This window comes from Mytilus trossulus, chromosome 1 (genome assembly GCF_036588685.1).
Source record: "Mytilus trossulus isolate FHL-02 chromosome 1, PNRI_Mtr1.1.1.hap1, whole genome shotgun sequence".
Taxonomy (NCBI): domain Eukaryota; kingdom Metazoa; phylum Mollusca; class Bivalvia; order Mytilida; family Mytilidae; genus Mytilus; species Mytilus trossulus.
Window position 1 is genome coordinate 44,645,860 of NC_086373.1, and position 144,179 is coordinate 44,790,038.

General features: G+C 33.0%; 2 protein-coding genes across 3 annotated transcripts; both read left to right on the forward strand.

Moving 5' to 3' along the window:
- The first annotated feature begins 737 nt into the window (after positions 1-737).
- LOC134725352 (proton myo-inositol cotransporter-like) lies at positions 738-65,053 on the forward strand. Of its 2 annotated transcripts, XM_063589093.1 has the most exons (9): positions 740-1,474; positions 7,652-7,811; positions 20,494-20,705; positions 32,631-32,742; positions 38,049-38,212; positions 41,873-41,987; positions 43,733-43,971; positions 61,334-61,486; positions 64,697-65,053. In XM_063589093.1, the coding sequence occupies exons 1-9, from the start codon at positions 961-963 to the stop codon at positions 64,876-64,878; spliced, it is 1,851 nt and encodes a 616-aa protein (XP_063445163.1). In that variant the 5' UTR covers positions 740-960; the 3' UTR covers positions 64,879-65,053. The 2 variants fall into 2 exon arrangements, with proteins under 2 accessions (XP_063445173.1, XP_063445163.1); XM_063589103.1 differs by lacking the exons at positions 32,631-32,742; positions 38,049-38,212 and having other exon boundaries at positions 738-1,474.
- A 23,964-nt stretch (positions 65,054-89,017) lies between these two features.
- On the forward strand, positions 89,018-135,752 carry LOC134725367 (proton myo-inositol cotransporter-like). Its single transcript, XM_063589130.1, has 9 exons — positions 89,018-89,588; positions 97,747-97,906; positions 98,802-99,010; positions 107,401-107,512; positions 113,878-114,038; positions 117,159-117,273; positions 124,451-124,743; positions 131,930-132,082; positions 133,327-135,752. Exons 1-9 carry the CDS (start codon positions 89,198-89,200, stop codon positions 133,518-133,520), a joined length of 1,788 nt encoding a protein of 595 aa, XP_063445200.1. The 5' UTR covers positions 89,018-89,197; the 3' UTR covers positions 133,521-135,752.
- The last annotated feature ends 8,427 nt before the right edge of the window (positions 135,753-144,179 follow it).

Sequence of the window (144,179 nt, forward strand, 5' to 3'; positions counted from 1 at the left end):
AACGTCCTGGGATGGAGTATTTTTTTTAATCAACAGCATTGTCCTATATCAGTTATAAATAAAGTTGAATTCTTTGATTCGCTGTTTTACTTCATGCCCGCCTGAGACTACTATAACACATAGTAGTCTCAGTGCCCGCTAACAAATTGAAAACTGTACCTATACGCCTTATTTTTAGTATTCGTATTGTTATCTTATAAAGTCTTACTGATTAAAATACTACAATAGGTAACAATTTGACAATTTAGTAGTGTCAACCCTGTGATTATGACCCGTGTATATAGCATATCCTGAAAACACCGTTTGGTGGTGCGCCTGTCAAATGCGGAACGTACAGATAAGGTAATAGGTAACAGATGAATATACTATTGGTATCGGTATCGGATTCGACCCGGAACTTCTTAATTATTGTCAATTACGTGGAAAACAAAAGGGCCTGGAGTGGTGTAATTTTTAATCTACACCTTTGTACTATATTGGTTATATATAAAGTTGAATTCTTTGATTCGTCGTTTTTACGTGATGACGGCTGACAAATTGGACCTCGTAATTTTAGTATTATAGATATGTCATTATGGTATCTTACTATGCACTAAAAAGGGGTTCCCAACCCAGGACAAAGGGGGGTTCCAACTTTTTGTCCCCATTCAAATGCATTGATCGGCAAAAAAACCCATTACTAACTCATGTGATCTTATATATATGCGGTGACCCTTCAAGCAGGATGTAAATCCTAGAGAAGAAGTATTGATTAATGAATGCATGTGAAAGTTCAAACGGAGACGGAGTCCACCCGAATGATATTCAATCCCTCCATACGCGGGACTCAGTATATGGTCATCGTAAATAAACGAAATTTACAAAATGAATGTCATGCTTACTGCTAAAGTTCTTAACTTCGAAAGTTACCTAGAGGAAAAGGGAGAGAACTATACTTATTTATACGTTTGATAACATCATATGACAGAATTTGTAGATTGTGACTCCGATATAGAACTGTTTGAAATGTCAGCTGAAAAAGCACTACTTGTGAACACTATAGACAGGGGCAAAATATCGTACTCGTCGGCTGATGATTCAGTAAATGTGGGAAATGAACCTGGCCACAGAAAAGTTGTTCAGAACAAACAGAAAGAGAAAACTAAATTATCAGGATTTTTATTATTATTGTCATTTTTTGCAGCTATAGGAGGTTTTTTATTCGGATATGACACCGGTGTTGTGTCAGGTGCAATGCTCTTACTCAAAACAAACTTCGATCTCAGTTCCTTTAGCGAGGAAGTTATTGTAAGTGTTACAATAGGTTCTGCAGCAGTGTTTTCCATTTGCAGTGGTGTTCTCAATGAATATTTAGGAAGAAAACTTACAATTATAATTGGGAGTTTTGTGTTCACAGCTGGAGCAATTGTTCTTGCAGTAGCCCAAAATATAGCAATGCTGATATCAGGACGAGCAATTTTAGGTATTGGAATTGGTAAGTTCCAGTTACAATTGATATGAAAAAAGATTAAATTAGAGTATGACTCCATATACATGTATACATTAACAATCATTACAAAATGTACATAGATGGGGACCACAACAATCCTGCTGTGGTAAGGGTGAGCAGCTGAGACATTGTATACCATGTGTTGGTATACTGGTGTACCCCCAGGGTGGGGTGGGGGTGGTGGGTAGTAGTTACTTCATATATTTTTAATGATATGAGTGTGCCACAAAACAAGGTAGCCTTTTCATGCCCTGCTGTTTAGAACAGGGTCCCTTTTTCATGTCCTGCTGTTTAGAACAGGGTCGCTTTTTCATACCCAGCAGTTGAGAACAGATTTTTTTTAAACAAAGTACTTGTCTAGAACAGGATCGCTTAGTTACATTGTAACTATTTAAGAAACAGTCTATAGTCCAGGTCTAGAACAGCATCTATTTTATACGGTTTAGAACATTTTCTAAGGGTGTCTAGAAGAAGGTCTGTTTTTCTATGTTTTCTGGTTAGAGCATGTAGAGCAGGGTATGATATGGCAAGTGCTGTCAGCACAGTTATACCCAAAAGGATAGTCAGTTACCCTCTGGGCATGCCGGGGGTATACCCTTACCTTTTCATTTATTTTTTTATATTAACAATTATATACTTATACCCTATCAAGCATTGTCCAGGGACATACATGACATATATATGTTACAGTGAATTTGTATAATCAGTGATTACAATGTATGTCATGTATGTAGTATCCATGAAATTTTCAGGGATTATGTAGTATCACTGGCCAGTTTACTGGATTTAAGAAAAAACATTGGGGAACATAATAACTGCAATGAAGAAAATGAATAAAAGTCAAATAATTTGTGCTATAAAATAATATTAAAACAGCATTTCACTGTCATGACTGTACACACATAAATTGTGAGATATATTAATATACATGTAGTATGCTTCACATCTGTTTTTACCACAATATCCACATATTAGAAAACATTTTCCATCACATATCATGCATATCAGTCAGATTTTACGACCTGCCTAAGAGAAATAAAGTGTTTAGTAAAAACACCTGTAGGTACCCCAAATAAAGGGAATTTGCAACCTCGAACTGGTTCCAGCAAGATTCTTTTTTTTTGGCCAGGAGATAGTTGTCGTTTGTTTATGTGTTACATATTTGTTTTTCTTTCATTTTTTACATAAATGAGGCCATTAGTTTTCTCGTTTGAATTGTTTTACATTGTCTTATCGGGGCCTTTTATAGCTGACTATGCGGGATGGGCTTTGCTCATCGTTGAAGGCCAAACGGTGATCTACAGTGGTTAATGGTTGTGTCATTTTGGTATTTTGTGGATAGTTGTCTCGTTGGCAATCATACCATATCTTTTTTTTTAGATATCCTTTTTCAGACTTTTGGTGAACAATAACCTCTATGTTTTTTGGAATTCCCTTTCCTTTTTTACCCATTGGAATTGCTATGAGAATATTACACCAAATTTCAGCTTCCTCTAAAATTTTGTTCTTATTGTCAATTCTTAGTTTTTTCTATACATTTAGATGCATATTTTCTCTCTGTTTGAATTTCTTGTTCATTTAAGAAAAAAAAGAAGAAAAAACCCCCCAGATACATGTACATGTTCAATAATCTTCTTCACCATTTGTTTTACATGTACATGTTCCACAAATAACATGCTATGTGGATTTACAAATAGAACATGAATATCCATTGGACTCTGGCTTTTAACTTGATAAACAAACAATACATATAAAGTTGTTGCTATAAAGGGAATCCTGATAATATTAATTTTGAAGTCTTAAACTTTACATGTATCTCAAAACCCTGTGTTGGTTATATCTTTAAGATCATCCTCTGTGTTTAAAAGCAAAGTTATTTCTTCTGGCAATGAATATGGAAGTTAAATTGATAATTTGTCTATATGTTTTTTGGTTTTATTTTATCAAACAAAGGATCCTTAAATCATTTTGTAAATTATTAGCTCACCTGGCCCGAAGGGCCAAGTGAGCTTTTCTCATCACTTGGCGTCCGTCGTCGTCCGTCGTCGTCGTCCGTCGTCGTTAACTTTTACAAAAATCTTCTCCTCTGAAACTACTGGGCCAAATCAAACCAAACTTGGCCACAATCATCATTGGGGTATCTAGTTTAAAAAATGTGTGGCGTGACCCGGTCAACCAACCAAGATGGCCGCCACGGCTAAAAATAGAACATAGGGGTAAAATGCAGTTTTTGGCTTATACCTCAAAAACCAAAGCATTTAGAGCAAATCTGACATGGGGTAAAAATGTTTATCAGGTCAAGATCTATCTGCCCTGAAATTTTCAGATGAATCGGTCAATCTGTTGTTGGGTTGCTGCCCCTGAATTGGTAATTTTGAAGAAATTTTGCTGTTTTTGGTTATTATCTTGAATATTATTATAGTTAGAGATAAACTGTAAACAGCAATAATGTTCAGCAAAGTAAGATCTACAAATAAGTCAACATGACCAAAATGGTCAGTTGACCCGTTTAGGAGTTATTGCCCTTTATAGTCAATTTTTAACCATTTTTCGTAAATTAAAGTAATCTTTTACAAAAATCTTCTCCTCTGAAACTACTTGGCCAAATTAATCCAAACTTGGCCACAATCATCTTTGGGGTATCTAGTTTAAAAAATGTGTGGCGTGACCTGGTCAACCAACCAAGATGGCCGCCACCGCAAAAAATAGAACATAGGGGTAAAATGCAGTTTTTGGCTTATAACTCAAAAACCAAAGCATTTTGAGGAAATCTGACAGGGATAAAAATGTTTATCCGGTCAAGAACTATCTGCCCTGAAATTTTCAGATGAATCGGTCAATCGGTTGTTGGGTTGCTGCCCCTGAATTGGTAATTTTGAGGAAATTTTGCTGTTTTTGGTTATTATCTTGAATATTATTATAGATAGAGATAAATTGTAAACAGCAATAATGTTCAGCAAAGTAAGATCTACAAATAAGTCAACATGACCAAAATGGTCAGTTGACCCCTTTAGGAGTTATTGCCCTTTATAGTCAATCTTTAACCATTTTTCATAAATCTAAGTAATCTTTTACAAAATCTCCACTGAAACTACTAGGCCACAATCATCTTTGGGGTATCTAGTTTGAAAAATGTGTCCGATGACCTGGCCATTCAACCAAGATGGCCGCCACGGCTAAAAATAGAACATAGGGGTAAAATGCAGTTTTTTGCTTATAACTATGAAACCAAAGCATCTAGAGCAAATCTGACAAGAAGTTAAATTGTTAATCAAGTCAATATCTATCTGCCCTGAATTTTTCAGATGAATTGGACAACTGGTTGTTGGGTTGCTGCCCTCCAATTGGTAATTTTTAAAGAAATTTTGCCGTTTTTGGTTATCTTGAATACTATTATAGATAGCGATAAACTGTAAACAGCAATAATGTTCAGCAAAGTAAGATCTACAAATAAGTCAACATGACCTAAATGGTCAATTGACCCCTTAAGGAGTTATTGCCCTTTATCATTGTTTATAGTCAATTTTTAACAATTTTCATTAATTTGGTAAATTTATGTAAATTTTTACCAAATATAGTTCTCTGTTACTAATGGGCAAAGTTCATGATAGATATAATTGTAAGAAGCAAAATCGTTCAGTAAAGTAAGAACTTCAAACACATCACCATCACCAAAATACAATTTTGTCATGAATCCAAGGTGAGCGACACAGGCTCTTTAGAGCCTCTAGTTCATAATCCCTGAAGTAATATTACGGAATTTGTAGAATAATTATTAAAATGTTCAGTGATTATGTAAAATCACTGGTAATTTTCAGGGATTATATATAATTACTAATGATTTTAGTGATTCTACATATTTCCTGAAAAATCAGGGATTCTACATAATCTTTGATTAATCTCAAATTCACTGTAACACGTGAAGTTATATACACATATGTAAAATAAACGTGTACATGTATGTCTCTGTCCTACATGTCCTATCATCTGATCGTATTATTTTAAGATTACAAATGTACACTATTTTACAGAATAATTATAGATTTGGCAAATAGCTGATGCATTTGAGGATGTACTTAGTTGAAATTAAATAAATCAAGAATTTAAAATTTATTATCTGTACAGAGCGTTTCAATCCGAAGCTATTCGGTGTTAAATAGATATATCATGTTATGGATGGGTATAAATTGACTATATAAATGATATAGGGCAATAACTCCTTAACGGGTTAATTGACCATTTTTATCATGTTGATTTATTTGTAGGTCTTACTTTTCTGTACATTATTCCTGTTTACAGTTTATCTCTATCTTTAATAATTTTCAACTATCCAATCAATATTCATGATCATGATGATATTTGTAAATCATGGTATATACATGATATACATGATAAAGGATATGTCTAATATACATAAAACATGTATACCAAAAACTAATAACATCAAAACGTTTGTTTGTTGAACAGTTATTAAAAAAACATTTGTTTGACAGTTAGTTTATAATTTATACGACTGGTAAATAAACATCATTTAAAAAGAAAAAAAAATCACAGAGATTTAATTTAATTTTGAATTAATAAAAGTCAAATGAAAGTGAAAGAAAAGATTTTTGGTACTCAAATTTTTATGCACCTTATTTTAAGGTAACCATGGTGACAAGAGACAGTTTTAGACACAAGGTAAAAATCACTGATGTGAAATGAAATTATTTTATTTTATTCTATTTTTGGACTTTTTCCAAAGTGTTGACAACCATCAGCAGCATGTTGAAGTTTGCATGTTGGAATATTACAGACTTTAATACATTTTTTTTATTAATAAAGCTTTAGAATTTGTTGATTAACAGGATTAAGTTTTGACATTTTAGGACTAGTAGAAACATGGAACCAAACTGACATTTATCTGCCAGGTTTCAAATTTTACACTTAACTTGAACTAAGAAAAAGGGAGTAAAGAAAAGCAGAAGATCAGAACAAATAATTTTTAATTGACCGCAAAAATTAAAAAAAATTTGGTCGTATATTAGTATCATATTGTCGTCGTCTGCAACATCTTTGTTGTCCAAATTTCAGTATTGTCCGAAGACAAATCTATGATTTCAGGATAAATACTTTAGTAAAAGTTAATAGAAATCAATAAAATTTAACACAAGGTTTACTTATAACCACTATAAGAAGGTTGGGATTGATTTTGGGGGTTACTACATGTATCTTCAACATTTATTCAAACCAAATTTGAATCTTACCAAAAATATAAAAATTAAAATTACACAACTACGTATCAGTGCTCATTGTTGAAATAATATATATAGAACAGGGTAGATATAATTAACACATTTTCCAAGAGAACAACGTTTTGCAAATTATGCACTGAAGTAGAGACTGAAGAATATTTTTTGATACCTTTTGATAAATATAAAGATAAAAGGCAAATTTTTCCCCAATCATAGTATGGTTTATATTTAAAAGATTAATGTAATAATTATTTTTCAGTTTCTGAACTTTTACCACTTTTGTACATCCACAAAATATTACTGAATGTACTAATTTATTACAGACGCATTAGAAATAAGAAACAATTCTTCAAAATATGTCAATAGCAGAAAAGTCGAAAGCAGTAATTAATTGAAAAGGATGTGAAATATTTCCATTTCAAGACTTTAAGACGTCATTTAAATTTTTACATAAAATTGTAAGCGTTCTCATGATCATGTATACAATTCTTGGAAGATTTTTAGGAAGTTTTTTTTTATTGTAGCTAGGGTAATATCATCAGCTAGGGTAATATCATCAGCTAGGGTAATGGGTAATATCATCAGCTAGGGTAATATCATCAGCTAGGGTAATATATCATCAGCTAGGGTAATATCATCAGTACCTCAGACAATTTTGAAAATCAGTGCTAATCAATGATTCAAAAAAATAGTTTCAAAATGCTTTTGGAAATATTTACTATATCATTATAGAAAAATTGTGCCCTCTCTCAGACAGTTATTTTCACTTAAATAAATAATGATGGAAAATCTTCAAATTTTGTTGTTCTGTATTTCTGAATTTCACAGTACGGTAGCAAATAAAATACATGTATTATTCTCGATTTGCAGAAAGCTCTAGTTTCTGTTAAATTATAAAAGTAAGCTAATTTTATAATTTATTTGATAGGAATTGCTTCAATGACAGTGCCAACTTACATAGCTGAATGTGCTCCATCTGAACTGAGAGGAAGATTAGTCACAATAAATAATTTATTTATAACTGGTGGACAGTTTATTGCAAGTGTACTTGATGGTGCCTTCAGTTATGACAAGACAAATGGTTGGAGGTAAATGTTGTTGTTTATTGTTTTTTTGAAAGTGCATGTACCTTTATCTAATTTTGAATCATTGATTTAGAACTTGGAAAACTAAGAATCATATATGATTTCAACAAAATAAGAAGTGAGTAGCTAAATGGTGCAGAGCCTAATACAAGCTAGGTCCTCTGCCCATCAGGCAATTTTATCTGACTTTGACCTCATTTCATGGATCAGTGAAGAAGGTAAAGTTCTAGGTGGTCAAGTCCATACATCAGATACTATAAGCAATAGGTCTACTATATTTGGTGTATAGAATGAATGTACATGTAAGGTGTACATGTCTAACTGGCTGATGTCATCTGACCTTGACCTCATTTTCATTGTCCAGTGGTCAAAGTCAAGGTTTTGTGTTTTGTTCATTTTCTAATTCTATATGCAATAGGTCAACTATATTTGGTGTAAGGAAATATTTTAGGATTTACATGTCAGTCTCGCAAACTTTTAACCTTGACCTCATTTGCCCAGTTTGTTTGCCCAGTGTTTTAAAAAAAACCTGCCTGAAAAACCAACATGGTGGACAGTGCTTAAAATTGAATAAAGGGGTAAAATGCAAGTTTTATTTATTATCTTGAAAACCACTATGCAAAGAGTAAATATATATATACCGGGTAATAAGATGTGGTATGTCAGTTCCAATGAGACAACTCTTCATCCAAGTCACAGTTGGTAAAACATTTTTGTAGAAGTGCTGTAAAATTCAGAAGGTATTGCGATGTATTTATTAAAGAAAAACTGTGAAAAAACGTGACAGGGTTAACGTTATAATCACAAGAATTTAAATTCGCATTTCAATGCTGAATATCGCAAAAATTAAAATCCAATTTTAGTCTAATAAATGCACACAATAATTTCTAAATTTACAGTAAACTATATAGATCAAAGTACAGTCTTCAACAAGAAGCCTTGGCTGACACCAAACAGCAAAGCTATAAAGAGCTTCAAAAATGACTAGTGTTAAACATTCAAACAGGAAAACCAACCATCTAATCTATATAAATTGAGAATCACTTATGAACCTTAACAAACATTGCAACCAAGGAACATCAGTTTCATGACCATGATGACTTAGGACAAGTGCAAGTTAATGCAGCGGGTTTAAACATTTTAATTGGTGCCAACCTTCACCCTAACCTGAAACAATAATGTAACATCAAAATGTAGAAAATCACACTACAAGTTACAACATATCAATTAAAATGGCTTAAGGATGTACTCCTCTGAGGAGCCAAAAATTTCTAGAATTAAACTTTTTTTCTTCACTTGATTTTGGGGTTTATACAGGTATGACTGTAAACAGATAATTGTTGAAGAAAAAAACATATGGTGGTGCACTACTTTTTTTGGTACAGCTCTTTGAAAGTACCCAATTTTGATGATTTTCACATTTTTCATCAATTTTTACCCATTTTTGGGCTATTATTGTGAAAAAATCAAAGTTCCTCAATTAAACTTTTTTTATACTTTCAATAAAGATGAAGTGAAACATTACCAGGCGCTGTTAATTATGTGTATTGGCATATATATATACTATATTGCTTTTACATCCCCCCCGCTGATACACATAATTAATATGGCTTCTACTATATTATGGAAGCTCCATTTGGAGTTAATGTGTTTAGAGACCACTCTTATGTCTGTACACCTTTCCTATATTGACTAAAGATGAAGTTGACCAATCTGAATAAATTTAATTTAAAAAACTATACGTCATTTTTTAGGAAGGTGTTAATATAAGAATGTTTTATCATATTTTGATGCTTTTTCGTGTCAAATTTACCATGCTGTCAATTTTGTATATTTGTAATTTTTCTCTGTTTTAAGAACAAAATGCGTATACTATATATTTCATCTTTTTTTATATAAATGATGGAAAAAATAATATCTAAGAAATTTGAAAAGAAAAAAGTGATATGTGATGTACACCTTCCTGGTAAAATCATTTCTTGTACCTCTCACCCATTTTCCCAAAATGAGACTGACTCGATTAGTAAAAAATTTAAAAATTAATTACTTAAAAACTGTTTGTTGTAAATACACAAATTTTTCACAGAGTTTAGTTTGATTATAACATTTTTAAAATCCATTGATATTTTCCACTTGTAACACATGTTTTGGAAATAATTCCAGAACAAGATTTCAACAAGACTGAAACGTCAGAAGAATTAATACATTCTTAAGGTGGTATGGGTGTCTTCCTCCATCTTGGATTGTAAAAAACAGAGAAACAAAGGTCCATATTTTCAGGCTAGCAAATTTTGATGCAGGAATGCAGATATTTAATGTGAACTTTCATTTAAAAAATCCAAATTAAAAGATTATAACTTATAAATATTAATATTTTGCAAATGTTGATTAGTTTTGGTTGTTTTTTTTAAAATATTTAAATTGGCATTTTAAGGGGAGGTAACTCTAAAACAGTGCATTTTCTGAAGGATTCTACATGAAATTTTCCAATTTTGTATTTTAGCCGGAAAAAATGTACGGTGACCATATCTTTTCTTTTGATATTCTCAAAACATTGTCTGAAAGCCATCTTTTCCCTAAGTATTTAACAATTCTATCATTTTGTTTAGTTTCTAATCACAAAATAGTGTTTTTATAAGCCCGTCAAAATTTTGACGGGACATATTATGGTATACACATGTCCGGTGTCCGTCCGTCCGTCCGTCTGTGTCTGTCCATCCGTCTGTCTGTCTGTCCATCAGTCTGTCCGTCTGTCCGGCGTAAACAATTTTTCAAACATCTTCTCCTCTGAAACTACAGAATGGATTGGAATGAAACTTAGCATGATTGTTCCTTAGAGTATCCTGCACAAAGTGTGCGCTTCGAATTTTGATCCGTCAAAAAACATGGCCGCTTACTTAAAATAGAACATAGGGGTCATATGCAGTTTTTGGCTTATATCTCAAAAACGAAAGCATTTAGAGCAAATCTGACAGAGTTAAAATGTTCATTAGGTCAAGATCTATCAGCCCTGAAATTTTCAGATGAATCAAACAAACCATTGTTGGATTGCTGCCACTTAATTGGTAATTTTAAGGAAATTTTGCAGTTTTTGGTCATTATCTTGAATATTATTATAGATAAAGATAAACTGTAAACAGCAAAAATGATCAGCAAAGTAAGATCTACAAATAAGTTAATATGACCAAAATTGTCAATTGACCCCTTAAGGGGTTATTGTCCTTTAATGGCAATTTTTCACAATTTGTTCATCATATTTGCTAACTTTAAAAAATCTTCTCCTCTGAAACTACTGAATGGATTTGGATGAAACTTAGCATGATTGTTCCTTAGATTATCCTGCACAAAGTGTGTGCTTAGATTTTTGATCCGTCAAAAAACATGGCCGCCGTTACTTAAAATAGAACATAGGGGTCAAATGCAGTTTTTGGCTTATATCTCAAAAACGAAAGCATTTAGAGCAAATCTGACTTAGGTAAAAATGTTCATTAGGTCAAGATCTATCAGCCCTGAAATAATCAGATGAATCAAACAAACCATTGTTGGGTTGCTGCCACTTAATTGGTAATTTTAAGGAAATTTGGCAGTTTTTGGTCATTATCTTGAATATTATTATAGATAAAGATAAACTGTAAACAGCAAAAATGATCAGCAAAGTAAGATCTACAAATAAGTTAATATGACCAAATTGTCAATTGACCTCTTAAGGAGTTATTGCCCTTTAAAGACTTTTTTTCACAATTTGTTCATCATGTTGACTTACTTTAAAAAATCTTCTCCTTTGAAACTGCTGTTTCAATTTCAGCCAAACTTAGGCTAAATGAGTTTCAGAGTTTCAGAGTATCTAGTATAAATTTTATATTTCATTTCCTTGTATGTCAAGAAACATAGCTCCTATGGCTAAAATAGAACATAGGAGAAAATGATTTTTTTTTTTGCTTTTGAAGAGAATAGGACGATTTAAAGAACATTTAAATAAATTGAAAAGCCAAAATAATCATTGATGAGAGATTAAACCAAAAAAATTCAGGTGAGCGATTCAGGCTCTTGAGAGCCTCTTGTTATATTAATCTAAAGATCTGTATACTTTTTGGTTTTGATTTAAAATTTCATTTTAGTGATATTTAGTTTTTGTAAAAAAAAAACAGGTTGGGGCCGGTTTCCCGCCATGTCTCAAAAACTATATATGGTTATTGCTTAAAACTTTCTCAGAAACTATTTAATATGATTATTGCATATAACTTCCACATAAGACGTCAGGCGTATCATGCGCTCATGGCACAGCTGTTTATTTCCTGTATAATCCATACAAAATGTGTCATTTTGTCACGTCCTGTAGCTTGAGAAAATGGGCAGTGACCTATCATTTTTATTAGCTCACCTGGCCCGAAGGGCCAAGTGAGCTTTTCCCATCACTTTGCGTCCGGCGTCCGTCGTCGTCCGTCGTCCGTCGTCTGTCGTCCGTCGTCCGTCGTCGTTGTTAACTTTTACAAAAATCTTCTCCTCTGAAACTACTGGGCCAAATTAAACCAAACTTGGCCACTATCATTATTGGGGTATCTAGTTTAAAAAATGTGTCCGGTGACCCGGCCAACTAACCAAGATGGCCGCCATGGCTAAAAATGGAACATAGGGGTAAAATGCAGTTTTTGGCTTATAACTCAAAAACCAAAGCATTTAGAGGAAATCTGACATGGGGTAAAAATGTTTATCAGGGCAAGATCTATCTGCCCTGAAATTTTCAGATGAATCGGTCAACCCGTTGTTGGGTTGCTGCCCCTGAATTGGTAATTTTGTGGAAATTTTGCAGTTTTTGGTTATTATCTTGAATATTATTATAGATAGAGATAAACTGTAAACAGCAATAATGTTCAGCAAAGTAAGATCTACAAATAAGTCAACATGACCAAAATGGTCAGTTGACCCGTTTAGGAGTTATTGCCCTTTATAGTCAATTTTTAACCATTTTTCGTAAATTAAAGTAATCTTTTACAAAAATCTTCTCCTCTGAAACTACTTGGCCAAATTAATCCAAACTTGGCCACAATCATCATTGGGGTATCTAGTTTAAAAAAAGTGTGGCGTGACCCAGTCAACCAACCAAGATGGCAGCCACGGCTAAAAATAGAACATAGGGGTAAACTGCAGTTTTTGGCTTATAACTCAAAAACCAAAGCATTTAGAGGAAATCTGACATGGGGTAAAAATGTTTATCAGGTCAAAATCTATCTGCCCTGAAATTTTCAGATGAATCGGTCAACCCGTTGTTGGGTTGCTGCCCCTGAATTGGTAATTTTGTGGAAATTTTGCAGTTTTTGGTTATTATCTTGAATATTATTATAGATAAAGATAAACTGTAAACAGCAATAATGTTTAGTAAAGTAGGATTTACAAATAAGTCAACATGACCGAAATGGTCAGTTGACCCGTTTAGGAGTTATTGCCCTTTATAGTCAATTTTTAACCATTTTTCGTAAATCTTAGTTATCTTTTACAAAAATCTTCTCCTCTGAAACTACTGGGCCAAATTGAACCAAACTTGGCCACAATCATCATTGGGGTATCTAGTTTAGGGTGCTATAAACAGTTTCGTATAAAAAACTAGGGGTTATTCCCCAACTAAAAATAGACTTGGAGGGAAGTCCCTTTTTATCAACATAATTGGTAAAAAAGTATCATGTTTTTTATATTTGATTGTAAAAATAAGTTAATTAGCTTCAATTAAAACAGGTTGTATGATTAAAATAATTTTTAAAAATTAGATTAAATACACATGTTTTAAGGGGAGACAAACTGTAAACATCCTGTTTTTTTGGCAGTGAAAAGTGCAAAACTTATTTGCACCCAATGTAGCTCTTTTCGGAGCAGGCGAACGTAGCCTGAAGCATAAATTTTTAGAAAGACCAGGTAAAAACCTATGAAATTCATACAGTTTTGAATATGAAAAATGTGCATGTATCATGTCTGCATGGGTGTGCACATGGCCTGATTTCATGTTTTTTATGCATAGATTAGGCAATGTTTTCCCCATTTTCTCTGGATAAAACTTTTTGGTACTATTAAAAGTACAATTTATTTTTATTTCATCATAAACTAGAGAAAATTCTGATTCTAATGATATCTAGTTTTATACAAGTATCTTCATTAACATTAACACCACTAAGGGTCAATTATAGATGGTCCCTCAAAATATGACGTCATAGGAAAAAACTGTTGATTGCACCCTTAAAGGGACAAACATATAATATAGTGAGGTTTTCGCATAGAAATGTGTTAGTGAATGGACTAAAACAATTCTGAAAAATATTGTATGGCATGTGTACATTAATTTTAAAGCATCAGTTTGGTATATTTAATGCAAATATTACAGATTTGTACATAGCAACCAGATATAAGAAAACCAGACTCTGTTCAAATTTTGAAGTTTTTCAGATTATTGCGACGTCATGATACTTTTATTAATTCTCTCCTATATATGGAACCAAAAGTTGCACATGCAAAGTGTTGATTTTTTTCTTCTTTGGCCTGTACTACTGATTAGTGTAACATGGATTTTTTTTCATTAATTTATATTTTTTGTACTTTTTATAGTTAAAAGGCTCCAAGTATCATATATAAGAAATACACTATTTCAATATTTTTCTCAACTCAGCTACAACTTAGTTCATATAATAATAGGGACAAAATATGTTTAAAGTAACTTTATTTATGCTAATTTTACAGTTTTTATTCTATTTATTCAAAAGAAACCCAATTTTATGTTTTTTCTTTTTAAATAAACTGATGACAATAGAATACAGGAAATGTTTGGAATATGCCAGTTAAACTATTTGCCACTGGCCAAAATACCACAACTATGCAACATATAAAATTAGCTGTAGTTTCACCATTTGGGGTCACAATCCTTAAAGTAAGACATCATTTTAATCGGTATTGTGTACAGATTCATAAAAGCTGATAAGTTTTTATATATCGCATACAAGGTTTTGCTTAAGGGTGCTATAAACAGTTTCGTATAAAAAACTAGGGGTTATTCCCCAACTAAAAATAGACTTGGAGGGAAGTCCCTTTTTATCAACATAATTGGTAAAAAAGTATCATGTTTTTTATATTTGATTGTAAAAATAAGTTAATTAGCTTCAATTAAAACAGGTTGTATGATTAAAATAATTTTTAAAAATTAGATTAAATACACATGTTTTAAGGGGAGACAAACTGTAAACATCCTGTTTTTTTGGCAGTGAAAAGTGCAAAACTTATTTGCACCCAATGTAGCTCTTTTCGGAGCAGGCGAACGTAGCCTGAAGCATAAATTTTTAGAAAGACCAGGTAAAAACCTATGAAATTCATACAGTTTTGAATATGAAAAATGTGCATGTATCATGTCTGCATGGGTGTGCACATGGCCTGATTTCATGTTTTTTATGCATAGATTAGGCAATGTTTTCCCCATTTTCTCTGGATAAAACTTTTTGGTACTATTAAAAGTACAATTTATTTTTATTTCATCATAAACTAGAGAAAATTCTGATTCTAATGATATCTAGTTTTATACAAGTATCTTCATTAACATTAACACCACTAAGGGTCAATTATAGATGGTCCCTCAAAATATGACGTCATAGGAAAAAACTGTTGATTGCACCCTTAATAAATGTGTGGCGTGACCCTGTCAACCAACCAAGATGGCCGCCACGGCAAAAAATAGAACATAGGGGTAAAATGCAGTTTTTGGCTTATAACTCAAAAACCAAAGCATTTAGAGGAAATCTGACAAGGGTAAAAATGTTTATCAGGTCAAGATCTATCTGCCCTGAAATTTTCAGATGAATCGGTCAACCCGTTGTTGGGTTGCTGCCCCTGAATTGGTAATTTTGTGGAAATTTTGCAGTTTTTGGTTATTATCTTGAATATTATTATAGATAGAGATAAACTGTAAACAGCAATAATGTTTAGTAAAGTAGGATTTACAAATAAGTCAACATGACCGAAATGGTCAGTTGACCCGTTTAGGAGTTATTGCCCTTTATAGTCAATTTTTAACCATTTTTCGTAAATCTTAGTTATCTTTTACAAAAATCTTCGCCTCTGAAACTACTGGGCCAAATTAATCCAGACTTGGCAATCATCATCTTTGGGGTATCTTGTTTTAAAAATGTGTCCGGTGACCCGACTTTCAAATCAAGATGGCCGCCACAGCTAAAAATAGAACATAGGGGTAAAATGCAGTTTTTGGCTTATAACTCAAAAACCAAAGCATTTAGAGCAAATCCAACACGGGGTAAAATTATTACTCAGATCAAGATCTATCTGCCCTATAATTTTCAGATGAATCTGACAACCCGTTGTTGGGTTGCTGCCCCTGAATCGGTAATTTTAAGGAAATTTTGCTGTTTTTGGTTATTATCTTAAATTTTATTATAGATAGAGATAAACTGTAAACAGCAATTATGTTCAGCAAAGTAAGATTTACAAATAAGTCAACATGACCGAAATTGTCAATTGACCCCCTAAGGAGTTAATGTCCTTTATAGTCAATTTTTAACAATTTTCATAAAATTTGTAAATTTTTATTAACATTTTCCACTGAAACTACTGGGCCAAGTTCATTATAGATAGAGATAAATGTAAGCAGCAAGACTAGTAAAGTAAGATTTACAAACACATCACCATCACCAAAACACAATTTTGTCATGAATCCATCTGCTTCCTTTGTTTAATATTCACATAGACCAAGGTGAGCGACACAGGCTCTTTGGAGCCTCTAGTTATATTTTTGAACATATATCAATAGATACTACGTTTTGTCAAAGTATTAACAAATTCTATCATTTTTATTTTAGACTCCAATACCACCTTAACTCAATCAAAGACATATTAACACAATTAAACATAGTCACTGAACCAATAAATTTGATTAATGACACAATGTAAATAAAAAATTAATAAAAAAAAAGGAGCGTAATTATTAAGAAAAAAGATGTAAAACAATATGGAAAGACAAGCATAACCTTGGACAAAATCACTCACTCTCAGCAGCCAAATAAAATAGAATGAAATAAAAATAACTTTTTTTAAAGGTAAACATATAGAGTGCAGAAATATTTTTTCCAAAATAAATAATTTCGTTGTTTATATTACAAGAACAGGAGTGAAAATTTATATTGATACCAAATCTGACTATGAGCAGAAATGTTTAGAATATTGTGATCTACCTGTTGTCCATTTACTTCAAGTTTGGCCACCAGAGCCATTTTTAGCTCACCGGGCCCGACGGGCCTAGTGAGCTTTTCTCATCACTTGGCGTCCGTCGGAAATTTTATGTTTTTTGACCCAGCCAACCAACCAAGATGGCTGCCATGGCTAAAAATAGAACATAGGGGTAAAATGCAGTTTTTGGCTTATAACTAAAAAACCAAAGCATTTAGAGCAAATCTGACATGGGATAAAATTGTTTATCAGGTCAAGATCTATCTCCCCTGAAATTTTTAGATGAATCAGACAACCCATTGTTGGGTTGCTGCCCCTAAATAGGTAATTTTAAGGAAATTTTACTGTTTTTGGTTATTATCTTGAATATTATTATAGATGGAGATAAACTGTAAACAGCAATAATGTTCAGCAAAGTAAGATTTACAAATAAGTTAACAGGACCAAAATGGTCAGTTGACCCCTTTAGGAGTTATTGCCCTTTATAGTCAATTTTTAACCATTTTTCGTAATTCTCTGTGATCTTTTACAAAAATCTTCTCCTCTGAAACTACAGGGCCATATTAATCCAAACTTGGCCACAATCATCATTGATGTATCTAGTTAAAAATTTGTGTTTTTTGACTCGGCCAACTAACCAAGATGGCCACCACGGCTAAAAGTAGAACATGGAGGTTGAATGCAGTTTTTGGTTATTGCTCAAAAACCAAAGCATTTAGAGCAAATCTGACAAGGGGTAAAATTGTTTATCTGGTCAAGATCTATCTGCCCTGAAATTTAAAGATGAATGGGATAATCAGTTGTTGAGTTGCTGCCCCTAAATTGGAAATTTTAGAGAAATTTTACTGTTTTTGGTTATTATCTTGAATATTATTATAGATTGAGATAAACTGTAAACAGCAATAATGTTCAGCAAAGTAAGATTTACAAATAAGTCAACATGACCAAAATGATCAGTTGACCCCTTTAGGAGTTATTACCCTTTATAGTCAATTTTTATCCATTTTTCGTAAATCTTATTTAACTTTTACAAAAATCTTCTCCTCTGAAACTACTGGGCCCAATTAAGCCAAACTTGGCCACAATCATCATTGATGTATCTAGTTTAAAATTTGTGTTTTTTGACCCGGCCAACCAACCAAGATGGCCGCCACGGCTAAAAATAGAACATGGAGGTTAAATGCAGTTTTTGGTTATAACTCAAAAACCAAAGCATTTAGAGCAAATCTGACAAGGGGCAAAATTGTTTATCTGGTCAAGATCTATCTGCCCTGAAATTTTAAGATGAATGGGACAACCCTTTAATGGGTTGCTGCCCCTGAATTGGTAATTTTAAGGAAATTTTGCTGTTTTTGGATATTATCTTGAATATTATTATGGATAGAGATAAACTCAAAACAGCAAAAATGTTCAGCAAAGTAAGATTTACAAATAAGTTGACCCCTTTAGGAGTTATTGCCCTTTATAGTCAATTTTTATCCATTTTTCATAAATCTTAGTTAACTTTTACAAAAATCTTCTCCTCTGAAACTACTGGGCCAAATTTTACCAAACATAGCCAGAATTATTATTAGGCTTTCTAGTTTAAAAATTGTGTTTTGTGACCTGGCAAACCAACCAAGATGGCCGCTATGGCTAAAAATAGAACATAGGGGTAAAATGCAGTTTTTGGCTTATAACTAAAAAACCAAAGCATTAAGAGCAAATCTGTCTAGGTGTTAAATTGTTTATCTGGTCAAGATCTATCTGCCCTGAATTTTTTAGATGAATCGGACAACTGGTTGTTAGGTTGCTGCCCCTAAATTGGTAATTTTAAGGAAATTTTGCTGTTTTTGGTTATTATCTTGAATATTATTATAGATAGAGATAAACTGTAAACAGCAATAATGCACAGCAATTTAAGACTAAAAAATATGTCAAAATGACCAAAATGGTCAATTGACCCCCTAAGAAGTTATTGTCCTTTATAATCAATTTTTAACAATTTTCATAAAATTTGTAAATTTTTAATAACATTTTCCACTGAAACTACATGGACAAGTTCATTATAGATAGAGATAATTGTGAGCAGTAAGAATGTTCAGTAAAGGAAGATGTACAAACACATCACAATCACCTAAACTCAATTTTGTCAAGAACTGTCTGCTTCCTTTGATTAATTCACATATGCCAAGGTGAGCGACACAGGCTCTTTAGAGCCTCTAGTTTTTTTTATCCTTATTGGCCAATTTAAAAAAAAATCTGCCCTGAAATTGCTAATTTAATTTGACAAGGTTCATAATTTGAAGACCAACAGTCCTCATCAACCATTCACTAGATCAGGTGTTTTAACAATTACAGCATTAGTGGCACATAGTTTCCATTAAATCTTATTGAAGATCACATTTTCAATTTCTTCTCTATTCAATAGAACTTGGGTGATTGACAAACACTTTGGAAATTATGTATGAAAGGTCCCATACTAGCAACATAAATTGGTTTAACATGGCCACCAGAGCTAATATTTATTATTCTAATGGACAATTTTACAAAATCGACCTCTCTGAAAATGCATGAGTAATTTTTACATCTATAATACTAAAATGACGAGGTCCAATTTGTCAGCCGTCATCACGTAAAATCGACGAATCAAAGAATTCAACTTTATATACAACTAATACAGTACAATGGTGTAGATTAAAAATTACACCACTCTAGGCCCTTTTGTTTTCCAAGTAATTAATATTGCCAATAATTAAGAAGTTTCAGGTCTATTCAAATACCGATACCAAAAGTATATTCACCTGTTACCTATAACTTTATCTGTACGTTCCGCATCTGACAGACGCACCACCAAACGCTATATTTACAGGTCATAATCACAGGGTTGACACTACTAAATTGTCAAATTGTTTACCTATTGTAGTATTTTAATCAGTAAGACTTTCTAAGATAACAATACAAATACTATAAAAAATCTGCACTAAAAATAAGGTGTATAGGTACAGTTTTCAATTTGTTAGCGGACATGACGTAAAACAGAGAATCAAAGAATTCAACTTTATTTATAACTATTATAGGACAATGCTGTTGATTAAAAAATACTCCATTCCAGTACCTTCTGTTTTCCAAATAATTAATATTACCAATACTTGACAATTTCCGATTCGACGGGTTCAAACAGAAAGATTTGAAAGCAGAGAAACTATGTATCTTATAATCGGCATGACTGTATCAGATGACAATACCTAATACTAAAATAAGGCTTGCACATAGTTATATACTTTAATTCAGTCACGGTATCACGGGTGTGTTCTAGTATATATAAAGTAGATGACAAAATTCATAAATATCTAGGTGAATAATGAAGAATTTTTAAAGCCTCTGCTGGAATAAAAAAGATAAATCCCTATTAATTCTATTTCATTTGATATTTTTATTGTTCAATTTGTGTTTGCTTATAATGAGATTTTGTAAATATTTTAATATCTTTCAGATATATGTTTGGATTGGCAGGTGTTCCATCTGCAATTCAGTTTGTTGGGTTTTTCTTTCTTCCGGAGAGTCCAAGATGGCTGATAAGTAAAGGTAAAGAAGTTGAGGCTAGGAAAGTTTTATGTAAAATTAGAGGACATTCATATGTGGAAGAAGAGCTCCAGGAAATCATACAAAAGTTTGAAGAAGAAAGAGAATCTACAAATAATAAAGGTATTATATTTAAAAATTTGAAAACAGGTTAAGTATAATTATTTTGATGCTTTTCATTCAATTACAAATCGCATAAGTACAAAAATGTATTTCATTCACATGTATTGATACATGTATATGTTACAGTGAATTTGTATAATCAGGGATTATGTAGAATCCCTTAAATTTTCAGGGATTATAATGTATAATAACTCAGGTTAGTTTAGGGATTATATGTAATCACTAACATTTTCAGGTTTTATGGTTAATCACTAGAAAAAACGTCAGGGATTATACAGAATAACTGAAATGAAACTAAAATAATATAACATATTGAAATATGTTAAAAGTTAACCGTATTATATCAAAATAATATTTACCTCAATATTGTAAAACGGTAGGCATAATATATTAATATGAAAGACACAAAAATATTACAATGTTAAACACAATATTATATTAGTTACATAGTGTGCTAGTGACCTAATATGATGTAAACAGGGTCAGTAAATTCCATATGGGGTTAGAGCGAAGCTTGAACCCCATATGGAATTTACTTACTCTGTATATATCATATTAGGTCACTAGCACACTATGTAATGAATTTATCTTACCGACTATCTTTATATGTGGAATTTAGACTAAAGTTGTCTTATTTGCTATCATACCACATCTTCTATATATATATATATCTTCTGTATAAAAAGTGTTCAAGTGTTAAATTTTAAGAACCTTCTTCTAGTGGTCTGCACTAAAAAACTAATGTTAAGGACAAATATCTATTATCAACAACCTTGATATAACAATATTAAACAGATCTTTCAATACTTTTTAATAATCAAACAATGCCTAAGTTGTAAATCCACTACTAACCGTGTATTGAAATAAGCCCCGCCTCCCTACTAACCTAATATTGACTATACGGTTCATGCTCATTTATCCAACTTTTTAAAATCATAGGTAGTAGAGGTAAAACAAAAAGTTGGATAGATGAGATCAAAGGTAATCAAGAACAAAGGGTTTTTTAATTAGAGTTTGGGTTGAATGACAGCTGAAAAATAAGACTGAAAATTATACCCGGATTAAATGTTCTGTAATATTACTTAGCATAGGATATTAAAATTCGTTCGTCGTCCGTCGTCTTTAACTTTTCATAAATCTTCTCCTATGAAACTACTTGGCCAAATGAATCCAAACTTGGCCACAATCATCATTGGGGTATCTAGTTTAAAAATGTGTCTACTGACCCGGCCAACAAACCAAGATGGCCGCAATGGCTTAAATAGAACATAGGAGTTTAAACGCAGCTTTTGGCCAATAACTCAAAAACCAAAGCATTTAGAGCAAATCTGACATGCGGTTAAATTGTTTTTCAGGTCAAGATAAGATTTTAGGTACGAAATTAGTAATTAAAGTTGCCCTGGTAGAGGGTCCACGGGGAAGCTCAAAAGCTCTTGGGTTTCAACAATTTAGCATCAAATTATGAAGAAGCAAGACTAACATATATATCATCATTATAGATTAGATTCTGCTTTCTATTAACGACACATATATGATACAAGACAAACAAACACTGAAGTATAAAGTTCGTTAGTTTTAAATATTGTATAATGTGGAATACACGATTAATACGATTGAATATGGAAAATTGACTTTATTGGACAACCGTGCTAAATTAAAGCAATCATATCACCGTCTAGTTACGAAAGACGGTATATGAATAAATATGGTGCTTGAACTTGAACGCAATATGAAGGTCCAATGATGTGACTAAGTTACTGTCTAACTAATGGATATTGAAACAATATGATACTACCAAAGGCTATCCAGATTGGGAAGTAAAAATGCTATACCAAATATACAAGTTACCAGTATAAATGCAAATTGACGCAAAACCTCAAATAAACAAATATTACTGATTTGTGAATTTCTTCTGTATACATGAAGAAACATTTATTTATTATTTAAAATATATACTTAATGTATTTAAAAATAAAATATAACAAGTTTACTATCGTGGCCTATTTTATATATAAATTTTTAAATTAATTCAAACACCTACAGGAACAAATTTACTGTCAAATTTTAGAAAGACACCTTATTATTACTAAACAAACAACCCAATAATTAACAAAAACAAAAAGTTGGCTAAATGAGAATACCTTATTTTAAAAAGTTGGATAAATGAGAAGACACCGACTATATTTAGGTCTCCACGAGGTCGCTATTAACCAATCATATTCCTATAAATGTATAGGAGGTAAGATAAAATTAAATGATAAGCACAATATAATTAAATGATAAGCACAATATATAAAGAATAATTGATGTTTTGTTTTTAATACTGACTTCATCAGTAATAATATCAAGCAAGCCCTTATTGATACTGACTGTATCAGTATTAATAATATAAAGCGAACCCACACGGCTGGATTGATGAAGTCAGTATGAAAATATTAAATGGCATAATGATTATTTTTTTTATCGTATTGATTTAGCAATTGTTTTTAAGTTGAGACTATGAAATAAAATGAAATTGTCATTAAAACTATTTTTATGCATACAATCGTTTTGACAAATGTTAATGTTATTCACAATATTTTAAAAATTAACATTTTATTTACAAACTAAATTGGATGGCATCGACTATAACATTTGCCCTGATTTTCTAGAGGCATACATGTATCTATCAAATTCACCTCTGTTTTTTCCACAATATCAACATTTAAAAAACCCTTGTCCTCCATATCGATTCAGATTTTACAGCACATCTCAGAGAAATAGAGTTTTCAGCACAAACATCTGAAGGTATGAATGAAGGGAAATCAGCAACCTCAAACAGATTTCTTGTATTAAAAATCCGAGCAGGATTCCATGCTATATAGCAAGGCAATATCTTTCTTCAGTCTTTTCGTGAATATTGACCATTAGTTTTTTGGGATCTCCCTTTCCTGGAACCACTAGTGGAATTGGTTTGAGATATATGCATATGTTGCATAAATGATTTTGTTTTTAACTTTTGAGCATACATTTTCTTCAACCCAAGCAACATCTGTGCCTGTGCAGAGCTTATCTGTTAGTGACATAATGAGGTTCAACACTAAAATAAAGTATCAAGGGCACAACTCATCACTTAAGATTCACAAAGTAGATCAGGAATGAAAACTGTTAACTTAAACTTTTAAGAAAGAAGGGAAACAAATGATTTTTGTCTATGTTAATTTGTTTCATTATATTTGAAGCTTTTAATTATTGATAATAATCCCTGAAATCATATTAGGGAATTTGTAGAATAATAATTTAAATTATCAGTGATTATATAAAATCACTGGTTATTTTCAGGGAATCTATATAATCACTAATGATTTTAGTGATTCTACATAATCCCTGAAAAGTCAGGGATTCTACATAAATCCTGATAATACAAATTCACTGTAACCTATATATATATATATATATAATTTTTCTAAACATCAGCCCAAAAATGTTAGATCTGTAAATTTGCTTTCACAATTTTTATACGCCCGTCAAAATTTTGACGGGACGTATTATGGTATACAAATGTCCGGTGTCCGTCCGTCTGTCAGTCTGTCCGTCTGTCTGTCTGTCCGTCCGTCTGTCTGTCTGTCCGGCGTAAACATGTCGCACCGTAACTTGAGAACGACTTATCCAAATTTCATGAAACTTAACATAGTTGTTTCTTATGATGGTCAAATGATCTGTATACTTTTTGGTGAAAATAAGATTAAAACTTTTTGAGTTACGCATACATGTGACAGAGTTGTCAAGCCACAACTGGAGATTTGGAAATTTTCAGCTGGAGTTTGGGCCTCATAACTGGAGATTTTTTATCGACCTTTTTATCGACATACGCAAGATTTTTGTGTGTGTGTTTAAACTGCATATCTTCCTTTTTTGTTAAAACACAACAATGATTCCACACCTTCAAGCACCTACATAGCCATTTTTACTTAGTAAAATCAAGGATTTGTATAGATAGACTCTAACCTTGGTAAAATAGAAGATAATTTGTTCATCATAATTTTATATCATGTATATAGTTCAAGATAAAGTAATCAGCCATCATACATTGTTGGCAATAAGTAAATATGCTTTGACCACATAGGCAACTTTTGTACCCCTACTGAACATGTTTGTAACAGAAGGTGTTGAATTGATAAAGTTGTGAGCTTTCTGTTGGGTAGCTGTCTCCATATTTTTGGTCAAGTAATTAGGGACACCATAGTCAGCTTTGCATGAAGTGTAGTAAGCATGGTCATGACTCTTGGCACTGGACTTTCACATTTTTTTGTTTTGGCTAGATACTGTGTCTTCTTTAATTTTATGCTGGGGTACATGTATTTGGTGATAACATACAGTTTGCATTTTGTGAAATAATAAGACAAACACACTTATTTAGGTGTTCCATTGGACAAGATAGAAGACATATCATATTTGAGTTGATTTTATTGTCTTTGAGGTTTTATATAAACTAAGTCTGTTCCATGTTTTCAACAGCATCAAAATTTATGAAAGTCGATGTTTATATAACACTGTTCCATTGTCAGAATCACTTTTAATCATCCAGACATGTTTATTTAACTAGCTAGTTGATAACTTACGGCACTTTGTAACTAAAACAGGGTTGTGTTTTTTTCACATGTCGCACCGTATCTCAAAATCGATTCTTGATTATGGCTTAAAAATTTAAACACTTCTTAGTTATATTAATCTTAATATCTGTATACTTTTTGGTGATGATTCAAAATTTTATTTTTAAGTTATTGAGTATTTTGTAAAAAAGGGGGAGGTTTTTTTTACATGTCGCACCATATCTCAAAAACGATTTATGATTATTGCTTAAAACTTTACACTTGTCTTTGTTATATTAATCTAAAGATTTGTATACTTTTTGGTGATGATTCAAAATTTCATTTTTGAGTTATTGAGTATTTTGTAATAAAGGGGGAGTTTTTTTTTACATGTTGTGCCGTAACTCAAAAACAATTTATGATTATTGCTTAAAACTTTACACACTTCTTTGTTATATTAATCTTAAGATCTGTATACTTTTTGGTGATGATTAAAAACTTTATTTTGGAGTTATTGAGTATTTTGTTAAACAGGGGAGGGTTTTTTTACATGTCGCGCCGTATCTCAAAAATAATTTATGATTATTGCTTAAAACTTTACACACTTCTTTGTTATATTAATCTAAAGATCTTTATACTTTTTGGTGATGATTCAAAATTTTATTTTTGAGTTATTGAGTATTTTGTAAAAAAGGGGGAGGGTTTTTTTACATGTCGCACCATATCTCAAAAACGATTTATGATTATTGCTTAAAACTTTACACATGTCTTTGTTATATTAATCTAAAGATTTGTATACTTTTTGGTGATGATTCAAAATTTCATTTTTGAGTTATTGAGTATTTTGTAATAAAGGGGGAGTTTTTTTTTACATGTTGTGCCGTAACTCAAAAACAATTTATGATTATTGCTTAAAACTTTACACACTTCTTTGTTATATTAATCTAAAGATCTGTATACTTTTTGGTGATGAATAAAAACTTTATTTTGGAGTTATTGAGTATTTTGTTAAACAGGGGAGGGTTTTTTTACATGTCGCGCCGTATCTCAAAAATAATTTATGATTATTGCTTAAAACTTTACACACTTCTTTGTTATATTAATCTAAAGATCTTTATACTTTTTGGTTTTGATTCAAAATTTTATTTTAGTGATATTTAGTTTTTTGTAAAAAATAAACAGGGTTGGGGGTTTCACATGTCCCGCCGTGTCTCAAAAACAATATATGGTTATTGCTTAAAACTTTCCCAGAAACTATTTATGATTATTGCATAAAACATGGCGCAGCTGTTTATTTTGTTCTACCCTCACTGAGATTGTCAACAAATATATAAAAAAGCACGGTGAATCAATTTTTGCCTATTTACACTATTAAAGTTATTAAATTTAGTGTTTGATTCTGGAATCGTTCCATCATTATCATTAAGCCGTTATTTAAAAATAAAGGGGATCCAAATAATTTGGATAATTACCGAGCTATTTGTCTTACATCGAATTTAGGAAAAGTTTTCACCTCTATACTTAATTCAAGACTTAATGCTCTGTCAGACAAGATCCGGATTATAACTGATGCCCAGGGTGGTTTCTGTAAGGGGTATTTTGTCCAAGATAGTATGTTTGTCATGCATGCTTTAATTTCACTTAATTTGAGTTTGGGAAAGAAATTATTTTGCGCTTTTGTAGATTTAAGAAAAGCTTTTGACACAGTGTGGAGGTTGGGACTATGGCAAGTACTACTAAAATATATCATTGGTGGGAAAATGTTTACAGTTATATTGAGCATGTATCCAGATTATAAGTCTTGTGTTAAAAATGAAGAACTAAAAACCGATTTTTTCCTGTGTGATGTAGGTGTAAGACAGGGAGAAAATATGTCACCCTTTCTCTTTGCCTTATACCTGAATGACTTGGTGGAATATCTGGATGAAAACTCTGTGGATGGTCTTAAATTTATGAATGAAAAATTTCCAGAAAACTGTGTTGTATACCAAGTTTAGGGCCGTAACTAGTCTCTTTTAATAATGAGGCAAACTATATTGGCGAGGGGTCTGGGGGCCGCTTAAGGTCCCCAGAAGCTCTGAGAAAAATAACCCAAATTCATGCATTCTGAGCGTTTCCCGGACTCTTTCTTACATAGAAACGCAAATTATTCTTAGCTATTTTTTCGACAATATTCTGGTATAAAAAAAAACATAGCTTCATTGTTATTTAAGACTTTAAGGTTTTAGGGAAAACATTAAAAGACCGATATGTAGGATAAAGCAGAAATCGTAATTCGCATAATCATAAATACTGGATCTGTCTATCTGTTCTTGTCTTGTATTGTACTGACTTGTGATTTTTTTATGAATAGATTTATATATAGTGACAGTGTGCAATCCGAGTAATATACTTTAAGTACTAGTACTGCTTAAGTCTACACTATAGGGACCATATTGACTTTGTTTTACGGTATTTATGATTCTTTCATTATCGAAGACCCTCCATCAACTATCAAGATGAAGAACAGGAATAAAAACTTTGACCATTGATCATTTGGTTTTTTTTCTCAATACATTGACATTGTGTGCGATTAGCTCCCGTGTACGTGTACTGCATATTCCTTTATTTCTGTTAAAGGGTCTGAACACGACTTAATCAGGCAAATTTAACCCTTGATGTAAAAGGTTATATGGCAATACATTGATGTTTTATTCCAAAAATAATTTGATACCGGGAAATTGGTGGACTTACTTTAATTTAAACCATGTCACATATATAGTTTTATCCACAGGCGCTTGGGTATATGAGTGATTTAAACGACTCAGAGAAAATACCCAATTTTGATTTTAAACATATTTTATTCATTAAGATATGAAAAGGATTGAGCAACAGGCACAGCCTATAAAAGCTCTCTCCATATTACATGTTCAAGGTATAACTCAATTATAACAACTGTATTTAAAATAATGCAATATAGTGGAACATGCATGCTACTTATGAGCACACACGAGAAAATAAATGTTTACAGTGTTACTTACTAAATGCAAAGTATATTTTAAAAGTATATATAGGCAATTACTCATCATGTATTCAAGAACCTTGAAACATGCAAATATCCTTTATAAGTCATTAGAAATATATATATATATGGCTTGAAAGAGACACTAAGCTTGCTTAGTGGATAAAATGAATTAATGTTTAAGTGGAGAAGAAAGAAAATAAAAAATAAAAATAAATGAAACAAAAAATAGGTAAGTTTTAAACAAAACGATGAGTGTCACTGATATATTTATGAACAGATTTCAAAATAGCAATATTCATATCATATGAAAATAATCTGTTTCCAAAAAGTAATAATTCAATATTTATATCAACATTATCAGCAATGGAGATAATGGAATCAAGAAGGATCTGTCTTACATCATTGTACTTAGGGCAAATGAAAAAGAAATGTTTGTTATCCTCAACAGGGTGATTACAGTTTACACAAACAGTGTTCTCTGATAAGAACTGATTAAACAGATGAGATTTTAGGTTGCTAGCATTATTTCTGAGTTGACAATGACTTATATTAAGTTTCCTTATTCCATAGTTAAAAGGTTTAAAGATAGCATCAGTCTTATAAAACTTATCCAGTCCACTTCTAAATATACCCAAACTTGGGGATTTTTGTAAACTCAAAGGAAGACTATTCCAAAGTCTTATAGTGGAAGGAATGAAACTATTAAAATAAGAGCTAGTTCTAGCAAGAGGTGGATGAAAAGTGGTATTTTCATTCCTCAAAGTGTAAGGGGTTTGTCTGGGAAGATATGGCTGGACTAACTCATATAAGTATGCAGGTGTCATCCCATTTAATATTATATAGAATAGTATAAGCTTATGTTTACCCAATTTTACAATCCATACCAAGAAAAATTGGGTATTTTCTCTGAGTCGTTTAAATCACTCGGAACTAGGTGAGACATCCACAGAAGTGATAGATATGTATTATAAATATAGAAAATTGAATATTTTAATCAACAACAAGAAATAAAAAAAAATATCTGTGTCATATACCCAAGAGTCTGTGGTTTCATATACAAAAAAGGCAGTTTTGTATTCTTTGATATCAAGTTCCATTAAATCTCCATGAAGAAACGACCATTTTTTTTCTGTGTCCAGCAGCATCGTATATTCTGAAAATATTTTCTCGCATAATGCCTGGACATCGGTGATCATGTAACATTACACAGTGTGACACGTTTACAAATGAAAATCAACACTCAGACTAGTCATTCAGTAGGACAATAAATGAACAAAAGACAAATCTGGGACACAGAAGTAAAAACAATAGACCATCAACTATCAAAACCAAAAGTAAAATAGAAACATTGATTATGTAAAACGTGCAGGGGAGACACCAGATAGTGAATAGAACTTGCTTCTTGCAAGACACTTTCAGTTGAAACAATTTGATATGAAGACAATCTTTTTTTTTTTTTTTTTGAAATTTAAAACATGAGGCATTTGCCTCATTTGCCTCAATGTAGTTACGGCCCTGAAGTTATTTATTCTTCTGTACGCCGATGACAATTATCTTTGCGGAGTTGACAGAAGGGTTACAAAAGGCTCTGGATGTGTTTGAGCAATATTGTTTTGAATGGAAACTCACTGTTAATGTATCAAAAAAAAAGAATTTAATTTTTTTCAAAGAGAAAGTTAAATATAAAAATTGAGAAAGGAAATGGGGAATGTGTCAAAGCAACAAGAACCCGACCATAGAGCAGACAACAGCTGAAAGCCACCAATGGATCTTCAATGTAAGGAGAAACTCCTGCACCTAGAGAATGTTACTTTTAAACTATGTTATGAAATTATTGAAATTAAGATTCATATGTTTATCTTGGTCTGCTGTTTAATTACAACAGAAATTTCTTTCAAGCTCGAAAAAAAATTGGTAGACCAAGCTCAAAAAGCGCTTTAGGCTCTTTACAAGAAGATACAAAATATCTCGCTTCCAATTGATTTACAGTTAAAATTATTTGATGCATTGGTGGTTCCTAATTTTGACCTATTCCTTGGAAATATGGATGCTACTGAGATATTGTGGCACTAAATTACCTTGCACTGTACCTGACACACTAGACTATTCGACCACCTAGGCTCATATAAGTTGTCTGAACTCAACAGATTTCATTCTGGTTTAGTTTAAACATATTTATTTATATTTGATTGGGAAACAAGTTTTGCAACTTATATTAATCCCTTTCCACTTTGCGGGTGCGAGTGCTGCCTTGTAGCAGCATTAGCCTACTCTTTTTCGAAATCTGCAAGGGTGTCTTTAACGTGCAAGAGATATGGCTCTCTCTTAACACAGGTCAGCCATTTATCGTCCCCTTCCGACGGACTATCATTGTTTCCTTAAGACCATACTCGCAAATGGTGCCAAGGGAGAACCGAAAATTCATCCTGGTAACAAGACTAAAAATACATTCTGTATATATAATTCGTCTAACCATCAGCCTAGCAATGTAAGATCTGTAAATTAATTTTGCAATTGTTTTATTCCCTAGCTGGGATCGATTTCATGCTACAAAGGTATAGTGGCAGAGCCTAGGTGGTCGAGTGGTCTACCGTGTCAGGCAGAGTGCAAGGGGTTTTGGTGCAAAAGTATCTCAGTAGCATGAGTTTAAATCATAAAAGTTAGTTACTTAGGGAGCTACCATTTGATTTTTATGGGGGGGGGGGGGGGGGGGGGGGCTAGGATGAAATTTGAAAAAAATAGGCAGGACAGGAGTTTTGAGTAAAAAAAAAAGGCAGGATGAGACACTTGCAAAAAAAATTAATCAGGACGACGATTTAGGTAAAAAAAAAGTCAGATTAAACTAAAAAAAAAAGGCAGGACCGAACAGAGTGAAAAATAAAAAGGCAGGACAGAGATTACAGCTAAAAAAAAAGCAGGACAACATTTTTCATCCTAGCCCCCCCCATAAAAATCAAATGGTAGCTCCCTTAGTAAAATAGTTTATCAAAGAAAACTCAGCCATAGAAGAGTGAGTAACAGGAGCATATTATACACAATATTAATTACAACATAGTTCATAATACAAACAGTATACATTGGCTAGAGGTATAGGGGGAGGGTTGAGATCTCATAAACATGTTTAACCCCGCCACAATTTTGCGCTTGTCCCAAGTCAGGAGCCTCTGGCCTTTGTTAGTCTTGTATGATTTTAAATTTTATTTTCTTGTGTCTAATTCGGAGTTTAGTATGACGTCCATTATCACTGTACTATTATGCATATTTTTAGGGGCCAGCTGAAGGACACCTACGGGTGCGGGAATTCTCGCTACATTGAAGACCCAGTGGTTGCCTTCAGCTGTTGTCTGCTCTATGGTCGGGTGGTTGTCGCTTTGACATATTCACCATTTCCTTTCTCAGTTTTATTGTTTAATTATACATCTTCATAAATCAGTTTTTATTTATTACATTTTTAAATTAGACAAGCATCTTTTCTACCTTTTGAATAACAATTGACAGCTTAGTCAGCACATTACTTTTACAATATTTAAGCATGCCTAGTACATGTAGTACTTTTTTACATTTGGATATTTTAAATAATATGGAGGTATGAACTTCATCCTAAAAATCCTCAACTTTGTAATAGGTGCATTTACATATATAGTGATATAAATCCTCAAGACCAGCTTTACAAAGTGGACAAATTCTCTCATTTCGTGGTACATTTCTCAATCTTCCTGTTTCGATGGGAAACTTTGTATTACATACCCTTAATTTACATATATTTACTCTATCATCCTGCCTTAATTTTAACCGATATGGTTCTAAGCAAAACTCTTCTTTAAAGTGTAAATAAAATCCCACCCCCCTTGATGAGTTGTTTATATCAGAGAACCATTTTTGAATTAACTGGTCCATGAGACGCTGCTGCATTACATTAATTATAATATAATTAAAATCAACTTGCCCCGGAATATTATATAGTTCGCAAAAGCCACAGTCATTAAACACAGATTTTACATAGTTAAACCATTTGGAATTATAACCTTCATGCTCATGCATGTACCAAAGTAACTTATACAGTTTACCCAATAGTTTTTTATCATTTGTTGCTAGTTTGTGCCAAAAACATACCCATTTTTAACTTGGTAGCATGAGTTTGAATCCTGACCAGTGAAGAAACACAAAATTTGATAACGCAAAATTACAGATCTAACATGGTTTGACTGTTATTTAGACGAATTATATATATATACTTATGTTTACATAACATGTTATATATAGTACCTGTATTGTGTGATGATTTCCACATAAATCCAGATACATTTATACTGGTCCCACCCCCTCCTTATGGATTCATTTGTTTTTCAGCTGAAGAATACATTATAGTGAGAGTGATAAAGACACCATCAGTGAGAAGAGCTCTTATTTTAGGAAGTTTTTTACAAATATTTCAACAGCTAAGTGGTATTAACACAGTTATGTAAGTTTTTCAGCCTCACTAGAGTAATTACAGATAGTTATTGGATATTTCTCATCAGCTTTCATCTTATACTTTTACGGTGTGAATGCATTATTTAAGTTTTTTTTGTAGTTGTTATATAATGTGCTAATCATTTTTTTCCTGCCTATTATATTTATTGGTATTTGAGGACTTTTCTCCTTTTTACCTCATCTGGCCTGAAGGGCCAAGTGAGCTTTTCTCATCACTTGGCGTCCGTGGCCCGTCGTCTGTCGTCCTGCGTCCATCGTCCAGCGTCCGTCGATGTTAACTTTTACAAAAATCTTCTCCTCTGAAACTACTAAGCCAAATAAAATCAAACTTGGCCACAATTATCATTGGGGTATCTAGTTTAAAAATTGTGTCCGGTGACCCTGCCATCCAACCAAGATGGCCCCCATGGCTAAAACTAGAACATAGGGGTAAAACGCAGTTTTTGGCTTATCCCTCAAAAACCATAGCATTTAGAGCAAATCTGACATGGGATTAAATTGTTTATCAGGTCAAGATCTATCTGCCCTGAAATTTTCAGATGAATTGGACAACTGGTTGTTAGGTTGCTGCCCCTTTATTGGTAATTTTAAGGAAATTTTGCAGTTTTTGGTTATTACCTTGAATATTATTATAGATAGAGATAAACTGTAAACTGCAAAAATGTTCAGCAAAAAAGGATTTACAAATAAGTCAACAGGACCAAAATGGTCAGTTGACCCCTTTAGGAGTTATTGCCCTTTATAGTGAATTTTTAACCATTTTTCATAAATCCTAGTTATCTTTTACAAAAATCTTCTCCTCTAAAACTACTTGGCCAAATTAAGCCAAACTTGGCCACAATCCTCATTGGGGTATTTAGATTAAAAACTGTGTCCAGTGACCTGGCAAACTGACCAAGATGGCCGCCATGGCTAAAATTAGAACATAGGGGTAAAATGCATTTTTGGCTTATAACTCATAAACCAAAGCATTTAGAGCAAATCTGAAAGGGGTTGATATTGTTTATCAGGTTAAGATCTATCTGATTTAAAGTTTTCAGATCAAGTGGACAACTGGTTGTTAGGTTGCTGCCTCTGAATTGGTAATTTTAAGGAAATTTTGCTGTTTTTTGTTATTATCTTGAATATTATTATAGATAAAGATAAACTGTAAACAGCAATAATTTACAGCAAAGTAAGACCTAAAAATAAGTCAACATGACCAAAATTGTTGATTTACCCCCTAAGGAGTTATTTCCCTTTACAGTCAATTTTTAACAATTTTCACAAAATTTGTAAATTTTTACTAACATTTTCCACTGAAACCTATCATTATCGAAAGGGATAATTGTACACAGCAAGAATGTTCAGTACAGTAAGATCTACAAAGACATCACCATCACCAAAAACACAATTTTGTCATGAATCCATCTGTGTCCTTTGTTGAATATTCACATAGACCAAGGTGAACGACACAGGCTCTTTATAGCCTCTAGTTGATGTGCAGAACAAATGTAGAAATATTTATGTAATTGCTTCAATGTTGCATTTCTGTTGATATTGACAATCCAATTTCCCTTAGGAACTCCTTTTACGGCTAAAACTGTACTACTTTAACTATGAAGTTTGGAAAAAAATCTAATCCTAGAATTGAAAGTTCATATATGCACCACAATTTTTTTCAAAGGTCAAAATATATAGGGCTGTGTAGCATATTCTCAACTCTATTTGCCCTGAAAATCTCAGAGTTTAAACTAACACTAATTTTCTTTACTACCACTACCTCCAATGAAAGGTTACCACAGATTTCAATGTAAACAATATGCACATGTATATTTACTGGTAACATTCCCAAGTTATGTCTCTGTGAGATGGAACACAGAGAGCATAACTGGGAACCAGTATGTAAACAAAATTAATTTTCTCCAAGATTTCCCCAAAAGAGGGGTGTTTTGAGAAACAGCTGTATTTACAAAGTGCAACCTTAACATATTTAATGCAGATATTTATAGATGATCAGTATTAATTCATTCGAATACAATGTGGTACTACATATAATTTAGTTATCTGGCAAAGTTGTTTATTTATTTTTTTATCATTTTGCATCCGTCTGAAATGTGTTAGGCATTGTTAACTTTAATATTATACAATTGCTTTCTTTTGATGAGGTAAATGTGTGGTTTTATTGACTTTTGAAAAACTGATATTCATTGAGGCCAACGCAAAACGTTCTATGAAATATCCTTCTGCATGCTTAAACTCAATTTTGCGGTCATGTGCATTGATATTATTAATATTTTTTGTCGAGCTTGCAACTTTTGTTGCAGAAAGCTCGACATATGGCTACGGTGGCGGTGTAAGCTAACTTCTTAAAAGCTTTATATTTTCGAAGGTAGAAGACCTGGATGCTTCATACTTTGTATATAGATGCCTCATGGTACGAAGTTTCGGTCAGTCACATGTCCAATGTCCTTGACCTCATTTTCATATGTTCAGTGACTACTTGAAAAAAAAGTTAAGATTTTTTGTAATGTTAAATTCTCTCTTATTATAAGTAATTGGATAACTATATTTGGTATGTGCGTTTCTAACAAGGTCCTCATGCCCGTCAGACAGTTTTCACTTGACCTTGACCTCATTTCATGGATCAGTGAACAAGGTTAAGTTTTGGTGGTCAAGTCCATATCTCAGATACTATAAGCAATAGGTCTAGTATATTCGGTGTATGGAAGGACTGTAAGGTGTACATGTCCAACTGGCAGGTGTCATCTGACCTTGACCTCATTTTCATGGTTCAGTGGTTATAGTTACGTTTTTGTGTTTTGGTCTGTTTTTCTTATACTATATGCAATAGGTCTACTATATTTTGTGTATGGAACGATTGTAAGGTGTACATGTCCAGCTGACAGGTGTCATCTGACCTTGACCTCATTATCATGGTTTAGTGTTCAAAGTTCAGTTTTTGAGCTTTGGTCTATGTTTCTAATACTTTATGCATTAATTAATCAACTATATTTGGTGATAGGGATACCATAATCGTTGTATTTTGATGTTTTAGCCAAAAAAATGTATTTATATTTGGTTTTGAAATTCCAGTTATATACAATTTATTCCAAATCATTGGCAATGTAAAATTCTTTTAATCCAGGAAAGAAAAAACTTTTAACTTGGAATTAAAATCTTTAAAATAGGCACCATGTGATATTTGTGACCTGTACACCATCTACATGGTTTCCACATTTTAACCTACTTTAGTGGGCTAAAATCAATAAAGTACTTCCTTTCAAGTCATATGCATTGTAAAAGTTTACTTTTCCTTTGACAAGTTTATTGCGTTTTCTGAAAAGTGTTTGCAGAACATGAATAAAAAAAAATAATTAAAAATTGTGACAAAGATACCAACTTTGTACATTCCAAGTGTAACGGTATATTAACATGTATTTTTTATTCAATTATCTTTTTCACCTAAAATATCCAGTAATATTTACTGCTGAAGCAAAATCAATCCAACGAGCATCAGCACAGTGATAAGAGACGTAATTTCAATTAAATTTTCCAAGGACCCTTTAAATCGCTATCCCAAAACGAAGTGTGTTATAATGTTTGTCAAATCTGAAATCGATTTTGTCAAGTCATTGGGAATTTATTTTCACAAAAGATCGTATGTAACATTATGCACATAGGGAAAATAATAGACCCCCAGTGCAATCTCTTTGAAAATTGTATTTTCCTTTTTAAAACAAGAGGAAACAAGTCTACAGATTATGTTTGCTAGCATCCCGTTGGAAACAAAAACAATGTTAAGACCTAGTATTATGTTTCCCGGCCGTAAGGTTGTGATCACATGTTAGTCACATGTTTCACGTATGACCAGAAATGATTAGAAGTTAATGACAAAAACAATTTTCTAAACAAAATTCGTGTGAAATGTAACGCATAACGATAACGTCATTTTCTAACTTCATTAAAGTTTTAACACATGGTTAATAACCACTGAAGGAAGATTGGGATTAAATTTAGGGGTGATGGTCCCAACTGTTTAGGAATTAAGGGCCAAAAAAGGGGCCCAAATAAGCATTTTTGTAGTTTCCAGACAATAACTTGAGTCAAAGTGTATGAATCTCTCTGACATTATACCACAAGTTTCCATTCTACAAAGGGATGGTGAGGATTGACTTGGAGGGGGGGGGGGGGGTTATTATGGCTCAAACCATTTAGGAAGTAGGGGGAAAAAAGGGGAAAAACAAGGGTTTTCTTGTTAAAGGACAATTGAGACAATATAAAAGTAGTGTAAGGGAGGTAGTCCAAATATAATATGTTTGATTACCTTTTACATTGCTTTTAAATTATGTTTAAAGAAATTTTGTAATTTTGAAGTAAAGAAGTAACTACTAAATTTATGATGATTAAGGAATATTGATTTTAGCCATGGTTTTGTATGTCATTTTCTATTTTTAGACTTATTGAAATGGGTAATTTTGGTTGCAAATTCAAATACAAAATGGAAATTTGAATTAAGAATATGACCAAACTGGAGGGAAACAATTTTTTTGGGGGGGTTAAAGGGTGGGGGATAAAAAAAGGGGTAAACAATTTTGTAAATTTTTTTTTTGGGGGGATGGGGTTGTTAAGAAAAAGGTTAGGGGAGGTGAAAAAATGGGGGGGAGGGGAGATTTAATTTTTTTTTAGGGGGGTGTCAATTTGCAATTTGCAACAGCAAAGTGAATTGCACTATTTTATAAATTTTGTATTTATTTTCTTTTATGTCAAGAAACATATAGCCACCATGGCTAAAATGGAACATAGGGGCGACATGTATTTTTTGCTTGTGAAGAAAATATGACAGATCTATAAACAACATTTAAATAGATTTTTTTTAGGCCAATCATTAATTTATATTGAAAAGAAAAGACAGTCATTGATCGAAAATTTAAGCAAAAAATAACAGGTGAGCAATTCAGTCTCTTGGGAGCCTCTTGTTTTTCATTTTTGTCAAACTAATATAGAACAGGAAATTTTAGAAAGCAAAATAAGATCTACTTTACAAACTGATGACACTTATCTCAAAATCTCTAATAGATAGGTATTTAATGTATATATATTATTAACTGAAAACATTAAAAAGGATAGGCAATTCAAGATCAACAAGAAATAACTAGATAATATATACGAATAGGCAACACAGGGTTTTCACTAAGGATTTTTGAATGTGAGACCAGGGACTCCCCCAATTTTTGGCCATGGTGAGTTATGTTTAAAGGGACTAAAAATTACTGATATTTGTGTCATTTATAAGTAAAATGATTTTGGTTGCAGGTACTACAGTGCTACAATTATCCAAATGACAGGGATAAGAAGCCAGTCTACTGCAATTTGGTTAGCAGCAGTTACTGCTTTTGTCAATTTCATTTTCACATTGGTTGGAGTTTGGCTGGTTGATAAAATAGGAAGAAGGAAACTCATTTTGTCCAGTTTAGCAGGTAAGTGAAATATTTACTGCACTGGAAAATTGCAAACATATTGAAGTTATGCACCTGCTATTTAAGAATTGTTTAGTAATTTTTGTCTCCCCTTGACAGAGTAAAAAATCTAGACATAGGTATGCTGTTTCCAACATCGGTGACGTCAACAATGTATTAGTTTGTGATTAAGTCTAGTTTATGGTGAACCACAAGTGGTAGGTCAATCATATTTGGTATGCAGTTGTATAAGCATTGGCAAATCTCATTTCTATGGACATTATTTGGCCCTGCCCATCAGTCATGGTCTATTGACCTCAAAACTTTTGCTTATTTTACATGTATTAGTTTGTGATTAGGTTAGTTTATGGGGTCTAAGCCACTAAAGGTCAATGATATTTTGTTTGCAGTTGTATAAGCTTTGGCATATCTCATTTCCATGGTGATAATTTAGTTCTGCCCCCTTACTTAGTCATGGTCTATTGACTTTGAAATTTTTTTCCAAATTAATATGTATTAGTATGTGATTAGTCTTCAAGGGGGACCATTAGTGGTAGGCCAATGTTAATTGGTATTCAGTTGTATAAGCATTGGCACATCTCATTTCCATGGAGAATATTTGGCCTTGCCTCTCAGTCACAGTCTAATGACTTTGAAACTTGTCTTAGTTTACATATATATTAGTTTGTTATTAGATCAGTTTAAGATAAACTTCTTATGTTAAGTCAATGATATTTGGTATGCAAATTTATTGGCATTTCAAGTATTGTTTTCATGGAGATTATATTTATATAGCCCCACCCCCTCTTCATGGTTCATTGACTTTAAAACTTTTACATAGTTTACAAGTTAATGTTTGTATTTAGATTTGGAAACGACTTATAATAAGTCAATGGTATTTGGTATGCAGTTGTATTAGCATTGGCACATTTCATTTACATGGAGATTGTTTAGCCATGTAACTCAGTCATGGTTCATTGACTTTGAATATTTGCACAACTTGTGTAAGATATTAAAGTACTGCTATTTGGATTTCAACATTTGCATAATCAAAATTACAAAAAGGCGAGACATATCTCTGTGATAACAGTTTATTCTATTTTTACAGACTTTGGTACTATTTTTTTCAGCCAAACTTATAAAAAAGGGTACACGTTTTGTTTCTACAGTTTTCAATTGAGATCAATGAAACTTCACAAAGAGATTACACATATGTTGAAGTTGTGCACCTGGTATTATGGAATGTTTGTATTATGGATTGATTTGTCTCATTGTCCATACTTGGGACACATTTTTTTGTGCTTCAGAACTTAGTTATTTTCCAGCCAAGTTCACAATCTTTGTGCAAGTGCAACTACATAGTAACCATTCTACATTGATTAGTAACAAATTTTGCAAACCAAGCGTTTGAGACCTTGACACATGCTTATGTATATTCTTGAAACGTATAGATAGATGGAAGCTTAAAAAATCAAAAGGCAGTCAAAATTGTTTATGTATATTCTTGAAAACTACAGATAGATAGAAGATGAAAAAAGCAAAAGGCAGTCAAAATTGTTTATGTATATTCTTGAAAACTATAGATGGATAGAAGATGAAAAAAGCAAAAGGTAGTCAAAATTGTAAGTCAACCCTTTACTGGAGTTATTGTCCTATAATGGTGATTTTTTTCTACACATTTTCCACTTTTGGGAAATTTTTTACAGATAATGAAAAGAAAGGGAAAAAATAATCAGCAAGACAAGATCTACAAATAGGTAAACATTTCCAAAATTGCCAGTAGAGAAACAATGGCCCTGAAATGATGTGATTTAAACCATATTTGAATCATGAATTTCAATTATATTCTGATCCATAATGTTAGAGGGTGGCTATAATTTACAATGCACATATAGGTCCGGTAAAGTGAAATAAGCTCTTTAGAGTCTCCAGTTTGAGATCTCAATAAAACCAACGGCTTACCTTGTTGAATGTAAAAAAAGATTGAAACACAGTATCATTCAGTTTCATGAGAAAACATACAATAAAAATGAGGACACAAAAAACCATTCAATCTAAAATAGGGGCAATAAGGCCATTATTTGGCACAAATTTTACTGCAAATTTAAAAGTAATCATACATTTTCTTTAATTTGTCCAAACTATACTAAGGTACAAGGTATTCAGAAAATAAAAGCAAATTTCACATGGAAAGAGTTACCCTGGTAACAAATCTTTACGAAATTTGCATATTATGTAAAATTTCTCGATTTTACTTGTTTTTCATTAAATTTTTAGTAAATTTTGGATTTGAAAAGTATGTGTGCAACCATCATGACCAAGAAACAACTTTATATTTGGTTGGATAACTTCAATAGTTATAACAAAGCTTCTCTTTAATTATTTAGTTGCTTCTTGAATGCACAAGATATTTCCACAATGTAAATAATGACGTGAAACTGCATAAATTCTGTTTTTTGCATTGTTTTTCAATTTTGTGAAAATGATACATATTATGACGTAATGGTGATGTCATCAGATAAAAAAACTTTTTCTTTCATATTTCATGACTATATGCATGTTCAAACATTATGTACCAATATATAATGGTAGTCAAACATTTTATTTTCTTGGGCCAAAACCTGGCGTTAATATTCCTTTAGAAAACAACACAACTTAGGTCAAACAAAAGAGCGATGCACATTAGTATGCAATATAAAGGAATGCTAGCTAGCAGAAGAAAGCACAATTTGTTCTTTATCTGCTAACATAAAGTCATGCAATCCAACACTATACTGTTAAAGGAGACTTGACTTTTTTCAGGAATAGCCTTGGTTAGTTCAAGAGCAAAGAGTGAAGTTCTTTAACTATTCCTTAAAGCAATAGACCTATTTAAAACTATAAAGAAGATGAGGATCATTGAGGTATGATTACCATTGAGACAATAATGAGTTATCCACCAGAGACCAATGACTTTGAGGTTAGCATCTATAGTCAACTGTACAACCTGCAACAAAGAGCAGGCCTATATGTAAAAGGCACTGACAAATGTAAAACAATTGAAACAAGAAAACTTAAACGGCCTAGATAAATTGTAAAATGAAATTTGCAGTTGGATAAGGATATATTATAATATTTATCTCTTCTTTGATTAATTTTGAGGTGTCATGACTTTAAACTAGAAATCTTAACTCAGTTAGTTTTGCTCAAAGTTTTGTATAAATTAGCCTGATACTAAGATGCTGTTCCATTAAACATGTTAAATACCATTCTAGAAATAATCAACTGCTCATGATTTTCTTTTGAAAACATGATATAAAGATAGAAGTTATTTGTTTATAGTCTGACAACAGATTAATAAGTATTGCACAACAGCACAGTGTATTGCACAACAGCAAGAAATCTTTAATTGAATATAAATTCAATTCATGTAACCAATTTCAAGTTCTTTGACTACATTTATTCAGAATATTTAATAACAATCCAAATTCAGACCTGTATCAAGCTTGAATATTGTTTCCATTTTTGCCCAAACTGTTCAGGGTTGAACCTCTGTGGGCATATCAAGCTGCACTCAGGGAAATAGTTTATTACCAATATACATGTATAAATATATATATAGTTAGTGTATAGTTTTTTTTTAATATCTGAACTCATGTGTAATGTATTAATGTCTTAATCAAGAGTTTATTGTTTTTGCAGGTGTCTTATTTTCTTTGGTTGTTTTGGCAGTTGGATTTCAGGTGACTGCTTTGAATTCTCCACCAGTTACTACATTTGAAAGTTCATCAAATAATTCCAAGTGTTTTCAGTACAGGTAATTTTGATCAAATATTTGGGAGGTATATTTTGAGAAAAGTGCTTCAGATACACCTAATTAGGTAGCCTTAGTTTTAACATACATCCTCATAAAAAACAGGAAGTATTATGATGGAATATACCAATGTCAGTCTGAGTTAGTCTGTCTGTCAGTCAACACTTCATACTATAACTGAAATTTGTTTTAAACTGATTCTCATGTAATTTTGAAAACATGTTAGGATTGATGGTAGAAAGCTCCATTTGATTTTTAAAAGTTTTCGGTTTTGTCATTACAGAGGTATTGGACTTGAACGGTTTAAATTGTGATAATTTTTCACATAATGAACTTTTTAACTCCTGTATTTCTTTGTAAATCTTATTACAAATGTACTGTCATTGTTTTATCAAGGAATTAAATGAACACTCAGGTAATCCAACATACAGAAACGTAACTTTGGATAAGGATGAGATCTTGGCAAATCATATTAAGTACTTATCATATTTAGTACTTTAGGACCATAGTGAATATATATATATATTCCATTGAGCAACAAATCTGAGGACTAAACTTGTTGTATTGAGAACCTAAACTTCACAAAACTCCCTTCAAACAACAGTACATTGTTGACTTATCAGCATGTTCTACCAAGGAATAAATTGTCCATTTGATTAACCAAATTTTTTTTCTGCAAGGAAAGAGGGATTCTAAGGAAACATCGTTTGTAAAGTTCATTTTGATAATGTCACAAATTTTCATGGCATTAATTCACAATTGGTGTTAGGAAAATGTTCGCACAAGCGCAGACAACATATAACAGATTTTAAATGTATGTTTTAATGTTGGTTTCAATCAGTTTTATTAGAACAGAGATGACAATATTGTGTTTTAAGCTCCAACGGCATATATGCATCGCCAGTAAACAGGTATTTGAACCATGATATCACCAATTAATGCTGTCGAAGCTAGCTTAAAGGACAGTACACTTATTTCCTAATTACAAAATTACTGTGATACTGTTTACTAGCGTAGTGGCTTTAAGAACTTGAAAGAACTTCTGTACAGTTTTAAATCTTGGAAATTCTATGAGATAAGTTATATTAAAACATTAAATGTGTCTACCCTTAACACCACCATACCACATGTTCAATTGAAGACCTATTCTTGTCTGCCTTTCCTTATTTTCATATGAGTCAGCGTTCCTTCAGAAACTTATAAAAACAAAACAAAAATGAAGAAACTAGATATTTTAATTTCACATACAGGTATAATGATGATAGTAATTCCATAAACAATCCAGAGTGCTCTGATTGGGTTCCATTATATACTTCTGAATTAGCTTTATAGAAACCACTGATACATCTTCATATGTCTCATTTTTGTGAAGTCTGTGACTTGTGTTGCAGAAAGCTCGACATAGGGATAGTGATATGGTGGCAGTGACAGTAGCTGCAGAGTGGCAGCAGCTAGGGCAGCAGCATTAACTAACTTAAAAAAAAAAAATATTTCATAATCTAGATTGAAGGCAAACACACCTCACCATGAGCTGGGTTCAATCTCACAACTGCAGAATTATAGGTATCACTCATTGAAAATGATCAGTTAGTACTTAGACTACTTTGACAACAAATTCTTTAATAAAAATGTAATTGGTTATAGTGGAATATGATCTCCTTTTACTTTCTTGATATTTTGAAAAAAATACACTTTTGACAATTTTACACAAATTCTGTAAAAAATATCTACTTTATATTATTTTATAGGTCTTGTGAATCTTGTACAGAAAGTTTGCAATGTGGATTTTGTTATATAGAAAAGAGTACTTACACAGCAGAGAATGGTTCATGTTTGCCATATACTGACCCTTCTATGTCATCAGAAGGACGTTGTAATAGCACTAAACTCCAAATAAACCTGGTATGGGCTGAGAACTACTGTCCATCACCATATTCCATTCTTGGTCTGATAGGACTCATTATTTATTTAATGGCTTTTGCTCCAGGTAAATTGTAAGGGCAGATTAGTGTTCATTTAATTTTAGTTATATTAACTGTTTTTTACACATTTGAATTAATTACTTCAGTTTAATCTGCTTTGACTCGCATAATAAATGCACTAGTTACTGTAAACAGAAATCTTTTTTTTTTGGTTTTAGGAGGTTTCCCATTATCAAATATGAGACTACCAAACATTTCCTTACAGCAATTGTATTTGGAGAATGTCCTGCAGACCTGATGTATAATCGATTTTTTTATTTAAATTTTTATAATGGTGTCAAATGACTGAAACCATATATGATTTGCATGCATAGTTATGTTTTTTTTTTAGTTTAACTGTTCCAAAAAGATATGCAGTCCTCACAGAAGTATTTATTACCTTTAGGCCATAGGTCCAAGTGAGCTTTTCTCATCACTTGGCGTCCATCGATTCGTCAGTCGTCGTCTTCTTTAACTGTAAAAAAAATCTTCTCCTCTGAAACTACAATGTCCTGGGCTAAATTTAATCAAACTTGGCCACAATCATCATTAGGGTATCCAGTTTTAAAAATGTGCCCGGTGACCTGACCAACTATCCAAGATGGCCACCATGGCTAAAAATAGAACATAGGGGTAAAATGTAGATTTTGGTTATAACTCTGATACCAAAGCTTTTAGAGCAAATCTAACATGGGTAAAATTGTTTATCAAGTCAAGATCTATCTGCCCTGAAATTTCAAAATGAATCGGACAATGGGTTGTTGGGTTGCTGCCCCTGAATTGGTAATTTTAAGGAAGTTTTGCTGTTTTGGTTATTATCTTGAATATTATTATAGATAGAGATAAAACTGTAACAGCAATATTGATAAGCAAAGTATGATCTACAAATGGTCAGTTGACCCCTTAAGGAGTTATTGCCCTTTATAGTCCTTTTTAGCTCACCTGGCCTAAAAGGCCATGTGAGCTTTTCTCATTACTTGGCGTCCGTCGTCGTCCTTGTTGTGGTCATTGTCGTCGTTGTTAACAATTTTTCAAACATCTTCTCCTCTGAAACTACTGAATGGATATGAATGAAACTTAGTTTTTGGTCATTATCTTGAATATTATTATAGATAAAGATAAACTGTAAACAGCAAAAATGATCAGCAAAGTAAAATCTACAAATAAGTTAATATGACCAAAATTGTCAATTGACCCCTTAAGGTGTTATTGTCCTTTAATGACAATTTTTCACAATTTGTTCATCATATTTGCTAACTTTACAAAATCTTCTCCTCTGAAACTACTGAATGGATTTGGATGAAACTTAGCATGATTGTTCCTTAGATTATACTGCATAAAATGTGTGCTTCGGTTTTTGACCCGTCAAAAAACATGGCCGCCTTTACTTAAAATAGAACATAGGGGTCAAATGCAGTTTTTTGCTTATATCACAAAAACGAAAGCATTTAGAGAAAATCTGAGATGAAGTATAAATGTTCATTAGGTCAATATCTATCAGCCCTGAAATTTTCAGATGAATCAAACAACCCATTGTTGGGTTGCTGCCACTTAATTGGTAATTTTAAGGAAATTTTGCAGTTTTTGGTCATTATCTTGAATATTATTATAGATAAAGATAAACTGTAAACAGCAAAATGATAAGCAAAGAAAGATCTACAAATAAGTTAATATGCCCAAAATTGTCAATTGACCCCTTAAGGGGTTATTGTCCTTTAATGACAATTTTTCACAATTTGTTCATCATATTTGCTAACTTTAAAAAATCTTCTCCTCTAAAACTACTCAACTAAATTCAACTAAACTTCAACTAAATGATCAGTAGGGTGTATAAAATAAAGTTTGTGCTTTATTTTTTATTTCGTCAAAAAACATGGCCGTCATGGCTAAAAATAGAACACAGGGTAAAATGCAGTTTTTGGCTTATATCTCAAAAACTCCAGCATTTAGAGCAAATAAGACAAGAAGTTAAAGTATTTATAAGGTCAAGGTCTACATGTCCTGAAATTTTCAGCCGAATTGGGTAACTGGTTTTTCAGGTATAATGCCCCTGAATTGATAATTTTAAAGAAATTTTGCAGTTTTTGGTTATTATCTTAAATATTATTATAGATACAGATAAACTGTTACAGTAAAAATGTTAAGCAAAGTAAGATCTACAAATAAGTCAATTTGACCAAAATTGTCAATTGACCCCTTAAGGAGTGATTGCCCTTTAAAGACTTTTTTCACAATTTGTTCATCATGTTGACTTACTTTAAGAAATCTTCTCCTTTGAAACTGCTGTATCAATTTCAGCCAAACTTAGTCTAAATGAGTTTCAGAGTATCTAGTATAAATTTTATATTTCATTTCCATGTCAAGAAACATAGCTCCTATGGCTAAAATAGAACATAGGAGAAAATGATTTTTTCGCTTTTGAAGAAAATAGGACGATTCAAAGAACATTTAAATAAATTGAAAAGCCAAAATAATCATTGATGAGAGATTTAACCAAAAAAATTAAGGTGAGCGATTCAGGCTCTTATGAGCCTCTTGTTTACCAATTTTTGTAAATTTCATTAATCTTTTACAAAATCTTCTTCTCTGAAACTACTGGGTCAAATTTAATCAAACTTAGCCACAATCATTATAAGGGTATCTAGTTCAATAAAAGTGTGCGATGACCCAGCCAACCAATTAAGATGACTGCCATGGCTAAAAATAGAACATAGGGGTAAAATGTGGATTTTGGCTTATAACTCAGAAACAAAATCATTTAGAACAAATCTGACGTAGGTTAAATTGTTTATCAAGTCAATATCTACCTGCTCTAAAATTTTCAGATGAATTGGACAACTTGTTGTTGGGTTGCTGCCCCTCAGTTGGTAATTTTTAAAGAAATTTTGCCGTTTTTTGTTATTATCTTTAATTTTGTTATAGATAGAGATAAACTGTAAACAGCAATATTGTTCAGCAAAGTAAGATCTAAAAAGAGTCAACATGACCAAAATGGTCAGATGACCCCTGAAAGATTAATTGCCCTTTAGAGTCAATTTTTAACAATTTTCATTAATTTGGGTAAATTTTTGTAAATTTTTACAAAATATTTTCCTCTGTAGCTTAAGGGCCCAGTTTATTATAGATAGAGAAAATTATAAGTAGCAAGAATGTTCAGTAAAGTAAGATCTACAAACACAATTCATCTCTGTGTCCTTCATAGACCAAAGTGAGCAACACAGGCTCTTTAGAGCCTCTAGTTTAGCTCATCGTTCCAAGGGAACAGTGAGCTTTTGCCATCACTTGTCATCCATTGTAGTCTGTCCTCGTTTGTAGTTGTCTTCATCCGTTCAGAGTAAACTATTTCAAACATCTTCTCCTCTGAAACTACTGAACCAATTCCAACCAAACTTAACTGAATGATCCTTAGGGTATCTAGAATTTGTACAGCTTTGCCCCCCTCAGAGCTATAGAAAAATAGTACATTAAAGGGTGTTACAAGGACACTTTTTAGATGATACACAGACACTTTTATGAATAGAACCATTCAGGCATGATCAGTGAGTTCATGGGCACTTTATATCAATTAGATTTGAACTTTTTGTTTGACCGACATATTTCCCCTCTTTTTGTTTTTTTACATATTTCCTGTCTTTTTAATCATAATATTTACATTAGCATAGTATTTTTGTCAGTACACTAAGGAATTTACCGTTGAACTTCAAAATTGGTTGGGGGGGGGGGGGGTATGTTTTTTTTCCAAAAAAATATTTTGATCCCCAATTTAATGAGAAAAAAATATATATTGTGGTCAAGCAGTTTTTTTCTTTCTTCAGTATATGGACATGAATAGTATTCTGGACAATGCTGAACGTAAAGAAATGCTTGTACTGATGTTCATATTTCAATAAAAAATCCCTATCAACTCACCAATACATGTTCAAATATGCAGCAAATCTTGAAGAAAATCGTTCAACTTGTGTCATCAATTTAGGACGGTAAGCAATGATTGGATCATATAATGACATGTGACCTACAAAACCTATACGAGCATTTAAAAAAATTCAAAATATATGCCTATGTATATCTAATAACAAGACAAAAGTCATAATTCATAACATTTCATTCAATAATGAACTTTTTAATAGGGAATTCATTCTTTTGATACATTTAGTGGGGCGGCTTAGTACCGAAATTTGACAAAATCATGCAAATTGTGATACAAGCAAGGGATTTGGCATAGACGTTCATTAGGTAGTACTTTATCATATTAGAGGGGTAGCCAACATGTTTTCGATTTTTTTCACAATTGTAAAAAAAAAAGCACCACTTCCGGTTTTGGTCGAAAAAGTTCGTACTCTCAAGTGAAATAATAGTGGTATAGATATATGATAAAAATTTCCGTTTGGTCTATCGATAAATATGTTAGACAAGTGGAGGATTGATCAGTGTAATATTCTACGATATTTTCCGATGTATTCTGTTTAGTTTTAACAACTGCATGAACACAAAGTTGTACAGGTCAAGCCAGCTTTGTAACACTTACATCTACCAGAACAAGTTTTTTTGCAGCCACATTTGTGTAACTCCTGACAAGATGCAGCAATTGCTGCTAATTGTGTCCAATGAGGAATCCACATTCCATCTGCGTTCTCTTTAACCCATCCCCAATCACCAGGACTAGGTAGATGTTGATCATGTATGACTGCCTGTCCCCATACATGGCCACCTTGGTATGTAGCTCGTTTGGTATGTTCAAGCAGTGCAGCTTTAGTTGGTGGAATGGTGTCATACTGTCTTTGTTTGCGTGCAAACAGTTCAAGTCTGGATTCGTTGATGTCAAATGTTGTTGTAGTCCTATCGTACATAACCACAACAAATGCCTCTATCAACTCCATATCAGCGTCACTGACCAATTCAGGTTTCTTACTTAATCTTTCAAAAATCTCGGTTACATCATCAAATATTTCCCACGTCTGCCATGCCGATTTCTTCCCCTTTCCACGAAAAGCGGAGACCGTGTCACATCCAGTAAAAGCATGAAAAAATGGCAAAGCTTCTGATTTAGGACCAAGGGCATGATTAATTTCGTGAATCGGAAGCCATCTCAGGTCTTTTCCTTTTCCAAAGGCAACCCAAAGGTTTTCTATTTGTAGTGTTTTGAAAAGAGACACCGCCAAAACCACTACATCAGTGTCTGAGCTGATTATCAGTGATGACTTACACCCTTTTTCAGCTGCACTTTTGATATGAACAAATATCCTTGTGTCTGCTTCCTCGTGATTACACGGACTCAGATCATCATGGTCATCATTAGAATTTGTCATAACAATTTCGCCTTTAGTCACAAAAATAATTTTGTCAGATTGAATCGAGCAAATTTTGTCGGCAAGGAAATAAAACAATTCCGTTTTGTTTTCGTCCACTCGAAGGAAGCTTGACCAAGCTTTCGGAGTCTTACTGGTGCCGACAACTTTCCTCCTGGATCCAGCACCCCTCGCTTTACGTGTTTGTGCTTTAAGACTGTTTTCTATGTAAATATCATAGATAACATCTACTCTGGCATGTTTTGAAGCAAGGTGGATAATGTACGGCAAAATCACATCTTTTGCGTATTCATCAAAAGTGTATGTTCCACGCGGTGGTCTTGAATTGACCATAGCCGCACCATCAACAACTACCATGTCTGTTACAGGTTCCTCTCTTGGTAAATTTCCCTTAGCTTCTAGGATTTCCATGAGCTGTGATTTGACGCCAATATTGATTTTTCCACTTTGAGACTAAGATGGCGGAAATTTCTGATTTTCGTGGCTGAAAAACTCTTCCAAATCACATTGTCTGCTTTGACAGGATATGAAAAGCCTTGAAAACAAACTGCAGTCTTCTCGGGCGAGGTCAAGCTTGCTTTTTGTTTCACATGAATTTTTCTTTGGTTGGCGACTGAACAACAGAAACTTATTTTTCTTAATAGGCTCATAGATGCTTGCCGTGTTCTGCATTCTGTTTCTGAAGTCAGCGTACTGATTGCATCCAGCTTGTTTAATTTGTGACAGTTTCCCTGTGCCTGCTTGTACAATATCTTTACTGTCTATCTTGTAAATATCTTCAGAATCCTCAAGAAATGGATTTCCATAATCATTCATGACAGTCTTAAGACTTCTTACTTTGTCAATGAAATCTTTTTGCATAGACATAGAATTGTCATGATGTCTATCATCTGTGTTCTTTCTTCTAGACGAATATTCCTCGTACTGGCTTATCAGTCTACTGATTTCTGGCCCGGCCACCATCCACCGTCTCAAAGCGGCGGGATCCTCGATCAGCCCTACAGCTTAACAATAGCGTTGTTCTGTTCATGAGCCTGGTCTATCGCCATGTTTGAGAAAACACGATTTGATTTTTTAACAGTGAAATGCCCTTTTATAAATTCTCTGTATATGTCTGGGGTTTTTGTTTCTAATGATGCCATATCGCGAATATGAATAGGGAGCCATCTAGCATAGTTGATATGATCAAGTCCAAAAAAGTATGGAATCAAGGATGACAACGTTTGTTTATAAAGCTCAAAATCTGCTTCTCTTAATGATCGAATGTACGAAAAAACCAACAGCTGAAATTCAAGAACCGAATACCAAAACTCAAAATGAGGTCTACCTACTTTTCTTTCTTCACACCATTGTATAAAATTGTCAAATTCTATTGATTCATTAGGATCTTCGTTAATAGAAGATTCATAAGCAGACATAAGTAAATCAAACAGTACACATGCGGTAACTTGATGTGCTAGTCTAGTTTTAGGAGTATTAGAACTTGACAAGAACGATTCTGCAGTCCCAGAGGATGCAACATCTGCTTCTGATAAAGCCTCTATCCAACCACTATCTCGCAATAGATCACCCAAAACCTTAAAACATGCCATCTCAATATGTAATCCACCGAACATAACAACGAATTTGTTTTCACCGTATTCATTTGGCCATTCCCATTGAATTTGCTTTGCCAAAACAAATAGCGGTTGGTCTGCTGTAATCACTGGAGTTTGGCCAGGATTCAAAAACGACACAACATCCCTGACCTTATCCATCGAATGTTTTATGGTAGCAACTGAGTGAGCTTGTTCTTGAAATAATGGCATTAAGCAGCTTAGACTCACTTCAACAGTTAGTCCACGTCTCTCTGAGGAATGAAATGATGACCATGAAATATTTTCGGACGTAAGATTTTCACCTGTTAATCTCACCGTATTTAACCACTCATACTCATTTTGCAAACTCATGAACAGATAATCGTGGTTAAGTATATTAGTAATATCGTCAGGCAAAATGAGAGGTTCTGGTTTTGTTTTAAGATATGCCGGTTTCATATTCATATAAGCAGCAGGAAGTTCAGGTACCTTTTTAGATTTTGGTTTATGTGTGGGTAATATTAACTCATCTCTTCTAACGCCGATATTATCTTTCATTGGATGTTGAAAAATAGAGATTCCGGTCCCATGAAATGATGATTTTGATGTTGTTGAGCTTGGATTGTGATCTATGTTGTCGACTGCAGCTGTGGTAAACACTTTGCCCTTTAATAAAGGCGGGCATACCACACCTTCATTCAAATAACGTTCAACAACAGCCTCACCTAATTGCGTTGATATTTCTAGTACCCGATCGTAAGAGATACATAACCCATGTTGAAATAATGTGTCTATTAGCTGTCTTGTCCTGGTTTTTGCAAAGAGTAACAGTCCAAGATACACACAAAATGGTGTCTCACGATCAGCTGAATGTCGTTGTTGTACTGTAACCTTTTGGCTGTTTGGGTGATAATTGAACATTAAAAGTTGGGCCAAGGCTAAGTCAGACTTTGTAGAAACGTTTTCTAACTGTGATTTGATATCAGGTCCATGTTCTATCATTTTCACCAACTGTAGCAATGGAGGTGGTATGCTATCATCGATATCTTCAGAGACCAAGGATCCAGAAAAAGTTGTCTTCGTTGTAGCTAATTGACAGCGAATCATTTCGGCCGTCTTTGCCATATGCATGGTGTCATTATAATCACAAGCAAAGGCTATAGCTGGTCCTATATCTTTTTCAAACATCAAAAGTACATCTCTGCCCTTTGTGTGTGCGTCTAATTCTGGCATCTTTTGCAAAAGCTTGTCCTTAAGTCGAGTAGAATGTACCTGTTCAGAAGAAGAACCAAGCTGTGCCAATCTTTCCTCGTACAGGTTTGCCAGGTCTGCTAATCGAAACACAACCGACTCTTCAGAGTTTCTTTGAGTTTCAAAAATGTATGTGACCAGCTCAGCTAACGCAGTTTCTTTCATTATAGTTTCCTCCTGTGTGCAACTGCTTTCGATCTTTGTTTGTCTCTTCTTTGATCTCTCTCTATTATATACAGCTGCGAGACAAGACGGGTGATACTTCATCTCTTGTGCTATAACATCACCACTTCTCAGCTTTGCCAACAGTTGTTTATCCTGAAGAGCTGTTGCACAATCCACTAGTCGTTGGTTTAGTTTCATTGTCATTGCCTCTCTTAAGACAGATAAAGGTGACACTTTATCACAAATGAAACATTTATGCACATTTTCAACTGGATTTTGTTGTTGATCTTTAGAACGAGGAGTACACCTAAAAAGTTTAGGAGACGTACAATCACTAGAACTTCCAGATGGTATCGGTGACATATTGCGTTTCTGGGCTCTCTCAAGTTTTGTGTTATTGAACTTTATCCTACACAAATTATGGTACTTGGCATTTTCTTTTTTCATTGTGCTTTCAATACCCTCTCCGTGGTTTAATCGCCGAATATCAAGAGGGATAGGGAGGGCATTTAATTCATGAAAGAGAGGGATATTTTTGCCTAACATTGCATATCCTTCGTCTGACGATTTTAGTAGGTCTGTTGTGACCTCCTGACACAAACAACATTTTGTCCAATCAGTTTCCCAACTATCTGCTGAAGAATCTGATAAGCGAATTCTTTTCGCCATTTCAAAGACTTAGTAACTATTATGTTAATAAAAGTAATCGACAATGAACTTATAGAACTATAACGCAAATATTATCTGAGCAATAAATAAATGCAACAGCCAACAAGAACCGATTGAAACTAATCAACTTTTAGAGAAGTGCACGAGGAGTGTGTGTCTGAAAAAAATACGCTTCATATAGAAACCTCACAGGTAAAATTCTAGAAATTGTATAAAATTCAAGATTACATGTCTAACTATGTTAATTTATGTATTAACAACATTATCATTATAGAATTGTGTTTATAATAAGGACAGAACTCCTTCAAATCAGTATCCGATCAGAATTGCAAAAAAAAACTTCGTAACTAAAAATATGAACTTCGGATAGACAAGTACCGAGCCACGTCTTATAACAATGAGGACACACACTCTCAAAAAGGTTTACTAGAATAAAATTGCGCCCTCTATTGTCCTATAACCTATCGAACCTAATGTAGCAATCGAAGATAAGTCAAAGATTTGTGGAATATAACAATTCATATATTTGGCGTCAAACATAATATTTTTACGATATTTTTAAGGGGAAATGGAGGGATTGAATAGCATATCCTGCATTTAAAAGAAAAAGAGAGGATGAAACCTATTTATTTTAAGTTTATTTTACTACCTCTTCTAAATGCAAAATGTACTACTTCTTTCTTAAAACGTTGTACAAAACTAAGGTTACAAAATAACAGGCCGGAAACAACCAGCCGTATAGTTTTTCTGCACTTGTAGTCCTCAGACCTTGACCTAACTACTGGTGCAGAAAAACTATCCAGCAACGGTTGTTATATGCCTGTGTCTTTGTTACCTTTGTATTGTATCTAATACAAAGTTTGTGTTTTATTTTCTGTTTCGTCAAATAACCTGGCTGCCATGGCTATATATAAAAATAGAACATATGGATAAAATGCAGTTTTGGGCTTATAATATCTCAAGCACTAAAGCATTTAAAGTAATCTGACATGGGGTTGAAGTGTTCCTTAGGTGAAGTTCTATCAGGCCTGAAATTTTCAGATGAATGATCTAGTAACCCTGGTCCCATTGTTGGGTTGCTGCCACTAAATTGGTAAATTAAGGAAAAGCAGTTTTAGGTTTTTATCTTGAGTATAATTAATGTTAATGATAAACTGTATGAAATAGCAAAAATATCCAGCAAAGTAAGATCTACAATAAATGTATATGACCAAAATTGTCAATTGAGTTATTGCCCTTAAAGGACAATTTATTCACAATTGGTTTATCATGTTTTCTAACTTTAAAAAAATCTTCCCCTCTGAAACTACTGAACCAATTCCAAAAAAATTTAAGCTGAATGATGCTTCGGGTATACAGATTTAGGTGTGCGTTTTATTTTCTGTTTCATCAAAAAACATGGCTGCCATGGCTAAAAATAGAACATAGGGGTAAAATGCAGTTTTGGTCGATATCTAAAACACTAAAGTATTAAGAGCAAATCTGATGAGAGGTAAAAATATTCATTAGGTCAAGTTCTATCAGCCATGAAATTTTCAGATGAATCTTACAACACATTGTTGGATTGCTGCCACTAAATTGGTAATTGTAAGGAAATTTTGCAGCTTTTGGTTATTATCTTGATTATTATTAATGATGAAGATAAACTGTAACTAGCAAAATGTTCCCCAAAGTAAGATCTTCAAATAAATTTTAAATGAATAAAATTGTCATTAGGCCCAAGAACACAGTTATTTCTTTTAGACAATTAATTCAAACAAAAATTAAAAACCAATTGTTCAGAGAACAATTGAAGGTCTTTCCTCCAGTTAGGATCTATTTTGATATGAAAATATTAAAATTTGGTTTTAGAATATTAATTTCAGAATCAAATGGCAACTAATTGTACGCTGATTAAAAAAATATAAGGTTTCTTTACAAAAAGGTAAGAATAAGTGAAATATGTTACTTCTGGTACTGTCTTATAGTTTACTTGACGCTGATTTCAAAAATATATGGTTTTACATACTTTTACACTAATTTATTACAAAAAATAGCTACTTCCTGTTTACAAAAGGTCACTTCCGGTTTGCTTTTTCAACGTCATATTGCTTGCAACCTATTGCAAAAAGTCAATTAGCTTTAACATGAATACATACGAGGTAAAAGCAAAGTCAAAATCTAGAACGTTAAATTAACATTTGGCCTTGAGCTCAATTTCAAGGTCATAAACCAAGGACTTCAAATCAAAAGACTACAGGTCTCTACTGTATATTGATAATGAGTTGTATTACCATAAGACTGATATTAGATATAAAAGGGGGAAAAACTCGCATCAAATGTTTACGTATCCTTTTGACTAAAATCTATGTGTAAGGACATGTTGCGACTAACAATTGTGTGAAAATATTTTGTGGATATCTTATATGATTTCTGAAAATAAGAGATATTAAACAAGCCAAAATCAAAATTTTGAATGTGACCTTGACCTTTGACCTTGACCTCATTTTCAATTTTTTGGACCAAGGACCTTCAATCAAAAGACCTTAGCCTCTATCACTTATGGTTTTCCAGTCACAAATACATTTCATTTATTTCAAAACAAAAGGGATAATAACTCTCATAAGGAGTCTTGGTAATGTTTCGGTCAAAATAAAACCTAACATCCTGAGGATATAATGAGCAATTTTAGAAAATAAATTTGGCGCTTTCTTTTATGGTTGCAGGGGAGAACTGATAACAAGAAAAACAGTGTTTGGGGAGACAACTCTTACAAAGAAAAGTTTGCAGTTAAACAGGGTCAGTTTCAAAAGTGTATAGACTGTATGATGTCATATACAAAAAAAAACTAAGCGACATCTTTTGAAACATTTTTACACCGCAAGAAAAAAATGAGGCAGCTGAATGAAAAAAATAAAAATTTATCAGAATGAATTCAATAGGTTTTCCACAAGGAAAGGTGGAAAAACCTAAAAATCGCACCTGCTCCATCTCAAAACGATTTTTACAGTGTTGTGTACTACTAGTGGGACAAATAATATCAAAATTTTAAAAACTTCTACCAGGTCTAACTAAAAATATTGACAATTTTGTGTGTAAAGGGGGTCTAAAATACAGTTTGACAGCTTCAGACATAATAAAATTTGACCTTTTTGAACTGGACCAAATCACTAATTAACATAAAGATTCAGCACCCAATTTTTTTTAACATATATCATTCCCCTACTTCATATTTCATGCATTAAATATCACGAAATAAATTGGGAAAGTGTATCAAATTAAAAATCCAAGTTATACACTGTTCACTCTAGGGACTATAAGACAATGAAAACCAAAGAACGATAACTGTGGCCTTGGAACTAATAGGACAGACAGACTTAATAAAACTTTGCATGACCTATTGGCTAAGCTTAGGGAAATATGAGATAGTTTGCCCAGTTTCATGACCATAGGACATATATTATCATTTTAGTATTGAAATTTGGATGGTTATTTTTATACGACTGCAAAGTATCGTCATCGTCGTCCGAAAACGGATGGTTTCCGGATAATAGCTTTAGTAAAAGTACATAGAAATCAATAAAATTTTAACACAATGCTTATAACCACAAAATGGAAGATTGGGACTGATTTTGGGGTTATGGTCACATGGGTTTAGGAATTAGGGCCAAAAGGGGCCAAAACATACATTTATCTAGTTTCAGGACAATAAGTTGCAATTACTCTGAAATTGTTCCACAATGTTCATACCATTTAGTAGAAGGTTGGGATTTATTTTAAGGGTTATGGGACAAATAGTGTAGGAATTAAGGGCCAAAAAGGGACCAAAACAAGCATTTTTGAAGTTTCGGGACAATAATTTATGGATCTCTCTGACATTGTACCACAAGGTTTCATATGATAAATGGAAGACTTGGTGTCAGTTTGGGGTTAATATCCCTGAACATTTAGGAATAAGGGCCAAAAATGGAGAAAAAATAAGCATTTTTCTAGTTTACAGATAACTTTTGTTTAAGTGTATGGATCTCTCTGAAATAATACTACAAGGTTTTATACTACAAAGGAAAGGCTGGAATTGAGTTTTGGGGTTCTTGCTGAGTGCTCCATGAGGGTTTCAATAAGTGAGGGGCAAAAAAAAGTGGCCTAAATAAGCATTTTAGTAGTTTTCAGTCAATAACTTGTGTTTAAGTGCTTAAATCTCTCTGAAATTATATCACAAGTTTCCATACTTCAAAGGGATGGTTATAGGGGGTAATGGATCAAATCATTAAGCCATCAGGGGCAAAAAAGAGTGGAAACAAGGGTTTTTCTGATAGTTATTGTTGCCAACTTAATTAGAAATTTTAATTGAGATTATTTTTGGAATAAGGGATTGGGAGAGGTGAAAAAAATGGGGAGGGGTTAGGGGTAAAAAATTTCTCATTTCAGATTTCAGAAATTAAAAAGATTTTTTCTTCAAATATTTTTTTTGGAGGGGATTTATATTCAACAGCAGTAACAAAAGCAAAAAAAAAAAATTCAAATTCATTAGACCACATTCATTCTGTGTCAGAAACCTTTGCTGTGTCAACTATTTAATCACAATCCAAATTCAGAGCTGTAACAAGCTTGAATATTGTCCATACTTGCCCCAACTGTTCAGGGTTCGATCTCTGCGGTCGTATAAAGCTGCGCATTGCGGAGCATCTGGTTTCATAAGGTAGAAGACCTTTGATGCACCATAATTTGTATATAGATGCCTCATGATATCAAGTTTCGACTACTTAAAAAAAAACCACTATTTTTGTAATGTTAGTTTCTCTCTTGTTATGAGAAAAATGATAACTATATTTGGTATGTCTGTACCTTGCAAGGTCTTCATGCCTGTTAGACAGTTTTCACTTGACCTCTACCTCATTTCATTGTCAAGTTCATACATGTATCTCAAAATGGTCTACTATAATTGGCATATGGAAGGATTTTAAGGTGTACTTGTCCAATTGACTGATGTTATCGGACCTTCACCTGATTTTCATGGTTAAATGGTCAAAGTTAATTATTGGTGTTTTTGGTCATTTTCTAATATTGTATGTTATAAGTCTACAATATATGGTGTAAGGAAATGGTTTATGATGTACATATCACACTTCTGGCAGAATAAATTTGACTTTGACCTCATTTTCGCTGTTCTTTGCTCAATGTTTAGTTTTTGTATTTTGGTCGTTTTTGTTACAATGTCAACAATAGGTCAATTATTTTTGGTGTACTGAATGATTGTAATGTGTTTGTCTGTCTGACAGGTTTCATCTGACTTTGACCTCACTTTCATGGTTAGTTGTTCAGTATAAAGTTTTCGTGGTTTGGTATGTCACTTATATACTATAAGCGATATGCCAACTATATTTGTAATTATTTTCATGTGTACATGTCTGTAAGGCAGGGTTTACCTGACCTTGACTTCATTTTCATGGTTCCTTGGTCAATATAAAATGTTCATGGTTTGGTCTGTTTCTCGTAAACTACATTTAAGCAATAGGTCATCTTTATTTGGTGTTTGGAATGATTGTGATGTTCACTTATTTTCGGCTTTATTTATCTGTCCTTGATCTCATTTTCTTGGATCATGTTTTTATTGTTAAACTTTATATTTCGTACTGTGAAGATAAAAAAAATGATTTTTAAAACAAGCATGACGTTTCAAGGTGTTCACCCTTGTTATAACAAAACCTGTATCATGGTTACAACTGGTTTTAGAATAAATATGTTTATTTTGGATGCAAAGACCCCATGAGTGAATGATTATTATAAAAATATGCCACCTAAATCCTCCTCCCAACTTGAATTATCTGACAATAGTATCGTAACTATATCCTTTCTGTATAAGTCTGTTTAAAGGTTTGGTTAGCTTTTGAGGTGAATGTCAACATTTCTTGTGGTTACCATAAAAGATTTGACAAATGTTTGATGTGAAATACCCAAATATGTTAAATGTCTGCATGTTGATTTATACTTAAGAAAGATGTCCTTGTACCGATGATAAACCTTTGTGTATCAATTGTTCAATACTACAGAGATTTCTATTGTTAACAACAAATACACTGTTACATACATACAATTTGTGTATCAGATGTTGTTTTGATGGGTATTTGCTGATTGAAGTCAAATTGTTACTCTTAATACAGAAACCAGTCTAAAATATGTGGTGCAGTTAGTCCCTATTGCAATTACGATAACTCAACTATATAGAAAATCTCCCTAGTGATAAAAAATGTTATCAAACACCGGTATACTTCTGTTGCCTTTATTTATCAAGTAAAAAATCAAGGGCAGTTATCTAAACGAAGCATGTTCCTTTGATATAGTTTCTTTTGTTTGTTGTTAATATAAATTGTCCTAAAATAGTTTGAACATATATATTCAAGATAGTTGCATTCCGAATTTTGAAAAGCTCATTGTTGTATATATATATGTCCTTCCCCTCAAACGTGTCCGATTCCCCCAAACGTGTCTACATCGACGTCACTGAACTGCAAAACATGTCTAGTTGTAAAACAGCGACAAAGCTTCTCATTTGTATAAACGCCCAAACGTGTCCATTTAAAAAAAACCACCAATACGTGTCCAATCCCCCAAATGTGTCCATATTTTTTTTTACTGGAATTATCCTTCGTGTCAATATCATTAATACGTGAAAATAATAAATCAGACACGTCGGGAACGGAGATTGTCCCATTTTCTGCGCGTTTCTTACCGAAGTCATAAAAAAGTTTTTAATAATTCTTAATTTTTTAGATTAAAATCCCAACTAGTGTTAATTCCGAATAACCGTTAGAATTTAGGTCTTATTTTAAATTTCCGATATGATAAAAAAACTATCATCTACAGTATAGATAAGAAGATGTGGTATGATGGCAAATGACACAGAAATTAACAGCTACTAGTATAGGTCATCGTACGACAATGAGCAAAGCCGTTTCCGCATATTCAGCTATAAAAGGCCCCGAAATGACAAATGTATTTTATTTGCTAACATGATATCTTTCAAATAATTCATTAAATATTTGTCACTGGACTTTATGTCTCTTGTTCGTGTGTCTTTATTGATGTTCAAAACTTAAAATTTATTGAAAAATCTTATTCCCAGTTTATGATCTAAACTATCAGAACTGTTGAAAGAAAGGAAATCAATTCTGCTGGATTAATATAAAATGCATCAACGGAGTTTACTAGTACAAAATAATTTAAATATTAAACGATTAATTTAACAGTACAAGAATTATTTGTATGTTCGCTCTAAATGAGCATGAAATACTTGCAACTGGACAATAATCAATTTCAGTCAAAAGTCAATTCATATGTTACAGATTGAATTTGCAATATTTTTTTTGTGCAAATCATTAACAACTGGCATTGAACAAACTGATGTTAATAAATGCCCACTTCATCATCTTTATCCCCTATCACATAATTACGGTAAACGTTATTGATTTGGGACAAGCATGTATTAGCGCTAAAAAAATTGAGACGTTTTGACGTGTAAAAGTGGACACGTTTTGGCGAATAACAATTATCGGACACGTTTGGGGTTATGAAATCGGACACGTTTGGGGAATATTGAATATTACGAACATGTTTGGGGAGAATAGACACGTTTGGGGGAAGGACACGTTTGGGAGTGTTACATATATATTCAAGATAGTTGCATTCCGAATTTTTAAAAGCCCATTGTAGTATATTGTAGTTTTGGTGCTTTGAAACACCAAGGAAACATGTTTATGACTAAGATTGTTTTCCTTCATTTTTGAAAATTATGTTATAAATCGTGTCATGACTGAAGCACTTACTACTGATGATTTAATACATCTGAAAAATTAGCAATTAGTACATGTTGATTTGTTCCTCCAACTAGTAATTTCGACCCTGGAAAAAAATGGGGTTCTCTCAATATCAATCTGTATTTTGGTGAGCATCATTTGGCAGTGGTACTTGTGAGTGAATATGCTATGTTTATAGAGACGATAGTATTATTGAACTTTGGTGGCATTTGGTGTTTTCGTATTCAAAGAAAAATCGGGACCAGCTAAGGACGACTTCCTGGGGCAAGATTTTCTCGTCGTGTTAAAGACCCACCATTGGCAATTGGCTGTTAAGTCTGCTCTTTGGTCTGGTTGTTGTCTCGTTGACATATTCCCCATTTCCATTCTCAATTTTATCAAAATAACACAAAAAGCAAGATTTATCTCTGTGTAAAAGAAAGAATATTATTGAAAAAAGTAGAAATTTTCCAAAAATGTGAGTATTATTATCTTAAGTGACAAACATACTACTGTTTAGCCTACACATCATTTAATATTTTCTAAATATATAGCCTTAACTATCTAAATACTTACTTAAACTACATGTAGGATGTATTATTGTTTAAAAGAGTTATTTTAAGAAGTTAATAATAATTTTTATCTTAGGTATGGGTCCAATGCCATGGACTATCAATTCAGAAATATATCCACTGTGGGCAAGAAGTACATGTACAGCAATTTCTACATCATTCAATTGGATATTTAATCTGACTGTTTCACTGTCATTTTTAACTCTGACTGAACAGATTACTAAGTATGGTGAGTTATTGACTTTTCTTCAATTTTTTCTTTTGCTTCTCTGATAACGATGCACATTTAATATTGTATTTTGAATCCAGTCCTCAAATGTAATCCTGGGTCAAAATGCCTTATTGAAAATTGACCAGGGGTCAAAAGATCAATGGGGTCAATATTAAACAACTGCAAAAAATTTTGCAGTCGTATATTGGTATCATGTTGTTGTCTGTGTTGTCCAAAGACATTTGGTTTCGGCACAATAACTTAAGTATAAGTAAATAGAAATCTATGAATTTTAAACACAAGGTTTATAATCACAAAGAAAGGTTAGGATTGATTTTGGGGGTTATAGTCCAAACAGTTAAGTAGGTAGGGGCCAAAAAGCGCCCAAATAAGCATTTTTCTAGTTTCCAGACAAGACATATTTTTTCTTGAGATGATAAGCAGTCAATTTAGTTTTAGAAGTTACTATTAAAAAAGTGCTGATTAAGGAATATCTATTTTAAGCCATGATTTTGTATGGCATTTGTTATTTTAAGACTTTAATGATGTATTTAAATGGGTTATTAAGGTTGCACACTCCATTGGAAATTTGAATTGAAATTATTACCATATCTTGAGGGTAGGAAATTTTTTTGGGAAAAAGGAGGGGGGAAGTTAAAACAATTCGCAACAGCATAGTGTATTGCACAAAAGCAAAAAAAAAAGAATATATATTCTAATTCAACAACCAATTCTAAGCTTTTTTACTCTAGTTATTCTGTCAGAAGCTTATTATGTGTCAAACATTTTATTACAATCCAATTTCAGACCTGTATCAAGCGTGAATATTGTGTCCATTTTTGCCCAACTGTTTAGGGTTGGACTTCTGTGGTCGTAACCAGCTGCGCTCAGCGAAGCAATTTATTCTCTTGAATTTGAACCACCACATGGAATATTGTTTTAAGCAAACTGTAAATCAGGTTGGGTAGTGATAAAAAAAAATTCTTGGAAGGAGATTAAAAATATCATGGCAAGGTAAAAATGTTGATATACCTCTCATATATATGTTTTGTTCATATTTAAAAAAGCATTATTACAATATACTGTACAGTTGTTTGAATAGCTATGTCAATTTGAAATCTGAGACCTACAGGGGATTAATTTTCAATGGTAGTGGGTTAGAAATACCATAAATAGGTTAAAATGTTTATACATTGTTATGCCCCACCTACGATAGTAGAGGGCCATTATGTTTTCTGGTCTGTTCGTTCGTACGTTCGTCTGTTCTTCCGTCCGTCTGTGCGTTCGTCCCGTTTCAGGTTAAAGTTTTTGGTCAAGGTAGTTTTTGATGAAGTTGAAGTCTAATTAACTTCAAACTTAGTACACTTAGTTCCCTATGATATGATCTTTCTAATTTTAATGCCAAATAACATTGTTGACCCCATTTTCACGGTCCACTGAACATAGAATATGAAAGTGCAAGTTTCGGGTTAAAGTTGTTGGTCAAGGTAGTGTTGAGGAAGATGAAGTCCAATCAACTTGAAACTTATTACACATGTTTCTTATGATATGATCTTTCTAATTTAAATGCCCTAATAACTAGATTTTTATCAAACTTTCGCAAGGTCCACTGAACATAGAAAATAATAGTTAAAAAGCCAAAACAAATACAAAGTTGAGGAGCAGGTATCATAATGTGACTGGTCGTCACATTTGTGAACACTGAAGAACTTGTGATTCGTTAATCTTAATCTGGACAATCTTCACCACATGATGTTCTAACACGTTTAAACGTCGTTATAAAGTTATAATGGTTTTATAGGTATTTGGTCTGAGTAAAACATGTAAAACAAGAATGTGTAACGTGTTAGAACATCATGTGGTGAAGATTGTCCAGATTAAGATTAACGAACCACAAGTTCTTCAGTGTTCACAAGTGTGACGAACAGTCACATTATGATACCTGCTCCTCAACTTTGTATTTGTTTTGGCTTTTTAACTATTTTGATCTGAGCGTCACTGATGAGTCTTATGTAGACGAAACGCGCGTCTGGCGTATAAAATTATAATCCTGGTACTTTTGATAACTATTTACACCACTGGGTCGATGCCACTGCTGGTGGACGTTTCGTCCCCGAGGGTATCACCAACCCAGTAGTCAGCACTTCGGTGTTGACATGAATATCAATTATATGGTCATTTTTACAAATTTTCTGTTTACAAAACTTAGAATTTTTCGAAAAACTAAGGATTTTCTTACCCCAGGAGTAGATTACCTTAGCCGTATTTGGCATAACTTTTTGGAATTTGGGGTCCTCAATGCTCCTCAACTTTGTATTTGTTTTGGCTTTTTAACTATTTTGATCTGAGCGTCACTGATGAGTCTTATGTAGACGAAACGCGCGTCTGGCGTATAAAATTATAATCCTTGTACTTTTGATAACTATTCACACCTTTGTCTCTTAGGGGATAACCGGTACCACGATTTCCGGAGGATTACAAAAACTAATTAATATTCAAACGACAAATTGATTTGTCTCGAACACATGGTGTTATACTACTTAAAATAAGTATATAATTTTAAGATATTAGTCGTATTTACTCAATAAAAGTGCAATTAACTTCTGGAAATCGATAAGCATGAATTGTAAGTTATATGCAAATTACTTGTTGAAAACAATATGGCGGATTTAAATATTCAAAAGGTAGACAACTTTTAAAATGTACATACCAATCGATTTCTTGTTGATGAGTTGTATTTATATTGAGTATTTAAGACAAAAACATCTCAGACCTTATATTAAACAACTTTAAGCAATTAACACCATGTTAAATCATGTTTTTGGGACAAATCAATTTGTCCATGGGATATTAATTTGTTCTTGTAATCCTCGGAAAACCGTTGTTTAATTATAATAAATATCAGAATGCAAAAGTTCTTGAAATGCCTCAAAAAACTATTTTTTCTGGTCTTTGCGTTCGTCCGTCTTTTCGTCCGTCCGTCTGTCCCGCTTCAGGTTAAAGTTTTCGGTCAAGGTAGTTTTTGATAAAGTTGAAGTCCAATCAACTTGAAACTTAGTATACATGTTTCCTATGATATGATCTTTCTAATTTTAATGCCAAACTAGAGTTTTGACCCCAGTTTCACGGTCCACTTAACATAAAAAATGAGCGAATGGGGCATCTGTGTACTATGGATACATTCTTGTTTTAAATAATGCTTTAATTGAAATTTCATGTTTATTTCAGGAACATATTGGTTGTTTGTTGGCATCGTGATAATTGGTTTTATAATTATCTATGCTACATTACCAGAAACTAAGGGTAAGAAACTGGAGGAAGTTCAAGCTTTGTTCGAAAAAGGATGGTGTTCAGATTCACAATATGATCAGCTAAAAAATTGTAATGAGACTACCATCGATGCAAAATAATGTGATACCTTGTTCATAGAACCAGACTGACATAATATTGGCATGTTTTGTGTTTCTTTGGTTTAATGATTTGCTACGAAAAAGCTAAGGTTTATTGTTTTTTGGCGTAAGATATTTGATATTGAATCTTTAAAATTTCTTGATACTCATCATTAAAATTTTTGAAACTGGTGAATTTCATATTTTGTTAATTTATCCCTGCAGTAGTAGACTACAATGATAATTGTGTTGACAAAAGATAAGCTCTTGTTCAAACGACATTTTCTTCAATAATGCTACTTATATTAAGGAGTTATAGAACAATTACAGGAGTGAACTCTTTGAAATCAACTGAATGTTTTAATCACGTTCTATTAGTTAAGAGATATCAATATCTCAATGATCAACATTGGTATTTTTCTTTATATATATCTAATGAAATGCATGACTATACCAAGATGACATACTAATAATTGTAAGGAGTTAAAACCAACTTTGTTTGAAAAGAAAGATTAATTCTGTTTGTTTATTGCTTAAACTTATATAAAGAGGCAGTTATTTATACTGTATTTTTTATGTTTCTGTACTAGTCAGTGGGTAAGATTTTCCGAACTTAATTGCTGAAGTAACATGTTTACAGCTGTAGAGGGATTTGACTAATGTCCAGTGCATGATTGGATTTCATCTCTATTATTGGTAAATAATCCTGCTGAGTCAGCACGAGTTAATTTGCCGAGTATGCAATTCATCATCAGCGTTTGACTTGTTTACTTGCTATTCTTATCAAACAGTTTGTGCAGAATATAAATTGTCACTTGCATACCTCTTTTAATTTTATCTTAGCGGTAGATATATATTATATATATATATATGGTCTAGTGGTCTAGAGCGCTGGGCATGAGGCTAAGCGATTGGTCTGTAGTGTATCACAGGTGTGAGTTCGAATCCCGCTGAGGGACGGGCAAAAAATTGTCAGTAGAAAATCAAAACTCTAACACTGTTTAGTGTAATTTTCAGACATATATATATATATATATATATATATGGAAAATGTTGTTTGTGCTGTTTTTAGACCCTTCTACAACGAAATTTGTTTGACATGCACACGTATAAAAATCGCGGTTTTTATCCAACGCAATCATAGGTTTGAACGTAGTTTTCAATTTAGACTCGTTTATATATATTTTTTGTTTGGGCATGTATCATATTTTCCCTCCGGTTTATATGATCCGTTCATCCTATATTGACTCTTAAATTCAAGAGTCAATCTTAAATTGAGAGTAAATTATATGGCCTTCCAAATACCGTTTCGATCCCTAACATCACTGAAGAGACATATATTGTCGAAATCTAGATCTGGTGTACTAAAGAAATATTGACACCGAATGTTTGTGGCGCAACATCGTGGCCACAAGTTAACAATTTTTTTTTTTTTTTTTTTTTTTTTCTTTCTGTGACGTATTAAATTTATATTAAGATCCAGTTTGTTACATCTTGTGATCAATTTTATTTGGCAGTCGCCAATGGCAGTCAGCAGGGTTAAAGAACATCAGTTGTTCGACCTGTTAGTCAAATGCGTTTTGTTTAAATATACTTTTTCACTTTGTTGGTCTTTTGGAAAATGTTGTTTCTGCTGTTTTTAGACCCTTCTACAACGAAATTTGTTTGACATGCACACGTATAAAAATTGCGGTTTTTATCCAACGCAATCATAGGTTTGAACGTAGTTTTCAATTTAGACTCGTTTATATATATTTTTTGTTTGGGCATGTATCATATTTTCCCTCCGGTTTATATGATCCGTTCATCCTATATTGACTCTTAAATTCAAGAGTCAATCTTAAATTGAGAGTAAATTATATGGCCTTCCAAATACCGTTTCGATCCCTAACATCACTGAAGAGACATATATTGTCGAAATCAAGATCTGGTGTACTAAAGAAATATTGACACCGAATGTTTGTGGCGCAACATCGTGGCCACAAGTTAACAATTTTTTTTTTCTGTGACGTATTAAATTTATATTAAGATCCAGTTTGTTACATCTTGTGATCAATTTTATTTGGCAATCGCCAATGGCAGTCAGCAGGGTTAAAGAACATCAGTTGTTCGACCTGTTAGTCAAATGCGTTTTGTTTAAATATACTTTTTCACTCTTTTGGTCTTTTGGAAAATGTTGTTTGTGCTGATTTTAGACCCTTCTACAACGAAATTTGTTTGACATGCACACGTATAAAAACTGCGGTTTTTATCCAACGCAGTCATAGGTTTGAACGTAGTTTCCAATTTAGACTCGTATATATATATGTATATATATTTATAAGTGCATGTAACTCTTTCCACCATTCAAGAATTTACATATGAATCATCTATGGAGAAAATAAACTTCCTCGATACTAAGAGTTATATCAAGAACGGAACCATCATAACGGACCTTCATACCAAACAAACGGACAAACATCAATTCCTTTCTCCTAAAAGTTGCCATTCTAAACACTGCTACCGTGGTATCCCATTCAGCCAGGCATTGCGAATCAAGAGAATATGCTCTACTGAAAATACGAAAAATGCTAGACTTGGACAACTACGTAAACATCTAGTTGTTCGAGGATACAATAACAACATCATTGATAGCGCTTTCGAAAGAGCAAACAGAACTAGTCGCCAAGAACTTCTAGAGTACAAAGATAAGAATAAAGCAGCTAATAGAACACCCCTGGTACTCGCTTACCATCCTGATTTTAAAAATGTGTCATCCATTGTTCAGAAGCATTGAAAAATTATAGAAAATGATTCAAATCTAAAAAAAAGTATTTCTTACCACCAGTCATGGCCTTCAGACACTGGTGGTAAGCGGATGTTCGTAACTAAAAGTTACGACCATCCGGAGATGGGAGACAACTCTATGGGTAAGTTTTGCTTTTTCGATTTTCGTGCACTAAAAGGTTCATTTGAACCAAAACCGATTGTCTCGTACATACTATTCGGCAGTCCGGTGATATTAAACCCAAATTTGATGCATTAAAACATTCCAATGTTCGTAAAATAGTCATTCAAAAATTCAAGCATGATGGTCGTAACTTTAAATGTGTGATGGTCGTAATTTCTAGTATAGTATTTTGGATGATGGTCGTAACTTTGAAAGATGACCGTAACTCGAGTATTTAGACAAACTTTTATTAATGCATTTTAATTGTTAGGTAATAGACTCAGATGTAATATATAATTTGCTACAAACAATATTATTTGTTACTCTGGTAATGATATGCAGAAATTAGGCTAGAGAATTATTAAACATACACATTTCTGATTGATTTCAAACGCTCATCATTTAGGAGCAACAGTGAAAACTAATCAACTCGCATTAAGCCAAAAAGTATGTTAGGGTTTAGAATTGATATATTTTTTACTGTACGTTCAGGCATGAAATTTCTAAAATGCACGTGTATTCCCTTATATTTGTTTTTAGTGTTTTTTTATTTACGACTTTTTTTTATATCTGCAATCATGTTAGCAGATGAAATTATTAAACGTACAATTCTGAACAATCATCTTCAAATCATCTATTACAGTTCTTATAAGTATTTGAGTCTTTGAGTCTTTGTTTACTCCTTGGCTTTAAATTGTTATTGTCTTATAAACTATTTGCCTTCAAATATTCGTCTTTTGGTCGTTCATGAGGAAATAGAATCCACAAATGCACTTCTGAGTCAGGGTTGAGTTCAATATCGTAGCTGTTACGTAGTGCTACGTAGATTTTGACTATTGAATATGTAGCTATAAGACTAGTTGTTACATAGATATTGATAGCGGCTACGTAGCTGCTACGATTATAAACTTTACCCACGATTTTATTACGTGTTGTCGTTATTTTTTTATCGATTACATAACGATTATATATTGCTGTATATCATTGATATTAGTTCTAAGTATTGGTACGGAATGAAAACTGAATCCATGGTGTCGCAATGAACATTGTGTTTACCTCGAAAGTAGGAATATTGTTGATATATATTTTACACTGCTACATGCACTGAATTAAATACTAGTTTGAAGCCAGGTTTAAGCTTGTAGCCATGATAATGTAACAAGGACTTAGGTCAAACTAAATGTACTGCGGCAACTATTACATACAAATCCCGGTATGCAGGTTGAAAATCATGTGTAAGTTATATGTTTACATTGTATGAATGGCTACAAGCTACTCATGGACTTCGTCATTGAACATTACTGTGCACCTGATTATCAGCTTGATTTCACCAAACAACAATATGACGTCTAAGCATCCAGGCTAAAAATAAAGCGAATGTTCTTTAACTCAAGTAAGGACCTGCGAATTCGCGGGTATGATCTAGTCTCAAAAACAACCTTCATAACATATCAATATTTTAGGCTTATTTTGACTCCTTATTAAAGTCATAAGAAACAAGTGACCGGTGAAAAATAATGTTCTTTCAATTCTTGAACCAACGCATACAAACATCATAAACTTAGTCTTCTGTACTCGAATTTATCATTTTCCGTCATTTTTTTTTTCAATCGGTCAGTGTTGTTGTGAAAATATGGCAGGTAATTAAAGTTCGTGTTTTGAAGCCGAAGTTTAACGATTGTCACCTGTTTGTCAACAATTGACGAAAAATAAACAAAAAGCATGGAAATTGAGCACGTGTTTAACATGTCAATACAGATAATAGTTTATTTTAAGGACATCCATGCGTATTGTGGTCACCTGATTTTTACGAGATGGGTCACACTGAGGTCGTCTTGCATACGGAAAATATGTCGGGGGAATTGCTTGCTGGAAGGAAGCAATTCAAATAAAGTAAACTTCTTCTAAATATGAATAAATTAAAGAATTGTCTTCAGAAAAAAGTATATGTACATAAGTTTTATAATGAAAACTATCCATTGAGTTATAAAAAACATGCATTATTTTTTTTGGACTTGAGGTTTCTTATGACTTTAATGCTCTTTCGACTTAATGTATCATGCATTCTTAAATTGAAGATTTAAACAAAATCAACTAGTAGGTACATCCTCAAAAAGTTTATGTTTTCAATAGATGCGAATTCCAAAGAAAAAAAAATCGGGATACTGTTATTTCATGTGATGTCCAATTTGTTAAAAATGCCTTTTCTTAAAGTCATGTATTTTGTAATTTAAACAATTATTTGATACATTTCGTGTTTTTTTTTAATTTCTAACTAAAAGTTATCAAAACCAGAGCTGTGTTTCTTGTTTTGAAATGAATTCTCCACTTTTGAGAAATTTACATTGTTAATGAATTTAACCGTTTACATTAATTCAACTATTTGACTCTTTGTTAGTTTTATACATTATATTTTCAGAATATATGACTGTTGCTGTTCATTTCATTTTGTATTTTTCGTTCGATTCATTCCAATTTTCTTTTTTACAGGTATTCCTCTCTCCGTTTAGTTTTTTTTATTATTTGGTGAAAACAACTTCACAAATATATAATATGATACATGATATATATAACAAAAGACACGTTTAGAACTCTTGGCAGGTTCGGTCCAAGACATTTGAAAAATTTGGAATTTTAAATCGAACTTTAATAAAAAATCCCCCAAAACTGATAATTGAAATTTTTTTAAATTTTTGAATTGATAAGTGTTACACGCATTGAAATTGCTTTAGTTTACATTGTATGTAAAAAATGAAAAAAAAATCTTCAGAAAAACATCATATAAAATACTAGTATGCATATAATAAAAGACACGTTTAAAACTCTTGACTTGCCTTAATCGGTCCTATTTTAAACAGAGTTACGACCATCACAAATTTACGTTACGACCATCCTCAATATTTTTGTTTTTTTAGTTACGACCATCATGCTTGAATTTTTGAATGACTATTTTACGAAAATTGGAATGTTTTAATGCATCAAATTTGGTTTTAATATCACCGGCCTGCTAAATAGTATGTAAGAGACAGGCGGTTTGTTTCAAATGAACCTTTTAGTGCACGAAAATCGAAAAAAGAAAAACTTATCCCTAGAGTTGTCTCCCATCTCCGGATGGTCGTAACTTTTAGTTACGAACATCCGCTTACCACCAGTGTTCAGAAGACCTTAAAACATCCATGACAAATTAGTGACATGTATTAGCAAAGCAGTCTACTCCACCTCCCGGTTGCTACAAACAATGCGGTCAAAGGAATTGTTTGTGTATAGCCAGTCAAGGTCGTTAAAAACTTCCATTTGTTTGTTTTTGTGTTGTAAAGCTGCCAAAACAAGCAGTTCTTTCATCAGCTCCGTTACTAAACAAAATTATACTTTATACTCAAATTCCAACTGTAAAACGGAGAACTCAATTTATATATAAACATGTGACACTTGTGGCATTCAGTATGTAGAAGAAGCAATGAACATATTTAATATTTGGCTCAATAACCATCGTTCATGGTACAAAACCAACAAAAACTGTCCTCTCACAAGACATCTTCGTTCAACGAAACATCCTTTTTAAAAATATTACTTTCCAAATCATAGAAGTCAACACCGAGTGGGACACCTCGGCGAGAAGGAGAAGAGAAAACTTTTGGATCCACCAACTCCACACTTTAGAACCTGATGGTCTTAACGAAAAAGACGAAAAAAAAGATACAGGAAAAATAAAGAATAATTTAATACACAGCATCGTCCTTTTTATCCTGTAATATTGGCCAATGGACGTTGCTAACTTCAACTAGGCAATATATATAAGAGGGGATAAGGTCTCTGCGCAATGCTAGGCGGTGTTGTCGTAGAAGTTAGAAATAAAAAGTACAGGTTCCAGCCCCGACCGGGGAGGAAGTTACGAATCAAATCTACTTTAACATCGTAAGGTTGATTTTCTAGGCACTTTATACAAAATGTTAGATCTGTATAGAGCTTGTAGAGAAAAAAAACTTATTTGAACATATATTTATTCATTAAATTCTAAAGAATTATCTTTGCCGTGTGATATGACTTTCGTTAACAACTGCTTGTGTTATATGTGTAACACCACTAATTAAGGCCCGGCCAGGAAGCAAATACGAGAAAGTAGTACATATTGAACACAAAATAGTTCCTACGCATGAGTGTAACTTCCAAAATATGTAGAATATTTAAATATTTTTGGTATGAAATGAAAGCTGAAGGACTGGTGATCATTGCAGAAAACTTTTGGACTTTAAATTATGAATACTAAAAAAACTGCATCAAATTTTAAAAAGAGGGTTCATTTTGTCTGTTTGTCAGATTTGAAGTACCTGTTTTGGTACATCCGAAGTTCCGGGCACTATTTCTTTCTTATATGCCATGTAAGGTATGTTGATTTTTTCAGTAGAATACACCATAAAGTGTTGCTTTGAAATGCAATGATTGCCACTTTATTTGAACTTAAAGCAAAAGAGGTGTTCCTTCTTGAAACGGAGGAATTTAACATAGAAAGCAATGGGACCATGAATTAGTGGTGTACTTCCTATTATATCCAGTTTCCGGTTTATATCAACGGTTTCCGGTTATAATTGCATGCCTTTCTTTAACATTATTGCAAAGCATTTCGACGTCAGTGGTTCATTTTTGTGTAAAACAACTACTAAGTAGAATTTAAAAGTGATTTGTTCCTCAAAAAAACGTTTTGATGAGTGACAAAATTATTGTATTGAAAGGTACCTTTAATAAAATGTTTTTTTTTCAATTGTCATTTGTTCTTTGGTTGTATTTTTGTTTACAAGATGAAAACAATTGGGGTAATTGATTTTTTTTTCAGTGATTGAACTATCATTTACCTGCAAGAATCAGTTATGCTACCTTTAGCTGTCCAATATTTTGAAGAAAGAGAAGGGCTATTCGTTAAAATATTGGACAGCTTAAGGTAGCATAACGTTTTTTTTACAGGTAAATGATAGTCCAATCAAAGAACGGATAAAACAATATAATGACTTCACAACATTGTTTAAAATTTCATTATATTCTGTGTATTTTCCTGGATACCCTTAGATCAGTTTAAGATGAACTGCTAAATAAATGTTAAGTCAATGATATTTGGTATTCAAATTCATTGGCATTTGCAAGTATCGTTTTCGTGGAAATTATATAGCTCCACTCCCTTTTCATGGTTCATTGACTTTGAAACTTTAACATAGTTTACAAGTTACTGGTTGTGTTTTGGTTTGTTTAAAGGGAACGACTTAGGATAAGTCAATGGTACATACATGTGAACCTCCCGACGGGAGTACAAAACTCCCGTTTTCAGGGGTCTCCTCCCGTCCTCCCGTTCAGGAGAAAAAACTCCCGTGTATGAAATATTTCATGAATGAAAATTTTCAGACGCCATCATTTCTTACTACTGTACGGGTGTAATTGACACCTGTGTTAAATTTTACCTGAACATCAAAGAAGATGTATAATTAATTGGCTTCACTTGACAGCTGGGGTGTCAAACATACTGGTAATCAACAATGTTTACCTCTGGCTAACTGCCGTTGTGTTATAAAAACGATGTGTATTGGGAATATTGAAATACATTTTTGTTACTTCCCTTTGTTTTATCCTGTTTTCAGTTATTTTGCTTTTAAAAATGTAAATTTTAAAAACACTATAAATGATTAATATTTTAATCAAATAATCATAAACGGATGTTGATTAAATGAATTTAAATGTTTTGGGACAAATAAAATAATATAAATTTATAAATTATTTTAGCAATCTAGACCTCCTTTCAAGGATTAAATTGAAGTTTATATTATAAATCTGATTATTGTATTTGATTGGAACATACAATATGTACATTCAGACTAATAAATTTCTAGTTAGTTTAATTGGGATTATAAAACCTTGGGTTTGAGAATTGTAGATGTTAGAATATATATAAGATTTTATTGTGTAAGCTAGAAATAGCAAAACATTTTAAAATGTTTAAGTCTTTTTAAGTTTTCTACAAATAAGACTGTCATAATGCTTAAAAGCCATGCAGTACTACTGTTAGTGTTTGTTATTTTTTTAATTAATTTATGATGTTGCAAACAAACATGTAGAGCTTATTTCTTTCTTATTTGTCTATACATTTACCAATGATAAGGAGATGGAGACATGAATAAAAATCTATACAGATAAGATAGATAAATATAATGATTTATTTGCAAGCAGTGAACAATCATTTATCAAAAACAAAACAAAACTAAACAGGAAACAGATTCTTCTTAATATTTTATTTTATTCAAATAGAAAGGCAATAAGGGTACTTTAAACATATTACAATTTGTAGAAAAAACACAATTTCTACTTCATATGGTTACATTTACGACAAAATTTATGTCGATAAAAAACCTCCTGATCTGAGTCCTAATCTCCTGACCAAAATTTCCAAATCTCCTGATCTGAGTTTCACAGTCCATCACATGTATGATGGTATTTGGAATGCATTGACTTAAATATGTGCATAACTTATGTAACATGTTAAAGTATTGCTATTCTAATTTCAACATTTTCATAATCAAAATTACTAAAAGACGAGACACATCTCTGTGATAACAGTTTATTAGATATTGGAATGGAATGGTCATCTGGGACGGCCCCTTGGTCAATTGATGTCAGAAACAGTATTGTTAAAGTCGGAGTGATGACTGGCAACCAACATAGTCTTTTACTATTTGTGTCAAATGTTATTTTTGCAAAATGTATGTTTTGCATGTTAGGAACTTGAAAAAGACCCCTTTTCGTCAATTTTGTTTTTAAATCATATGGCAAATCAAACTCCGCATACAGTATTATGTGTATGGGATTTGCCTGTCTGTCTTTAGTAGATGAAGGAGGTATTGTTTTATTCATATTAAAATCTTTCCACGACTTTTGCCCATTTATTGTTTGACATTTGTGTATAAAAGAGTTGTCTGTTGTTGACGCATGAAGTCAAGACATCGATTTGCCATATATATGATTTCATATTCATCTATGAAACATGTTGCACTTTATATGTGTTTATTGATTCTGATTTGAACATAATTAATGTAGATAACATAGTATACGACAATTAGATAGGCTTACATGTGATTATTTTCCTGTTTAAATATGATTTTATTCGATGTATAAAAATGCGAAGGATACCTACGAACTTCTAGGTAAGAGTAAAATAATATAAAGAACTGAGACAAAATGTCTGACTCTCAAATTGGACGGAATTCAATAAGTTGAAACATACAGTCCTTGTACATTAATTCGGAATGTCCATTGCGTAATTACAAAGTTTATATAAAGATACAACGTTTACATAAGAGATTTGGTATCTTCGAGAGTACATGACTTTTGTGTAACAAGAAAAACGATGAAAAAAATGGCATTACATCCCTGTCCAGATGTACTTAAATGATATTGTATACTAGTACATATAATCCGGGACATAATGTATCTTAGTATAAAAATCCCAAATGCACCAAATAGACTAGTTTGAATGCATTCTTTAAATTTTATTTCAAGCAAACGGTATCACTTAACTACAGCTCAGAAGTTTTCAGTTTTATAATTTTTATAAAATATTATTCTAAAGTTCTAACTCTCCAAATCAAAGTTGATCTCAGATAAATGTTACTATTCTTTTCCTTACTCTATATGTCAAAAGGGACATAACTTTTCTATGTACCTATCGAAGGTCGGTCCTTCTCTCCATATTATAATTATGTATACAATAACGTATACTATAATCGATTACAACATTCAAAAACCTACGGGACAGGACTCATTAGTTATATGAGGTGTATATTAATTCAAACTGAATCATCAATGTCAGTATACTTTATGATGTACCTTTTCGGACGTGGTCGTGTTCGGAAAGGGGTTTGGGGAGGGGTCGATAGATTCTGGTTCCTAACTCGACTGGAGTTCCTTTTTTAAACTAACTAATTTGATTTGAGCATCAATGATGAGTCTTATGTCGAAATATTGCGCGTCTAGCATATCTATACTATTAAACGAGAAGACCTCATTTTGGGGGTCGCTTCTCTTCTTTCCACAATAAATTAATCATCATGTCTCTGTGTCCTATGGTACAGTGCATAATCGTATTTGTCATCCATTCATATGATTATTCAGATTGAGTTATTTTGGGTGAAAAACGAGAAAAAAGACGTCCGGATATGTTTCCGTCATTGGGCGAAATTTTAAGTCAGATTAGACTTCCGGTTTGCGTTTTTCTGTATACTTTGAACATACATAATAATTCTACGAATATTATACAGTGTATTTTCTGTCTTATATCCGTCATTGGACGAAATTTAAGTCAGATTAGACCTCCGGTTTGCGTTTTTCTTTTTACTTTGAAACAAATACATAAACTACGAATAAAGTTTTCTGTCTGATATCATTTTCAAGGTTACTATCCGAGGCAGTCACAGGGTTTATTTAATAGAGAGGGCCTGAATAATATATCAATGACCGCTTTGATCCGGGATTTCTTTTTTCGAATTTCGGGATGTCGAGATCTTTAATTTGTATAATAAATTCAGAACCTCGGGATTTAATGTTTTTAAGCCCGGGATATTGGGATCAGGGCCCATACGCAGGGACACGTTGACAGCCTAAAAGAGGCCCGCTCCGGTCATGCTTCAGTGATTCCCTATATAAGCAACCAATTATTTTCCAGAAAAGGGGGGCAGGCCCCCTAAATCCGCTATGCTCCGACCCCCCCCCCATTTAATGAATGTTCATAATATACAGATAAGCGCTAAAATTATTCATGTGTCATTAAAATTAATAGAGAACAAACAAACAAAAAAGGATTTTTCTGGTGCAAAAAGGAGGAATCGGGCTAGAAAAACAATTATCCTGTCCCAAATTACCTATGACTTTTGATACCTTTTCTGAAATTCTCAAGTCACTAAACGTTTTACAAAAAAAGAAGATGTGGTTTGAATGCCAATGAGACAGCTCTCCACAAGAGACCAAAATGACACCGAAATTAACAGTTAAAGGTCACCTTACGGCCTTCAACAATAAGCAAAAGCCGATACTGCATAGTCTGATATAAAAGGCCCCGAAATGACAATGTAAAACAAAAAATGAACGAAAAACAAATATCACTGAACCACTGAATTACAGGCTCCTGACTGGAATGTTCATAATACATGTACACTAAATGTATGTTCATAATGAAATAAATAGAAAACAAAAAATGGGAAATTTGGAAATAAGGGAGGAGGGTTATAAAAAAACATTTTCCTGTCCCCAAGTACCTATGACTTTTGATACTTTTCCTGAAATTCTCAAGTCATTAAATCTTTTACAAAATTCTTCCTACAACACTTTACATCCTTTCAAATACGCTCTGAATGCCCGCGATTTCGCGGGTGTGTTCTAGTCAATTTTTAAGCGTGGTACCTTTGATAACTTTTTACACCACTGCTGGTGGATGCTTCGTCCCCGAGGGTATCACCAGCCCAGTTATCGGCACTTCGATGTTGACATGAATATCAATTATCTGATTATTTTTTTATTAAATTAAAATGTTTGCAAAAGTGTGAATTATTCGAAATACTAAGGATTTTCTTATTCCAGGCATAGATTACTTTAGCCGTAAATGGCACAACTTTTCAAATTTTTTGGTCATCCATGCTCTTCAACTTCAACTAACTAGTATGACCTTAGAGTCACTGATGAGTCTGGTGTAATGAAAACGCGCAACTGGCGTATCAAATTATAAGCCTGGTACCTTTGATAACTATTTACACCACTGGTTCGATGCCACTACTGGTGGACGTTTCGCCAGCCCAGTAGCAGCACTTCGGTGTTGACATGAATATCAATTATATGGTAATTTTTATTTAGGACAAGGTATGATAAGAGGCGTTTTTGGCCCCCTTCCCAAATAAGTTTATATATATATCATTGATAGTCTTAGGATAAAAAATCTTAAAAACTGTGTTTTTTTTTTGTTCCGGTGAAAGAAAGGTTGCCTAGCAACGGTTTTAATAAATAGCAAAATTATCACATATGGATTGCTTTCTTTTTACAAATAAGCATAATTCAAAATAGTATTGTTTGTTTAACAATAACTTGAGTTTGCAAAGGAAAAGTCACTTCAATTTCAGTTTAAAAAAATGCTTAGCAACAACCTAGCAACAAAAATTTTGCCTAGCAACGGTTCAAAAATTTGTAATTTTGGCCATATGAGGTATAGATATAGCAATATTTAAAGATTTAGCTACCGTAAATGATTTTTCTTTCGTATATATGATGTCTTGGTCACTTTTTTTTTCTCAAAGAAAATGAAATTGACCATAGCAACCTAAAAATTGCTTAGCAACAGTCGAAAAAGATAGAAATCAAATTGAACTACAGAAAAACAGTTTTGATTTTTAATTGTACAAATTAGAGTACAACCAGGTTTATAGAAATGTTAAACATGCAAGAATAACTAGAAGTAAGAAATGAAAGTAAGTCAATTGTATAGCATGCTGATAAAAAGATTAGCAACCAAAACAGTGCTTAGCAACGATTAAATAATGGTGTAATTTTTTTTTGTATACCGAAGTAGGTTTTTTGGTATCATATTTATATCTTGATGAAGTAAATATTAAATCATATGCTGTTACAAAAAACAGGGTTGAGATCTCAAAAAATATTGTTTAACCCCGCAGCATTAATGTCAGGAGCCTCTGACCTTTTTTAGTGTTTTACGATTTTTCATTTTAGTTTCTTGTGTATAAATCGGAGTTTAGTATGACGCCAAATATTACTGAACTAGCATACATATTTGATTAGGGACCAGCTGAAAGATGCTTCAGGGTGTTGAAGTTTCTCGCGGCATTGAAGACCCATTGGTGGCCTTCAGTTGTTGTTTGCTGTTTGGTCGGGTTGTTGTCTCTTTCCCCATTTTATTCTCAATTTTAGGATTAGATAAAAGATAGCTATCAAGGAATTGGTCTGTTTAATAAAAAAAAAAGCATAAATAGAAATTATATAAGTATGTGTCCCCAGTATAGTATACCATGAAAATGGGGCAGCATCTCTAATTTGGCATTAAAATTAGAAATATCATATCACACGGAACATGTGAAGTAAGTTTCAAGTTGATTGGACTTCAACTTCATCAAAAAATTACCTCGACCAAAAACTTTAACATGAAGCGCGACAGATTGACGAACGGACGGACAGGCGGACGGCGGACGAACGAACATACGGGCGCATAGACCGGAAAACATAATGTCTATAAATGGGCCATAAAAACTTCAAGTTATACAAGAAGTGACAATTATTATTCATAAATAATTGTGAAAGTTATGAATATAGCATTTCACATTTACATGATGATTACCGGTACATTGAAAAACTGGATTACTATTGAAGATTCAGTATCAGATTTATACAGTATGTACAGCAAATATGCATAGCCTATACAATGCCATTGTTTGTCACTTCAATAATCGTACACTGTGAACTTTTTAACACTTAACACAATATTTTAAAGAAGGAAATGCTTAAAAAACAAAGTTCAAAATGTTCGATGAGGTCAGGCTTCAAGACGATAAAAACTCATGAAGATATGTAGACGAAAGAGGCATGAACATCTTCAAGCTTCTCTACAAATATATTATTTCTACGATATATATCCTGAAATTAGCACATTGATCGCCAGTGTAAAGAATCATGTGCAATCATACCACATCTCCTTATCTTATCCAAAATGTTTGTTTTTTTTAATGAAACAGTTATTGGTAAGTAGTATTTTATACCTAAAAACATTTGAATTTGATAAGAAACGTAGACACACTTCATTAAAGACCATTAAAGGGTCTTGGTGGCCGAGTGGTCTAAGAAGTTACTTCTGTAATCCCTAGCTAGTCAACACTGAAGTTGTGAGTTCGACCCCCGATGGTGCGGGTGCACTCGTTTTCAACCTGAATTTATCCTTTTTAAGTTGATATATTTATTATTTTTATTCTGAATGTCTGAATGTCTAACCAAAAGGTTTCAATTTTCAAGATTTGCAGCCGATTTCATTGAGTGTGTAGCCAAAGGTATAGTCTTTGGTAAGCTTGCTTGTTAGCTGAACCGTGAAGTCATTATTTTGTCAGGTTTACTACCCTCTTTTCGAAGTAGCATAGTCCATCAGATAGAAAGATTGGCAATCTGCTGAAGTAGTATATTCTTAAAGGAGGGTAGTTAACCTGACCTAACAATGACTTTATGGTTCATTTTACTAACAAACAAACTAAAGATATTACCTTTGACTTCACACTCAATGATGTCGGCTGTAGAACTCACCAAGTTCAACCTTTCTTTTTTGAATAGATATTTAAAATTACTAAAAAAATCTTATTTATTGCATTAGGGACATTTAACTGTAGTACTAGTAGTGCAATTTGTGTCTTCAGTAATATATATATATAGCATGTGAGAGGGAAAACAATTTCAACTACCGTTTTTGGTGAATATTCAACAACTACCCTAATTGGTTTTTTTAAGTACCAAGAAATATTGACTAAGTCCAAAAGCCTGACATTTTTAGAATATTTGAAGAATAACAAAAATCCGGTGGCAATGCATGCTTCCATTAGGTGTACAATAAAGGTATTAAAGCTGTATCTCTAAAACTGTAGGATAACCAAGTGGTATATCCAGAAATGTTCATAAGTGAAGGCCCACTGGCTGCCTAAGAGAGGGCATGATTTTGTCAAGCTTCAGTGATTCCCTATATATAAGCAACCATTTTATTTCTCAAAACGGGAGCCGGTCCCCCTCCCCTCCCCCTAAATCCGTCTCTGTAACCGACTCTTCATATATATAGCTTGAACCAAAAAGTTAAAGAAAATTTTATAAAAAAAATATCAAAACCCTGTAGACATATACATCTCTTTTATAAATAAAAAGCTTTTTAGGTCAAAATCTTAAGGCGATAAATAGACGTATATGTCCGGACAGAAACAAACGGACGGATGGATGGATGGACGTACGGACAGATCTAAATTAACGAACGTGCTCGACATTAAAAAGTAAAATATGTTAAAAGTAATTTCGCTATAGCATGTTTTATTTGAAAATCCAAATTGGATCTGAGTCAATTGAATGCTACATGTGTACTTTTTTTTTTATGGTTACAGCTTGTCAAAAGAGTGCTCTGACACATGTATAAGAAAAATCATTAGTGTACCGATATATGAAAAGGCTGGAACACATAATTTACAGTATTGTATAAGTGTAGTTAACTTATTTTCAGTATCAACTGCTCTTAAATTTACATGGAATTATGTTTATAATTACATTTCATACTTAAGATTCAGCATTAATACTGTTTGCACTGATGCTTAACGTTTTAGTATAGTACTGTATTTAGATATTTTTCTATTAACAAGTCATAGTATCTATAGCATGTACGAAATTATGGACAATTCACATATACTTAATTTAAACCAATAGATATGTAACATATTTTTCTGTAGATGGTGAAATAGAAAACTTCAAAGTGCAAAATATATAAGTTTTGATGAAATGATTTTCTTCAGAACTACAAAAAGGGTTTGAATATATTGTGAATTTATTATAAAATTCATTTGTAAGATTTCGTTGAATATTTGAAAATAATAATGAATAAAAATTAATTCACCATATTTCAAGGGACAAAACTCTGTATTTGGCTGCATAGTGTTGGACTATTTTGATTTATATGGGTCTAATTTCACGTACAATATATTTCTTTATATGTGTGACATGTCTTGATGACTGGATACGGCGTAATACTATCCGTACGTGATATTCTGATCGATTATGTATCCCGGAATAATTTCTTACCCGTGCCGTTCCCTATGACGTATTACAATGACTTGCCAAAATAATGTAAACAATCGGATTATTTTTCAAATTTTTAGACATGAGCGCCAACGTAGACCACCATGATATTTTGTTATGGAAAAGATACAGAAGAGTACCGTTGATGGTTAAAAATTTCAAGATGGTCTACGTTGGCGCTGATGTCAAATTTCGTCTCCGAACTTGACAAAATTGTAGATTTCTTACACTTTTCGTCGGTTTAAGCCTATTCAATGTCTAAGTTTGAACATATTTGAGTACATAACACCTAAAAATAAGGTTCTACAAGGACGAACAGATATTGAAGTTCATTACACAAGCGTAATGGGATTCAACTTTAAAGTTTAAAAATTCTGGAAAAAGGGGGGCCAAAAACGGCCCTTATCATACCTTGTCCTTTCCTGTCACAAAAATTTGAATTTGTACTTTTTTAATCTGAGCATCACTGATGAGTCTTTTGTAGACGAAACGCGCGTCTGGCGTATTAATCTATAATTGTTTGTACACCACTGGGTCGATGCCACTGCTGGTGGACGTTTTGTACACGATGGTATCATCAGCCCAGTAGTCAGCACTTCGGTGTTTACATGAATATTAATTTTTTGGTCATTTTTATAAATTTACTGGTTACAAAAGTGTGAATTATTCGAAATACTAAGGATTTTCTTATCACAGGTATAGATAACCTTAGCCGTATTTTGGCTCAACTTTTCGGGTCATCAATGCTCTTCAACTTTGTACTTGTTTGGCTTTCTAACTATTGTGATCTGAGCGTCACTAATGAGTCGTCTGTGGACAAAATTATCAAATTATAAGTCTAGCACCTATGGTAACTATTTACCATAGGACTGGACAGGATAAAACTTTATCATTGCGATTTTTTTTTATTTGAAACAAAGATGAATTCTCTTCAACTATTGGATAAGTGCCAATTTTAAAAAGACTAACAAGGGAAAATCAATGATGAAATAACTCCTAAATTGGATGCTGCATATACATATTTGACCTTGTAAATTTACTCTCAAAATGTCATGCTATTTCACTAAAATATAGCAAACTGGATATATTCTGAATGGATAGTAGAGTCTCAAAAATACATCTTAGGACTTTACCATGAATAACAAGACATACTACTCAGTGTTTTGGGGATCTTTTTCTGTCATTTGATGTACATTTTTGGTTTTCATCATCTTAGATTCATCTTTTATATCATTTGCAGATGAGTATTTTATCATTTATTGGTGATGTACTATTGATCCACAATTGTTTCTATCATAAGATTTCTCTTAAACTATTGAACTGATAATGACAAAACTCGACAGTAATGCTTTAAATAACTAGAATTTCACAGAGAATTAATCACGTTCAGCTTATTCACCAACATGTTTTATTTAGGCTCACAAAAAATTATTCAAGTACTACAAAAATCCAGAAATACTGGCACACAGTCATGTTAGATGTAACAGAGCCCAGTTAAAATGTTCAGGGCCGGATCCAGCCATTTTTAAAAGAAGGGGTTCATAACCCAGGATAAAGGAGTGTTCCAACTATATGCACCAATTCAAATTCATTGATCGTCAAATATAAGTAGGGTTCCAACCACCCTGGATCCGCCACTAAGTTTTAGAAAGAAATTGTCTCCAATTAACCTGGTATCAACCCTGTATAGACCAAGTGGTGCAGTAACTGTAGTCCTATATGACTGTCTCGTGGCTAGTTCAAATTTCCAGGAGCTGCTGGCTAGAATGGATTGTCCTCCTCCATCCTGAACCAGCATGGAGAGAATTACACATAATATTGGAAAATATGCTATTAAAACGTAACCGGACAGACATGTCAGAAAAATTGTAGATTGTTAACTATGTAAGTCTAGAGGGAGTGCTAACAGAAAATGTGATTAACGTTACAGTAGGCGGACGGTAATAGTCAGACCAATACCAGCCGCAAGAAACTGTGTGACTGAATGCCGCCCTAGCTTTTACACTTGGCATTAAGACAGTGCGTAAAGTAAATATATTGTTGCATATATATTTGTCTGAAATCAAATGCGCTGGAAAGAAGGAAAAGGATTTCATGTGAATTATACGGATGGTCACGAAGACTGCAGTACTGACTTATACAGAGTAGCTTCACTGTCAAAGTACGAGATGAGAAAAGAAACTGGTTCTCAACTTCAAGACATTGTAATTAATGACGGACGGGCTACCAAATGGATAAACGATGCAACCAGAGATCTCAGTTCAGAAAAGTGATGTTCTATGGCCGTACCAAAGAGATAAAGAAAGAAATGAACAAAGCGTTCAGTCAGGATGTAAAAGGTAGGAGTTCAATGATAATAGGACAGCTAACGGACAAGCACAATTAAAATGTAAAATGTGTATTTAGAACATACTCACACCTTCTCGTCTAATGAAAAGTCAGTTTTTTGCCCTTTAATTTTCATAGTACATGGTTTTCCATGCACTATGAAATGCTATACATGAATGACTTTTCGTTGTCAGTTAATTATGAAAGTGAACTCTTAATAGCTGCACTAAAGAAGTGTACAATCCCCTAAGGCATTTTCCTTGGGAAAATAACCTACTAATTCACGATGAAAGAGCAAAGATTAAAATAAAAACATTTTGAATTTTGCAAAATTTCATACATGGCACACATATATAGAAGACACAAAAAAAAATTGATAAGGATAAATAAAATGATATTTATTTAATTTATATACCTTACATTAGAGGGAATTCTTTTCTTTTTCTTTCAAAAAACACAATGCCAGACTGCTGATATATAAAGCAAAGGATTGTTTTCGGAGAAACACAATACATTTGATTTTATCGATAAAAAGTAAGAATTTAATGTTGAATGGTCTGAATTGAAATATTAATACAGAGAGTTTTATATTTATAAAAAAAATCAAATTTCAAAAAGGGGATTTATATAACATTGTGTTGCTTTTTAAAATAAAAAAAATCTAAAGATATATCAGTATTAAATTTTACCTGAAGCAGAAGAAAAACAATTTATCCTACACAAACTATGTCAGTACTATTTCATATCATCCATTGAAATGATCATTATTACCTATGTTAACTTTTATATTTAGTTCATTATAAAAAGTGAACTCTTATTTAGGTTTGAATATTACAATGGGAAAGGATGGTTTTGTAAGGTCACTCGAAAGTGTGAATATGTTCTAAATTGGTCAGACAATACTTGGTCATGTTTTATGAAGATTTTAGCCCTCGGCTTCGCCTTGGGCTTAAATCTTCATAAAACATGACAAAGTATTGTCTAACCTATAATTAAAGCCTTACACAAGGCCCTACAGGCGACAATCATGTGTTATGGTGGTGACTGCTTCCATGTAAACGGTACTCACAGGTTTGAGCAGGTGATGAGGGTTCCAACTGGTGGACCCGTTCCAAGTATCTTGGTTGCTACAACATAAAATTGAGAATGGAAATTGGGAATGTGTCAAAGAGACACTATCTCACAAATGATCACAAATGGATGAAACGTTATCTTGAAGATGAAACTGTTATAGTGAAGATGCGCTTAAGAGATTAAAGCTTTGCAACAAGACAATCAAGAATGAAGTCGTGCATACTAGATATTGGGTGTTAATCTACTCAAGAATGCAATATGAAACAAGAACAAACCAGGAAACTAAGCAAAACAAAAGTGTGAACATCTAGGGATTAAATAATCTGACTGCAGTTCAAAGTTCTTAAACAGTATGGACAAGAAGTTCACCTACAATCAAGACTGAAAGTAAACGTCGACGTCTCATACCACAGAATGGTGAAAAATAGTAGAAAACAGAGAGGCTAAGCTTATAAGCAAAGAGCTTGCTGTTTACAGAAAAGGACATGGTTCCAGTGCCTGCATTACTTTAACACAGTACCTACAGTAACAAAACATACCACCAGTACCATAGATTGGAACAGCAACAAAGCAACACAGAAATTCAAACCAATATGAAATCATTTGTCTGAAATCAGAGGCTTTGTAAGGCCTTGTGTAAGGCTTTAAATACATATTTTACTTTTCAATTGTGCTTGCCTGTTAGCTGTCCTATTATCATTGAACTCCTTCCTACCTTTAACATCCTGATGTAATTTTGGAACCACCCAAATCTTTCAAAAAGATTTCTGAGATTATTGTTTACATCACTAGAAAGGATGAATACTAAAGTAATAAATAATGAATCATCAAACTTATAGTTGTTTGCTATTTACAAGTCCACCTTGCAAGGTGGCAAAGGATCTGGCTTACCTAAGCAATTAGCTGCGGAATCGTAGCTATTAGGTCCTTATGTTATTTCTTGACTATTTGCTGACCATAGCTCTTAGGTCCTTAGAATCTATTATTATTGTTTGACTATTTGCCGACCATGATGATAGACTATTTACAGACCATAGATGATAGATGGTCCGCAAATAGTCAAAAAATAACAAAAGGACATAGGAGCTATGGTTACGCAGCTACTACGCTATGATCAGATGACCAAGCGAAATGCAAGCTTGTCGTTTACTGTTGTTGAATCAGTGTCGCTCAAACACTAGATTATCACAATAAAATTGGAGATACATTTTGTGTTGTGGCACAGATGCGAGACATCAAATTAGGCAAATGAAAATTAAAATGCCTTATAATGTACGCAAGTCTGTACACATGCATTTGTCTTCACCCGTCGACATTGGAATGCTTGACATTAGTCACCCTATATTTGACATTTCAGTGGCATACATTTGTACTTGAAACCACTGTTCAAATCAGACAGTGTCCGTTTGTTGCTAAGGGGCTGATGTTTCTTGTAACTTTGCTGAATATTTTTGAATAAATCCTCCCATTTAAATTTTGAAGAACTTTTTTTCAGAATTTTCAAAATGAGTAGGAATCCCCCCCCCCCCCCCCCCCCCCCCCCAATTTTTTTTTTATATATGAACCCCTGTTTTCAGATTTGCCCTCAAAGTCTATAAATAACATTTCAAAAATTATGACAAAAAGGTGAGGGTTTTTTGCAATAAAAAAATACTTTCCAATAATTTACTATAAATAAACAAAAACATATATCTACATTTCCATTTTGAAATGAATAAAATTGTGCAAATTAGGGGCCCAAAATGTCCATGAACAGGAACAGTTGGTTCAGCGCGGCTGTTAGGCCCGAGAACACATATATTTTCTCCTATGTGTCTTTTATGCCATTATGGCAACTATAAACATTCAACCTGCTCTATTCTTAAAAGATTTAATGTGCATAAAGGTTGACATTTACCCCAAAACATAAAAAAAAAATCAATTATACTAGCTTATTTTCTCTCCTGGTAACCCACTAGGACACCACAAAGGACGATCCCGGAGAGCTTCCGAGGTGAGGAAATTAAACTTTATTTACCTGACAAAATCACTCATTTCTAGTTAAAATTTCAAAACGATGTTTTCACTTATAAATAAAAACAAATAATGAAAAATGGAAGAAATAAAAGAAAAAGACTGAAAAAAAAAAAAGAAAACATAGTACACTGAAAATAAAGGGAACTGTATTTATTCAACGAAAAATGATGGTAGATAACTGTGTCCTTGGACCTAATAGTATAAGTAAGCATTACAAGATAAAATTGAGAATGGAAATGGGTAATGTGTCAAAGAGACAACAACCCGACCATGGAGCAGACAACAGAATAAAAAAACCCGAATAAAATGCAGTTCTGTTTTTTTTTCTCTTAAACGTTTTCTATTACTATCAAAACTATCTTTGAGAAGTTCAAATTATAAAATATGGTCACCTTTATTTTCATTGTATACCGTGTATAAATAAAATTGATAACGGGGACAGTGCACTTAGCCTTTAGAACTCACTGTGTCAATCAACTTAAGATAATATTCAATTAAATATTTGCATTTGTAAATATGAAATATTTTCAAACGCCACCAATGAAAGAATTTCTACGAAACGATGTTGTTAAATTTATGGAGTGAGTCATGTATATCCATTTAACACAATAACATGTAGGTTGCAATATAATACTTTGTTAGTTAGTGATAATTCGAATACAAAAATGAGAATAATGACATTCGGATGTATTCACTATTTAATACACACATGTAATGCATTTACTTTATTCACGTTTCTAAACACCTCCTCGAACAGAATGTGAAAACGAGAGAGTACGCAGGGATGCACATTGTCCTTCCATCTTACATTAAGATTAGGGATTTTCTTTTTTCCTGGATAATCATTAAAGAAATACCACAAAAAACACGTTTAAACGTTTTTATCACAATGTCGTGACTACGAGTTTGTCATATAACATTCAAAAGTTATCATGTCCCTTAGTTATCTTACAAATAGGGACTTGTTTTAAGAATCTTTTTAATTTCTTACATAATGACATATACCAAAGAGTATGGGATAGTTCTAATTTTGACGCAACTCTTTTTATATAGTAAATATGAATATAAAGATAAAACAAGGAATTATTTGAATCTGGAATAATTAAATATTATGGAATATGAATGATTTTGTGTGTTGTTCTAAGCCTTAGTTATAAAATCAAATTCACTAAAAGTGATGACTTTTATGATGTTATTTCCAAAAATGATTATCTTTGAATTGTAATGCAAGTATAAAGTCTGTAATTGATGATGATCTACCCTTAATTAATCATGGTTAACACTTAGTTGGACTTCAATTAATTCCGTGTTTTAAGGAGATGTGGTATGAATGGCAATGAGACAACTGTCCAACAATTTTTCAAATGAAGTAGATGTAAAATTAAGCAGTTATAGGCAACCATACGACCTTCAACAACGAAAGAAAATATACATGTATATGTCGGTGGTAATCTAGGTAATCCAACTTAAAAACGAATAAAAATGAGCAGTTGAGAAAAAAATAAAATAAAGAAATGGATGGGTATTGAGAGCATGCTATTTGAACTTCCACTGGAGGGTATACATCTTGGTAAGAGGAGGTAATTTTCTCGGTAACCACATTTCCAAATCCCAGTATAAAAAAAAATAATTTCAAATTCGTCTGATGAGTATTCACACACAAACGCGACCACACAAAACAAAGTTCATTTAGTTACAATTTTTTTCTATAAGAATGCATGTAATAAGTTATGATAAATGGAAGCTAATTTTTTTTTTGTGTAACCTTCTTTAAAATATGAATTAAAATAAATAGAAATCGTCGTTCCATTTTGTCTATATAGTGATCATGGATTTTATAAAATTTTGAACTTGTTGGATGATTAAATTTTTTATAAGACGTCTATGTAGTGCAAAGCCTAGGTTGAAAGATAACACTGGCATATTTCCGTCTCTTAGTTATTAAACATATACCACAAAAAGACCAGATAACGATTAATGTACACCTACCCGAGTTTAGTTTCTTGAAGTCGGCTAAGTTATAAAGGCGGACATGTTAACGTAAATAGAAAAATAAGTTTACACACCTGCATTACAAAATTGGATCGAAGTCTATTTTGATAAGTTTTATCAGATACAGCGAAATATTTTAGTTTAATTAATACGAAAAAGAAGATGTCGAGCGAAAAACATAAAAATGGCGATATGTCTGTTTCAGATCATGAGGACACTAGCGGATCTAAGTTTTATGTTGTGTTCTTAACGATGTTTGCCACCATAGGTGGCCTTTTATTTGGATATGACACGGGTATCATCTCAGGATCAATGTTATTGATGAAAGACTACTTCAACCTGACTACTGTATACCAAGAGGCTATAGTTAGTGCTACTATTGGTGCAGCAGCCTTATTTGCGTTAATTGCTGGTATTATCACTGAACGTTTTGGAAGAAAGGTGGTAATTATGATTGCAAGTTTTGTTTTTACTGGTGGTGCTATAATGATGGCATTGTCAAACAGCAAGGAGATTTTACTGATAGGGCGCCTAGTTGTTGGAGCTGGAATAGGTAAGAACACTACTTTATATTTTTTGAAATGACACTTTTTTATAATTTGTATATACTGCCAAGTATGTTATTAATAAAACAAAACATATGAAAATTGACTTAAATCGGAGAACATGCTTTTGACATTTAATGTCACTTAAATCCTATAGAATTAATGGACTACTTGAAAATATCTATTGGTTTTATCTTTAAACAGAAACACCCAAACTTGTACCAAACATGTTCGGTCATATCCACTGGGAATCAATCAACAATAAAATGAAAAAAAAATTTTGTCATGTAAATATGACCGGACGAGAAGCATGCTAATTATTTGGACTATCATCTTTCTGACTTTAATTACTATATCTTTTAATTGTCATTATTAGCTCAAATATTCCTACACAATTATCTTTTGGTTTAAACTGTATGTTTCTGCTAATCCGATAATGGACTTCGAATCTACGTGTCAAAGACAGTTTTAGCAGATTATCTGAACAATGGACAATAATTGCTTAATTCCTTATTACATGTATTTCTTTGTCATTCTGTTTTATATACTTCTTAGAAATAATTTATATCCAGTTTTTGGATAGGTTCTTAAACCGTAAACACCGGACTCAAGTATTGTAACATCGTTTATATTCTTGTTGGATCGTTTATTAAATTGTTAAACTTTATACCGACTTGAATCTTCATTTTAATACCCAGCAAACAGTCTGGCTATACATGGTGTTTAGAGACTCGTGAGTGTTATCTTTTATAGATCAACACAAGATTCCGTTACCTCCGCAGCCAAGCGAAATTTCCCCAAGGACAAGTGACTAGTTTACCCCAGATTTATCATATTTCGGACGAACTATATTTGGACAGTACTATTAATACAATGGATTATTACGGATATTCCTTAAGACCAGAATGGATGTGGAATTATACGCCGTATCGCTTTTATCCAGAAAGAAGAGAGTTTATTAGAATGTGTGGAAAATGTGGAAAGCAACATACCAACGAAGGTTTGTGTGCCGCTAGAAATTCAAAATGCTTCAAATGTCAAAAACCAGGACATTTTGCTCGACAGTGCTTCACTCGTGTTGGCCGAGTTAAAATTCATAAGAATGAACTTAAAACTGTTTCAATCTCGACACAAACAGAAAATTGTAACAATAAGAAATCTATTAAGAAAAAGGAAAGAGATTCTAAAAGACTTCAAGATTATTTTGATCGAAAACGGACACTGCAGGAACTTCCATTTAACAAAACCAGGAATACTGTCTTCATTTCAACTATCAATAGTGATTGTTTTCTAAGGGACCAAATTGAAACTTTAAAAACGCAATTGGGAGACGAAAGTTTCAACCATACGTCTACATTAATGGAATTGCAAGAAGAACAAGAAAACGTTCGGAAGCTTCGAAAAACAATTAAAATTCGAGACGCTAAAATTGTAGAACTGGAGAGCACCGTACAAAGATATGAGAAAGGACACGACAAAATTACAGACTATATCACTGAGATTAAAGTAGAAAAAGAAAATTGGAAATTACAGTGTAGTGATGTTTCAGAAATGTACAATGCAGTTAGAAAAAGTGAACTTGATTTAAAGGCAACTTGTAAAAATTACGAACATGAACTAGAACAATTGAAAAACAACACTCGAACAAATTCAGGAAATTATTATCAAAACAGGCGTAACTATCAATACCATGGAAGACGATATTAGTTAAAATTCAAATCCCGTGGACGTGATTCTAGACGAGAGGGGCAAATATGACCGGACGAGAAGCATGCTAATTATTTGGACTATCATCTTTCTGACTTTAATTACTATATCTTTTAATTGTCATTATTAGCTCAAATATTCCTACACAATTATCTTTTGGTTTAAACTGTATGTTTCTGCTAATCCGATAATGGACTTCGAATCTACGTGTCAAAGACAGTTTTAGCAGATTATCTGAACAATGGACAATAATTGCTTAATTCCTTATTACATGTATTTCTTTGTCATTCTGTTTTATATACTTCTTAGAAATAATTTATATCCAGTTTTTGGATAGGTTCTTAAACCGTAAACACCGGACTCAAGTATTGTAACATCGTTTATATTCTTGTTGGATCGTTTATTAAATTGTTAAACTTTATACCGACTTGAATCTTCATTTTAATACCCAGCAAACAGTCTGGCTATATAAACATTAAAATCAAGTGCATATAGTAATATAGGCTTTGGATTGTTTTTGCAATATCCTAGCTAAAACGTTAGGCCTCGGTCACACCTTACCGGATAGCTCGAACGGACGCCTAACGGATAACTTTTTTTCAATCCGTTCATGTCCGTTAGACGTCCGTTCTTATCCGTTAGACGTCCGTCCATATCCGTTGCATGTCCGTTAAGCGTACGTTTTATCCGTCGACGTCCGTTCTGTCCGGTGGAAAATTTTGAGCATGTTCAAAAACTTTGGACGGACGTCCAACGGATAAAATGTCCGTTGAACGTCCGTTAGGCGTCCGTTTTGTATTGTACTCGTCCGTTTCGTTTCCGTTTTGTATCCGTTACGTGTCCGTTATACATCCGTTGGAGGTCTGGAAGATAAATTCACCAACGGACTTCTACCGGACGTTTAACGGATAAAACGGATGTTGAACGGACGAGAAACGGACTTCTACCGGACGTATAACGGATGTTGAACGAATGAGAAACGGACTTCTACCGGACGTATAACGGATAAAACGGATGATGAACGGATAAATGCCAATTGAAAATTTCGCGTCAGAAATGCCAATTATTGGTATGTCAGATTTCTTAAGGTTCATGAATTCTTATTATTCATAATCGATCTTAGAGTATAGGCACGTCTTCACAATCAAGCAGTTCTTATTCAGGCCAGACACTGCCCTTTGGCGGAATTTTGAAGAACAAACCAAAACCAGTTACACAGAAACATTTTGAATATTTATGCGATTTACATGTATTATTATTGTGGCCTTTGATTTTTCCGTATATCTTGTTCATCCGTTTTATCCGGTACGCTTCCGTAAGGTGTCCGTTTTATGTAGTACTCGTCCGTTGGATGTACGTTCGACATCCGTTCTGTCCGGTACGTGTCCGTTTCTCGTACGTTGCATATCCGGTGTGTGTCCGTTATGCATCCGTTACACGTCCGTTTTATTCGGTCAGTACATCAACGGACTCCCAACGGATAACAATTTTGTCAACGGACAACTTTTATTTTCATCCGTTAGGCGTCCGTTCGTGCTATCCGGTAAGGTGTGACCGAGGCTTTATATATCGCATAATCTTCTAAATTTTAATAACAGGATTTACTATATTAACGACAGAATGTTGTTACTTACGTAAAGACGGCTTTTATCAAAGAAAGAAAGAAAAAACTTATCTTCATCGGATCCCCCTACGTCACCTCAGGCTCAAAATTATCTTCCGTTGCTAATGTGTAGAATACTTTAAAGTCCGCTATGAAAATCAAAATGATAACAATTGTTCATACCGTAGTAGTTTTGGAAATGAATTGGTTGTTAAAGAGGTACATTTGTAGCTTATGTAAACTTCCCGATTCTTCTTGGACATGCTGGTATTTTTACCGGATCCTTTACTTTTACTATAAAAAAAAAGGTTAATCATATCAGATTAGTCACTGACCGATGAGTTTTATTTTCTGCTATTTGCACAATTACTTTAAACATATACTAGTAATTTCAGGCTGGTTATACCTGTGAAAGAAACAGAGTCTGTATAAATTGCAATTTAATTATCATTACTTTTTCAAATATAAATCAATTAAATGTTCGAAACTATCTAGACGAACACATTGTCATATTCTGAACTAATAAATACCCCGTCGGCGCACCTGATCGTTCTGCTTCTCAAATTCATGCGATTCTTCAGTTTTCGGTTTTTTTTTTAAACCTTGATGAATATTTTCAAAAGGGTGTTAGTTTCGATTGAGACAAACATTTAAAATGCGTTTTTTTGTTTAAAACATTTACAAAAGCGGAATTTAGCAATACTATTTGGCTATTAGCAGTCAGTTTTGTCCAATTGTTGTCCAATAAGCTATGAAAAACATCACTGTTATGTATAGTACTAACTGACTTGCAAGTCAATAATTCAACTTCTTTTGAAACCGTACTCTTGCAATTTATAATTTGACCCGTTGGTTAACTAGTTATTGATTACCGATGGGCTAAGCATATTCAATTGTTAAAAAGAAAAAAAAAATGATAAAATGGAACAATCGGGAATAAGCATTTCGTTGACTGTTTTGACCCATCAAACATTCTTATACTTTAAAATACAAAGATTGACACTTTTATCGAATTTAAAGATCATATCAAATAGACCTTTAAAAATCTGCATTACACGATTGCTCGTGCTTGTCTGTGTTTATGTCCATATCGGGTCAAAGACCATGATCATTCTTCACAGGTCACCGCGATGGTTTATGAGATGGCGTCTAGTCTATATTATACACACAATGCTGACCATTAACTAATTGTTTCTTTTGAACTTATTGTAATTGGATATATGTTTTAGGTTTCAAAATTTAGCTAGCCACAAAACCAGGTTCAACCCACCATTTTTTCTTAAAATGTCCGGCACCAAGTCAGGAAAACGGTAGTTGTTATCTTATAGTTCGTTTCTGTGTGTGTTACATTGTCGTTTTTTTGTTTGTTGCATTTTAGTATTTCTGTTATTCTCGCAAAAAGTTATAACAATTAAACCGTCAAATTATTTTCAATTCAAGGTTAAAATATACCTTCCCTCAATAAATAAGAGCAAGTTCCATTCTGATAGTACATATGGGCCATTACTTTTTGTCTTTAATTTGATGTAGGCCATAAATATTTGGCATGTGGATATATAGTCAAGAGGTTAAGTGTCTTGTATCATGATGACCTTCATGTGACCTTCAAATTTGACCTTAAGGTCAACTTAATGTATTTGTTTGCAGGAAACACAACCAGGCAATAACGTTTTACATCTTTGAAATGTGGGTGTATCATCATGAGGTGGTGTGCCCATTAGTTTCGACAAGCATGTGACCTTGAACTTTGACCTAGGCGATAACTATATTTTTGGCATGAGACGCAAACAATACAGAGGATACATAGGGAAACTATAAATCGGGAGATATTTTACACGAAAAAATTGTCTACAGATTTAAAAAGAAAATTTAAACGATTTAAAATTGAATCCATTGGTGCAAAGAACCACAGCTCCTGAAAATCCGAACTAGATGATAACTAGAATGTGTGCAAGATCCTTATATATAATCAAGTTCGTTTAACGTTTAATTTGATAGTGTTTCTGGTGAGGTTATGAACATTAGACAGAACTGGTTTGTAGTTTTAAGCAAATCGGTCTTAGCCCCCTTATTCTCTATTCAGTCATAATCTTGAATTGAGACTTGAGAAGAAAACTTTGTTTATGACGTCTTTACACTTAATCCATTGGATGTGTACTGATTGATTATGTTGTCTTAGATGCAGGATTTTTTTATTAGTTGTTATTGGCTTTGAACTAGCAGTAAGTAACTGTGAGTACTCTCAGATCTGTTCTTATTGTCTTTTTAAAATTTGTTGTTGGGATGTACAAGTGTCCGGCCACGTCAGCTCTGTTTTTATGCCCCACCTACGATAGTAGATGGGCATTACTTTTTCTGGTCTGTGCGTCCGTTCGTTCGTTCATTCGTCCATTCGTCCGTTCGTCCGTCTGTCCCGCTTCAGGTTAAAGTTTTTGGTCAAGGTAGTTTTTGATGAAGTTGAAATCCAATCCACTTGAAACTTAGTATACATGTTCTACATGATATGATATTTCTAATTAAAGTGCCAAATTAGAGATTTTGTCCCAATTTCACGGTCCACTAAACATAGAAAATGATAGTTCGAGTGGGGCATCCGTGTACTTTGGACACATTCTTGTTGTTATATGTATTTCCATGTGTATCCATTTGATGAACTAATTATAAAAAAGAAGATGTGGTATGATTGCCAATGAGACAACTGTCCACAAGAGACCAAAATGACACAGAAATTAACAACTATAGGTCACCGTACTGCCTTCAACAATTAGCAAAGCCCACACATACCGCATAGTCAGCTATAAAAGGCCTTTTATGACTTATTTTTATAGTTCCTTCTTATTTTGTACTGTTAAGCCACTGTCCCGTGTTGGGTTGAGGGTTGGGATGCCCCTAATATGTTTAACCCCACCACATTATGTATGTATATGCCTGTGGTTGTCTTTGTTTGCTGTGTTACATATTTGATTTTGTTTCATTCATTTTTTAGTAAATAAACTAGGCAGTATAAACGAGGCCGTTAGATTTTGGGGCTTTTATGTTTGATAATGCATTATGTTTTATGTTTTTTAAATGTACAAAATGTGAGTACATTATTCTAGTAATGGAAGCCAGGGGTCCCAGTAGAGGTTCTAGTATTAGATTTTCCTTTAGATAGTTTTTCAGCCCTGCAAAATTTACTTGATTTTCACTGTTTTGTTCTATAGATGAAGAATTTTGATAAAAGTATTATGAGATTTTTTACTTTATTATTTTCTGTTTTCCCTAAGTTTCAGAATAAAATTATATCCATGTTAAATGGAATAATTATCTGTGTTTGGTTATAAATCCAGTCCATGAGTCTTATCCACAGATCTGCTAGTTAATGACATGTCTAAAATATGTGTTCAATATCTTCGGTTTCTTCACTGCAGAAAGTACATTTATCGCTTTTGTTTTATTTTCATTTTAAATAAAAATTTATTTGTGCCCAATATTCTGTGTATAATTATTCTATATTGGAACCGGTTCGGCATAATTGGTCCTTGTGTTTTACAACGATTATTTATGGATATATAGTTCTTTAAATTCTTTTTATATGATACTATTGATGAAATGACCCAATTATAAGTAAGAAAGTTTGACTCAATTTTATAAATGTTTTGGAATTGTTGAAAAGTCATTAGTTTTCCCTCATTGTTTAATTATAAATCATTTATCAAAAAGATCCCTTTATCTATCCAGTCTTTATAGAAAATAGATGTTGTTCCTATTTTTATGTTTTCATTATTCCAGAGCGAATCTGATACAAACTCGTCTTCATTTTTTGGTATGAATATATTTTGTAAATCTGTCCAAGCTTTAAAAACTTCTTCCCAAAAAGTGTTTTTACATCTTTTTGTTGGGCTACATAAACTAGGTTTTCAATACTGTTTTTATTCAGTACTTTCCAATAGCTTATTTAGTTTTGGGTTGTTTTTCAACAACCTTCTAATCCAAGTTAGTTTCAATCCTTTTATATATTTGTCAATATCTATCATTTTCAGCCCTCCTAAAATACCTGCCAACTTTTCAAAATGCCCATGGGGGTTTTGCGTGCAAGATGGCTAATATAGTCCTACAAAACCTTCAAGGGGACCTTTATGTATATTTCAATGTTGTTTTTAGGCTTCTTCATATTGTTACAAGCCTTTAGTCACTATAAAACTAATTGTTTTGTTTAAATTTGTGGACAAAATTGCTCTTTCAAAATTTCCATTTAGGAGCCTCCATAGGGGAAATCCCCCGCAAATAGTGACAGTTGGGAGGTATGCCTAATTTGTGTTCAGAACATACTATTTCTCTTTTTATCTCATCATGTTTGTTCAGTTCCCAAATAAATGAATACATTTTTGTCATTTAGTTGTTTTAAGTATTTTTGCATGGTGCATGTAATGTTAAAAACAGATGGTTCAATTTTGAAATAATTAATGTCTTGATGATAGTTATTTTTCCAACTGGTGTTAACTGTGTAACTATTAACGGATAATAACAGGTATACCTCTGCTCTTAGCAACGAAGTAAACATTCTAATCAGGATCTGTTAAGTTCTTGCATAGTGCATGTGATTTTAAAACACTGCAATGGAACAGATCATGGGTTAGAGTTATCTTTCTTAGGTGTTGTGTACCTCTTTTCTACATATATTGTTTGCATAGAATTAATTATACAATAATCATGGATTTTGACTATTGAAGCTTATTATATCGAATTTATTTTTGTTAAACCTTGAATAAGATTTGTACATATGTAACATAATTATAAATATCAAATCTTCTAGTTAAAGGCGTCATGGCTGATTTAAATCCTCACAAGGTTTTACATTCTAATTCTGAATTTAGGTTTTGCGTCGATGTCAGTGCCAATTTATGTAGCTGAAGCTGCCCCAGCATCAATACGAGGAGCGCTGGTATCCCTTAACCAACTGTTCATCACAATAGGAATTCTTCTGTCGAGTATTGTAGCAGGAGCTTTCAGTGGGGACAAAGAAAATGGCTGGAGGTAACTCTCTTTATTTATCATGTATTCCCCCTTATTTACTTATTTATATTAATTAGTTTATTTGTTGTATTTCTATTGTATTCTCTCGGACTCCTCTTCTATTTAAATTTAAGTTATTTCATTTATTAGTCAAGTTTATTCTATGTTATTCTATTTTATTTTTCATTTCAATTCATTTAATATATCTTCTCTTCTCTTCACATTCAATACATCTGTTCTGTTCTGTTCTGTTCCGTTCGTTTCTTTTCGATTCCTTCTTCTTCTCTTCTCTTCTCTTCTTCCCTTCTCTCTCTTCTCTTCTCCTTCTCTTCTCTTCTCTTCTCTTCTCTTCACTTCTTCCCTTTTCCTTCTGCTTCTTCTCTTCTCCTTCTGCTTCTTCTCTTCTCTTCTCTTCTTGCCGTAGTTAATTTGTATCAGTTTTTATTTATTATTATTAAAATAATAATATATATGTTTGATAAATGAATAAAAACCAGTATCTGTAGAAGATTTTTTTCCATTTATTTTATCTTTGTATTGGGATGACCAGATCAGTGAATCAAACATAAATAAACGAACATACGAAACGTGTCGTGACAAGTTATAAATAATGTTTTTATGTTGATGTTATAAGGGATGAGCACGTACATGAAATTCGACAATAAAAATGTGAAAACTTGTATTTTATTAACATTAAAAACCCGGCATCGGTGTGAAGATCAAGTAAGTTATAATATTCATTCACAAAATGAACCTATATGTCGTGTATCATACAGTAGAATAAACATGGTAAAAAATAAACATGATATTTCAATTTAAAATGCCTTACCGAATCATCTTTAATGATTAGAATCGAGGCCAATAGTTTGTAAAGGTAACAATATCGAGGTCTGACTGCTACTTGATTTTTTTGTAGATATATGCTTGGCATAGCAGGTGTGCCAAGTATAATCCAGTTCGTTGGATTTTTCTTTTTACCAGAGAGTCCAAGGTATCTTGTTAACAAAGGGAAGGTAGAAGAAGCTAGAAAAATTTTGGAAAAGTTGAGAGATTCACCAAATGTTGACAATGAAATGAGAGACATAGAGAAATCTGTAAAAGAGAGTAGAGAATTTGAGCAGTCAAGTAAGTTATTGTTATAAAGTCTATTTGTTTTCAATTATTCTTTATCAATTAAATATAAAGATGAGGAAGATGCGGTATGATTGCCAATGATAAAATTGAGAATGGAAATGGGGAATATGCCAAAGAGACAACAACCAGACCAAAGAGACAGCCCTACACCAGTGACAAAATGACGTCACTTGAACGACAAGTTGATTACCAGTAATAGTTTTATTGTATACAGTTACGTTTCTTCATCCAAAAATGATCATTTGAAACGAACATTTGTTTTAAAACGTAAAAGTACAAAAATAGTAAAATTCAAAACGGAAATTCCCTTAAAAAATGGCAAAATCAAAAGCTCAATAATAATAATAATGCTTTATTTTCGTAAGCAAAGATATTGGATTTACACAATATAAATATCCAATAGACAATATACAGCATAATTTAACAGTTATACACAAAGTATAAAAATGAATGAAAGAATTAAAAATATTTAGTTCTGTTTTAATTCATTGATAAACATTTTTTGTTGTTGCGGAAACATCGAGAGATCTAATTATGGAATTTGTATTCTTTTAGAATAAGTGTATGTAAGTCTGTAATAACAAAATAAGAATAAAAATTTAAAAAATTGAATTTTATTAACTTCAAAAGCCCGGCACTGGTGTTCAGATTAAGTAAGTATGCCATGACACATAGTCTAAGACATATTTGACTTACAATAAGCATTTGAATAATTAACCAATACGTGCCTTTTCTGCAGAAAATAAATATTTTCCTAGGTTGTATAGCCCTTTGATATTTCTCACAGGTAGAAGTTGCACTAATTTGAAAGTCGATGGTTTCTCATAGAAATGAGTATAGATTATTTAAGAAATAATTGATGCAAGCTATACTTTGTTGTTGTTTTAACATCGGTAGGCATTATATTCGTGATTATTTTTGCCCGAGCGATAGTGAGGGCTAAAATAACAACCCTCACCCTAATCTGCCTCTGGGACAGTGGTGTAACTTCACAACATAAGAGCGAACAATAAAAATCAGTTGAAAAGGCTAACCTCATCATATGGATACAAATAGAAATACATCTTCACAGAGTGGCCGGGTACTTGTATATCCCAACAACAAAAAGACACTAGTACTGATCTGAGAGTACTCGCAGTTACTGGCAGCTAGTTCAAAGCCACTTACAACGAATAAAAAATCATGCATCTAAGACTTCTTAAATTATCAACCAGTACACATGCAACATCCAATGCATTTAGTGTAAAGACGTCATAAACCGTCAGAGAAAAACATGACCTTTTGTAATGCCAAGACACAGGTATCGACAGATCGTAGATCCATGAATGTGTATATGTATACATGTATAACAATAAGTCTTAAATCACTTTTAATTTTCCGCGCTGTATTGTCGTTTTAAAAACAGCTAAGTAAATAAAGGTTCGTTTATCAGCCCGCTGAGGAAATTCTTAGGAATCCGGTCAGTAAACGTAGTAATCCTTTCATAGCCTTTTAATATTTATAAATGTGATTGAATTGTAAGATTATGATAAAAAGAGTTTTCATATACTTGTAGAATATCCCTTGATAAATAGAGAATAATACATGGCAAAATCCGTATCATATGTCGTATCATCCCGAGACATCAATATCAGCCCAAGGGCCTTTAGGCCCGAGGGATGATATTGGTCGAGGGTGATACGGCATGTGATACGGATTTTGCCATGTATTATACGCTTTATCATATATTTCAACAGAAGAGTATTATATTATATGAACTGTTTTCTGATCAATAGCACTGGGTTACCTTCAGTTCTACTTTTGTCTTGTTTCAAAGGCCTTAAGGTGGTATGGGAGTCTAAAATAAAAATGATAGAATTTGTTCATACTTTGCCAAAACGTAGTATCTATTGATACATGTTGAAAAATATAATGAAAATGATAGGTCACCGCGCATTTTCTCAAGCTACAGGACAGGACAAAATGACACATTTTGTATGGAAAAATAATCCCCGATTATACAGGAAAAAAAACCATTTTGTGATTAGAAACTAAACAAAATGATAGAATTGTAAAATACTTCTTTGAGAATATCGAAAGAAAAGATAGGATCACCGTACGTTTTTTCCGGCTAAAATACAAAATAGGAAAATTTCATGTAGAATCCTTCAGAAAAAGCACTGTTTTAGAGTTACCTCCCCTTAAAATGCTCATTTAATTAGTTTTTTAAAACAACCAAAAATAATTAACATTTGCAAAAATATTAATATTTATAAGTTATATTCTTATAATTTGGTTCTTATAAATGAAAATTCACATTTAATATCTGCATTCCTGCATTAAATTTTGCTAACTTGATGGAAAATCTGGACCTTTGGTTCTCTGTTTTTTATACAATCCAAGATGGAGGAAGACACCCATACCACCTTAAAAGAACTGCTCAATTACTTATCCGAAGCACCTTACAATTTGCGTGCTGTTGTTTTAACAAATATTTTGTTTATTATTGTATATATTTGTGTGTTTTGTACTTTTTATAGTTGCATTTAGTGTGCCAAAAATATGAAAACTTGATGTTCGTGACGTCACATACAATATAGAAAACCTGACGTTCGTGACGTCACAAACCAAACAATGACGTCATTCAAAAAAAAAAGAACTATTTTGAGGAAACTTTTTCTTGAGCAAAAAAATAAAATAAAACTGACTTTATGTAAAAAAAAAAAAAAAAAAAAAAAAAAGTAGGGGTGTGATAAAGGGTAGGGGTGCGATAAAGGGTATGCGATAAAGGGTAGGGGTGTGATAAAGAGTATGCGATAAAGGGTGCGCATCAAAGTTGCGCGATATGGATTAAACAGCAGGCTATTTATCACATATGCAAAACTACTGTATTTACTACTTAACATATGATAAAACTAATTTGTACACACCTTTATTCATTAAATTTGAAGAATTGTCTTAGTCGTGTGATATGACTTTCGTTACTGCTTCCGCCCGGTATATATCAACTGGTTCCGGTTTATATCAACTGCTTCCTGTTATTATCGCATGCCTTTCTTTAAAGTAAATCGTTTATGCAAAGCATTTTGACGATATTCTGCAAATTCAGGTACATTTTAGTAAAAAAAAAAACATGACTAAGTAAAATAAAAAAACAATAAATAATAGAAACAGGAAATATATACATTTCTCTAATTCTATGGAAATTTATCCCTTTCCGAACCCATTTATAAAAAAATTTAATCAACGTGTGGTTGCTGGTGATCTCAAAAGATCATTGGATGATTTTAAGGGTCATGACCTTTTTAGCTAACTGGATGAATCAACATTTGATACCAGGTGTTAATGAAATTGACAGCTTCGTGCAATGTGAAAGGCACTTGAAGGGGATTTTCGGTTAACAAAAAAAAGAAAATGTCTTTTTAATCATTAGAGAAACAGATTCTTACATAGATACTCGTGGATTATCGGATTTATCCAATCTCGATAGTTAAATTATAAATTTTAAAGTCCTCGCCGAGGCGGCTCGGACTTTAAAATTGATAATTTAACTATCTCGATTGGATAAATACGATAATCCACTGGTACCAATGTAAGAATCTATATGTATATATTAAATAAATCCAAAACAAATAATATAATAAATCAGTTTTATAAAGTTTTAAAAGTTCTTGTCTGTATGTCTTCTGCTAAAGTACAAATGTATATGACAAAAAGAACATAACATGTCATTTTTCATATCAGACTCCTTATCAGCCCATGGTCAAAATCAGATATCGAGCCCGGTGACGGCTATCGGGCTAACATAATGACCTAGGGCCGATAAGGGGTCTGTTATGAAAAATGACATGACTTGTTATAATATAATCTATATATATTTACTTCTGATGTTCTTATATTTTTCACATTCTAAAACAAAATGATACTCATCTTCAAAAGCATATTTATTACACCTACTACAAAAACGTTCATTTTTGGCTATACTATAATATCTGTCTGTTTCTATACACAGTGCATGATCATTTATTCTATATCTAGTATTAAAAGACTTATACAAACTATTTAATGGACGACTGAGGTAAAATTTGCATAGTATGGCCATCGTGAAAATACTGATACAAAGTACATTTCGGTGAATTTTCAAAATATGATAAACCTTCAAATATATAATTATCTATAACTCTTTGTTTAAATTCGCTCAAAAATAATTGACGGTTTCTAACACTCGGTGAAAACCAAACATCACTGAACCATATTTATATAATATATCTAGTACTTTACAAGACAAATCACGCTTTTCGTTTGGCTTCATACAACTAGATTCGAACATATATCTTTATATACATGTTTTATAATACAGTTTTCTGTATCTAACCGTCTCAACCAGTATTTTACCCTTTTTACATACAACGGCACCATGCCCAACTAAAAATATACCATGTGATTTACAGTTCCTTTTCTAACTTTTAATCATCTTCTTTTTATATAATATAAATGCATTTTTTTATATACCTTCGGCTTTATAAAAGCCCCAGACTTCACTGGCATATCAAAGGAACGGAAAACAACTGTATTTTTTTTTTACTTAGAACAGGCATTTGCATATTTGCATATGAAGAAAATAGTTGGTAAAACTTGGTTGTAGCTAGCTAAACCTCTCACTTGAATGCCAGTCTCGTAAAATCCAAATTATAAAGGATGGAAAAATCTAAGGTTGTAATAGAATTAATAACATTTCAAGATCGAGATTTAAAACTATCCAGGAGTTCTTTAAAATTTTGGCATACTCCACATATGGTTATACCACTACGAGAGAGAGTAAACAGTTAATAGTGTTTTTAATAAGACCATCATTTTGTCAATTTAAGGATCCTCGCGGGTACAAAAATGTCAGCAAAAAATTAAACATTTGTTTTTTCATTTCAAATGTTATTTATTACACTATTAGTTATTACTTTATGATATGGTACAAAAAAATCCCCCAAAAAATCGATTCGGTTTGGCCCGAGGTGACTTTTAAAATGTAAATATGATTGAAAAAAGCTCAAAATTATCTGCTTTTTAACAAAAATGCCATTTTTTGGCATCAAAATTGAAATATCTTTTTTAAGTCATCGGTGACCTATATTTTTTATTATTGTTTTCAAATAAGCTGTACATAAACCAAATAACAGTAAAATTTATAGCGATTTCTGTAATTTAGTTCTTTTTTATTTCGATCTTACCCCTATTGCTCCTATTAGTTCAACAGAAAAAATGGACATTAACAAATTTGTATGCTTCTTTCGGAGGTAGATTGTGAGCTTAAATGAACGGTGACCCCATTATTTTATTTCATTTTTCTATTAAGTAAATGATAAAGTTCATTTATAGAAAAATATAGCGAAATCTTATATTAAAAAAAAAATTGGTTTATTCCCACGAGCCCCCTTAATGGACAATTCCTTTGTAAAAACATGCAGATGAGCTGGCAATGTACCGTCGTTTGTACGACATTGTGTGAAGCTTGGATAACGTTGATTCTATTCTATTTTGTTGTTATTCTGAATCTGGACTACCTCATTAGAGCTACTCTTTTGTGCTATTTCATTGAATTGAATTTCATATCATATAATACATAACAATATGAATGGTAAAACAGTAAAGTCGTTTTTTTTGTCATTTCCCAATCTTATAATTTTGCATGTCAACATTTTTCTGCATCCATTTTTCAAATACGAAGTCATATGGAATTTCAAATGTTTAACTGATTAAGGGCACCTGTCAAAATAAGGATGTAAACATTAATTGGAAAGGATGAATAAACTGATTGTATGTGTCTGGTGTTTCTTCAAGATGTGGTCATTTGATCTGATAGTCATCACTGTGTATTACCGGGAGAAATCCGTTTGCGCCAAAAATGCGCCCTTTTGCGCCACAACTTTTTTCTCAAATGCTACGTTTGCGCCACCTGTTTTAAAATTACAGGGTATCATTTTCGCCAAAAAATAAAACATAGACAAGACAAGACAAGACAAGACAATATTTTATTTGAGTCTCACCTCTTCTAAAACAGTTACATAATATTACAATTTAAATATTACAATATAAAACAAGAGCCACTCTAAAAAGAGTTATGAGAGACTATAAAAAAAAGGTATATACATTTACATATATATATTTACATACATAAAACATAAAACAAATTAAAAGTATACAAATGTTAAGAATAACATAAAACAGTTTAAAAGTAAACAAATTTTAAGAATATAATAAACATTTTCTTTTCAGTAAAATATCATAGCAGATTTTGGCAGTGTAAAAATAAACATTTTCATCACTAAATAAAAATACAAATTTATCATCATCTGACATACTATTAAAATCATGACAAAAAGAATTAGCATGACTAAACAACACAGCACGAAAATCTGCATATAGTGGACATTTCAAAATTACATGTTTCTCATCTTCTATGGTTTCATTACAACTAAAACATATTCGTTCATTAATAGGTAAGTTCTGATACCGGCCCGTTTCAATTTTTAGGGGCGCAACACCACAACGAAATTTTGCAAAAGCACTTCTATATTTCCCTGCAATAGTTTTACAAATGTAATTTTCTACCTTAAATTCTGTTTTAAATAATTTATAAGTACGAAGTTTGGCATATTCATTCGAAACCAACTTATTATGCCATTCAGTTTTATATAAATCAATAGCTAAGCATTCTATATCCTTAATTACATGTTTAGTTAACAATATATCACAGTTACAATATGGTTCAAGATTATACTCTTTAAACTTAGTCATCACTCTGAAGCACCAGTTTTTAATTGGCTTATTTCCATACTTATATGACCATATAAATACTCTTTTGTTCAATCTATCATTGTCCATTTTACAAAATCTGGACCATAATCTAAAAACAGCTGTCCATTGCTTTACATTGCATGGAATCCAGCCCATATCACCATACAGAGATAAGTTTGGTGTATACTTTCCTACACCCATAAAAAATCTCATCGCTCTGTTTTTAACAGCATTTATGCAAGAGAATTCTCTTGTTCCCCATATTGAAGCACCATTATCGATGACTGACCATACAAGTGTGTCAAAAAGCTTTGTATAAGTAGAGTAACAAAAACCACCATTTGATTTACATTTTGTAAGCAATCAATAACCCAAGAGCTCTACTTGCCGACTTGGCAATAGCTTTTGCCATTAAATCATAATTTAAAAATTCTGTAAGATGTAAACCAAGGTAAGTATATTGTATTACAATTTCAATATTATCATTACCCATCATAAATGTATAAATAGACCTTGGAAAAGAAGGTGGTCTAAAATGAATAATCTTAGATTTACTCAAATTAACACTAATATCATTTGTATGACACCACATGTGTAAAACATTTAAGAGCATCTGTAAGTCTGATTCATTTTCAGCAAGTAAAACAATATCATCAGCATAGAGCAAAATACATATTTTCTCTTCCTCTATCGGAATACCAACATTTCAACTTTTAACCTCATTTACTAAATTATTAATAAAATATTGAATAAAATGGGCGATAACACACACCCTTGTTTTAAACCACATTGAACATCAAACCATTGGGTTAAATTCCCATTAACTTTAACACATGACTGTACTTTATGATATAAAGATTTTAAAGCATTCAACATTTTACTACTAATTCCTATTGACTCAAGTTTACAAAATAATAAAAATCTGTTTACAGTATCATATGCTTTTTTGAAATCAATAAAAGCTGCAAAAGTTGACATTTTACACATTTTTCTTGTTTCAATAATAGTTGTAATTGTTGACAAATGATCAATAGTATTACGATTAGATCTAAAACCATTTTGTTCATCATGTATAAAATTTAGATCATCAAGCTTTACAGTTAATCTTGAATTCAGTACTCCGCAATACAGTTTATATGAAGTTGGCGCATACGATTGCGCCAATAAGAAGATAAATTAATTCCCTCCTCCTGTATTCGGACCTGGAACCGGCAGTTTACACGGTGAATGTTCCCTTTTCTGAAACATATCTTCTTCTTACTGCTGGTTTATAGGTACCCCGAAGTAAAGAAACAATGATAGCAATATAAACTTAGGTAAAAAGAACGTAAATGGGCAATCTAACGGATTTGTATGAAATTTTGCAAGCAATTACATTGTATATATTAATTACAGCATGCGAAACTGCATATGAATATCGAAAAAATAAATATACAGTCACATTAAGATTTTCGAATATATGGTCACCATTTTGAATGTTCTGAGGGAAAAAAAGCACAAATGTATAGGATGCATGTAAATATCTAGTCTGTATATGCATGTAAATATCTAGTCTGTATATGCATGAAATATCTTACATTGACTTTTAATCAAGTCATTATCTATTTTAGACGTGTTTGCAACAATTGGAAAAATGCTTGGTAATCAGCCCGTAAGAAAAGCATTACTTCTAGGATGTCTTATGCAGTTTTTTCAACAGCTATGTGGAATAAACACAGTCATGTGAGTAATAAGTATAATATATTAGTATTAGTATGATTTATGAATATGTGTGAACAAATGGCCTTCGTCAGTGTAAAGAAAATATTGACACCTGCGAAGGGTATTTGTTCAGCCGAAATATTTGTCAAAATTATTTTTATAACATAATCTTTGTATATTATCATCTTACATGTCTTATATTAATACCGTTACGGAAATCCTGAGACTCTTATATACATATACAAAAAAATATAGTTATATAAAACTACAGGTTATTACCTGTACAAAAATTTTATACAAGTAATTGTATAATGCCATCATACAAGTTATTTCTTGAACAAATACAATTGTACAAGTAATTACTACAAGTACAATTTTTACTGAAATAAAGATAATAACTTGTTCAAGTCATTACTTTACCTTGGCCTATTGAAGTTCACAACAAATCGTTTCTCTTTTAAGAAATAATTCATTACTTAGCCTAAAGGTATAAACTCTCAATATGTGAGTACATTTTATACATCAAAGATATGAGCAAAACTGTTCAGTTTAGTTGTCAAAACTAAAGTGCACCCTGTATAACCCCGATACAGACGAAACCGGACTTTGACGCGTTCGAATCGAACGCACTGTGTAACACTGAGTTCAGACAGTAAGAAATTAATACTTTTAAAGAAAATCCAATATCTATTCTTCGGATATTTTGCTCCAATATCTTCTTTGCCATAATACTCATTAGTAACTAAAAGGTTTTTCAAATATGTGGATTTTTTATATACAAACATCAAATAGCGCACGACGATATCAATGATAAAACGTGCTTGGTATTTTTAAATGTTCAAAACTTAATGTGTCTAGTACCTCATAGTTTTTATAACATACATTTTTGAAAATTTCATAGTTAAAATTAACAAACTTATAAAGGTCGTATGTTTGTGTTGTGTCTAGAAACAAAGAAATACGCGTTTTAAAGTGTCTTTATTTTCATGTTGTGTACGCTTCGTTGTCATTACACCTTTTTATACTGTATGCTTCGTTGACACAATATTGCGTTTGTCAATGAATTTTGCGTGTATGAAATAATGCTTTGATATGATTATAACCAATATGCATGTTTAAAAAATAAACAATTTACCACCATAACATGCAGACAGCAACCCATAATATCCGTTGTATTGTCGAAACACTCTTGGAGGTATTTTGTAATGTAAAAAAAATCCTTATGTATACGAAAGTTGAATTGGTAGAAATACATTAACTCGACAGATGCAAATATGACTAAGCATACAGATACACACGTCCGAATATCTAAGTTGATAGCATTTTAGAAAATGTTTACCATACGACAGTCAATGTACGGTTAGGGGTGGGTTAGGTGCCCGATAACATGTTTAATCCTGCCATATTCTGTATGTTCCTGTCTAAAGCCAGGAGCTTATATATATTTTTGTGTTCACTATTTTGTGCAAAAATTAGGCTGTTAGTTTTCTCTTATGAATTGTTTTACATTTGTCATTTCTATGTGATTTTTTTTAGCTGACTATGCGGTATGGGCTCTGTTCATTGTTGAAGGCCGCACGGGGACCTATAGTTGTTCATTTTTGTGTCGTCTGGTGTCTTACGAAGAGTTGTTTCAATACCACATCTTCTTTTTGATGTAGACGGCAATCAAAAACAATTAATGAATTATAGTTTTGGCCTGAATCTCAGAGGGTCATAGATTACAATAGATAATCATTAAGGCTAGAGAATATGTGTATACAATGAACATGTAACTTATAGCCGTCAATAGTAATACAGTTTCTTTAATGTAAAGATATAAAGATGAAGAGATACTTCTTAATATTAACTGAATTGCTTTCTTCGATTATGTTTTTGTTTGTTTGTTTAATTTTTAAGGTATAAAGATTATACTTAGTTTCCTCAAACATTACAGTCTTTCTACTGTGATGCCAAAATCTACATGATTGGTAATTCTGGTACTTTAAGCACCTTAAAGTCCATACCCACCCATATGCATTTCATTCAAATTTTGACTTATTTCGGAGAAGACCAAAAGGACCATATTTATATTCCCCTGTAACCTTTGGCGTCATCGGTAAATTATGCAATTGAGCAAAGCATCAATCATCAACCATCAACCTAACCTTAGACATTTGCTTTGTTTCTTCTATCATGTCTTAATAGTTATCAATAAAAAATTGAAACGTTTCACAGTTGATACTTAACAATTTCTGGACCCCTTCATTTGTGAATGACATGCGTACGTAGTAGCTGATTGTTGGCTGCTTAACGTTCAGGATAAGCACAAAGTAGCAACACATACTACATGTAGGTCCTGGTGGGAGGCCCTCCGGAATTACGTCAGGGAAGTTTGGACTGCCACTGGATAAAATGAGGTATATTGAATAAGGACACAAATGTTGCCTTTCAACAGGCCATTTATGGACCTCTCAAAAAGTTTTTCAAGGGTTCGTAAAGTACACGAGACATTGGATCGTATATTCCCATTCATCCTTTATCGATATTTTATGTATACTTCTTAATATTAGTCAGACCGTACGCGTACGGTCCGACCGTATAAGTATTTTGAAAAAGTACGCATACGGCCCAGACCGTACGCGTACGGTCCAAATACTCATACGGTCTGGAACATATTCACTGACTAATACACGATTTACATCTTAGTTTTAATTCGCTTTGAAATAACTATCAGTTACTACAATTACTCATTTGTCGATATTTTATGTGTATGGTTTTTGTGCCTTGTATCGACATTTTGAGTTGAGCCAATTGCAACTGTACAGGTTTATTATTTTTTTGTATAAGTTGTGCTGTTACACCAGTGTCCAAGGTTAAGGAGAAGGTTGGGGGCTCACATGTTTAATCCCGCCGCATTGTTTTCGTGTCGGTCCTACGTCATGGGCCTGTATAACATAGGTTATACAGATCTGTCATATTTTTTTTCTTTGATAAATAATCCATAAGTTATAAATAAATAACCATTAGTTTTCTCGGGGTTTTTTTCACATTTTTTTTTATATTGGTGTCTTTTATAGCCGACTATATGGTATAGGTTTTCCTCACTGTTAAATGTTGTACATTGGACTATAATAATTGCTTTATTCACCCACTTCATTTAAACTTTAGTGGAAAGTTGTATCACTGGCCATCACACCACATCTAAAAAGCTTTATATGTAAAAAAAAAAAAAAAAAAAAAACCACCCATAGATAAAGTAGTTGGAATGCCATCTAAGGCATTCGGCAAACTAAGTTCAACGAGCTCCTATGTCTGCTTTCGTCTATGCGAATTTGGACCAACATCAGCATTTGGAAGAGCCTCAAATTGTGAAAAGGAAGTCATTAATGTTTTAATGACTGTTCTATACTTTTTTAAACTTTATTTCGTCTGGAATATATTTATTAACTGTTCATTTCATCTGGAATAACGTTGAAAGTCTCAATTCGCTGGTTAAACACTGCAATTTTGGCTTTGGGTGACTGGTGATTTAAGTTCAACTATTTTGACTAATTTAACGGATAAACATTTACAATAAAATACAGAAAAAGGGTCGCCGACATCATCTCGAATACCTTGACAAGCAAATGATTTGTGACGGTTTTTGTCAACGAACTGTACAGTGATTTTTTTAAAACGCACAACGAACGCGACACATTTGGTGGAACGAACAATACAGTAAGAGAAAACTTATTTACTATGATATTGCGTTTATTTTTATTTCTAGGGAACATTTGAAGGCACGTAGTAATTCAAAGTATAGTTATTTGTTATTGCTTAAGGTATTAATACGCAAAGGTGTATGCACGAAAAGACATTCAGCATTGTTTATCTCATAAAACGGGTGAGCTCGTCAAAACCTCCTTGACCTTTTTAAATGCCGCGATTTGAGGTTCGTCCCATGCAAATTCAACGTCTTTGTTCAATATTGCTCGCATTGGGCTAGTGATTTCCGCTAAGTTGGGTGCAAATTTTGAAAGATAATTGACCATACCCAATATAGTCTCACTTCAGCTTTGTTAGAAGGCGGTGGCATATCCGAGATAGCCTGGACCTTGTGAGGATCTGCCCTTAGACCAGATGAGGTTATAACATGATCAAAATAAGTAACCTCGGTGACCCCAACCTCTAATTTATTGTCGTTCTGTAATACTCGCCGAAGGTTTGAATCATGTTCTTCCCGGGTTGATCCGTAAACCAGTATGTCGTCGACGATCGCGACCACACCGTCAAGTTCTGCGTAGCACTTGTCAATCTTTGCTTGAAAAAGGTCTTGTGAGCAATTGAGACCAAATGGCAAACGCTTGAAACGATAACGACCGTAGGGTGTATTGAAGGTAGTAAAATATGAAGACGGCTCGTCAAGACTAATGGTCCAATAACCTGATCGGACATCAAGTTTGGTAAAATAATGCGCGTTCGACAATTGAGGCAGAATATCCTCTAATATTCGCATCGGATAGTGCGAACGCTGAATCGCAGAGTTCAGATCTTTCGAGTCTAGGCATACCCTTAACTTACAATTAGGGTTTTCGACAACGACGAGGGAATTAACCCAAGGTGTGGGGCTGTTTACTTTACAAATAATGTCTGCGTTCACCATGCGATGTTATTCGGACTTTAAACGCGCCGTGGGGAGTGTACGACTTGGGGTACCTCCGGATCAATGTGTATTGTTGCTTCGCCTGAAACTAGACCGACACCTATATCTGAATAATCTTTTAACACTGACGACTTAGTCATTGGATCAGAGTCAGAAGTACATGTTGTTTCGGTGCTGTTAACCAATTTTATTAACTCAGGCATAATCCAAGCAAGACTGCATGCCTAATATTGATGGGGAATTAGTATCTAGACAGTAGAATTCTAATTTACTATTAACGAAACCATGTTCACAAGGGAGACAATAGACGCCAAGTGAGGACAGGGCATTACCATTATAAGCAATCAAGATACGAGGGGACTTTTTCAGAGTGCCATTGAATTTAAGACTTTCAAATATACGTTTAGGCAAAATATTCACTTGAGAACCAGTGTCAAACTTAAACTTAATTGGCTTTGTGCAAACATTAATTGTAGCAAAAGTTTGATCTCTCTTTACCTTATCCTTATCATTAATGAAGGTATTTTGCTCATTTATACAATTAATAAAAAAATGTTGGTCACTGTCACTATTTGTGTCTAGCACTACTTCGTCAACCCTTTGTTTGGATCTGCATACTTGCGCAAAATGATTCCACTTTTGGCAACTGTTGCACTTCTTTCCCTTCGCCGGACATTCTTCTTGTTTGGAGTGTCTTCTCCCACAATTTCCACATCCTTGCTGTGAAGAATAACGATGGGGTTCTACTTTAACTCGATCTTGGTTGACTGGACCCGTCCTAATTCGGTCAGACGTCTGGCGGTTCTTCCTAGATGAGGCAGTGTTATACTGTGAGTGTCTCGGAAGATTTAATTCGTGAACGACTGTAGACGGTTCAAAGTTTTTCATCTCCTGCAGTCGTCTTTGACTATACTTAAATGCCTTCGCGATCTGAACAGCTTTTTCCAATGTCAATGCGTCACCTTGGTTTAAGAGTTTCTCTTTCACTTTCGGCGAACTTGTCCCGAAAATAAGACTGTCTATGATCATCTCGTCAGTGTCCATAAAATTACGGTCTTTAGCAATGAGCTTCAGTCGAGTAATACACTGCTCAACAGTGTCACTACTTTGTGTTTCGTGTCTGAATTTACACCTTGCAAGTAAAGAGTTCTGCTTTGGTTGAACATGTAAGAAATTTGTCAAAATGTACCGAAAGTTTCTTCGCATCGTCTTCACTTAATTGCCATGTGTTATAAATATCTCTTCCCTTTTCACTAACCCACAATAGTAGACACGTAATTTTTACCTTCTCGTCTTTTTCGGCGAGGGGTCCATCGAGGATAAGTCCCAAGTGTTGTTTGAATTTTTTCCAAGTATCAACTAGATTTGATGAACCCCAGTTCATCTGAGGCTGTGGTACTCCGTTGAGATCCATTTCCCGTATTTATCTGACACCATGTAATATTCGCTGGGGCCGTATGGCGAAAATAAGAATGACAAAATTTGGAAGCAACGTGTTCTTTGTATTCCACATTAATAATGATACAAATAATATATGGGGTTTACATAAATCATATCAGACTGATATCAAAGGGAAGTAACTCAACGAACGTAAATCAAAGTACGTAAAGGACTATATAAAAATGTTACATGTACCACACCGTATCATCCATAAAAAATGATATAGGTGTCTCCAGTAGATATAAATGTGTTATTGGAAAAGCCATTATATGATATTCTCTGATTGCATGATTTTCTTATTGATTAATTATCTGTTTTGTAGATACTATAGTGCCAGTATTTTGAGAATGTCAGGATTTCCGTCAAAATTAGCAATCTGGTTAGTCTGCGTGCCGTTTGCTGTTAACTTCCTTGCAACATTTATTGGAATATATTTGGTTGAGCGAGCCGGAAGAAGAATATTGACATTGGGTAGCTTCGTTGGTATGCATCGATTAAAAAAAAAATCTTTAAGATTATGATGAATGATCATTTAACATGCTACAAAGTTGATTAATGTAGTTACATTTTAATTTGTTCAAGAGATTACTTTGGTTATTCTTTCCTTAAAATCCATTTTTGTCTTATTAGCTGTTCAACGTTCAAATAGTTTGTCCTCGGGAATCACTGAGAAGAAATCAATTGTCGAAATGCGTACTTGGTGCAGTTAAATTGGTACCGCTTATGTTATTACAACCACTGATAATTACTGATAATTTGCTGGTGGGCTGTTAGTCCACGATGGTGTTAACAAGCCCAGAAGCTGGTTCTTTTGTACTGGCAAATTATACGGACAATGGTGGATTGAAATTTGCTGTTATAACAAAGCAAATTCTTTTTAACTGAAGGAATATATATTCCTCTATTTTTTCCCAGTTTTTTTTCTCATCTATTTTGGTTCTTTAAAGTTTTTATTAGGAATAAGATTTGTGAAACAGTTTGGCCTTGAGCATCACTTAAAAATGTTGGTGAACTTTTGATTCATAAGTTTTCTTTTTCTTGTGTTTTATATAGATTAGATAGTTGGTTTTCCCGTTTGGCTGGTTAAACACTAGTAATTTTTGAGGCCCTTTATAGCTTGCTGTTCAGTGTGAGCCAAGGCTCCGTGTTGAAGACCGTACTTTGACCTAATATGGTATACTTTTATCAATTGTGACTTGGATGGAGAGCTGTCTCATTGGCACTTATACCACATCTTCTTATATCTATTTATATAATTCAAAATTCTGCACGAACAATTAGTTATTGAGTGTGTGAGAATAAGGAGATTTGATCTGATTGTGTTTGAGACATTTATGCATATGTTTAATGGTATATTGAGACCAAATCGTTTTAGATCGATTAAGGACAAATTTAAAAGTGATTCTACCAAATTACCTTATTTTGTTCAACTATATATCTAGTTTGACAAAATGATTCGTAGGATATATATCAATCCGTAATGAAGAAGATCCCAATGCCCGAATCACAACCAACACACTTTGCTACTCTATATATGGAATCCGACTGTCAATGTCCTTCTCGTGAAAAGTTCGTCAATTATGCACGCCTTTATTTATATTTTTAAATTAACTGTCAGTTAACAAAATTTAGAAATTTTGAAATACTAAGGCTTTTCTACCTCAGGAATAGATTACCTTAGCTGTATTTAGAAAAAACTTTTGGGAATTTTTGGTCCTCAATGCTCTTCGACTTCGTACTTATTTGGCCTTTTAACATTTTTTGATTCGAGCGTCACTGATGAGTCTTTTGAAGACGAAACGCGCGTCTGGCGTTAATATAAAATTTTCATCCTGGTATCTATGATGAGTTTATTTATGACGTCACTTTCCACGTGAGGGGACCGCCTGTATCCCTGCACTATTACTTTTCATCAATCGTCTTCCTGATCGTCATTTTGCAGAAGAAACTAGAAATAATTTTTGTTCTGTAGGTGCTTAATCACAGTTCTAATGATCAATGATAAGAATTTAATTTACAATACAGCATCAAATGTTTTCAACCACTCGCGCAACAATGAAAGGAATTAACGATGCCCCATAACGCACAGTAGTCATCACTTCGTTGTTGACATGAATATCAATTATATGGTCAATTTTATAAATTCCCTGTTACAAAACTTTGATTTTTTCTAAAAACTAAGGGTTTTCAATACCTAAGCTGTAATTGGCACAACTTTTTGGAATTTTTGGTCCTCAATGCTCTTTAACTTCGCACTTGTTTGGCTTTATTTGTATTTTGATCTGAGCGTCACTGATGAGTCTTATGTGGACGAAACGCGCGTTTGGCGTATTAAAATATAATCCATTCCTGGTACCTTTGATAACTATTAATTAAAAAGTTTTTGACGGAATTGCAACAAACTCGAAATTTTCAATGTTCAAGTATTTGTATTGTTTAACTGATGTTAACAGGTAAAATATTATTTGCTAAATGAGAAACCGACTGTTTAAGTAACATTTATCTATATATATACTTTCATGTATTATGACGTCATTTATGTACAATTTATGGTCACCATGTCTGCATCTGTATGCCGTTTTTCTTTATCCTATTTTTTTGAAAATTATTATCTTTTTCTTTATAAATTCTAGCTACCTACTATTCTCTTCTTTTTTTTTTAAGGTTATTATGTTCTGGTCTGTGGCTCCGTTCGTCCGTTCGTCCGTCTGTGCGTCCGTTCAGGTTAAAGTTTTTGGTCAAGGTAGTTTTTGATGAAGCTGAAGTCCAATCAACTTGAAACTTAGTAGACTTGTTGCTTATGATATGATCTTTCTAATTTTAAAGCCAAATTAGACTTTTGACCCCAATTTCACGGTCCACTGAACATAGAAAATGAAAGTGGGAGTTTCAGGTTAATGTTTTTGGTCAAGGTAGTTTTTGGTGAAGCTGAAGTCCAATCAACTTGAAATTTAGTAAACTTGTTGCATATGATATAATCTTTTTAATTTTGAAGCCAAATTATACTTTTTACCTCAATTTCACGGTCCACTAAACATAGAAAATGAAAGTGGGAGTTTCAGGTTAAAGTTTTTGGTCAAGGTAGTTTTTTGATAAAATTGAAGTCCAATCAACTTGAAACTTAGTACATATGTTCCCTATAGTATAATCTTTCTAATTTTAATACCAAATTAGATTATTACCCAATTTCACGGTCCATGGAACATGGAAAAGGATAGTGCGAGTGGGGCATCCGTGTACTTTGGACACATTCTTGTTTTTGTCTATTTTTCAATAAGTTCGTTATCTCCTTTCTATAAACTGAATCCATACTCTTCCTTTGAATCCTTTGAAAGTCTTATGTGGAGAAGATTCAGGAAATATATATTCTTGCAGGGCAGGAACTGAAAAAATAACCTTGCAGAAAAAGGTAAAATCTGCTCTTTTTTTCCTCGGCATATGCATTTTGGCATTTTGCAGGAAATACAAGATCAAATTTGCGAGTCACACAACAGATATATTATTCCGTCACATAAATACTTCCTGTCCGTATCATAAACCATACATTACAGTTATGTTTTATTTTTGCAGTGAGTTAACATTTTTTTCTCTATACTATTGCAGGTATAATCATTGCACTGATTGTCCTAGCTGTTGGCTTTCAGTTATCAGTTATCCATACGCCACCTGTTGCACTTAAAAACGAAACCTATGGCTTGCCAAGTAAATGTGAATACTCGTAAGTCCTTCTGAAGTTATCATGCTATTTATACTTTAGAATTCAAAAATCATAAAGTATATTTGCTACGAAACCTATTTGTATATATTTATATATATATATATTTATCATCTATACTAAGTAAGTCATTCGTCAAAGTATAAATCAAATACAACACTCTCAAATCATCCGAGTGTTCTGTCCATCATGATCAGAGCAAAACAACATGTACAACCAAACAAAACAGAAAGAACAGATGATAAGCTTTCGAATGCTATATTATACGTCCGGTTGGGGTTAATAAAATACCCCCATTCATATATTTATTTACGCCAAAATAACACACATTCATATGTTTTGTAAGAAAATCACAACATTTATGTATATTTCACATCTCATTTAGACGTTAACCTCGTTTGATCATTTGTATAATTCACTAAAACGCGGTTTTCACAGTCATATCTGCAGGAAATGAACATTAATGACCCATCAGTGGCGGATCCAAGGGAGGAGCGGTCCGGGGATTTGAACCCCCATTTTGTTTGGACGATCATTGCATTTGAATTGGAACATATGGTTCGACCCCCCTCCTTTATCCTGGGTTGCCCCTTTTTAAAATTGACTGGATGCATCCCTGCCCATTTACATGCTAACTGCTACCCATTGATAAATTACCTCCGTAAAGTTGCACTACATCGATATATTTGACATTCTCAACAAGTTATGTCAAGTTCACAAGGAAGAGACCCTCGTCTAAAGTCAATTTGACATAGGGAGTAGGAACCTTAGTTTCTAAATACATTCATTATTTATCATGCCAGTACCGAAGCACTTACTACTGAGCAGTCTATCACAATCGGGATCGACTTAGTGCTAGTAAATGAAATAAACACATAATAAATTTTGCACTCCTGAACCACTCTTTCGAATATAACTTCATCGAGAAACGCTCCAACCTTATAATTAGAAAGCTTGACAGGAGTAAATACCATACAACGTTTGGAGCTTCATAATAAACAAGGGTTTATACAGGATAACCATGCTCAACTTTGACTTCCATCATATTAACTACATTTGTAATCAAATATTCAAATATTGGAAACCTTTAGTCTCGAAGACTTACATTCTGCAATTGATGTCACCTTAATACCTTTCTAGATCCTTGAAAGAGGTTTATTTTTTCGTATCGTGCATATAGCTGAAGCATATTAAAGTTATTATATGCCGTATTATATAGCTATTCCAAAAAAGTGTTAATTTCTAGATACTGTACTTTTATCGGGTGGTACTTGACAGATATTTTTCAGATTTGCATTAATTTTTAAAAAAGATCGTAAGATCGTACGTAAGTTAAGTAAACAAAGCCACAATATTACACATGCACATGGTTGGTGTGTGTGTTTAACATTTAGTTTCCAATTTCAACATTTACAAGCAAAATATTTGTTTTTCATAGTTTCATAGAAGTGTGATACGTTTAAGATATTTTAACTAACAATTACCATTTGTCTCTACACGGTTAATATTTAAACTACAATTTTGATGTCATTTTATTTTTGATACTTGTTTACCTTCAAAAGCTAATACAAAGTTTAATTACAAAATAATTAGCTATATATAGACAACATATCATCTCCAATGTCTTAACTAAAAGAAAATAATGTTTTCCAACTAGAACTATCTTTAAATAATCCTTATATGAGCAGAATTCAAAGGGACATACGTACTTCTCATCTTTACGATCCTCCACGTTTATGACAAAAAAATTGCCTATCTAAAATAATGATATACTTTATAATCATTCTAACTATCATTCTAAAAATATACTTTTGGGTTCTCAATTGTCTCAACTTCATACTTGAATTGGCCTCAACTTTTTGATATACGCGTCAATGATAAGTCTTTTGTAGGAGATACGCGCGTCCGGTGTGCGAAATTTTAAGCCAGGTATGATGATCTACAATGATTTTATATAATTAGAATGATTAGAGAGAATTCATTTCTATAATTGTTCAGATTTGTTTGTTTTTTCAATTTTTGTCATTCCTAGGAACAATTTAAAAAAAAACTGTTTTTTATTTGTTTAGTAAGTTTAGTTCTCTTGTGACTTAAAAGAATAAATAAATGCATCTTTTCAGAATAACAGTTATAATTTCTCCTCGTTATAACCGAATATCACTTGTATGAATCCAGAAGTTGATTCTTTATTTCCTTTGTCACAAGAAAATTACTTTCAACCACATACTTTTGTATTTATTGTGACGAAAGAGGGGCGAAAGATACCAAAGGGACAGTCAAACTCATTAATCGAAAATAAACTGACAACGCCATGGCTAAAAATGAAAAAGACAAACAGACAAAAAATAGTACACATGACACAACATAGAAAACTAAAGAGTAAGCAACACGAACTCCACCAAAAACTGGGTGTGATCTCATGTGCTCTGGAAGGGTATGCAGATAAGATATCCTTTGTTGTATACAATGTATTATAGTAACATTAACTATCGTATGACACGACAAGTGACTGTTTAATGCGGGGTTCATACATTGCCGATTATTTCTCCCGTTTGAGATTAGACAGCGATACGGCACGAAAAGTGAAAAAGTCGGATTAGTATCCTCAATTATTTGGAATGTCCTCTTATTGTCTGAACGCAGTCGTTTTAGTTCGTAACAAATTCCTACTGGTCGGGAAGGGTCCGAATAGTTCGGCAAAGCATCCCGACAGTTAGGTGCGTCCCGTAAATAACTCAGCCGACTTTGTCTAGTCGGATTACAATCGTGCCTATGTCGTGACAGATTCTGCTGTATCGGATCGAATTCCTAACAATGTTCTGTGTATTCGGGACGGTGTCCTGTGGAACGGGAATGATCTGGAGAATTTTTTCATTGCTGTTTTTCGGCCGATTGAGTCCAGATTGCATCCAGATCTTGTCGATTGCGAACCGTTTTTGCCGAAACCGTTCCGAAACAGTCCCGTTATTAATTCTAAATTCGTCAATGATACCCTCGTCAGAGTCCCGACAATTACAGAATACAATACGACTGAGACCATACAAAGCCGTTTGCAATGCGATAGAGCGGACCGTGATAGGATTACGTTCCGACAGTACCTGATCATCCCGAGTATGCCGACAGTTTTCGAACGGATAACTTCCGTCAGCGTCGGTTCACTGTCTTGTCACTATCTGATCTCTGTCGGATTACATTCGGTAGAATCGGGACGCAGTCGTGACAGACTAGCGAAAGATACAAATCGGATTGGAAGCGGATTTAGAACGGGATTATCGGGATAAATTCGCTTGGAAACGGTTTAATATCGACGCTTCCTGAACAATATCTGATTGTTGTCGTGATTAAATTATTTTTTTTACAAATTTTAATTAAAGTTTGAATTTCCATCCACGATTCATAGGATCTTGATCAGACTGTTAATAAATTTTAATCGGGAATGGTCCTGTTAAGGACGGCAGTAAAAATCATGAATGTGTGACCCAAGCTTAAGGTGGTACATAACAATATATGGAGATAACTTTGTAAAAATCAGCTAAACGTTTCAATCACTTTCTGTTATTAAGGAAATAGAAAGCCTCTCAATGATCAAAATAAGTGTTTGTCAAACTGCTATATAGTATCCAATGAAATCACTACATAAGAAATGACAATTTCAGTTCATTTTTAATGAGGATTAATCTGACTAATTTGAAGACATAAAGACCACTTTAGAAGTGCTATCAGCTATGGGTTCAACACATATATATATATTCTAAAGTGGTCTTTATGTCTTCAAATTAGTCAGATCTAACATTGTTGGGTTGATGTTTAGACGAGTTGTATATATATATATATATATATATATAAGCAAATTTACAGATCTAACATTGTTGGGTTGATGTTTAGACGAGTTGTATATATATATATATATATATACAACTCGTCTAAACATCAACCCAACAACAACTCGTCTAAACATCAACCCAACAATGTTAGATCTGTAAATTTGCTTTCGCAAATTTTTGGTTCTTCCCTCGCCGGGATTCGAACCCATGCTACTGTGATATCGTGACACCAAATCGCCTGCACTGCAGCCGTCCCGCTAGACCACACGACCACCTGGGCTCTCAAAAAAAGAGCTTTCGGTGGGCATATGTTACCTTTCCACGTCAGTTTTAATCTAGCGGCGTACTACAGTACATGATATATAAGGCATGAAGATGTTATTGTTTACAGATCAGCTAAATTATCTATAGTAAAGGATCCTACAAATTAATGTAAGATACAGTCACAGAAAATAATTATATTCATAAGTACGTCTGAGTCAGTGACAACCCTACAACAGATGTATCCATCGGATCGCCACCAATGATGGTGATACATGGCTGTGTACATAATGTATATACAACTCGTCTAAACATCAACCCAACAATGTTAGATCTGTAAATTTGCTTTCGCAAATTTTTGGTTCTTCCCTCGCCGGGATATATATATATATATACAAGTCTAAATTGTAAACTACGTTCAAACCTATGACTGCGTTGGATAAAAACCGCAATTTTTATACGTGTGCATGTCAAACAAATTTCGTTGAAGAAGTATATATACATGTTGGGTTGATGTTTAGACGAGTTGTATATACATTATGTACACAGCCATGTATCACCATCATTGATGGCGATCCGATGGATACATCTGTTGTAGGGTTGTCACTGACTCAGACGTACTTATGAATATAATTATTTTCTGTGACTGTATCTTACATTAATTTGTAGGATCCTTTACTATAGATAATTTAGCTGATCTGTAACAATAACATCTTCATGCCTCATATATCATGTACTGTAGTACGCCGCTAGATTAAAACTGACGTGGAAAGGTAACACATGGCAAGCGAAAGCTCTTTTTTTGAGAGCCCAGGTGGTCGTGTGGTCTAGCGGGACGGCTGCAGTGCAGGCGATTTGGTGTCACGATATCACAGTAGCATGGGTTCGAATCCCGGCGAGGGAAGAACCAAAAGTTTGCGAAAGCAAATTTACAGATCTAACATTGTTGGGTTGATGTTTAGACGAGTTATATATATATATATATACAACTCGTCTAAACATCAACCCAACAATGAAAGCAAATTTACAGATCTAACATTGTTGGGTTGATGTTTAGACGAGTTGTATATACATTATGTACACAGCCATGTATCACCATCATTGATGGCGATCCGATGGATACATCTGTTGTAGGGTTGTCACTGACTCAGACGTACTTATATATATATAGACGAGTTGTATATATATATATATATATATACAACTCGTCTAAACATCAACCTAACAATGTTAGATCTGTAAATTTGCTTTCGCAAATTTTTGGTTCTTCCCTCGCCGGGATTCGAACCCATGCTACTGTGATGTCGTGACACCAAATCGCCTGCACTGCAGCCGTCCCGCTAGACCACACGACCACCTGGGCTCTCAAAAAAAGAGCTTTCGGTGGCCATATGTTACCTTTCCACGTCAGTTTTAATCTAGCGGCGTACTACAGTACATGATATATAAGGCATGAAGATGTATCACCATCATTGATGGCGATCCGATGGATACATCTGTTGTAGGGTTGTCACTGACTCAGACGTACTTATGTATATATATATATATATATATATGGCAACTTCCAAGAAAAAGGAGCTTATTTCGTAATATATATGGCTCAAACTGAACCAAACTTAAGTATACAGGGACTATCAGCTGTTACATGAATACCTGTACTACAGCTGCGGTCGATTTCTTATTTTTTAAGTTCTGCGGTTTGCTCACCACCAAGCAACCATGCAAACTCGTCTTCTGAACAAAGACAAGTAAATTATCATGAGTAAAGTGAATATGAAATGTAATTTGAATGGACAGAATAAAAATTGATAGGAGCAGAAAGATTTCCTAGCAATGGAATCTTGAAATGTTGTTTCCGGAGTTAATTAATTTGAACCTTAAACTAACATGGCCTTATATCACAATACTTATCAGTTCGGAGCCATTTATAATAGCTGATTATGCTGTATGTGTTTTGTTGAAGGCCTTACGGTGACCTATAGTTGTTAATTTTTGTGTCATTTGGTCTCTTGTGGAAAGTTGTCTCATTGGCATAATCTGTTTTTATATTTGCTGAATATCACTCATCATGGATCATGCTACAAGAAAGGAGAATTACCATGTTGCTATACTCTAGTAGTCCCTCTTATGGTTAGTTTTTTCGGTTTTTTATAAAAAAAAAAAACTGACTTTGAAATGCTGACAGTTTTAAAGAACCCGTGACTAAATTCATTGGATTTGCGCATAATAAATATAATAGACGTTTGAACTGTAAATGAAATACTATGTAGCTTGGTACATTTAACTCGGCTCATATCTTGACTTACATCTAGACATTGACAATGAGGTTCGGTTGAAAACAAAACTTTTCTCGACAAAAGAGATGATTTCAGCTTTCCAATTGTGAACTTTCCATTTCTAAGTAGCAACATTCTAGAAGCACCTGCATACGGGGTATACATCTCCAAATTGATACGATATTCCCGTGCTTGCATTTCCTATCATGATTTTCTTGATAGAGGGTTGCTGCTCACAAGGAAGCTATTAAACCAAGAGTTTCAAATGGTGAAGTTGAAATCCTTCCTTCGTAAATTTTACGGATGCCATCACGAGTTGGTTGACCGTTATGGAATAACCGTTTCACAAATGATATCGGATATGTTCCTTACGTCGTAACTACAACCCTTTCCCTTTCATGAATATGACCTACCAAATTATACTATTTACCGGATTTGTTATCATAGAAGCAACACGACGGGTGCCATATGTGGAGCAGGATCTGATTACCCTTCCGGAGCACCTGAGATCACATATTGTTGGTCTGTTTGTCTTTTTTTATTTTTAGCCATGGCGTTGTCAGTTTATTTTCGATTTATGAGTGTATCTTTTGTCCCTCTTTTACTTGTAGTATGTGTGCTTGGTAATCAAATGATTATATAAGATTTGAAATTGACAAAGGTAGCCGCGTCAACCTTTTTTTGTAATAATATTTTCAAAATCAGTGGTTAAAATTCGAAGTGAAATTAAGTTGTGATGGAAATATGCCTTTAAGTTAATAATTGTTGTCAGTTTATTCCATTCTATTATGACGTAAAAACTTTCAAATACATTTATAGGAAATGCGATCCTTGTGTCAGGAATAAAGATTGTGGGTTTTGTTATAGTAAAGACAACCCAACTACTACAGGGTCATGCCTTCCCGTGTATTCAGATCACCCTGAAAGATATGCAGATCCAAATTTCACATATCAAAATGATACTGGTAATTTCTCCATAAATTTCCGGTGTAATAAAGAAAACTACGAGCATGATATGAAAGGTTTTACATGGGCAGATAACTATTGTCCAACTGAATACTCTTGGATGGCTGTGTTAGGTCTAGCATTGTTTGTAATAGGGTTTGCACCAGGTAAGAATTTTCTATTATCATATACTTAGACTAAATAACATATGATTTTTACTGTATGATAATATCATTAAATCAACGTAAATTCCATATTTTTCGAATTGGTGCTAAGCGGGCTGATATGAAAAGTTTATCACATGCTTCGAGTGTTATCACATGCCTTTCCGTAACGTTATCGCATGGCATTCCGGTGATGCTCGGCAAATTCCGGAAAATATACCTCAATGCTACATTTTCACTTAAAAACTTACAAAGTAGTGTACAATCTCAATTTTATTAACGAAACAATTATTTGGATACTGGAAAGTATATTTTGTAAAATAATAAAAAAAAAAAAAAAAATCAAATTATTAAATAAATGCGTTTTTTTAAAGTTTCAAACATAATTTAGAAAGTTACGTTAAAAAGTTCACTTTTTCAAACAGTGTTCATTATGTATATTTTTGAATAATTTCTTTTGTCGTTTCGTCCATATTAAAAAAAAAAATTCTGTTGAGGCATCTGATAGAAAGATTTCATATCGAATGTACTAAATTTGGAGTCCGACGTCCGTGAACTTTTCACTCTTTGGACTTCTATTTGGGAACCACGTAAAATGATCAATATATGAATCTGTGATTTTTCTCCATTGTTGAAGCATATGATAAAAAGATCATAACATGTCATTTTTCATATCGCATGTATTATCAACCCTCGGTCAATATCAGCCCTCGAGCCATGCGGCTCTTGGGCTGATATTGAACCTAGGGCTGATAATACATGCGATATGAAAAATGCCATGTAATAATCTGATATTATCATATACTTAGATTAAATAACATATGATTTTTACCGTATGATAATAGCATTAAATTAAAGTATTTTCCATATTTTTCGAATTGGTGCTTAGCGGGCTGATATGAAAAGTTTATCACATGCTTTGATTGTTATCACATGCCTTTTCGTAACGTTATCACATGGCGTTCCGGTGATACTCGGCAAATTCCGGAAAATACACCTCAATGCTATGTTTTCAGTGAAAAACATTACAAAGTAGTGTACACAACAATCATTTGAATACTGGAATGTATAGTGAGTAAATTAATTAAATTAAATTTGATTAAAAAAAAAAATAATCAAATAAATGCATTTTTTATAGTTTTTCTGAAACATGATTTTTTATAAATTTTCTGTTTACAAAACATTGAATTTTTCGAAAAACTAAGGATTTTCTTACCCCAGGAGTAGAATACCTTAGCCGTATTTGGCACAACGTTTCGGAATTTTGGGTCCTCAATGCTCTTCAACTTTGTATTTATTTGGCTTTTTAACTATTTTGATCTGAGCGTCACTGATGAGTCTTATGTAGACGAAACGCGCGTCTGGCGTATAAAATTATAATCCAGGTACTTTTGATAACTATTTACATCACTGGGTCGATACCACTGCTGGTGGACGTTTCGTCCCCGAGGGTATCACCAGCCCAGTTGTCAGCACTTCGGTGTTGACATGAATATGATCAATTATATGGTAATTTTTATAAATTTTCTGTTTACAAAACTTTGAATTTTTCGAAAAACTAAGGATTTTCTTACCCCAGGAGTAGAATACCTTAGCCGTATTTGGCACAACGTTTCGGAATTTTGGGTCCTCAATGCTCTTCAACTTTGTATTTATTTGGCTTTTTAACTATTTTGATCTGAGCGTCACTGATGAGTCTTATGTAGACGAAACGCGCGTCTGGCGTATAAAATTATAATCCTTGTACTTTTGATAACTATTTACACCACTGGGTCGATACCACTGCTGGTGGACGTTTCGTCCCCGAGGGTATCAACAACCCAGTAGTCAGCACTTCGGTGTTGACATGAATATCAATTATATGGTCATTTTTATAAATTTTCTGTTTACAAAACTTTGAATTTTTCGAAAAACTAAGGATTTTTTTACCCCAGGAGTAGAATACCATAGACGTATTTGGCACAACGTTTCGGAATTTTGGGTCCTAGTGCTCTTCAACTTTGTATTTATTTGGCTTTTTAACTATTTTGATCTGAGCGTCACTGATGAGTCTTATGTAGACGAAACGCGCGTCTGGCGTATAAAATTATATTCCTGGTACTTTTGATAACTTATTAGAAAGTTACTTTAAAAAAGTTGACTTTTCCATACAATGTTCATTATGTATATTGTTGAATTATTTTTTTGTCGATTCGTCCATATAAAAATATGGTTTTTTTTCTCTGTTGAGGAATATGATAGAAAGATTTCATATTGAATGTATCAAATTTTGGGTCCGACGTCCGTGAACTGTTTACTCTTTCAACTTCTTTTCTGGAACCACGTAAAAGGATCAATATATGAATCTGTTATTTTTCTCTACTGTTGAAGCATATGATAAAAAGATCATAACATGTCTTTTTTCATATCGCATGTATTATCAGCCCTCGGTCAATATCAGCTCTCGAGCCATGCGGCTCTTGGGCTGATATTGATCCTAGGGCTGGTAATATATGCGATATGAAAAATGACATGTAATAATCTGATAATATCTCATTCAAAGCTATTTTAGCAAACAGGACTCTTTACTATTTGATAGATGTATAAGAAAGTATAGTAACATGTGAACAGTCATCATACCATGCATGGTGCTTTCTATGGGATAAAAGAGGGGCGAACTATACCAGAGGGACATTCAAACTCATAGATCGAAAATAAACTGACAATGCTAAAAAAGAAAAAGGACAAACAGACACATAATAGTAGACAAAGCAACACGAACCCTAGCAAAAACTGGGGGTGATCTCAGTCGATCCTTGTTTAAGGTGGTGGGTCTGGAGACGAATACGGTTGACTACTGTAACTTGAAGACGAGCGACATTAACCCAAAAAAAAGTAATTTTTAATGCACCTCCTATCATATGTCTTAATCATATACCATTCCAAAGCACATCATCTGAACTATTTTTGCCAGGTCGTCAAATATGTATGCGTATGGTGCAGTTTCCGTCAAATCACGATGAAAGGTCAAGGACAGACGATTTCTAATTTTACAAGATGACAGCATTTTAGAATATTGTGTCTTCTGAATAATGTTATTTTGTATGAAAACATGAAAATCTGTTAAACAGATATTAAAAGATACGTTTCAAAAGCACTTCGGAATATTAATGTCGGATTTGTTTTTTATAAATGACGCCGTTTTCCCAAAAATTCCAGTGAAGATGACAAAAATGCGTCATCACCTATTGTTTTGTCTGTGATTCAATTGTTTAAATTCACCATAAATATAAAAAATATTTTTTATTTAGTGCTTAGAATGTTTTTGATATCATCAAGTTACTACAGTTACGCCTCTTGTTAATTAAACTGTCGATTATTACAACCCTTGCAGTTGCCCAACAATACCGCCTTCTGAAAAATATTAGATGTTCTATGTTAAAACAAATTGTATGTATAGACATGTTTAGATTCTTAAAAATTGAAACAAGGTTTAAGGATATGCTACACATGAAATTTATAATTTATGGGAAAGTTAGGGAACGGTAATTCATATTTCAATATTTATATGTCAGTTCTTGGTTGCTTATACTGCATCATGCAATAAACAAAATACAAAGCAATCTTATCGATCTCGTTAACAAAGTCGAGAAAAAAGAGAAAATTGATATTGGAGTTGGTCAAACCAAAATGACAATGAACAAAAAAAGAACGGAGAGAAGTTGAATGTCAATTAAGTGGCAGAACAGACCCACAATTGATAAACCTATCTTAGAAATAGAAGATTTTGTTTTTTTAAAAACAGGTGTCTTGTTCAAACTAACCACGTAGGCATTGCATATATAAAAATTAAGCAGTTCTGTAAGAAATAACTACGTTGACACTATTTTAGCTCACCTGGCCCAAAGGGCCAAGTGAGCTTTTCTCATCACTTGGCGTCCGTCGTTCGTCGTCGTTAACTTTTACAAAAATCTTCTCCTCTGAAACTACTGGGCCAAATTTAACAAAACTTGGCCACAATTATTATTGGGGTATCTAGTTTAAATGTGTCCAGTCAGTGACCCGGCCAACCATCCAAGATGGCCGCCATGGCTAAAAATAGAACATAGGGGTAAAATGTAGATTTTGGCTTATAACTCTGAAACCAAAGCATTTAGAGCAAGTCTGATAAATTATTTATCAAGTCAATAACTATCTACCCTGAAATTTTCAGATGAATTGGACAACCGGGTGTTGGGTTGCTGCCCCCAAATTGGTAGTTTTGCCGTTGTTGGTTATTATCTTGAATACTATTATAGATAGAGAAAAACTGTAAACAACAATTATGTTCAGCAAAGTAAGATCTACAAATAAGTCAACAACATTACCAAAATGGTCAGTTGACCCCTTAAAGAGTTATTGTTCTTTATATTAAATTTTTAACAATTTTCATTAATTTGATAAATTTTTGTAAATTTTTACAAAATAATTTCCTCTGTTACTAATGGAGAAAGTTCATTATAGATAGAGATAATTGTAAGTAGCAAGAACGTTTAGTAAAGTAAGAACCTCAAACACATCACCATCACCAAAACACAATTTTGTCATGAATCCATCTGTGTCCTTTGTTTAATATGCAAATAGACCAAGGTGAGCGACACAAGCTCGTAAGAGCCTCTAGTTTTAAGATAACAATAGGAATATCGATACCCCTAAATAAACTGTTACATAGAAAATCTTTTAAAGTTCCACATATCCCAAATGATATGGCTACAGTAAAACAAAACATTCGCAAAATGCAACAAAGAGCTTGACAAAAAGACAACCCCCTCCCCCCTCACATTTATATCATCACAGAAGCAGACAGAATAGGCGCAACTGTAATGATAGACATATTATAACATTATTAAGACAAGATCTTACGACAATTGAATTAGAGGACATATAAAGAATTAGATGAAATTATTGACGAGAGGACTATGCGAACTATTAGTTCATTGAATTTAAACTTCGATTGTATAACAGGTAAAGAAGGAGATTTTCTTTTGAACTTTGGGATAACAAATAGTCTAAGATTTCAAAATGTTATTTCACAATAATGGGACGAAGATATTACTTTGAACTCGTCAAGTGACTTGAAGTTTAAACCTATTGTGGTCAGACCACTATGTCCACTACATCGCGTACCTTTATAGACATACTACTTACATTCAAACTACTCTGTAAACATAAAGAGTCCCTTAACCCTTACCTACTCATACTAGTATTATAATTGATGACCATTATTTAGAAGTGAGTTTTGATATGACACGTTTATACACCGAAATTCCACATCGATTGGTACTTAAAAGTATACAATTGTTTTTAAACTTAGCCCAATGCTGTAAGCTAAGTAAATTGTAAAACAGCATTTAGTGCAATAAAGATGCTTTAATTGTTTCAAAAAATGTACACAATTTTGGTTTGAAAACACCCTAAACCCCCACTTGACAAAATTCCGAAAGGTTTTGCCAATGCAAATACATCTAGGCTAGGGTATATATTAAAGTTGTTAAACATTTAATTTGAAATAGTATTTTCAGCATGCATATGAGAACATTGGAGACGTTATTATGGGGACGTAGTCCCCAATAACAATAGAAAATTCAATAAAAAAAAAAATCCGGATAATTTCCCGAATTTTTCATTGTACTAATGAATTCAAAATCGTTCAATTTTTTTTATGTCATGTTTTGAAATCCCGGACCTGCGCAGAAATCTACAATGTACTTCCTTTTTCCGGTCTCGTTTGTATGAATCTTTGAGTAAAATAGATATTTATCAGTCTAGTATAAATAGGAAGGAAAGCAATACCAATTTCATTTCTAATAATTCCTTGATATGAAAAAAACGTTACCTGATGATAGCGTTTCTTTGTTTACATTGCATATGACGTTATAACTTAAATAACGTCACAACTAAAATCCCTAACGACAGAACCAAAATCGAAAACGTTACGGTATTTCCGTTTCTTTTTTTTTTTTTAACAAATATGTAAGTTACAAAAAAAAATAATCATACAGACTTCGTCCCCATTTACAGGTTATGCCTGCCTCATATTATAGAAAACTGTTTTATGATCTGGAATAAAAAAAACAACATGAAACTACAAATTCTCTATAGGGTAACATTACTCCTTCAACTTTATTCACCATTTAACGGAGAAATCTCAACAGATATTAACTACAAAACAACAGAGTTGGATTTCCAATCATGTCAACCCTCACACACCAAGAGACGAGTATGTACGATGATTATAATAGATTATCGTTAATCATCTCATCGTTACGGCGCCGGAACGTCAGAAAAGTAATCAAGTTGATTTGACCAATAAAAACTGTTTATTGCTATTTTACCTATAACGACGTTGTTAATTTCATTGACAACGGGCACGTGTGGCCTTAGCTTCTAGCGAGTTACAGTTAATTGGCTATGTCACAGATTTCAGTAAAATTTTGCATACAACTTTGGCTCGGTGAACTTCAACTAAAACTCGAAAAAAATGATGTATTTATCTCATTTATCATTTGAAATATTACTGATTGAATTCTTTCAAAAAAAAGTGTTTTTATACATTTATTTCTATTTTGAAAAGTGTCATACATAAACAAAAACAACAAAAATGGACAACATACCAAAATGCATGAAAAAATTGATTGATACCTTTAGTTATATGATTGCCCTTAAATTACATTTTAAACAAATCATGGCATTGTTGTCTTTATTTTCAAAATCAAAATCTTACACCCCAAGAAATATTATACAATGCAAGATCTTTAGAAATTAATAGAAAATTTCTATATATCCTGTTCAAATTTTATTTTTACTAGAAGAGTTATTAAGGCCCTTTGTAGTATTTAGTAAGAATCAGTCTTTAAATGTGGTGATATTAAAATTTATATATATATATTTTTATTTTTTGGAGTGAATATTTCATTCGTTGACATATACTGTGAACTTTTTGTATATTATAATCAAATATACATGTATATATCAAAGTTGAAAACTTTAAAATCACAAAAACACAAATTGTTTAGTGTCTACGAAAACTTGTAAGATTTCTGTTGCACTTTTTTTTTAAATTGATGCAATTTGGGTGACGTTACTTTTCTTTTAGGATTGTTTAACATAATATATGTATTAGATTGTCATGAATTGCATTTATAATAAGTAAATCATCTTGTCTATTTAGGACTGGGTCCTATGCCATGGACAGTTAATTCGGAAATATACCCAATATGGGCCAGAGGAACTGCAATTTCAATAAGTACTGCCGTAAACTGGATAGCCAATCTAATTGTGTCTTTCACATTTTTATCACTACTTGAATCCATAACTACATATGGTAAGTGTTTAAAATCGTCGTACAAAGTAACATAACAAAAAAAAAAGACAGCAGGAATCGTTAAAATTTTAAACCCCACTACATTTGTAGCTCATCTGGCCTGAAAGGCCAAGTGAGATTTTCTTATCCTTGGCGTCCGTCGTCCGTTGTCATCCGTTAACGTTTACAAACATCTTCTCCTCTGTAAATACTTGGCCAAATTTAACAAAACCTGTCCACAATCATCATTGTATCTAGTTTAAAAAATGTGTCCGAAGATCCCGACTGTCAACCAACATGACCGACATGGCTAAAAATAGAACATACGGGTAAAATACAGTTTTTGGCTTATATCTCCTAAAACTAAAGCATTTAGAGCTAATTTGACATTATCATCAATACTATTATAGATAAAGATAAACTGTAAACAGCAATTAATTTCAGCAAAGTAAGTTCTCGATAGCCAAAATGGTCAATTACCTCTTAAGGAGTTATTGCCCTTTAAAGTATTTTTTTATCAATTTTTGGTAAATTTTTATAATCTTGTGCAAAAAATTCAACACGTCATCTACTAGGCCAAATAGAATAGAATTAAACTGAGCCACAATTTTCAGTAGGGTATCTTAATTGAAAAAATGTCTCGGATGACCCTGCCATTCAACCAACATGGCCACAATGGCTAAAACTGATAGAACATAGGGGTTTACTTTAGAAGTCTTTTGAAAAATTGTTAAAATAGTCAACACTAAATTAAATAATGACGAGGAGTCTTCAGTAACTGATGTAAGACTATACTGGGATGACATGCTGTGAATTCAACTACTTGGCCAAATAAAATCAAACTTGATCTCAATCATTATTGGAGTATCTAATACTACTTATTATGATTTTAACCTTATTTTACATAATTTCCAAAACCACAGTAGATACATGTGAGCGACATAGGCTCTTGAGAGCCCGCCTAGTTTTCTTGTACACACAAGACAGATAATTGTGAAAAGAAGGAATTTTCACCATACATTGTGTTTCAAAAGTTATGTACTTCGATTCATGTTTATGTTTAAAAATGGCATAGAGAAATCAATATCTATTTGAATTTAAATAAGTATATAAGTATACGGACCGTTGTGGTAAGATTGATAATTTGATGTGCTTGGTTAAATGTTCTGGATGCATGTAAGAGATTGATGGGTAAACCGGTCTCGCTCTTTTTGGTGTAACTGTATTACTTTATAATTTAATGTGACATTTCATATATTTTACAGGAACATTTTACTTGTTTTGTGGAATATCTGTATTAGGATTGATAGTGTTATACTTCATGTTACCAGAAACCAAGAATAAAACACTAGAGGAAGTTGAACAATTGTTCATGTCGGAGGAGTATAGAAGTCAACACAAGAAATACATGACATATGAAGCAAAGGATAATCCCGCTTTTGCAGGCGAAAAATTGTAAACATTAAACTTAATGCAAGCCCATTTAGAAACATAGTGTCATGTCAAATATTGCACTCCCAATTTTGTTAATAGTTTTGGACAGTTTTAGCAGCCGTTCATGTAACCAGACAATTTTTTCTTCTACTTGTAAAATGGAACCTTTCAATGAAGCTGAATATTTAAAGAATACAAAAGCATAAAATTCTCTCTAGAAGCCGTTATACAAAGATAAAACTATAACAGAAAGAAAGCAATCGTTGTTGTCAAGCTCTGTCAGCATCTATAGCATCGGGAAGTACATAAATTTCGTCGCTATAAGTTGCTACATTGAAGTTTATGAAATCAATCTGCTGTAAATCGACGTATAGCTTATTGGTTTTAAGTTTGTAGGTTTGTAGGTTTGTAGGTTTTGTAAATAAATCTAGTACTAAACACGACATCATAAGTTTGTCGGAAAATCTTTTTTTTTTAAATGGTGGCTTCCGATAGTTACTACCTGGTAAATTGGTATTTAAATACTTTGACCGCGCTAGTGAAATATATGTTCCTTGTCAGTTCTATGTGCATATGTGTCAAACGTTAGAGTATAAACAACGAAAATTTACCCATCAAACTACAGAAATTTTTTTAAAGTCATAACTTCAACTACTTGAATACAAATTATTACATATAAGTTTTAAAGGACCTTAGCCATTAGAACAGGGAACTGCTAACCCCTCCGAAGCACCCAAGGTCATCCCGATTAATTGGTGGGGTTCGTGTTGCGTAATTCAAAATGTAATGTAATACCCCGCCTCTTCTTACAGTAGCAAATTGAGTTAACCCAACGACTTAAAGCGGGGAAGTGATTAACCATTCATGCTAATTAGTGACTTTTTGAATCAAATAGAAATTAATTTTCTAAAATACATTTATATCTGTTCTAGCTTATATGAATATGGTCATTATCATATAAGATATAAGATAGGAGCAAAAGGACATTGTTTCATGATTAATGAGATAAAGTAAATTTTTACTAACTAGTGAGAACTATAGTAACACCATTTTAACATGGTCGGTATTGATTTAAAACGAAACGAAATATGTCGACTTTAGAAAATAACTTCTAAATGTGACTTGCTTAACTCCCAGGAACTTTTGGCATTGAATCCTCCTTCTTATCTTTTTTAAAAGATATTTTGTTGTTTTCATTATATCAAAATTTCTTAAATATTTCAGGTTTTTTGTTATTTGATGTGTTCTTGCTCCTATTTATACTATCGTACAATAACAGAATAATGGTATGAAAAGGAGAAAGAACACAATAATGAAATGAAAATAAGTTGATATTAGACGAAATTCTGATTCTGAAATAGTAATTTAAACACTAAAAAAAAGTCCATGCAAAATATCGCAGACTTGCAGACAATAATGTCGTCAATATGAAACGCTTGAAATTTATTCTTTTGAAGACAATATAACAGATACACCTAGATTCATACAATATGTAAAGATAAATAATTCATTTAGCAGCTCGTACCGGTTTGGGTTCGGAGATTTGGCTGTGTACTCCTGAGAAGGAATTTAGAACTTATTTGAAAAATACCAATATAGTACAGTTACTGTACAAACACTCATATGGTACGGCCCGTTAGTAACCACACGAGTGTAAAGGTATAAACCAGGGGCGGATTCGGCTATTTTTAAAAGTGAGGTTTTATACTCATGATAAAAGCCATGTTAAAACAATATTTCCCAAATGAAAAGCATTGATCGTCTAATAAGGGGGTTCCAACATCCGAAACCGCCCCCTATATACTCATATGGTCATGACTAGACGCGTATGGTTCAAATTTTCAAATGTTTCGGATCATATCCACGGTAACATAATACTACATTAGCTTGTTGGATAAACATAAATTTTTTGACTTGGATACTTTATTGTAGCTTTTCAGATGTTCACATTAGCAATTTGTTGTATAATCTTTTCGTATCTTGTATACATACGAAATATTGAAAATTTTAGATCTAAATATTTGACATCAAATTACCATCATTGTACACGTGTTTTGTAGTTTTTGAATTTATCTTGAAAACTATATTAGAAAAAGAGAGACTGTAATAGAAAATATCTAACCGTGTAAACACAGTCATGTTTGTTAATCTAAATTGATGTTATTTTGTTTGTTTGTCTTGGAAATGTTTTTGTATTCCAAAGTGTACTTTTTTTTTTTAAATAGTTAAATGCATAATCAGAAAAATTATTAGAATCTGCAGATACGTGATAAAATAAAAAAAAACATACAAACATATTTTTGTTTTCGTCCTTTGGGATATGGCATATACTTTATTTTATTGGCAAATCATACCACGTGTTTTATTCATAATTATGACAAGGTACATGGAATATATGATTTTGTGCGTTGTGTAATTAATAATGGTCTTTATAATGCGGTCTCTTCAATTAAAACAAAGATCATATAATAGATATAGGAAGATGCATGTGGTATGAGTGTCAATGAGACAACTCTCTATCCATGTCACAATTTATAAAAGTAACCCATTATACATGTCAACCGATGGAGCCTTGGCTCACACAAAACAGCAAGCTATAAAAAGCCATCAAACGGGAATTATACACATATTACAAGTTACACATTAATTCCATATAGAGTGAGAGCGTAGTTACACATGGAATTAACTGATCTCATATATATCGTGTTAGCTAGGTCACTACTGCATGACAAATTGTGTAACAAACGAATTTATTATACCGACCTATCAATGAATTCAAGTCTTCAATATTAAGAACCTACTTCAATTGGTCTATACAAAAAGAAAAACACACATGATATTCATTATTAACTCTAAATATCAGCACAACAATGTTTACAGCTTTGCGGAAGCATATTTTTGTTCTTTAGCTTTCCTCGACGGGATTCGAACTCATGCTGTGATGTATTGGGATATATATACATTTATCAGACGACAGGCAAGTAAAAAAAAATATAACTCCAATAAACTATATAGTAACTGAAAATAATCTAGAAGACCCCTAATTTTGAAAAACACAAAAAATATGGACGCATAACGAATAATGAAATTTGAACATTGTTCAAGGTAGGTAATATAATTTTATGATTTGGATAATTTAATTGTATAAGATAATCACAAATAATAAATTACTTTTTTTACCAAAAATAACAGATTCTGATATATAATTGCACATGGCAACAGTCCCTCCGTTTTATATTCCGTAGAATTATTTGTATAGTATAAACTATAAAGGTATGTATTCAGCGCGAATATTTTTTATATCACAATTGTTATACAAATAAATAAACATGTTTCTGTTTATTTAGTCGGGAGGTCAAAGTTTGTATTTTGTTGCTGTGTAAAATATTTGTTTTTGTTCATTATTGGGTACATAAATTAGGCCGTATATAATCTCGCTTGAAATTATACATTTGTCATTTCGGGGCTTTTTAAAGCTGACTGTGGTTTGGGCGTTGCTCATTGTTGAAGGTCGAACATTTACCTATAGTTGTTTATTTCTGTGTCATTTTGGTCTCTTGTCTAGAGTTGTCTAACTGGCAATCATAACACAAGTCATCTACTTATTTTTATAGATCACGGAATTCGTCTAACAAACCGATTTACCACAGATGACATATTCCATTTTAAGCTTCGAGCATCTCAGATTTTAAAAATTATTCTTTACATGAGTATTACATTTTAACAAATGAAACTTCAGTTGTAATTATACTTTAAGGGACAGCACTCGTCTATCTAAGTGGGATTATTGTTGTCATAAACGTATCAACCGGGAAGTATCAGAAAGACCGAGTTATCTCCAATGTTAATGAAAGAACAATAAATATAACGTTTGTCAGTTACGAAGCTTTCGCAGGGAAATTTGAAACGATAGCCGAGCAAGGGTAACAGATTGCATTGTAAGGTATAAAGTCACATGGAAATATTTGTAGTCATATTTTATATAAAGAGGAATATGCTATTCAAAATGGCGACTTAGATCCCATTAGGATAATTTATATACCAAACAATGAACAAAATCTGAAACAGATGCTGAGTTGTCCATACTAAAATTGAATTCACCTAATTTGTTAATTCCAGAAGATTGTAGGTCTACGAGTAAATAAAAATACAGAACTTAATTTTACTAACACAAAAATAGTGTTGGTTTATTCAACAGAATCATTTATACTTTCGTTAATTTACATCCAGCTCCTTTGTCCTACCAGGGGTGATCTGAGCCGGATTACCCCTTCCAGATCATCCCAGCTTGAGTTTCCTTGTTTTGCATGCTTTCCTTTGTTCTGTAACATTTTGGCGGGAATGTCAAATCCACTATAAAACTTATAATTAGTTATAAGGAAAACTATCTTTCAAAATTTACGTAGAAAAATCTATGCTGGGATTCGAACTCAAGACCTTTAGCATATCAACCCACGTCACATACCACTACACCAGGAGGATGGATACCAACTATTGTAATTTAAAATACTAAAACGAAGCAAGACATTTTTATAAGTGGGGCGAGTCGGCTGACCTTTATTCAGTGGGGTTTTAACCCTTTTCGTAAATAAGTGAGTTATCAGACTGATTGTTCAATTTGATTTTACACTTTTTCAAAAGTAGGGTGAGTCGGTAAACAAAAGCGGGGCGATTTTTTATAAAGTGGAGATCTAGTGTGGGCCGATTTGACATTGTTTCATATGTAATTATGTGTTCGGGGGTCATAAAGGGTATACATTATATAGTTATATATAAAGTATATTATTATGGTTGTGTGGCGTTCTAAACTAAATTTTATTAATTTTAGATGGTTTTTCGTCTAATCTAAAACAGCTGGGATGTAAAATAATCATCCAATTCGGACTTGGTGTGTCAGTGTTAGATCACCCTCTAGCCTCCGGCCATCGGGAGCTGATCTTACACTGACACACCGCGTCCTCATGGGATAAATATTACAGAAACGATAGAATATCCGTAAAAGGTAGAAAATCGATGGCGTTAAAGGTGAAAACAGTTAATTACGTACATCAGAAATCCCTTTGGTGAAAGGCATGCAATCTTTTCAATAATAAGTAATTAAGGTGAATATCAATTATTGAAACCGTTTACAGCAAATCAGAATAGACACCAGTTGCCATAGATACAAACGAAAACATCTGTCAAAATAAAGGACGCACTTATAACAAAAGAACCAGATAATTCAATTATAGCCGGTATGGAAAAGACGTGGTATTGATTGTAGTTTCAAATTAAGCAAATGTTACAAACGTGTTGACTAGTCTTCTGGTTTAATTATTTAGTTTGGTACTATATGAACAGATCCCCAATATCATCTTCAGTGGTGTGTTCACGTTTCTCCAACATTCAATATTTCTATATACAGTTAAAAAAAAATATTGGCAGAAGAGTTTAATGAAATAAACCTTTAAATGGAGTAAATGTTTAAAGCGAATCAGCTCAAATGACTTTTTAATGATCTGACGATTGATAGTTGAGAAAATTCAAACTTGGAAAAAAATGTTTTCATTTCATCAAAGAGCCCTTATTTTATTTAACAATTGCTTCTTTTTGTAAATTCATTTGAGTGTAAGAGCGTTGACCGAAGTACATTTTGTATGAAGCGCGAACGCGGAAGCGCTTCATTCTAAACGCTTTTACAACCCTATGAAATTACAAAAAAAAAAGCATTCAATACTTATAATTACATTTTTAAGCTAGGATCATGAAAACACGATTTCAATCAAGTTTTTCGTTAATGTACCTGTACACGATTTTGCGGGACTTCGTGTCATCATGTATATTACATTTCATTGTGTAATAAATGTTGATTTCAAAGACAAGACAGGACGAGACAAAATATTTTATTTCCTCAGACACAAACTTGTACAAGTGGTCAAAACATGATAAAGTATACATGCAAGAGAGTTAATTGGTGCACGCACCAAATTTTTGGGCCGGAAATATGGAGGTTTTTGGTGTAAAAAAGTGCAAAGTATTATATAAACAATCTGTATATTGAGATGTCTTTTTGACTTTAATCCTTAAGGGCATACGATACAGTTTTGATCCCGTATTTACAGTTTGATAAAAATTTTCATTAACACTATTTTTTACCTGATTAAATCAAATATGTAATAAAAAATATACCTTCATGTGCTACTTTTTGAGTAAAATGAGGTCGAAATTTTATATATTTGCTCAAAATTCGGATTTGTGGCCGTGTTTTCCCTTTCGAAAGAAAGACATATTTCGTTTTTAAAGATAAACACAAATTGTTTTTTGTTTAATAATTTGTAATTTCTGTATTTTTTAAGTTTCCTAAATATTTATACATTTTTCATTCAGAAATAACCCATTTTTATCAAATGTTCATGAATGTAGAAAAAAACATCATTTTTTGCTGTATATTTATCAAATTTAAAAGAATTGGACTATTTACGTTTTCATGAAAATTGGCACATATAATCTTCTGGCGTAATCAAACCAAATGGCATTTAAAAAAAAGGGGTCCATGAACTCGTTTTCAAGTTAAATACGTTTGAATGATAAAAATCAATCGAAAACTGAATCTTTTCCCGATAAGTCATAGTTTGACGTCGCGAAAATAACAATTTACGTTAGCAACGTCATTACCTCCCCTGTAACTATAACGTATGCCCTTAATTGCCAGAACTGTTCGAAAATCAAATATCTTTTAAGAGCAGTTGATGAAATGGAATATCATCTAAATTCATTTTCAAGACTTGATTGTGAAACTCGTGACTATCAAAGTGTTTGTATTCCTCATCTCAGATACAGACTTAAACGAAGCCTTTCATCCAATTACTCATCCATGAAATTTATGTCAAGATGACTTATTTTTTAAGACCCTCGATTCTGACTATAACAGACGCATCTACTGACAAAATGTCATTTCTCTAAGAGTTGTATCTTAGAAATGGATTCTAACGCAAACTTTAATCAGTTACTTATTTATGGAATGTAGGTCTATATTACCTCAATTTTATAAGAACTCCTTGGTTATTCAAGACGTATCTATGAACAAAATCTCAAGAACTATGACTTATACTTCCACAGATAGATGGAATTTAACTATGAAACGCTATATCCGTTCCCCAACCTCGTTTGACAAAACATATACAAATCGTAAAGCAAACAAATGTCAAATTCTTCCTCTCAGTAAAGGTTGAGAAATCCTAGACATAATGTTTTTCATTTCTATTCGGTTTTTGGTGAAATCTAAAAGAATCAACAAATAGTCTAAATAGGAATGTAGCTTTGTTTGATATATAACCATGATGAATTCTGCTCAAACCGATGCGAAGGATCAACTTGAACTTACTACCAGTTATGAGAGATATTGATCATCGTTGAATGCCTCATGGTGACTTGAAGATGAAGGACAATAAAAACGTTGGGTTTTACCACGTATTGATATTAATATTGTTTCGTGTACATTTACTTAATATTTTCATTGGGTATACGACAGACTAAAAAAATGCTATACATACTACAACTAAAAATCAGAAAGCTTCAGACAGTATAGCAAATAATTCTCTTCGTAACAACTGACAAATCCTTGAAAACATGTTTTCATTTCAGTCTGTTTGGTTGCAGTAATATTGAAAAGTAATAACAAACACCAAGTGAATATTTGAGAGGTTTGAAAATCACTTTAAGTTACGGAAACATGTGACCTATAAAAACTCCCGAGATCGCTTACGTTGAAAGTAAATATATCTTTATTATGATTATTCTTTAAATGATGAAAACTGAATATAATTATCATACTCAAAATAACTATTTTTAGAAAAAAACAAACTACAAATCATTTCCCATGTTCAGACGACTAGTTGTTAGAACGTACTTTTCTAAAAATAACCTGGTTTGGGAAATAAGGTCACGCATTCTGTGCATAATAAAACAATGAACATTCATTGTTATAAATATTTAGCATTTTCTTCTTCAAGAAAACTTATTAAAGAAATGTATTTATTTCAATTACCTAAAATCTTTAATTTCATATACCGCAGAAAATAAAAATATAGATCCGCAGAAACTCATTTAGAAATCTCAAACCCATATCATACAATGAACCGGCTTAGTGCTTAGTTAAAACTGACGAGGAAACTTTAAGGTAACACCCGGCCACCGGAAACTTCTGTGAAGTCAAGTGGTCTATCGCCATGATTGCGTCGGATACAGTGCAGGCGATTTGTTGTCACGATATCTTAGTATCATGAGTTCGAATCCCGGCAAAGGAAGAACAAAATTTGCGAAAGCAAATTTACAGATTTAACATTGTTGGACTGATGTTTAGACAAATTGTATAAATATATATATATATATATAAACGAGTCTAAATTGAAAACTACGTTCAAACCTATGATTGCGTTGGATAAAAACCGCAATTTTTATACGTGTGCATGTCAAACAAATTTCGTTGTAGAAGGGTCTAAAAACAGCACAAACAACATTTTCCAAAAGACCAAAAAAGTGAAAAAGTATATTTAAACAAAACGCATTTGACTAACAGGTCGAACAACTGATGTTCTTTAACCCTACTGACTGCCATTGACGATTGCCAAATAAAATTGATCACAAGATGTAACAAAATGGATCTGAATATAAATTTAATACGTCACAGAAAAAAAAATTGTTAACTTGTGGCTACGATGTTGTGCCACAAACATTCGGTGTCAATATTTCTTTAGTACACCAGATCTAGATTTCGACAATATATGTCTCTTCAGTGATGTTAGGGATCGAAACGGTATTTGGAAGGCCATATAATTTACTCTCAATTTAAGATTGACTCTTGAATTTTAAGAGACAATATAGGATGAACGGATCATATAAACCGGAGGGAAATTATGATACATGCCCAAACAAAAAATATAAACGAGTCTAAATTGAAAACTACGTTCAAACCTATGATTGCGTTGGATAAAAACCGCAATTTTTATACGTGTGCATGTCAAACAATTTCGTTGTATAAGGGTCTAAAAACAGCACAAACAACATTTTCCAAAAGACCAAAAAAGTGAAAAAGTATATTTAAACAAAACGCATTTGACTAACAGGTCGAACAACTGATGTTCTTTAACCCTGCTGACTGCCATTGACGATTGCCAAAATAAAATTGATCACAAGATGTAACAAAATGGATCTGAATATAAATTTAATACGTCACAGAAAAAAAATTTGTTAACTTGTGGCTACGATGTTGTGCCACAAACATTCGGTGTCAATATTTCTTTAGTACACAAGATCTAGATTTCGACAATATATGTCTCTTCAGTGATGTTAGGGATCGAAACGGTATTTGGAAGGCCGTATAATTTACTCTCAATTTAAGATTGACTCTTGAATATGCAGTGCAGGTGATTTGGTGTCACGATATCACCGTAGCATGGGTTCGAATCACGGCGAGGGAAGAACCAAAAATTTGCGAAAGCAAATTTACAGATCTAACATTGTTGAGTTGATGTTTAGACGAGTTGTATATACATTATGTACACAGTCATGTATCACCATCATTGATGGCGATCCGGTGGATACATCTGTTGTAGAGTTGTCACTGACTCAGACGTACTTATAATTATAAATATAATTATTTTCTGTGACTGTATCTTACATTAATTTGTAGGATCCGTTACTATAGATAATTTAGCTGATCTGTAACAATAACATCTTCATGCCTCATATATCATGTACTTTAGTACGCTGCTAGATTAAAACTGACGTGGAAAGGTAACACACGGCCAGCGAAAGCTCTTTTTTGAGAGCCCAGTTGGTCGTGTGGTCTAGCGGGACAGCTGCAGTGCAGGCGATTTGGTGTCACGATATATATATATAAGAACATCAGTTGTTCGACCTGTTAGTCAAATGCGATTTGGTGTCACGATATTTATATATATATATATATACAACTCGTCTAAACATCAACCCAACAATGTTAGATCTTTTAATTTGCTTTCGCAAATTTTTGGTTCTTCCCTCGCCGGGATTCGAACCCATGCTACTGTGATATCGTGTATATATTACATCTTGTGATCAATTTTATTTGGCAATCGTCAATGGCAGCCAGCAGGGTTAAAGAACATCAGTTGTTCGACCTGTTAGTCAAATGCGTTTTGTTTAAATATACTTTTTCACTTTTTTGGTCTTTTGGAAAATGTTGTTTGTGCTGTTTTTAGACCCTTCTACAACGAAATTTGTTTGACATGCACACGTATAAAAATTGCGGTTTTTATCCAACGCAGTCATAGGTTTGAACGTAGTTTTCAATTTAGATTCGTTGATATTTTTTGTTTGGGCATGTATCATATTTTCCCTCCGGTTTATATGATCCGTTCATCCTATATATTGACTCTTAAAATTCAAGAGTTAATCTAAAAATGAGGGTACTTTCTCTAAAAATGAGGGTGCTTTTTATATGGCCTTCCAAATACCATTTCGATCCCTAACATCACTGAAGAGACATTTATTGTCGAAATCCGGATATGGTGTACTAAAGAAATATTGACACCGAATGTTTGTGGCACAACATCCTGTCCACAAGTTAACAATTTTTTTTTCTGTGACGTATTAAATTTATAATAAGATCCATTTTGTTACAACCTGTGATCAATTTTATTTGGCAATCGCCAATGGCAGTCAG

Bases quoted from the DNA above. Each gene is read 5' to 3' on its own strand.
- LOC134725352 (XM_063589093.1), top strand. From the start codon at position 961: ATGACAGAATTTGTAGATTGTGACTCCGATATAGAACTGTTTGAAATG. The intron at 41,988-43,732 runs GTAATTTTGATC...ATTATTTTATAG, and splicing joins TCCAAGTGTTTTCAGTACAG to GTCTTGTGAATCTTGTACAG. The intron at 43,972-61,333 runs GTAAATTGTAAG...TTTTTATCTTAG, and splicing joins TTTAATGGCTTTTGCTCCAG to GTATGGGTCCAATGCCATGG.
- LOC134725367 (XM_063589130.1), top strand. From the start codon at position 89,198: ATGTCGAGCGAAAAACATAAAAATGGCGATATGTCTGTTTCAGATCAT. The intron at 117,274-124,450 runs GTAAGTCCTTCT...ATACATTTATAG, and splicing joins CCAAGTAAATGTGAATACTC to GAAATGCGATCCTTGTGTCA. The intron at 124,744-131,929 runs GTAAGAATTTTC...TTGTCTATTTAG, and splicing joins TGTAATAGGGTTTGCACCAG to GACTGGGTCCTATGCCATGG.